This window comes from Crocodylus siamensis, chromosome 1, assembly GCF_052110815.1.
Source record: "Crocodylus siamensis isolate JL-2025a chromosome 1, ASM5211081v1, whole genome shotgun sequence".
In the NCBI taxonomy this organism is placed as follows: domain Eukaryota; kingdom Metazoa; phylum Chordata; order Crocodylia; family Crocodylidae; genus Crocodylus; species Crocodylus siamensis.
Genome location: NC_143395.1, coordinates 380,473,402 through 380,617,580, shown reverse-complemented (window position 1 = coordinate 380,617,580; position 144,179 = coordinate 380,473,402). Strand labels below are relative to the sequence as shown.

At 44.1% G+C, this 144,179-nt stretch overlaps 2 protein-coding genes across 6 annotated transcripts; one reads left to right on the top strand and one right to left on the bottom strand.

Moving 5' to 3' along the window:
* Window positions 1–28,399: 28,399 nt before the first annotated feature.
* LNX2 (ligand of numb-protein X 2) lies at window positions 28,400–123,399 on the bottom strand. 2 transcript variants are annotated; one of them, XM_090028343.1, is made up of 11 exons: window positions 123,261–123,399; window positions 62,543–63,040; window positions 48,978–49,225; window positions 48,534–48,674; window positions 47,760–47,959; window positions 41,059–41,430; window positions 40,340–40,480; window positions 36,796–36,973; window positions 35,532–35,763; window positions 32,758–32,916; window positions 28,400–30,745 (listed from the first exon to the last, which is right to left on the bottom strand). In XM_090028343.1, the coding sequence occupies exons 2-11, from the start codon at window positions 62,941–62,943 to the stop codon at window positions 30,610–30,612; spliced, it is 2,208 nt and encodes a 735-aa protein (XP_089884469.1). In that variant the 5' UTR covers window positions 62,944–63,040; window positions 123,261–123,399; the 3' UTR covers window positions 28,400–30,609. The 2 variants fall into 2 exon arrangements, with proteins under 2 accessions (XP_089884469.1, XP_089884476.1); XM_090028350.1 differs by lacking the exon at window positions 48,534–48,674.
* POLR1D (RNA polymerase I and III subunit D) lies at window positions 123,363–143,615 on the top strand. Of its 4 annotated transcripts, none has more exons than XM_090028374.1 (3): window positions 123,363–123,383; window positions 135,841–135,915; window positions 142,223–143,615. In XM_090028374.1, the coding sequence occupies exons 2-3, from the start codon at window positions 135,899–135,901 to the stop codon at window positions 142,506–142,508; spliced, it is 303 nt and encodes a 100-aa protein (XP_089884500.1). In that variant the 5' UTR covers window positions 123,363–123,383; window positions 135,841–135,898; the 3' UTR covers window positions 142,509–143,615. The 4 variants fall into 4 exon arrangements, with proteins under 4 accessions (XP_089884500.1, XP_089884492.1, XP_089884506.1 ...); XM_090028366.1 differs by lacking the exon at window positions 123,363–123,383 and adding an exon at window positions 123,464–123,581; XM_090028380.1 differs by lacking the exon at window positions 123,363–123,383 and adding an exon at window positions 123,511–123,581 and having other exon boundaries at window positions 135,845–135,915.
* The last annotated feature ends 564 nt before the right edge of the window (window positions 143,616–144,179 follow it).

Below are 144,179 nucleotides of genomic sequence, written 5' to 3'. Positions count from 1 at the left end.
GCTGCAGGGAAAGCAAATATTCTTCAGTGAAAAAAAAAAAACAAAAACAAAAACCACAGCTCTGTCAGCTCCCACAAGAGGGTGCTAACATACACGGCTTGTTCCAAACACATTCTCCCCAAAGGCTGTGAATGCGGAGGGAGCCAGGCTCTTACCCCAAGTCAGCTTTGATGAGCTTTTTGGGCTGTTGTTTCTGAAACAAGTCTTCCCATAAGGAACAAACCTGCCCATGGGGCATGTTCTGGCCTTGGCTGTTAATTAAATAGATGCTATCCTGAACCAGTAGGTTTTGATATGTGTTGCAACAAGCCCTACAGTGGCAGGTTTATTGGACTAGTGCGTCCTTTGGTCTGAAGAAAGGAGTTGGGGGGGGGAGGGGCAGAAAGAGTGCTTAAATTAAATGCACAGCATGAAAAGGGTGAGTAACAGTAGCAGTAAGAGACCAAAAACTGTTGCACAAAAGGTAATAGCATAGTGTTATTTTAGGGTGGTTTAATATATTTTATATACAGAGGCATTACCAATTCACCATTCAGTAAAAGAGCACAAGTGCAAAAATGCTGAACAGCTCACAAGAATGAAAATACCCACATAAAGCTTCCTTACTTTTTTGTAGGTCTTACCTGGGATGTAGGCAATGCTGGAAGAAACGAGGTGGTGGCCAAGCTGAACAGAAGGAGAGCAGAGCTGAAGATAGAGATGTACAAGGGCAAACCTAGAGGCCTGGGCTATGGAAATGGCAATCCTCAAAACAGCCAGAGCTAGATAATTCTCTTGGTCCCATAGCCCATAGAATCTGCACCCTCATTTCCAGCACTTCATATCTTGATTCAGCCATTTTAATGTAGGCCTTAGGGTTTCTTTGGAATGAACAGAAGAGCCTGGAATCACCTCCAGGTTGTAACTAGCATGTGCTCCACAAAGCATTCATAGTTTCATAGTTTCTAGGGTTGGAAGGGACCCAAGTAGATCATCTAGTCCAACCCCCTGCCATGGCAGGAAAGAGTACTGGGGTCAAATGACCCCAGCAAGCTGTACACCCAGCCTCCTCTTAAACAGCCCCAGGGTAGGAGCCAGCACCACTTCGCTTGGAAGCTGGTTCCAGACCCTAGCCGCCCTGACCGTGAAGTAGCGCCTCCTGATATCTAACCTAAACCTACTCTCTGCCAGCTTGTGACCGTTATTCCTGGTCACCCCTGGTAGTGCTCGGGGAAACAGGGACTCCCCCAATGCCTGCTGGTCCCCTCTGACTAGTTTGTAACAGGCCACTAGATCTCCCCTCAGCCTTCTCTTGTGGAGGCTGAACAGGTTCATGTCCTGTAGCCTCTCCTCGTAGGGCCTGCCCTGCTGCCCCCTGATCATGCAAGTGGCCCTCCTCTGGACCCTCTCGATGTTGTCCACATCCCTCTTGAAGTGCAGCACCCAGAACTGGACGCAATACTCCAGCTGTGGCCTGACCAGTGTTGCATAGAGGGGGAGGATCACCTCCTTGGACCTGCTTGAGATGCACCTGTGGATGCATGACAAGGTGCGGTTGGCCTTCTTGACTGCATCCCCACACTGCCGGCCCATGTTCATCTTGGCACCAATGATGACTCCAAGATCCTTTTCCGCCTCTGTACTGACGAGAAGGGAGTTCCCCAGCCTGTAGGTATTGTGCCAGTTGTTCCTTCTCAGGTGCATCACTTTGCACTTGTCGGTGTTGAATCCCATCCTATTCTCATCCGCCCACCCTTGTAACCTGTCTAGGTCCGGCTTTGATGAGAAGCAAATGTTGTAGGCAAGACGGAACAGTTTTCAGAGTGGAAGGAACCAATGGAAGAGGAGAACTTGGCAGTACCACTTTGTTTCTACCCCAGGTGCTCTGTGATTAAAAGCCACTGCTGGAGAAAACCCACAATCCTTCTTCCATCAGGAATGCATAGGTGGGAAGGCAGAGGCTCCCCAGCTGAAGTGCCTGGTTGCTTGTCTGGGGAAAGAAGGCAGGGGACTCTGAAAAGAAGGATTACTTCTGCCCTTGCTTGCTTTGGCTGATCAGGGTGGATTGGGGTCAAGGTGGGAAAGTCTTAGCTTAAGAAATGAGACCTGGGAGAATCTCCACCCCTTCCCCCCCACCCCATTTCTTTCATTTTCAACCCCCAGTGCTCCACAGAAGAGAAAATCCTTTCAAAGTAATTGCTGTCAGCTTACTAAAAATCATCCCTAAGACCTTAGACATGGCCACTGTGTGCTCCCATTCAGTACTGAGGCACTGTTTTTCAGCAGCCAGTTTAATGACATCCCATACCATGTCATTAAATAACAGTCCGACACTTTAAAGTGATTGTTGGTGCTCCTCTGGCAGGGTTGCAGTTAGCCGATTGCAAGATGTGCTGCATAGGGCTGCATCTTAAATCAATTTGGAGGCTGACATGGAGGCAGAAAGGGTGCTCCTATTATTACTTGGGTATCTGCCTGAGGTCTTATTATAAACAGGTGTTTTATTGCCTCCCATGTTTGCTTGTGTGCGTCTGGATGACATTTATATCTATCAGTAAAGCCCTCTATAACTTAGGACCCACCTGTTAAGACAGACTCTCCCCATGCCATACTGCTGCAGTTAAAGAAGAGGAGAAACTTGAGCTGGATTCCTTCTGTCTGAGACCATGGCGCTGCCAAGACATTTTCTACCATAACCCCATTGCTTTGCAACTTGGTTTAAAATAGACTGTGTTTATTACCATTACCAGAGCAGGTTACAAGGTCTCTCTCTCTCTCTCCCTCCCTCCCTTCCTCCCCTTACTTCTTTGCTGTAAGTGAACTAGTCAAAACTCAGAATTTTAGATCCGAGGGGAACACCAACCTTCCAAACTTCGTTTTCATTCTAAAGCTTGGCAACCACCTGAAATTTCAAACTCTTCTGTGAAATGAAAATGCCCAGAAATGTCAATGAGGAGCTAATGGAAGATTTTGTTCCAATGCTGTCAAAACATCATAATAGAAAACATTACATACAGGGTCATGTTAAAATTAATATAGATGCCAAAATGAAATTGAGACCCATCACCAGAACAGATCCAGAGACTGGAAGGGTGAGTGCCTTACCCAGAGCTGTGACAAAGCCAGGCTTGCACAACTCCGGATGGGATCAAGGAAGAATTTTTTTCCACTGGGTCTCTTGGCACTGCAAGGTTTCCATTGGGGTGGATTAAGGGTAACTGCCTCGGGTTGGGTACAGAGATTCAGAATGGAGGATTCAGGTGATCTTCACTGGAATTCTTCCAGCTCCCAGGGAAGAAGGATAAAGGCATGACAAGCTAATGAAGATGAACTGATAGTAACAATCTGGAACACAAGGCCTCTCAGGAAAGGCATGTAAGTTTGGCAATGGTGATAGGTTACCATTGCAAATAATGATGCAACTGTCCTGAATTAAGAGCACAGATACACAGAGTCTGTTTGGAATAAAAAACACTTTGGAGATGGATCATAAAAGAGGGCTACTACTGGGATAGTGCAGTAGACTCCCTGGGACCCCATTTGGACAAGGAAAGAGAGCTCTGTAATGTCATTAAAGAACTTCTGCAGGAATTGTATCATTGTAGAAGATTAACTCTCTAGATGTGGAGAGAAGAACAAATGCCACTAACGATGGTAGGGTCTTGTGACAGGGCGGGACCTAGGGGTGCCATGAACTCCCCTAGCTCCCCCTACTGTGCCAAGTTGGTTTCAATGCACCCTCACTATCTTGCCCGCTATGTCTTTGATGTTAATACTGGTAAAGGGAGGCTGCCTTTTATCTTCTTTGGCACGGTGCGCTGAGATGTCCCAGCCCATGCCCTGCCTTTGGTGACTCGGTGCACTAAAGCCTCCGGGGCTACACGTGGCTCCTACTACCCCTATACCACGCCCCAAGCCTCGCAGGTGTACCCGACGCTGTTTGGTCAATTCCCCTCTTGGTGCCCTCACGGGCACCCCCTGGCTTGTCCCAGAGTCGCCCGTGCCCTTATGGGTCCCCAGTCTCATCTCCATTGCCCGTGCCCTCACGGATGCTCTCTGGCTTCTCCTGCGGCTGCCGCCCACACTGGGGCCTTTCCCCATGCTTGCGCCTGCACTGGGGCTCTTCTCACACTCATGGCCTGCACTGGGGCTCACCACCCGCACTGGGGCCTTTCCCCACGCTTTCGCCCGCACTGGGGTTCCTCTCACTCTCGTGGCCCACACCGGGGCCTTGCCTCGCGATCCTGCCTGCACTGGAGCCTTGCCTCGTGATCCTGCCCGCACTGGGGCCGGGGTTGATACATCCCTAAACGCTGCGCCCTCTCTGGCGCTGGGTCTCCACGCTACCGTGGAGCCCCCATGAGGCCTCCTCCAACCCCTTACAGCCTCACCTGGTCCTCCGGTAGATGAAACTACAAACGGAAACACTACCACCAGCCAACCTGGCTCTAACACAAACCTACGCCTACTGGCTATAACATAAAGCTAAACCATATAGTCAGACCAACGTGCAATCCCTACTGGGAAAATCCTCCAACCCAGGCAGCAACCAGGAGAGGCTCATGCAGTGTAGCTTCTCCTCTCTCCCTACACTGGCCGAGCTCTCCCTTCCCTGGCAGCCAGAGGGGAACTGCCCTCCTGGCCTCAGTCCTGGGCTTAAGAAGGGTCAAGCCCTGCCTCTTCCTGTCAGCTGGTATTCACTGGTTGTCTTGGCAACCCGCACCTGTGCTGCCTTGGTGACTGGCAGCTTAGCCTCCCCCTTCTCACCACTAGGGGTCTCTCCCGGGTCACTTCTATTTTAGGCACATGGTGCTTAAGTGCCCTGCGACAGGTCTCTTACTCTTGAATGCAACAGCCACCAGATTTCTTCCTGCAGGTTCAGTGACCATCGTATTTGATGAGGTCATGGTGTTTTCAACTTGGTTTGCGTATGCAGTGAGGATATTATGAGACTGAATGTGTAAAGTAACCTTGTATCAAATGATCATGAGTTGATTCAGTTAACATAAAATGGAAAGATGAAATAGGTGTCTAACTAAGGATCTTAATTTCAGAAGCAGAGACTAAAGGAGTAGTCAATGGACTGAACTCAGGGACTTAAAAAAAAAATCAGAAGGGCTGGAATTTCTCCAAGTTAAGGGTGCAAAAAGTATCTGGAATGCATTCCCCAGATAAGGGGCGGAGGGAAAAACATTTGTAGGGGAGGGCTTAGCATGAATCTTATTATCTGAAGAAGGACATTAGAAATAAACAGGGATCCTTGTTTTCTCTGATTAAAAAAATCCCCACTTTTCAAATTAAAAAAGTAACCTAAAATCCACATTTTTCTGTGATCAATATGAACCGCCACCCTCTATATATCCAAATATTAGTGGTGTGTCATTTTAATCATGGAAAATGTGGATTTTGGGGATACTTTTTAAAATCTGAAAATTGGGGAATTTTTTTTTCTAGGGGAAACCAGGATCCCTGGAAAGAAGCAGAGAACCTATGACTGATGGGACAGGAGGAGTCATCAGCAAAGAAACCTGTGTCTTAGAGGCTGTGAAGCATCAGGATAAAGTGAGATTGTCAGAAGTCAGTCTGAGGTAAGCCTAGCAAAAGAAATGACTAAAAATTTCAAAGAAGAATTCCTCAACCACATAAATAGCAAACAAATAAGGAACAATGGAACTGGCCATAGGTAAACTAGGGTAAAAGTTAAAGATAATCTAGGCCTGAAAACTAAGCAAATACTTTGCTTCAGTTTTCATTAAACAACCTTGTTGACCATGGGGAGCAGACACAGAATAGTCAGGGGAACAAGAACACAGAATAGGAAGTCACCACAATCATGGTGTAAGCAAAACAATGAAAGTTAACATGTTCAGGCCAGAGGACTCCCAATCTCCATCCCAGAATGGTCTGGGTCTGGTAACCAGGATTTTAACAAAAGATCCATTTTGGGTAGTACACGAACTGAAGAACCGCAAATATTGTGCCTCAATTTAAGAAAGGGAAAAAAGAGCTCTGGGCCCATTCACTTGTACTCAATAGCATGCAAGGCTCCAGATCAAATTTTGAGAGAGCTAATTAGACACATGGAGAGAACAGGAAAATGGGATAAAATGTGATATCAGTTACCAAAAATAGATCACAGAGTAACGTGGTATTTTTCTTTGATCAGAAAAATAAATTTCTAGACAAAGTAAATACATTAGATCTCCTCTATCAGGACTTCATATAGAAAATGATTAGATAACACAGAGAAGGTAGGGGTTACAAGAACTGTAAGGTAGATGAGGAACTGGCTAAAGGGGAGACAGCAGCAGACAGCATTGACTGGAGAATGATAGGGCTGGAGGAAGGTTTTGAATGAAGTTCCTCAAGGATCAGGCTTGGAACTGATCCAGAGCTGGAGCCTGCAGTGGTTGTACCAGGACTGCATCTGGTTGGGTGTGGGGAGAGGGGAGAGGGATCCTAGCCCTGCATGGGGAGAGAGGTATGGCCTGGCCCCAGTCAAGCTGTGGGGGGCACAGGGGGAGGGAGTCTGGCCCAGCTCCAACCCACTGCATGGGGCTTGGGGTTTGGGAATCTGGCAGTGGAGAACAGTGGCAGTATTAATGACCACCATTCTCCCATCACCAAATTTCCAGACCTGTGAGGAGCCCCGCAGACCAGATACTATGGCTTCCCAGGCCACATTTGGCCTGTGGAATAGAGGTTGAATATACATGATCTCGACAGAATTTGGGTGCCTTAGTTCTGTTCAGATTCCTTCTTCAAGGCTAATTTGGATCTGGCCCTTTGAACTAACAACAAGAAATTCTCCTAGAAGTTAGAGGTTCATCTATCAAAACTGACTGAGATGGTGGAGGTCATGGGGAGGTATGACTACACTGTGTGCAGCATCTCTCCTCCTAGCTTCCTGGAACCTGCACTTCCAGCCCACGCTGCAGACCCTACCCACAGACTTGTGTTCATGTACAACAAACACTGGAATGCAACAGCAAAGCTGCTCCAGGGATGCCCCTTGCAACCCACTCTAAGACCTCTACCTCTAGCATGCCTGACTGGCTCCAGAGGGTGCCCCTCGAGTGGCTTCACAGCCAGTTTGGCAAGTGAGTGGGAATGTGTAATGTGGACAGTTCTGGGCTGATGCTGTAAGGTCTCCGGGCCTAGCTTGCAACCTCCTCACTCTTGCTTCAGGGCTCTCTGGGCCCTGCCACCTCATGGTTACCTTGCGTGCCACAACTTAGCTACAGGTTCATAGGGAAGCTGCCCCAGGAGGCAGATGTGGGACTTGCAGTGGGTTCCTATCTGAACTCAGGCCCTTCTGGACTTCCGCTCACAGCCCAGGATCCATCACACCAGGACTTTAGGTTCTTGGGCCCCAGCGCCAGCTCAGTCCTCTGCCCCCTTTGCAGGCATGTGGTTTGTATTCCCCCCTGGGTCTTGCGGCCAGATACAAAGTCCCCTGATATGCCACACTCCTCCCTTATGCAATGTATCTGGGCTACTGCCCGCACACAACACCCCAGGGCTCCAGCCCTCTAGGAGTACTATAAACTCAGTGCCTCTGCTGCACCCCAGTGGCCTTCAATCCATCCATTTCAGCAACTCTGGTCCTCTGGTTCAAATTTAAATCAAAGTATGAGCAGCGGTTCTCAAACTTGCCCCCCTCGGATAACACAAATGCAAAAGGTGCAAAGTACTAATCTCATGCTGCTTGCAACATAGGGTCTCTTCCACCCTTCTGTAGCACGTGGTCCTTGCCGCCAGGCAATCCAGACTGGCTCTCCCTGGGAGCTCTGCTTCCAGCAGCTCCTACAGCCAAATTGCCTCTTCTGAGCTAAGCTTTTGAGCCTCTCTCTGGATCACCTGACCTTCGACTTCCACCCCAGGCCCGCCAATCACTGTCTACACCTATGGTGGGCAGCCATCTTATTTAGATCCTTTTCACCATTAAGTCTGTTCAAAGGGCCTGAACTCCCTCCCCCTTCTCAGTAATTACCAGGGATCTTGGTTTTCTCTGTTAAAAAATCCCAAATTCTCTGATTAAAAAAATTTCAAAATTCACATTTTTCAATGATTAAAATGAAACACCACTATATGTATATGTATATGTATCAATTAAACACAATGTTTTATTGATATAGGGCGCGTGCAGACAAAATGGGGGCCCTAAATTGAAGCAGTGGGTTTTAAAAAGCACCGCTGACTTACCTGCCTCTTCAATTCAGGGCTGATTAACTCTTGTGTTGTGCGCACACCCCGCTGACTTACCTGCCTCTCCGGCGGGAAGGAGTGGTCCCTGGGCTGGAGGTGTGGGGGGTGCTTCCCTCCATGGCACTGGCAGACCCCCCGGTAGCATCCGCCCACAGGCACCCAGCTCGGGTGGTCCCGGGGGGGCACCACAACCACAGATGGAACCACTGGGGCCCCGCACAGCTCAGGCAGGCAGGCTCTGGGGGAGGGAGGGAGGGGAGATCAGGCTCACCGCTTTTCTTGGCCAGAGCCTGCTTTCCCAGGCTGCCTGCAGGGCTTCCTGCAGAGCCGTGGAGCTGCACAGAGCCTGTTGCTTTGCTCCACGGCTGTAGGGCAGCAAACTCCTCGAAGGGGTTTTAGTTTGCTGCACCCCAAGTCATTTAAAGTGCATTATGCTGCCGAATTTCCTACAGCAACTGGAATGAATGAGCAATATGCCACCAAGGCATGCAAACACCAACACCATTAAAGCAGTGCAAAAGCATTTAGCCTGCTTTAAAGTGCTGAGCACACACGCCTCTCATTTTGTCTATACACGGCCCTTGTTACAATTTTAAAGCAATCTGGAATCCTACCAGTGCCTCACTCATTATAATAAAATACATTCTAAATACCAATATATTTTGGCATTTGATTTTGGTGTTTTTACAGAAAATCAGAGCTTGCCCTGCCCTTTTTGTTCACCAGGATGCGGGTCCAGCTGTGGCTGCCCCCTCTCTTCCACTCTGTGGTGCTGAACAGCCCTCATATGCCAGTGTCAAGCCCCTGCTCATGCTGTTGGCCATCACACCCTCCCAGCCCTGCCAATGCCCCAGCCCCTCCCAGCCCTGCCAGTGCCCCTCACTCTCAACCCAGAGCTCCCTGTCTTCCCTGCCCTACTGGTGCCCCTTACCCATAGCCCCCCCAGGTGCTCCTCACTCCTGACCCACAGCCCCTGGCCCTGCCAGTGCCCCTCACTCCCCATCCCACAGTCCCCCCACCCCTGTTGGGGCTCCTCACTCATGACCTACAGCCCTCTGCCTCCCCAGTCCTCTTGGAAGGGGTCCTCAGCTGCCAGGGCTATGGGGCCAAAGACCTGGGTCTACAGCCTTCTGCCTTAAACCCCCCCCACCAGTGCTTGAGCCCTGTGAGAAGTGGCTGGTGCTGTGGCTAGAGCATACTGCGGAGCCCAGCTCCCTTTCCCCATGGGAAGCACCTGCCCATGGAGCGGAGCCCACGTGGGGTGGATGTGAGCTTCCCGCTGCAGGCTTGGGGCTCCTTGTCTTGCTGCCATCCCCACAGGACCTCTGTGGTCCAGCGGGCAGGACCCAGTGTAGCAGGGAAAAGCAGGGTGGGGTGGGGAGAGAGGGCTCAGTGCTGCTGCCAGAAGCCCTGCATCACCATGATGAGGCACCCCTTGGCAACCTGGCATAAGTGGGGGGCAAAACTGAGCACCACCACCCCTAATGCTGCTGCATTGTCAGGGGACACCTTGCCATGGTGGCATGGGGCTCCCAGCTGCGGCACTGAGCCTCCCTGCCCTGCCACACTGGGTCCCACCTGCTGGACCATAGAGGCTCTGCGGGGAGGGTAGCAGGGTAGGGAGCCCTAAGCCCACCACGAGCAGCCTGCATCTGCCCCCATGCACAAATCTGGGGGGCACATGGGAGTGCGTGCAGTGGTAGGGAGCCACCTCCCCTCCCCCTGTCCCCTGAACAAGTCGCCCATGGTTCTATCCAGCTCCCTACCTGGCCCTGTAGCTGCTCATTCCTGCCCAAGCCTTGGGCCCCAAAGCCCAGGCCCCACACATTGCCTCAGCTAAGCAGAGCCCCCAGCCCTGCTTAACTCCCTGCCTCTCTCTCTATGGGGCCCTCAACCCCCCCATTGCCAGACTCACCTGCCTAGTGCCCCCTGCCTCATCACCCTCCTCCCGCACCCCACAGCCCCTTGCAGGCTGGAACTCTGCCAGCCTGCAAGGAGAAACCTGCAGTTTCCCACATTTTTCTCCATTAAAAGAGAAAATCTGTGTTTTTCTCTATAAAATGAGAAAATCCATGTTTTCCCACATTTTTCCATGGTGAATGGAAGACTCAGATCCTTGGTAATTACAGTATGCCACAGTATGGGCCCTTCTTTCAGCACTGGAGCCTGGTACAGATGTCCCATGGGTGTACTCATTGATTACAGCATGACGATGAACCTCCAATATGATGAAGCTGCAAAAAGAGGAAAGTGCAACCTTAGGATCCAACAGTCAAGATATTTCCAGTAAAAACAAGGAATTATTGTACAAGGCCCTGGAGTGAACTTGTCTAGAATACAGTCCATCCCTCACATACCAGAAAGGTGAATCCAAACTGAACAGGTGCAGTGAAGGGTCAACACAATGACCAGGGACCTGGAGAGCCTCCCTTGGGTTACAAATGGGTTACAAACTAGAAGAATGTGTCTGATTTCGTCTTGCAAAACCAAGACCAAGAGGGGATACGATTACTCTATAAATACATCATGGAAAGGGACTATTTGAGCTAAAGGATAATGCTGGCAAAAGAACAAATGGGAATAAGCTAGACACAAACAATTTTAGGCAGGAAATTAGGAGCCACTTTCTAACTGTCTCAGCAGAGAGGTTCTGAAACACATTTCCTGTAGGTGTGCAGTGGCAAACATCCTGTTTTTATATGCTTGACCTGGTCATGCATATGTGATGTAGTATGATTGCCTAAAAAACTGGAGACTGGATTTGATGCCCCGAATCCTTTCTGTTACTTATGTTCTTCAAACAGACAAATGCTGGACAATTTCCTTTAGGCCTTTGCTTTAAAACAAACAAACAACCCCCCGTCTTGGCTGCTCAATCCTATGCTTCAATGTCTACTTGAAAAGTTAAAAGCATGTATTTTCAACAGGGGGTTGGTGTTGTAACTACTGAAGATCCAGGCAATACACAAGAAGCAAGGGTTTTTTCAGTGATACCTTTTACTAGACCCACTGTATAGCTAAGAGATATGCTAGACAAACTTTCTGGCCCTTGAGGATGGGCACTGAGGAAGGTATGTTATGCCTAAAAGCTTGTCTAAATTCTCTCCTAGCCATACAGTTGGTCCAATAAAAGATATCACCAAAACCCTTTATTTATAACAACATCTGAATATAAACTTGCTTTTAATATTTTTATATGAGCAGGAGGGGGGAAATGAACAAAGAATTTACAAATGAAGAATGCAGCTGCTCATTCTACTTTAAATGCAGGCTGAAATTTTTAAGGCTTCCCACACATCAGTTGCCTAAGTTGACTGAAGGCACCTAAATTAGCTGGCACAGAAGTTCTCACTGGGCATGTCTTCACAAGACACTTTACTCAAGATTAGACCAAATTACCACACAGTGTCACCATCTACACATGCAGCAAATTACTACATGCTTACTGTGCAGTAATTTGCTCTAATCGCAAGTAAATTTTCTACCTGTAAATACAGGTAGCAAATTTACTCTCAATTAATTACTGTGCAGTAGTGCATGTGTAGACCCCTGACCAGAAGCAAATATGCTCCCGGTCAGCCAGGCAGCAGGGGAGCTTGCTCCCTGCCCCTGGGAGCTGCCTGCTGCTGGGGCAGGCTCTGCCACTGTAGCCTGGGCAGGGACAATGTCCCCCTGCACCAGCAGCAAGGAGCTCCCAGCCCACACTCTGCAATCACAGATCAGGGTTTGGGAGATGCAATCACAGATCAGAGTTTGGGAGATCCTTATCTCCCAGCCCTGTGGTTACCAGACCTGGGCTGGGAGATCCTTACCTCCCAGCCTGAGTTTCATAGTACAGGGGCCCAGGCTGGGAGATGACGGAGCAGGGGCTGGGAGCTCCTTGCTGCAGGGGCAGCAGGGACATTGTCTGTGCCCTGGCTCCAGTGGCGGAGCTCGCCCTGGCAGCAGGCAGCTCCCAGGGAGAGGGAGCAATGTCCCTGGCCTTGTGCTTCCTTCCAGCCCCTGGGCTAGCACCCAGGGAGAGCCTAGAGCTCCCCCCAGCTGCTGCAGTGGGGACAGGAGCAGATTGTTGCCATGAGCAGCAAATCTGCTCCCTTGTCCCTACATGTGTAGATGCCTCTCCAGGTCAGTTTATGCTAGAGTAATTTACACTAGCATAAATTGACCCTGCAGTATTTGCATGTGTAGATGCAGCCACTGAAGTCAACAGGAGCTTCCAAGTCAGTGGTTCTCAATCTTTTCAGACTCGAGGCACCCCTTTCATTAGACTCAAGGTCTCCCTTGGAAAACACTAGTTCTTAGTTTTCATTTGCTTTTTGACTATAAAAAAATTTTAGAGCAGTTTTTCTGCTGCAAAAAACTCAGAAAGACCATAGCAGTTCTGATGTTGTTAACAGCATGGATTCCTATTTGAAACTTCTGTGTTCTTCTTGTGAATCATGTTTACACACCTAACAATGCTTGAAAGGATCTTAAGGCATCCTAAGGTGCTATAACACCTTGGTTGAGGATCACTGTTCTAGTGCTTAGCCCTGGGAAGTCAGACCACTTTTTGGCTGCCTAAATTTACAAGTTTTATAAGGGAGCAAACAGAAGTGCAGCTCCCATCTGTAACTCAAAACTATTTCTGCAAAGTGTTCTGAGTAACAACCTTACCCCAGCCCAAGCAGAAGTTCACTCTTGGTTCCACGGGCAAGAGGAATCTATCTGCCGGCTTGTAGCCTAGAGCCAGGTTCCCATAGCAACAGCCAGGGCTCTCTGCCAGCGCTCACTGTTTTCAGAATGGGAGGGGGGAAAGGCAGTGGAGGGAGCTCGATCTTGGGGCTCCTCAGTGGGCACTGAAGGATGGGGTAGGTGAATTGGAGCCTCCTCACCTCAGCAGGGGGAGCTCCAATACATCTGCCTCATTGTTGGGGTGGAGTGAAACCCCCCCAGACTGAACTCCCTCCCATTCCCCCCTTCCACCCCCTTTCCCCCCTCCCATTCTGAAAACAGAGACCGGCTAGGTGCTCTGCAGACATAAGTTACACAAGATGCTACATCTGAACATGACTTTATGGGATACTTCACTTCATGCAGTGAGGGGTCAGAATTTCACCAGATCAGCCATTTTTGAAGCTGTCTGCAGCCATGCACTTGTGTTTGGTCACAGCTATAGACTGCTTTCTGTGGCCAGATTGGGTGAAAATTGTCACTTTGGAGTACTGGTAAAATCTAAATCCTCCTTGAAGTTGTATCACTATTCAAATAATTGAGAGCCACTGCTTATCAAGTCTATTTCACAGTAAAAGAAAACTAATTCTGACACTTATGAAACATTGTGGCATGAGGGCACAGTCCTGAGTGCTGAGCATCGACAGTGGGTCTTATTCCAGTGCCCTGATGCATACTGAAGGGCTTGTCTGAGGAAGTAGTAGTCAAGCTCTCCTATGAATTTATAGGCAAGTCCAGGCTCCTTGGTTTTCCAGCTGGCACATTTCTCCATATACTGAATTTTTACTTTTAGTGGATAACATTTAGTAATACGTTTAAAATACTGTAATATTTTATGCTTGTAGCATTTTTGTTGTTGTAATATGGCATTGATGCCAGTACTAAAGTTTAATATGATTATAAAGCTCAATTGTATACCAAGGGGTTATACTTTGTCTGTTCTAATCTGATTAAATGCTTCTTTTTTAGCTTTTTGCAATCACTTTATATAAAACTAAGAAGCAAAGCCATCCACAGTGCTATGTTTGGACTGTTTGGGATAGAAAAACTAGCAAATTCACATGTAGGTTATTGTGTGTGAACTTTATTATGTAGCATGTAATGGTCTGAGCCCACAAACTCTCATTCACTTGACTACAGTGAGTCATGAATAATGTCAACCTTATTTAAAATGTCATTCATTATATAAAATATTTAATATATTATTAATATATAAATATTTAACTAGACAGGAGTATGAACTAGAACGGCCCCCAAAAGCATGCAGCCCATGGACTCTAACCTGGTTGCCGCCACCCTGCACACCAATTACTCGTGTCCTGGTAGCCAAGAGAGGACTAGGGTGCCCCAGGTATGTGTGTTCCAAAGAAGGAAGCCAGGCTGCCCACACTGCAGGGGGGTGGTGTGAGCAGCTGCGGGGATGGTACTGCATGCAGGAAGTCTGGTTGCCTGTGCTGCGGTGGGGGGTGCTGCTTGCAGGGCTAAAAGTGGGGGAGCTGAGCTGCTCATGCTGCAGGGGTCTGGAGGAGGGGGGTCCCAAGGCAGCCCATGTGGTAGGGATGAACTGGTAGTTGCCCAACTGCCCATGATGGGTGCTGCCTGGACGTTAGACAGCTGTACACTACAAGATATAAACAAGGGAACAACTTGGACTAGTTAATGTAAGAGAATATTTTCAGCTCTAGTATCCATTGCCATTTAACATTCTTATCTATGGTATTTACCACTAGTCTTCAAGAACTTGTAACACCAAGCTCATTACATTCATACAATGTACCAAGAGTCCAAGTTAGAGTAAGACTATGAGTGTAAGTAAAAGGGGGGTATACGACTAATCACCAGTCACTTCTGGTTCAATCTGTCCTCCTCTTCTATGGTTTTTGGACTTGAGATACTCAAGCCAAATCATATTTGACCAAATGCAGCTTTTGAAATATTGAAGTTGAAATATTGAAGGCTAAGTACATGGCTCACCACATCTGAGTATCTTACAAACATCTCAGAGCATCTTTACATGTGCTCGGGGTGGGGGGAGGGAGGCACTTTTATTAGAACGGCTCTTAGGAGCTGCTTTCATTAAAGCACCTGCAGCGTTTCATGGATTCAGTGTCCTGCAGTTCAAAATGGCAGTGGGGGAGCTTTAGTTAAAGCGGCCCCACCACCATTTTGAAGCACAGGGACACTGCATACACGAGACACTGAGGCTGCTGAAGCATGCTAATTAGCACACTCCAGCAGACTCAAGTAATCAAGTCTACTTTGACATGCTGTAATCACAGCACATCAGGGCAGGCGTCCTGTATATCTACAGGCAGCATTTTAAGGAGAGGCTGATGTTAAGTAGCTCTGCAGATGCATAGGATTTTAATTTTTGGTGGTATGCCAATACATTTTCAGCAATCAGAATCAAATGATAAGCAAACACATCTGATTCTAACCTTTTGCTAAAAACCCTTTCGCCGTATCTTACTTATAAATAAGAAAGGTAACAATTTGTACAGGCCCTTCTTCAAGATATCCAACATCTGTGACCAAATACAGGGATTCAAAATAGCATTTATGAAAAGAGCCTGATGGTAAGGCTGCTTTTTGGGGGCCAATACATTCCATGAGTGGCATCAAACTCAGCACTATTCTGAAATATTGACTCACATCTGGCAAGCCTTTAGACCAGGGGTTCCCAAGATGTGGCCTATAGGCTAAATGTGACCAGCAAGCCCCTTTGAAATTGCCCTCCAAAGGTGAAACTTTGGGACCCTCTGCTCTAGACATCTTTGAGTTAGCAGTTAGCTAGATTTTTCTGAAGAACTTCATAGAAAAGAACTAATCAGTGAACAGGGAGAAGCAAACAGGGCCATTTGCAAGCAGTTTGCTGGGAGCAAAGCTGACTAGTGGCTTCCCAAGGGCTATTTGGTGGGTTTATGTGCTTGGGTGTGTGCTCTGAGCATCTGAGTGTACTACTTGCTGACTGATTGCTGTCTGGGTGTGACAAAGGGCCCTAATAAAGGGGCCGAGCAAGTCAAGGCCCAGGAGAGGTATAAAAGGAGGTAGTCCAAGTGACCAGGGAGAAGCAAACAGGAGAGTTTGCAAGCAATTCTCTAGTCAGTTCAATGCCCCTCTCTTTGAAGGGGAGCCTGAAAGGTAAGATTCTTTTCTTATATGTAATTGGGACTAACTACATAGTTTTATTTTAGCAGCTAAAACTCAGCAGCTAGACCAGCTTAAGTCCCTTGTTTACCAAGAGTCTAGAGCAAGGGAGAGTTTGCTTGGAAACTCTCTCACACTCCTTTATTGGAAGCTTGCTGAGAGGAAAGAGGCTGCAGGAAAAAGGAAACCCTTCTGATCAAGGAACAGCAAACAGGCCGGTTACAGAGTATGCTAAAGAAGATCTGCTTGGAAAGAGAGGCAGGAAGTGAGAGGCAGCAGATTAGAAGACGCAGAGATATGGCTGGAGGACGTTGCAATACTAGAGCCACTGCCACTTCCAACTCTTCCTCCGGTTCCATCTGTTAGGTGTCTGTCCATGCAGGACCACATGCCGTTGAGGCTTCCACGCAGGTCCTGGTTTGGTGCTGCGCAGACTGCGGTCTGCAGGTTCCTTCCAGTGTCAACCAGGTGTGGGAGTGCCTGCCATATTAGCTGTGACTTCTGGTGGTGTTCTTCAGGAACAAGGCAAGAGATCTACAGGGGGAGGTAGCAAGGCTCTGAAGCAGAGGATGCTTCAGAGCCTTAAGGACTTCACTGATTCAGTGCTAAAGGAAACCTCTAGGACTGTGGAGGAATGACTGCCAGGGGTGGTGCTGGAAAAGGGAATGGACTCTCAGGAAGGTGAAAGCTGGAAGCGTGTATCTTCTGCCAAAAAGAAGAAATTGTCATTCCTGTGTGCAGTGGTTTGCCTGGAGAACAGATATGGAGCGCTAGCAACAGAGGAAGAGTGCATTTCATTGGTGGAAGAGGCCAGGCCAGGGATCCCCAATGTGGGGAGGATCAAGACCACTGCCACAAAGAGGAAGTGATGGGTGGTGGTGGTTAGAGACTCCTTTCTGTGGAGGACAGAAGGACCCATCTGCCAGCCTGACCTGTTATCCTGGGAGGGCTGCTGCTTGCCTGGAGCCTGGATCTGAGATGTCATGGATGGCTTACTGAGACTCATCCAGCCCTCTGACTATTACCCCATGCTGCTCATCCATGTGGGCACCAGCGATACTGCCAGGGGTGACTCTGATCAGATCAAGAATGACTACAGGGCTCTGGGTGCAAGGGTGAAGAGGATCGTGTTCTTCTCAGTCCTTTTGGTCAAGGAAAAGGGCCCTGGCAGGAGCAGTTGCATCCTGCAGATCAGTGCATGGTTACGCAGGATGCAGCTTCTTTGACCACAGGATGTTGTTCCAAGAAAAAGGATTACTAGTAAGAGATGGGATCCATACATTCATAGAAGTAGGGTCGGAAGGGACCTTGTAAATCTTATAGTCTGACCCCCTGCCCTGGGCAGGAGAGAAAACCGGGCTCAGATGACCCCAGCCAGGTAGATGTCAAGCCTCGTCTTAAAGACCTCCAGGGTAGGAGCCATCACTACTTCCCTTGGTAGTTGGTTCCAGATCCTAGCCACCCTGACTGAAGTAGTGCCTTCGGATAGCTAGTCAAAACCTACTCTCTGACAACTTGTGGCTGTTATTCCTTGTTACCCTGGGGGGCACTCGGGGGAACAAGGTCTCTCCCAAACCCTGCTGGTCCCCCCAGTGAGTTTATAGACGGCCACCAGGTCCCCCCTCAGCCTTCTCTTGTGAAGGCTGAACAGGTTAAGGTCCCACAGCCTCTCTTCATAGGGTCTGCCCTGCTGTCCCTGGATCATGCAGGTGGTCCTCCTCTGGACCCTCTCCATGCTGTCCACATCCCTCCTGAAGTGCAGTGCACAGAACTGGACACAGTACTCCAACTGCGGCCTGACCAATGTCATATAGAGGGGGAGGATCACCTCCTTGGACCTGCTTGAGATGCATCTGTGGATGCATGACAAGGTATGGTTAGCCCTACTGACCGTGACCTCACATTGTTGGCCCATATTCATCCTGAAGTCAATAATGACTCCAGGATCTCTTTCTGTCACTGTGCTCTTGAGTAAGGAGTTTCCCAGCTTATAAGTGTGCTGCTGGTTCCTACTAACCAAATGCAGCACCCTGCACTTATCTGTATTGAAAACCATCCTGTTTTTGTTAGCCCACCCCTGTAACCTATCCAGGTCCTGCTGTAATCTGTCCTTCCCTGCTAGTGTGCCCACCTCACCCCAAATCTTGGTGTCATCAGAGAATTTGAACAGGCTGCTTTTCACCCCATTGTCCAAGTCACTAATAAAGAAACTGAACAGTACGGGCCCAAGGACCAAGCCCTGGGGGACTCCACTGCCCACTTCCCTCCAGGTCAAAAATGACCCATCCACCACTACCTTCTGACTACGACCCTCCAGCCAATTTGAAATCCATCTGACTGTGTAGGCATCAATGCCACAGTTGCCTAGTTTTTTAATGAGGATGGGGTGGGAGACGGTGTCAAAGGCCTTGCTGAAGTCCAGAAAGACTACGTCCACCACAACACCTGGATCCAAGGCTTTTGTGACCTGATGGTAGAAGTCAATCAGGTTGGTCTGACAGGACCTTCCCCTAATGAAACCGTGCTGGCCCATCACAGATGTGCTCCTTGACAATCTTCTCAAAACTGATGATAGGCCTGTTGAAAGTCTCTGGGTTAAGGTTAAAGGGGAGAGCAATAAGGGTGATGTCATGGTGGGGGTGTGCTATAGACCACCAGATCAGGAGGATGAGGTAGATGGCAGAAGGCTCCAGATCACAGGCCCCGGTTCTCATGCGGGACTTCAATCACCCTGACATGCTGGGAGGGCAATACAGCAGTGCACAGGGAATCCAGGAAGCTTTTGGAGAGTGCTGGGGACAACTTCCTGCTGCAAGTGTTGAAGGGGCCGTGCTCTTGACCTACTACTCACAAACAGGGAAGAATTGGTGGGGGATGTAGAAGTGGATGGCAAGTTGGGCAGCAGTGACCACAAGATGACTGAGTTCAGGATCCTGAGGAAAGGAAGGAGGGAGAGCAGCAGAGTAAGGACTCTGGACTTCAGAAAAGCAGACATCGACTTACTCAGGGAACTGATGGCCAGGATCCCTTGGGAGGCCAGTCTGAGGGCAAGAGGAGTCCAGGAGAGCTGGCTGTATTTTAAAGAAACCTTACAGAGGACAAGAACAAACCATCCTGATGTGCAGGAAGAATAGAAAATGTGGCAAGCAACCAGCTTGGCTTAGCAGAGAACTCTTCGGTGAGCTTGAACACAAAAAAGGAAGCTTACAAGAAGTGGAAGCTTGGACAAAACTTGGGAGGAGTATAAGAATATTGCTTGGGCATGCAGGAATGAAGCTGGGAAGGTCAAAGTGCAATTAGAGCTTCAGGTAGCAAGAGAAGTAAAGGGTAACAAGATGGATTTCTGCAAGTATGTTAGCAACAAAAGGAAGGTCAGGAAAAGTCTGGGTCCCTTAGTGAATGGGGGAAGCAACCTAGTGATGGATGAGGAGGAAAAGGCTGAAGTACTCAATGCCCTTTTTACCTCAGTCTTCACAGGCAAGGTCAGCTCCTAGGTTACTGCACTGGGCAGCACAGTTTGGGGATAAGCTGAGAAACCCTTAGTGGTGAAAGAACAGGTTAGGGACTATTTAGAAAAGCTGGATGTGTCCATGGGGCCAGATGCAATGCATTTGAGGGGCTGAGATAATTGGCTGGGGCAGGTCCGGCTTTGAGCAGGGGGCTGGACTAGATGACCTCCTGAGGTCCCTTCCAAACCTAATTTTCTTTGATCTTCTGAATGAACACTGCTATTAAAACACTAACATTTGCACTGCATAACTATGCTAAATTAGTCTTCTTGAGAAGCCCAGGCACATGGGAAGACTGTAAAAAGAAAGTGAAGCAGAGGCAATTTTTGCCTAGTTGACAGTATTATTCATACCACAGCAAGTCTGGGAAACAGGGTTAGATTTTCATTGCGTTTGCACACAGATGCAGCAAACAGTGTGCACTAAGAACTTTTAGTTCTTGGCTGCTCTTTGCAATATTGAATTTTCCCCTCAGTTGTTCCTGATTCAAACAGAAATTAAGCCAGTGAAATATTGAGCCTGTAGTTTTTGCTTCATTGGTATGCCCTGAGGGAATACAAACTGGTTTATATTCTTAGCAACCATATGGATCTTCAGCTAAGGGAAGCTGTTCTTTCTGTAGAGATAAAGTATTCAGATTATTAGGTGGAGGACCTACTGGGATGGATGCACACATGTCTAGATGCAGTTATGTGCTTTATTCATCTATGAATCAGAATTTTTTTTTTTTTAGTGCTTATAATAGAGCCACAGTGGTTCCCAACCTTTTTTTTGCTGTGACCTGCTACTGGGAGCAGAGTGTGGTGGTGGCCTGGGGGCAGGGGAGCTCCTGGTACACATTGCCCCCACAACCCTCATTTGGGTTACAACCCGAGATTCAGAACTGCTGTACTAGAGGAAACATTTGAGTTAAGCATGCAGGAGCAAATGCTGCAGCCCCCACTTTTTAGGAAATACTGCAGCCTTATTTGAACAGTAGTCTTAATTGTGCCAGGCCCTATATCAAGAATCAGAATCTGGGTCGTGGGCAACACAAATAAGGAGGCCTTACCTCAGCTCATCAGGTTCCTCTCTACCTTTATTACAAAGAGTAAAATCTCCCGGAGGGTATTTTAAGGAGGAGCATGGTAGCTTATCACACGGTTGCCTGTAATAAAATGGAGCTGGATTTGACCTACAGTGATCTGATTCTACAGTGCTGTTTCTATAAAGCAGGGGTGGGCAACCTTTTCCAGCTGTAGCCTGGAATGATGCACCCTGCGTTAGAAAAGGATGGATACACAGACACACTAGGATGTAGCTGCCAGTCACATGTGCCTGTGCCATCATGGGGAAAGTGCCCACAGTTAAAGCCCTCTGCTGCCAATTCTGCCAAAGACCCATCCATGGTTTCATGGATCATATCTGGCCCATGGGCCACAGGTTGCCAATCCCTGCTATAAAGGATTGTCAGAAAGGAAGAAGGACAAGGTAGCACCATAGGCATTAACTGGTTCAGAGGGGCATGGGGTTTCATAGGCATCAACCTACTTTGCCAAATGCCCTAAATGGACTGTCAGAAAGAAAGCGTTCTATATAGCATGGAAAGGAAACAAGAGGGGACACTGCCAGAAGGGGTAAAAAATGGGTTGATTGGATCAGTTGAGGTGAACAAGTCAGCGAACACCTCAAGGGACACTCAAGTTAACTGCTAGTCCAGGTAATGGGATAAAAAAACCAGAGTCCCTCTTGGGACCACAGTTAACTTGATCCAGTCTGTGGATGATTTCTCATTCCATAATTTTGCATTTAAGTTGCTTTTTAAAGATTTCTTGTTTAAGAACACCTATTCAGAGATCAATGATGCAATGTCAAGGGAACTGAAGTGTTCTAGCACAGGGTTTGTTGGTTTTTTGTATCACTGGAATTGATGTTGAACCAGTGTTCATTTATTCTTTTACATAGTGATCACCCTATTTGACTACTGTAGGCAGCAGAGGGGCACTGTAAGCAGGGAATGGCATATATGATGTTGGTGGAAGAGCAGGTGAATGAACTCCAGATGTTATCATTCATGCTGTCTGGTCTATGATGCGGTCTGTGCTGATGGGGGTGCACAGCTAGCACCCAGATCTCTGCCATCACCTGGTGGCTTAGTAGAAATTGGAGTTAAGTAGTTTGTTGCTAGAAAGATGTAATTTGAGGTTAAAGGGCTGCCTATATGCCAAGATAGGCTTGTCCCACACCGCTACCTTGAAACAGTCAAGTTCCAGGAAGGGTTGGAGGTCATTAATGAAGTGTCTAAGGTGTTCAAACTGGAAGCGGCAACCAAAGGGATGTTGTCCTTGCTACAGGATGAGCTGGTATTGTGGCAGGTCAGAGCAGGGTCTGAGTCTCTTGCTTTAAGTAATATCTGCCCTTAACCCACAGGCCAGCATACACACTTCAGGGTTCTAGAGCAGAGTTTTCTATACTTACAATACAATACAACCCCCAAATCACAGCTAGTCCAATTCATAGAACATGACAAAACAGGTTGCTGCCTAAGAAAGCTCATCTCTCTTGGAACCAGTTAGTCTTCAGGGTGCCACCCTGCCTTACCTTCTACCTGGCTTCCAATTAACATGGCTAACCACCCCAATAAAGGATTGTGTCCCTGTATCAAGTCTGTAGCATGGTAGAGCCCTTCAGTTGGAAGAGCCCAGCACCAGCTGGGAAAACCTGCCCTTATGGTGGAGTACTTCAGTGCATAACTTGTACATTGTCCTCTGAAACCTCTGATATTACCCCCATTGGTGGATATACCGTATTTACTCAAATAGAAGATGGCCCTGATTATAAGATGGTTCCCAATAATTAGATTCTTTATATGGAAAATGTATCAATTCCTTAACATTTTCCAAGTCTAGAATTTAATTGTTGGAGGTTTGCCTTGAATTTGTCCCCTTCCCGCTGCTACAGCAGGGAAAATAAATCGGGGAGGGAGGTTCTCTCCACTTCCTCACAACTTTTTCCCCTGGCAACCCCTTACCCCTTGCCTTACTGTCAGACCCTGCTCTCCCTGAATAAATGGAAGTGAGGAGCAAATTTGAAAACAATGACCTTGAAATTAAACATGACTTCAGCAATCAATTTGCATATAGTACCTATGTATCTAATTTATCTACAATTCATGCAGGTTACCTTTTTTTGAAACTGCTGCATGTTTTAGCACAGATACTTCTTAGAAGCAACACTTTGACACTGACTTATATGTAACACAAAATTTTTTTGCATTTCAAGTGCCCAATCATTTCTAGATTCAACTGAACAAAGTCCAATATTCAAGTTCCATAATTCAACTGAACTGAGCTCAATCATTAAATCTGTGTGGCTCTGCCACTAGGCAGGTTTGTGGCTTTGGATATTCCCCAAATCCAGGCAGGCATCTTATGTGTAAGCCCCAGGCCTGGAGGCCTTGGGATTTGGATGCCCCCAGTCTTGCTTGATATTAGCCACAAAGCTGGGAACCAATTGTATTATAATTTACCACAATGTTCATTGATGGGGCCCCTTGTTCATTGGGCTGGGCCCTACCATAGTTTCATAGTTTCTAGGGTCAGAAGGGACCTGAGTAGATCATCTAGTCCGACCCCCTGCCATGGCAGGAAATAATACTGGGGTCAAATGACCCCAGCAACATGTTCATCCAACCTCCCCTTAAAACCCCCCAGGGTAGAAGCCAGCACCACTTCTCTTGGAAGTTGGTTCCAGACCCTAGCCGCCCTGACTGTGAAGTAGCGCCTCCTGATATCTAGCCTAAATCTACCCTCTGCCAGCTTGTGACCGTTGTTCCTGGTCACTCCTGGCAGTGCACGGGGGAATAGTGACTCTCCCAATGCCTGCTGGTCCCCCCGACTAGTTTGTAACAGGCTACTAGATCCTCCCTCAGCCTTCTCTTGTGGAGGCTGAACAGGTTCAGATCCCGTAGCCTCTCCTCATAGGGCCTGCCCTGCTGCCCCCTGATCATGCAGGTGGCCCTCCTCTGGACCCTCTCGATGCTGTCCACATCCCTCCTGAAGTGTGGCGCCCAGAACTGGATGCAATACTCCAACTGCCGCCTGACCAGTGCCGCATCGAGGGGGAGGATCACCTCTTTGGACCTGCTCGAGATGCATCTGTGGATGCATGACAAGGTGCGGTTGGCCTTCCTGACTGCCTCCCCACACTGCCGGCCCATGTTCGTCTTGGAGTCAATTTTGACTCCAAGATCCTTTTCCACCTCCGTGCTGACAAGAGGGGAGTTCCCTATCCTGTAGGTATAGTGCTGGTTGTTCCCCCCCAGGTACATCACCTTGCACTTGTCTGTGTTGAATCCCATCCTATTCACATCCACCCACACTTGTAGCCTGTCTAGGTCTGATTGAAGCCTGATGCTTCCTTCTAGTGTGCCCACATCCCCCCACATCTTAGTGTCATCAGCAAATTTGAACAGGGTGCTTTTTACCCCCTAGTCCAAATCGCTGATGAAGATGTTGAACAGTGTGGGCCCGAGGACCGAGCCCTGCGGAACCCACTGCCCACGTCCTTCCAGGTTGAGAAGGACCCATCTACTACCACCCTCTGGGTGCAGCCCACCAGCCAGTTGGCGACCCAATTGACTGTGTGGGCATCAACACCAAGTCCCCCAGTTTCTTAATGAGAACGGGGTGAGATACAGTGTTGAAAGCCTTCCGGAAGTCCAGGAAGATTATATCCACTGCTACCCCTGCATCTAATGATCTGGTAACCTGATCATAGAAGGCCACCAGGTTAATCTGACAGGACCTGCCACTGATGAAGCCGTGTTGGTTGCCCCTAAGCATGCAGTCCCCTGCTGGCCTCTCCTGGATGTGTGCCAGCATAATTTTCTCAAACAGCTTGCCTAGGATCGAGGTAAGACTAACTGGCCAATAGTTTCCTGTCCTTAATCTGAGAAGCTAGTCCTAATTCCATCTCTGCCTTGGCCTTCCTAACTGCCCCCCTACATCCCCGAGCAACTGCAGAATAGTCATCCCTGGAGATGACCCCGTCTTTCCATTGGGTTTGCGCCTCCTTTTTAGCAAGGAGACATTCCCGGATGCTTTTGGTGAGCCATGGAGGCTTGTGTGCTCTCCTGCTCCCTTTGATCCTCATCGGGATTACCTTCCTTTGGGCTTGGAGGATCACCTCCTTAAGGAGCGACCACTCTCCTTGGACATCTGGCTCCCCTCCCCTCTGGGACCTCAGCACATCCCCAACTATCCTCCTTAGCTCATTGAAGTTTGCCCTCCTGAAATCAACAGCATTTCAACCCATGGTGACCTCACAACCCAGCTCAATATGTATGCGTACTCCAGAAACACCCCCATCCCCCCATCACAAATGGAACCATATGCTAATTAATTCCCACGCATGACTGGAAGTGGGTGTTCTTGTCACAAGTTCTGGGATGTTCCAAAAATGTATATGCAGATGAGGCGGAGGGTAATCTGGTCTGGCTTCATCTCATGGAGGGTGGAGCCACACAAATCATACGTGCCAGGCTGAGAGAGGGGCCAACATGAGAACTGAGAATCCTACAGGAGGAATTAGAGAAGTTGCTAAAACAAACAGCACATGAGGAAAAGGAGAGACTAGATTGCAGAGAACACAGGATGAATCAACAGATTGTTTAGGAGGACAGTGAAAGACATCTTCTTAACTTGAGTGCCATGGATGGGAGAAGGAGAAACATGGAGTAAATACTTGCCATCCAAACTCAAAGGAGTGCAAAAGGAACTGCAGACAGTGAAGGGAGTGGAAGGGAAAAGGACAACGGGACAGAAAGAAGTGTTGGAGGAGGCACGATCTTACTAGGAAGAACTATACAAAGGTAGAGGGATGGATGAAGCAAAAGCCCAGTCATTTGTGGATGAAACTGTATGAAGAATAGACAAAGAAGGAAGAGTGGAGATGGAGAAAGAAATCACCCAGAGGGAGGTGTATGAAGCAAAGAGAAAGTTGGAGAAAGAAAATACCAGGCTGAGATGGATTACCAAGTAAATTTTATGAGAAATTTTGGGGGTGTATAGGCAAGGACCTGGTAGATTTACCTAATAGAATCTGGGAGCAGAGCGAAATAGATGAGAGATTTGCTGAAAGAGTCATAGTTCTTATTTTTAAAAAGGAGAGAAACAAAAACTAGAGAATTGGCAACCAATTATGCTGCTAAACACAGATTATGTGCTTTTTGCGAAAGCATTAGCCCAAAAAATGAGAGGCAACTTAACAACTGATCCATAAGGACTAGAGCTATGTCACACCAGGACAAAGGATCTCCGATGCATTATGGTTAATAAGGGACATGCTGGTAGAAGTGCAAGAGAGAGAGAAAAACTGTGGTTATGAATATAGATTTGGAAAAAGCATGACTCAGTAGAGCATGGGTTCATGCTCACAATCCTGAGAAGAATGGACCACAGTCATCCCAAATAGGACGATGTAGGCAATACAGCTACTGTATGGGAAGGTCAAAAGCCAGATATTGATAACTGGTTCCTTGAGCTGGGACTTTGAGATACAATCTGGAGTAAGGCAAGGCTGCCCATTATCAGTGGGACTTTTCGTATGAGTCAGAGCTGTTGGCCCAGAAAATAAGAAGAGACAAGCTGATCACTGGGGTGAAAATCCCTGGCAGGGAAAAAATTAAGTGCATGCTATACATGGGCAACATCATGGTAATAGGGCAAGATAAACTGTTAATTGATAGGGTACTGAAACATGCAATGGACTATGGTGAAGCAGCAGGGGCAAAAATTAACAAAAAGAAGAGCATGCTAATGGTAACAAGGATTTGGAAAGAGCTGGAAGAGTGTGGTCTGCAGCTACAAACAGACAGAAGGAAGATCCTAGGTGTACAGATGGACACGAAAGGGAAAGATGATGAGGCCTGGTAAAAGACAATCACCAGGGTACAGCAAATAACAGGTCTCTGGAAACAGAGGAAGCTGTCTAAACAAGGCAAAGTGGAACTGATAAAGACAATATTATTATCAGTGATCCTTTATGTAGGAATTGTGTTTTCCCCCAACATGGAGACAAGAACAAAGGACACAAAGAGAACTGTGCACCTCTTTCTGAGGCAGCAAAAGGAAGTGGGTGGCAAGGCGAGAGATACAAGGGAATACAAGGAGAATAGGGAATGCTGAGCAGAGGTGTTTGTTTGCATAAAATTTAAAATCGGCAGAATGTGGATGATGGAGGTAAAGGGAAAATGGAAGTCTTTTGCCAGTACTTAACTGGAAAAGTATTGAGGACATGGGAAGAGGGAATGAGGAATGGAAAAAGCCTTGGGCTTGGACCCCCTGCCCAAGCCACTACACAAGAGTGGAGAAATTCATGGTACATGGTACAATGTGTGTTGGTACAATGTGCTGTTAGAAGGGAGCCTGAAGAAATGGGAAAACAGTAAAAGTCTCTAAAGGAATAAAAGACGGAAACAGAATAACGGAAGTGGGGAACCTGACTGAGAAATAGTCAACCAAAGGAAGAGGATGTGGGAAGCACAGGTGAAGTGAGAACATGTAGAAATTGTGTGGATGGTGGCACAGAATGTATTACCAGTAAGGGAGAGGTTAGGCAGATGGGGATTGCACAGATCAGAAAAATGTCCAAGGGAAAACTGTGAGAACAGAGTCAACTTACCACTTGTTTTGGGAGTGTGATTATTCAGAGAAGGTGTGGAAGAGGGTGGGGAGGTTTGTGAGAAGAACCCAATGGACTAATGTATTAACATACGAGATGGCAATGTATAGACTGGACCAAAGAGAGCAAATGAGCCAGCAAATAAGACTGTTGATAATGTGTGAGAGAGTGGCCATCTGGAAGACATGGACCCTGTTGGTGTGCGAGGGACAATTCTTTACACCACGAGAATGCATGCAGCTACCCATGCATGAACTGTGAATGTGTATTGAAAGAGATGAAGAGGAGCTGGGAGCAACAAATGGAGATTAAAAGACTGGTGAATGCTATTCCAGGAAGATTCTGGGTGGAGGTTGGGGGAGCCGGGGGAATAACAGAATGGTTTGAGAGAAAACTGATTAAAACTTGACAGGTAATGCTATTTGAAGAGATGTGGGTAGTAAGGGAAGCTTGTTGGGCAGTTATATGTGAGCCAGTAAAGAAATGCTAATATGGTATTAAATAAAAGGCAACACTGTTCAGTTAAAATGGATAAGTCAGGGGAGAAGGGATGTATCTCACTGAGATTATATGTAAATAAGAGGCAAAATAATGCCAACGGATAAGAAGTGCGCAGATGGAAGAAATGGTAGATGTCAAAGGATATAAAAGATGAGATTCTATGTTAATTTGGGAAAATCTTTTATGAACATTAATGAAAACTTATGTGTTTTTAATGGGGTGAGGGAGGGATTTTGATAAAATAAGACAAAAAGGTTCTTATCAGCATATTTGTGAGCCATGTGTTTTATAGTCATGATCAGCGTCAGCTACATTTAATCAACTTTATAGCTGATTTCCATTGCTGAGCACAAGGTTTTTTTGGGCAGCAGTTTAATGATAAACAATGTGTATTTAGTGAGATTTTCTTGTATGACATTATAAGATGAAGGGGCTTTTCCCCCCACCCTAGTTGTGGGGGGAAAAACCCTCATCTTGTATTCAAGTAAATACAGTACTAGTTAGACAACTTGTGTGTTCCAGTCTGGTGAGTCTTAAGTTTCTATTTTCTTGTGACTATGCTCTCAGATTGTCCTATAACATTCTATAACTGTAACTTGTGATTAGCTACAGAGAGAAATATCTCAAATCAGTGGGTGCATTCATTTATCTACAGTCTTTGTAAAGAGAGTAACACAATACTGTGAGTTATTACAATGGGTAGAGAGGACTTTTATTTTCAGTCACCCTTCATTAATACCACACAATTAGGTAGCAACAGCTGAAAAATCTTGAAATAATTTAAACAGAAGGCACAAAAGAACAAATCAAACAATGCAACTACAAGACCATAAGAGAGAGAAAAATAACCCCAGTATTTCAAGGAAAGGAATCCATTCAGAATAAACTTCCATCACCAGACGTTCTGATTAAAAGCGACAGCTTATTGGAACAAAACAAACAACACATTTTAAGCTAACTCATGCTTTCATGACAAAGAAAAGGAAACAAGGTAAAAATGCTATTTTTGCCCAGGTTTTTGAATGTTATGTCATTTGTCAAATGAAATACTTGAAATTCAGCACATCTGTCAATATGATTCCTAAAGCCTATACTAAGATGTACTTTACGAAAGTTTGCATTATAAACAAAGTATGTAGTTCAACAAAGTTTTTGGAGAGGAGGAAATTTGTACTCATATCAGCCAGTTCCTTGTCTGCTTCAAAAAACAAATTTTCTCTATACAATAATATACTGTATGAGACATTCTTCTGTATCCAGATAGTATGAAAGCAAACAAACATCATATACTACCACAAAGAATGAAACTACTTCCTCTATAATAGCTTTTTACATTTTTTTTGCAAAAGAGAGTAACTTTATTTTTTAAACAAAGCTACTAGAATCAGTGACATGCCATGATATGCCCCAATACTGTAATTGCTAAGTTTGAAAATGAAGTTCATGCTTCACAATTGAAACATTTAGCGATTGTGAAATACATTCTTGATAATTAGTATCATGACAATACAGAGGTCATTTGTAAAAACAGGTCAGAACCTGAAATGAGTTTCTACATGAAACTTTTTTTTCAAGTATGCAGAACATTAACAACATAGAGGTTTTGCTCCAGGTCAGCACAAAGGTTTGTAAGCTTTCACAAAAGAATGCTCAGCCTGCATAAATCATGAACAAACTGAAACCTGTCAAGTTATAGTTTTGCTTTAAAAATACTAAACATAATCACGAATATAAAATACTATTGTTACTGATAATTCAATAGCAGGTGCTTACCAAAATGATTTCTCAAATACAAGACAGATTGCTTCAGCATCTTATATGAAGGCATTTGGGCATTTATCAGCAGGTGACAGAAAATGGATAAAATTTTGCAGTGACAACCAAATAGAAAAAGCCTCTCCTTTGGCCTCCCATTAGTAACATACACTTTCATAAGCACAGCTATCTTATTTTTATATGCTTCTCTAATTTACAGGTTTGAGTCACTGTAATGTTTCCACGCAGGAATAAGGAGAGTTACTGACAACCACAATATAAACTGTAAAAATGGTTCTAGTAAAAATGTTCATCAAAATTTTCTAACATAGCAAAACATTCATTTGGAAAGTAAATGTAAGTCTTCAAGCTGTTCCGTCAAAGGAGACCCCTAAATATTTGCTCTTGCCAGCATTGTGACTTTAATTATTTCCATATTACTTTTCATTATAGGATACAAACTTTGAAATATATTAAATCATTTTCTAACAAAGAGTCCAATTATTGCACTTTATAAAAATTCCAGCAATATCAGGCTTTTGTCCTACTTTTCTAAGCACTAATGCCCTACAAGAAAAACCGTGGGACCAAACATTTTCTTAGGAGTAACAAAGGTCCTTGAATAACCGGTTTGGAAATCATAGAATAAATGAAAAGGTTTACAAAATTAGTAAAGGTGTTCCTCTTGGAACAGATTTTGATTCACAGCAGCAGAGAGAAAGATCTGCAAGTGCATTAGTGACATAAACCTTCCCTCTGTGAACAGTGTGTACAAAGCTTACTTAACATTTCAATCTGGAAAAATAGAAAGAGAAACCAAAAATACAAGAGTTCTCTTGCTGACCCTGCCAGAATATTACCCATCTGGGAAGGCTTAATAACAAAAATGTGTGTGAGGGGGAGGGCTCTTTAACAATTAACACAAACTTGGTAGAAAGGTCGGTTTCAGGATGAAAGAAAGATGCAAACAGTGAGGCTGAATCTTGTAAAAAATAAATGTAGCAGTTTTGGCCCTGCTTATTACCAGCTATGTCAGTAGGAAAAAACAAAACAAACAAACAAACAAACAAAAAACTAGAGTTTTTACCAGCCATCTAGAAAAATAAGCTGTATGAACCAAAACAATTTTGCAAATCTATATGAGGCTTCCAGGCCAGCAAATAACTGTCAAAGTGACTTTGTTCCTCTGCTCCTTCAGCATGGGAACTAGTGCAGAATGGCTCATACCCACTGTTGATAGTCCATTTACAGCAACAATCATGTCCCCACATCTAAAAACAAACAAACAAACAACAGAAAACCTATTAGTGAGTATTGGTATACAACAGCTTTCACACAGCAACAAATAGGAAAGGCAATGTCATACTTAGGGCCTTGGGTTTCCACTGGATTTTAGTTCTTTCAGCAGATCTTAAAGGAATTCAGTTTCTTTGTATCTGTATGTTTTAACCAGAACTATGTGGCAAACTTCTAGAGGGTAGGTGAGATGAAGGAGTATGAAAGCAGAAAGGAAAGGGAGTACAGGAAAAGGAATTTAAAAAAATGAAGAACACCTCAGTACCATTTCCTGTGTTGTCAGAGAGGCTAGTTTGGTTCTAGTGATACTCATAGTAGGGGGGCAAGGGATAGGGAATTGTCCATAACACAGAATCAGGGGGGTACCCAGTAGTATAATAAACTTAAAACAGGTATGCAAACAAGACATTTGAGGGGCACTGCTTTAGGTTAAATCTGACATTCTTGTGACAGGAGCCCAGGGAATTCACGAACCCCTGGATTTAAATCCCTGATAATTCCAACACTAGCTTTAAGTCTTTGTCTACAGGATAATACCAAGAATGATGTAAGAAGGCAGCCAGAATGAGAAAGATCATTTAATAAAGTCACTGAGAGACAATAAGAATACATAAACACACATTTTTTATAATAACAGATGCATGCTTAAGTGGGTCAGAATTTGTATTCATTATAGGTATGCAAGAAAAACTCTTCATTAAGGATGCCAACACCTTCCAGCACAAGACCACACTTTCAGAGGCTTGCAGTTTTCCGAAACTTTACCACTAGGCTGACATTTCCTACACTAAGTGTCTGCCTCAGGCTGAAATAGTTTGGCTGTTTCCAAGAATGGCTTTCACGATTAAAAAAAAAGTTTTCCATGTGTCCTGCCACATGTTACATATATTATAATTATTGTGCTATAAAAATGCCCATGCAGCTATAAAGAGAGCCAACCAGCTACAATGTTATTGCTTGAAAATATGTAACAACTTAATAGCTGGTTTCTATCCAGCTTTAATTTGAATGTGTGGCAGGGCTCCAAGTTAAAAACAATTCTTATAGCTGTTCCCTTGAGAAGCATTAGCGACTTCTTGCTTTCAAGTGGACACTTAAAATATGACACTGAAGGTTGTTTTTTTCTTTCCTGAAAAATTTTGCTCATATTTGGTCAGTTTTTGAACATCTGATAAACTTTATTTTTTGATGCCAAGTAGAGACTTGTTAGAGTTTGGCAGCTAAATTTTCTCTAGATTTTTTTTTCCTGAACTGAGCAGTCTGCATCATTGCACAGCTTATCCATCACTGGACTGATTCTCTGCAGCCCAATAGCATGTTCCAGGGCACAGCCTAAGTAGGATTCTCTCTCGAACGGATTCTTCCAACTGCAGCTGGCCTCAGACTCTGTTATCAAGCTTTCATGTGGCTCATCTTATGAACTAGGGAAATTTCAAATCTTGCATCTAGAGATGGATGCTGAATTAGGCACACAAAAAAAAACAACATCCAAATGCCAGAGTCGGGGATCCAATTAAAGCGCTGTATGTAAGAACTGGGCATTGAATGTTGACAGCTCTGTGAGCATGTTCATAAAGGCTTTTTGTCAACTGATTTTAGAAAGCCTTTACAAAAAGGCAAGCAAAATACTCATGTTACAGATGGAGAAAAGAGACTTCTCTCACTTTTTCTACAGAAGGTAGGTCAAATCAGCACCACAAACTGAGTGCTGAAGGCCTTTCCAAACAAAGGTGGGTGGAGCAAGAAGTGCTAGACCTGGATCCTCCCTTGAGCTGTGACTGATACCACTTCCTACTAGCTAAAACACTTCCCTGCACAGAAGTCACTACAGATGTCACACATGACGGAGCTGGCCAGCCCCCAAGAAACACCTGGACAATAGCCAGTGTCATACAGATTATTAATGTAATTAATCACTTCATAAAATAGCTTTATCAGTTTGCATAGCTGTTGACAACATCATTCTAAAAACTGTATTAGGGCTTACTTTAATCTTCCATCAAAGTATGCAGGAGTTCCAAGAACAATGGTTTTAATGAAGAAAGGCTGGTTTGTGTGGCTCTCCTCATATCCACCGACGATACTAAAGCCCCAGCTCCCTAGATTGCTTCTCCTCAGCACTACGTCATGGCAGCTATGCAGGCAGCTATGGGAGGGAAGTGCAGTGTGTAGGGGGAAAGCATACAAAACACATAAGTAGGTTTATACTGTGTACAACATCACATCATTGCAACAGTCATAAAAGAAGGAGAAAGACAGTAATTAATACTGTGCTTCCTGACCAAGTCACCTGGAAATTTTCAGTAACTTCAACTATTGTGTGGTTAGCTTTGCCACAATTCTGAAGGCAAGCCCTGCTCCTGCTGCCCCCCACCCCAATCTCCCAAATAATGTATTGCTGGAGCTACTGCTTAAATATCAGTTAGCTTGGGAAACTGACACTTCTAAAATGTCATTGTGGGGTTTCATTTTTGTTCTTGATCTCTAAGAGGTTCCCTATCTCATGGGCTTAGTTTGCAAGACTAGATTGATTTGGAAGAGCTTAAAAATTAAGTTAGGCTTTAAAAATTTGCTTGTTTTCTTTTCCATCTGTTACTGGTATATCATCACCAGAAATACTCGCTACAATCAGTTGACAATTTTACTGATGATGCATAATATAAAAAAATCCAGATCATGTCCCAATATCTGTGAGAACTAGATACGTCCAGGAGTGACAATATGTTTTGGTCAGTGTGAAGAAGTACTAACAAAATGAGGATGCTGGAGTGGAGAAAACAAGCCGGGAGAGCGGCGACTCAGAAGCAGCTGCTCCAGGTATAAAAGAGCCCAGGGGCGGGAACAGAGAGAAGATTGTGGATTTGGGGTGATTCTGGAGGTTGGTTCAGCATGTCAGAGAGGGCTGGACAAAGGAAGGGAGCTGGGTGGCTCTGGAGGACGAGAGTGAACTTTAATAGGATTTGCTCTGAAGAAAAATAGAAGTGGGAGAAGAGGAGAAGCTGTGAGAAACAGAGGTGGGGGTAGATGCTCTGGAAACAAAAAGAGAAAGAAAGAAAGGAAAACAACAAACATTTTGGGAGACCTTGGCTTTGATTTTGATTTTGTTGAAGTTATTGACTGCTCCTTGGGAGTGCTTGAGGATAAAATGAGGAGGAACACTTGAGTACTTACAAAAATAAAGGAGAAGTAGAAATGAAAGTGAAAATTTCGGGACAATTTAAGACACAGCTTTGAAAGTTAGTTTGATTAAGCTGTATATCAATAAAGAAGAGAATGCCCCGAAGGTGTTTATGAAATATTAAAAAAAACTTTTTAACCAAAAAATAGAATAGTCTTGTGATAGCTGTGCATGTGAAGGAACACAAAGGACAATAAAGAGAATCATTTGACTACAGCAGACTGTAGTTTGAGTATTAACCTAAATCTGTGAGTTAGGTAAGAAAGACAGTGGAAAGGTGGGGCCACTGATAAAAATGGTCAGAGATTGCCAGTAGCCTACTGTGGCAAATAATACCTCCCGACTAATAACATCAAAATCCATCAAGACGTGGCAGGCGAGAGTCAGAATCGACGTAGGAGGTGATAGCCAAGGCAATCAGAGAAACCATCAGTGAAACAAAGGCCTATGACTCAAATTCATACAGAGAAGAGCTGTTTGGTAAAAAAGAGCCTGCACCACTCTGTTAAAGTCGTTTTGTGCACACAGGAATGCTGAATTAAAGAACTTTTTTCTTCTCCCAGAAGATCCTTTTTCAATTCAGAAAAACTAGAAAATTGTGTCAGGGCTTCTGTAAAGTATTCATGCACTGTAGTATACAGACATAATTAAGAAGCAACCAGTAGATGTTCACTGCCAGCTCAGTGAAGCGGAGGCATTTAACAGACTAGAAAGCAGTTTTACAGGGCTTTTATTCCTCAAATGCAACTTTTTTCCTGTAAAATAGTATTTATCAAACATAATATACAGCAAGGCCTAAAGAATACGACTGAGGGTTTAATTCTTAAAGAGCTTCTTACCAAGAAAAGTTCTTGTAATTGTACGTAACTCTATTAACTTCAGGTTTCATCCTACTATCATTACATTCTATTCTCACTGTGCCAACATCTGCAAACGTTGGGGCTGATCTTGGAAATGCTTCTTTTAAAAGGTAATGAATGCAGTGTGACTGAAGGTTACACAAGTGTGTATGGCAATAGGAACGGATGATAATAAGGGCTACCAAAATGTGGTCCACAATTTGCACATACAGTTACCAGACCATGAAGAATAACATGACAGAATAACATCATATGGCAACAGCCATGCTGGAAGTTTTGAAAAGTAAGAGGCTCTGCTGAGAGTTGGAACTGGGACATGAGGAGATCACCAGTTTTTCCTATTTTTTAGCTTGCAAAGTGAATCCTTTTTCTATACAATCCTTATAAATTGAATGTTGCTGCAATTGTTAACTACACAGTGAAGCACGTGCTATAATTAACATGGTCTTCGCTTTCGAGCTTTAAGTAGCCTTATCACTTTCATTTAATTGAAGTGCAGTAGCAGAAAACATTAAAATAAATGAAAATATTGCTATTCAGTCTGAACTTGTATATAAAAAAGCAAAATGTAAGTTGCATTAGCCCCTAAGAAGATGGCACACATATTTTTCAGGTAAACTACACTGTTAGAAGAGTGACATAGCACAAATTCATCATTATTACAACAGCAACAAAGCCAGCAGGTGCAAGATGCATTTAAATGCATCATTCAGTCATTAGTACCTTGGAAGGCCCAGCCACATGACCCAGGATGGTGACCAACTAGCATCATATTCGTTTTCACTGATTGTGCTCGGCTGTTCTTCATTAGCCTGGGATTGTTCTTCAGCAATCTGGACCTCTAACGTTTTGAGTGAGACAACTGAAGAGGCAGCACTGGCTTTCAGCATGGCTACTGCCTCACTGTGACTGAGATTGGTCAGATCAATGCCGTTAATATTCAGCAGGACATCACCTGTTTAAAGGCACAAACAAGAGCATAAGTCATGTGGACTTTCAGAGTCATCCTCCTGTGAAAAGACATAGCCAGTACTCAAAGCATTCTCATCCATCACCAGTTCATTCAAACAGATTATCTTCTAAGCCTCAGACAGACTGAACCAATAATTCTCAGAGGGATCATTGCAGCTTTCTAACGTGGAAGCCTCATAACTACCGTTTAAACATCAACATTGTAAAACAGTGGAAGCCAATCTTTCTGGCAGCTGTGCCACAAGGTTAGACCTGCACCCTCCTAGGCCTGCTCCAATTCCTGTCTCCTGCTCAATCTATTGTTTTGCTCTCTACTCCCTGCCCTGTGCTCTCTAGCTGATTCCTTGCTCCGCCTTCTGATCCCTGCTCTATCTACTGCTATATTCCCTGCTTGCTCCCCAAACTGTGTGTAAAATGCACAGAAGCTACCTGTGCTACTTGTGATCCACACTTCTCCACTGCATGCTCTAGAAAAAAGACCCTAATGCCACTGCAGCACTGCTCTCCACAGCACATCCTCCAGGGCTTGGTTCAAGTCCATGTGCCTGACCACTGAATTTTTCCCATCACTTCCCCTGGGTGACTTTGGTCACCACAAAGGATTTTATTCCCATTTTTTCCATAATAAAAAGTGTTCCTTTTCTTCCCTCAACCCAACTGTTCATATATCACACATGGGGAGAGACAGCTCCTCAAATGCTGGGCTCAGCCTATGGAAAAAAAAAGTCAAACACCAAAACAGGATATGTGCGCTAAAACAAAGTGCAAGATCAGATCCTCCACTTATAACCCATGATTTCCTGATTTCATCAAGCTACCCTACCCATTTTTGTCTAAACATCCATTTCCTAACCTGGGGGAAGCGTGGTAGTATATACTTCATTCCAGTTTGTGAGATCTAAGAGAATCATCTGTCAGTGCTTTTAGAAGCTCTGATACCATCTGCATGTAGACAACAAGGTCATCCACAGAAGAACTGAATGATACAGATGCCCCACTTAGAACCAAACCCTACCTCGTTTGATCCGGCCATCTCTTGCAAGACAGCCCTGGGGTTGCACGCTAGTGACGAAGATTGGCAATTCACCACTTTTGCTGCCTCTGCCTCCTGCCACTGTCATCCCAAGGGATTCATGTGGTTCTTTTTTCACGGTAATGTGCTTTTCTTGGCATGTAACACACTGTGAAAGGTCCTACAAGAAGATAACAAAATATCATTAAAATTAATTTTTAAAGAGCAGGGGTGAGGGGTGTAACAGGATCCTAAGGTGCCTATACATGGACATCGAGGCTGCCCCGACACGTTGGAGCAGACTTGATTAACTGAGTCTGCTGAATTGTGGCATTGAGGTGGATGTTGTCTACCTGGACTTCAAGAAGGCCTTTGACATAGTTTCTCACCCCATTCTCATTAAAAAAACTAGGTGACTGCAGCATTGATACCTACAGTCAGTTGGGTGGCAAACTGGCTCAGGGGTCACGCTCAGAGATTGGTGGTGGACAGGTATTTTTGACCTGGAGGGGTGTTTGCAGTGGAGTTCCCCAGGGCTCAGTCCTCGGGCCTGTGCTATTTGATATCTTAAACAGCAACTTGGAGGTGGGTTTGGAAAGCACAATGTCCAAATTTGCTGATGACACAAAGATGTAGGGAGAAGTGGGAACACTTGAGGGGGAAGGGACAGAATCCAACTAGATCTAGACAGGTTACAGAGGTGGACGGATGAGAACAGAATGGAATACAATGCAGACAAGTGCAAGGTGCTACATCTAGGGAGAAGGAACACACCTATAGGATGGAGAACACCCTTCTTGTCCAGATGGTGGCAGAAAGGTATCTTGCATTCATTGCTGAATCCAGGATGAACATGAGCTGCCAATGTGAGGAAGTGGTCAGGAAGGCTAACCACACCTTGTTGTGCATCTACAGATGCACTGCAAGCAGGTTCAAGGAGGTGATCCTTCCACTCTGTGTGGCACTGGTCAGGCCTCAGTTGGAGTAAAGTGTCCAGTTCTGGGCACTGCACTTCAAGAAGGATGTGGCTAGCCTTGACAGGGCCACTTGCATGGTCAGGGCAGCAAACCGGGCCCTATGAAGATAGACTAAAGGATCTGAATCTATTCAGCCTCCACAACAGAAGACTCAGAGGGGATCTCGCAGTTGTCTATAAACTCACCAGGGGGGACCAGCGGAAAATAGGTGAGGCTCTGTCCCCCTGGGCACCACCTGAGATAACAATGAGTAACAGCCAGAAATTGATTGAGAGCAGGTTCAGGTTTGCAATCAGGAGACATTACTTTACGGTTAATTACTTTAGGGCTGCCAAGCTCTGGAATGGGCTCCCAAGGGAGGTGGTGCTCTCCCCTACCTTGGGGGTCTTCAAGGGGAGATCGGATAGATATCTGGCTGGGGTCTTATGATCCCAGCACTTGATCCTGCCCATGGCAGGGGGTTGGACTTGATGATCTGTTCAGGTCCCTTCTGACTCTAGAAACCATGAAAATATGAAACTCCAGCAGACTCCAGTGTTATGTGCATCAGTATCTCTGAGCTGAAAATGGCTTTAACTAAAGCCTTAACCATCTTTCAGCAGAGGGATGCCAATACATGTCACACTCCCATCACTTTAATTAGAGCAGAGACACTGTAATTAAAGTGCCTCCCTGTCCTGCCTTCTGGAGCACGTGTATAAACTCTCCTAGTCTATAGTTAGGTACTTCAACAAAATAGCTTGGGTTTCAAACTTAGTAGGAACTGTAGGTTCTAAATAAACTCAGTAACATCTACTGATATTTAGTAGTTTTGAAAAATCAAGCTGTTTATTTAGGTATCTAAATATGAATTAGGAACACATTAAAGCACCCCCCCCACTTGTTTTTTTTAAAGCTCCCCCTTGATTTTTTCAAGATGTCCTTAGGCAGGGTGGGAAGAAGGGGGTAACAACTACACTATGCAATGTCAATCACATTGCTACCAAAACCTATTTGTACAAATAGCTGGCATGATGGTACTGCATAACCTAGGACTGTTGTAACTTTGGTTAAAGTCACAGTTATTAAGTGCATCATACTGTAAGCAGAGTATGGACCACAGGCCTTCTGTAGGACCAATAGGAAATGAAAGTGCATATATGCTGGACCTTAAGGGCCATGTGAAGAGATACCCCTTTAAAACAGTGTATTTGTTTTCTATGCATTTTTTTTCTTTGCCTTTGCAGCCTGTTTTCAGAATCTCCTTAGAATATAAAAAGAAGAGCTGAGCTTCCCTCCCCACCCCCGGGGGTGTATTCTGGTAATGGATTCTTTAATGCAGTCCCCTACTGATTTTAATGACAATTCCACACCTGAAGTGAAAGTGAGAATATTTCATGTTTATTAAGCCTATGATGATCAAGCATCCAGCTTACCTGAGCTGGGCTTCATGCCATCAGGAGGGTTTCAACATGAATTAAGATGCACTGTATTTACTTAAGCCCATGTCCCCTGGATATTTAGTGATAATTTCAAAGGATTCCACATTCACCTTTGCTGATCATCTCCAGTCTACTGGAGGTTTAGATGGAAGTTAAAATAACAGAAAAGAAATTATATAAGTGCCTTCCAACTGCAATTACATCACTGCCCCCCCCCTTCCACGTGGAACAATGCAGCACTATATTTTTGTATTCTAGCATGTCAGACAATGTTTAGTATAATAGAGCAGCTGGCATACTGCCATACTGTATATACTACTGGGATGTGCACTGTACCAGATAAAGGCAGCTCATATTTAATTCCTTCAGGTTTTGTAGCCATTGACTTACTGGTGATGTACAACTATACAAATGGCTTTCTTTCAGCCAGCAAATCTGAGAATCAACTCTCAATTATCCTTAGATAAGAGGGGAGTGGAGATGACCTACATAGCGACACTCACCCTGCCTGCCCTCTTCTGAAACCTGAAACTTTCGAAGAAAACCCAAAAAGGGGAAAAGAAATGCTCAGAAGTCCTCAGAACTTAAAAGTGTGGCACTGAGTTGCGAGCCACACAGCATGGGTTTATTGAAAAGAGAAATGAAGACGGTCTATTACAGCTCAGCACTCAGGAAGAATATATGATGTAGGGAATTTGAAGAACCAAAGCTGAATTTTTGGAACTATCAAACATTGAAAACACTGGCTCTTACCAATACTATAAGTTTATAGTAGGTCTACTCAACTTTTGATTAGATTCATGCAAACCTTCATTCACATTCTGCTTTCATCCCTACCAGGCAAAATATAAAGTACATGATAGCTTTGCAGAGACTCCTGCAGAGTAACTCTTTCCTAAGAACCATAGTCTGTTCACAGGTTTGAGAATTCTACACTGAATCTGAGGTACGTGCTGTCCAGTGGCTTGCTTAGCAGAAAAGCAGAGGGTCACCTGGATGCAATCTTCCTACACAGTAACACTATGCTTCCCCCTTTTTCATACCCTTAAGCTACAATTTTATCTCAGGTAGAAGCCCCACATTTGCTGGTGTGAACAACACTCAAGCCTTATTGTACTTCCTATTAAGGCACAGAAAAAAACCACCAACCTTATGTGAACTGGGTCTGCTATGAAACAGCTGTTGGGACTGGTGCTGGCTGCTGGCATGAGTCCCTGCTTCTCGAAGAATACTGACAGTCTGCGATTTCACTGGTCTGCAGATTGTTAAATTCACCCTTTCTCCACTAGCCTGAGGGATACAGGTACACAAGGAAAACACTGAAGTTCACATGACATTATGAACCATGAGGAGGAATCAGGAGTCCTGTTTGCTATTCCCAGCTGTACTAACTAGTATGTAAATTTGAGCAAGTCATATTCCCTTTTCAATCCCCAGTTTTGTGCAGTGAAACAAAACATAATGTCCACTTTCATAAGCTTTGTGAAAGCTTGAAGGAAGAAGGGCAATATTTACAAAAAATGATTCTGACTTTCTTTTATTTGTTTCAGACAATAGGCTCAGCTGTGCTCACCTTGCTCCTGTTACCTTGAGCAAGCAAGCAATGAGAGACACGCCTGCTCACTTGCATTCAATCCCCAGATGCCAAAGGGGCAGGTGTCTAAAGTATCATGCACTAAAATCAATAGAAAACAACAAGAGCTGGAATCACTATGGTGCATGGGCACAATACACATGTTGTTCTATCTTGCAACATGCCATAGTTCTTCAGTGACTTCTGGCTATATCTGGAATTTTTTTTAAAACCCATCAAGGCGTTTACAGTTTCATGTAGAAAGAAGGCCTGCCAGGTGGGGAATACAATTTACCTGGATAATCTGGGCAGCAAGTTCAGGTGTCCCATGCTTCAGATCGTGCCCATTGATTGCAAGGACTCGGTCATTGCTGCAGAGTCGGCCATCTTGAGCAGCCAATCCCCCTTCCAAAAGGTCGAGAATAAAAACTCCAGGCTCATCTGTTCTCCGTACTAGTTTAATGCCAAGCTGTTCACTACAGTCACGCTTATGCAGTGTCACCTGGAAGCTGTCCTCTCTCTGGGAGGTGCTGCTGTCAGTGTGGTTGTGATTACGGCTTCCAAAGCGCCTCTCTCTGAGCACGGTGAGGTGCAGCACCACACAAGGCTGGGAAAGGACAGCACGAGCACGGTTGTGTGACACATTGCTGATGTCAAAGTTGTTAACCTGGAAAACAGGAATTAGAACAATTGTCATTTGCATTTTTTTGTTTCTGGATATATCATTAAAATCCCTGCAAAGCTAGCATTCTAACAACCCCATTAGAAACCACACACAGCCACTACCTGGGATGACCTACTTATGCCATTATGCATTCAGTTCTCTTCTGAAAACCCACTTCAGCAAAACCAACTCAAATCAACATGATACCATCTTCACTGCAGTTATTTAAAAAATCCACTACCTACCCACTACCACCCCCACAGTTTCACTATATTTGTATCTACTTTTCCTTATATTTTGCATGGTTTCTCTTCAGTGCAGGAGCTGAACACAACAATAGGATTCAAAAACAGATCCTTAATGTTAAAAAATCCCAACAGCAAAATCTCCAATGCAAAATGTGTTCAACTGTTTATAGAGCCAGGATTTCTGTTGCAATTTAAAAATGAAAGCTTTGAAAAAACACGTGTACAAACTGCTTTAAAGCAGTGGTTATCCATCAGCATGTTGTGGCACCCTGAGATGACTTGCAATCCTTTTAAGGGTGCTGCAGAGTTCCATATAGTACTACCAGGTGTGCAGACACCTATGCAGGATTCACAAGATAAACAGTAAGATTTCACATAGGAATTCATAGCTTCAAAAACATTCTGACATTCTGTGGTCCAGTTCCCCGAGTCATGTCACTTGGCCTGTGGGTCCCCCCATGGTTCTGAAAATTTGATGGCAGGGGAGTGGTGACAGTATTAATTGCCGCTCCCCTGCTATTAAATTTCTAGACTTGTGGGGAGCCCCATGGGCCAGGTAACATGGCCCTACATGCAAGATAAAGCACACAGGGTAGTGTTGGGCCCAATCCCATGATGCCAAGGTATGCAAGGATGGGTGGCACAGAGTCTGATCCAGCCCATAGACTGACCCTGCACCATTCATTTGGCTTGTGGGCCCAAAAGATTGGGCACTACTGGTTTAAATCTAAAAGGCAACAGAGGAAAATACAAAAAAATGGTTAGCATGACAGGAAACAGTTACTGAGCTAACGGTTCAGGTATTCAACTAGGCTGACTACCAAAGTGGCTGAGCATCACACTAAATCACGAAACGTGGCATGTAGCACATGCAATGCTACAGAACTAATGGTTCTCAGATTGTCCCGATTTTAGTGACTGGGTAACTTATGTCCACAACCCATGTTTATGCTAATTTTCTTTTTCATATATTAGTGCATTTTATATTATACCCATATTCATGGTTTCTAAAACCAGAAAGCACCATGCTCATACAGATGGTCCTTTAGAAGGTCCCAAGTCCTTTTCAGAATCATTGTTTCCCAGAACAGGTCCCTTGTTTGGCCATATTAAAGCTCACATTACTTGTTTGAGTTCAGTTTACCTAACAAATCTAGACTGCTCTGACCTAGTTTTTATGTTATTTACAACTCTCCCAAATCAGGTGTCATGTACAGGTGAGATGATGACAATGATGACTTAAATATTATGAGGCCATGAACACATCTGCTCAATGACAATTCCCCATTTAAACTGCACTGGATCATTTAATGTGCCCCATAGAACAGCACTTGCAGTGCAGGCTGTTCACTGTACAGACTTTCAGCTTTAATTTGCAGTCTTGCAACTCAGGCCCAGAACGGTGAATAAGAAACCAGCCTCGTATTGACGTAAGAAAGCAGAGATAGATGCTGGTTTGGACTCATGTCCAGGACTTCCTATTTTAAGTCCCAAACCAGTTTAGGAACTCTAATGAAGGGTGCAGAATTAAAGACAGAAACAAATCACCACCACTGGTATCACTTCTGATCAGAATGATGATAATTGTTTGGGCTAGAGTCAAATAATTCAAAGCCTGGGTTGCAAGATACAAAACATTAAAATAAATGCATCTGAATCCAATTGTTATCAATATATTTTTTTTAAATCCACCTCAGTTTGGTTCTGATTTTTCTTGCCTGCAACTGAGAACTATATGACGTTATTTCTAATTCCAGAAGTGATTTCAAAGCTTGGATTTTCAAGATCTCATATGGGTTTTACATATCAGGTTCACTATCAGGAATGCTGTTATAAATGTCAGAACAGCAACAGGCAAGGATTTCTTTAGGTGATCTCTCTTATTGAACCAACTGCAGAGTTGGAATAGAGCTAAACAAGCTTTCATATGTAAGGGATTCTTCTTCAGGCAAGAATAGCAATACATGAGGGAATGGGAATGAGTCAGTAAATATACAGAAAAAAGTTTTTGTGCATGGGTCAAAGTGATTAATTTTCTTCCTCTCCTAGAAAAAAGTGATAGGACCCTTAAGTCTCAGGCTACTGCTGCTGTCTTGTGTAGTTCCTGTTTCACCATTCAAGATGACCATGGCACAACAAAGTGGAAGAACAATTGGACTTGGCTCATGAAGTGCACCATCCTTCAATTCAAGTGGGCCGTTATAACTCTTTTTTAAAAGTAGAAACAGAAACTGTTTATATTAGCAGTAATATACGTCAGCTTCTCAGACTTTTTCTGGGTGAGGTACAAAGTCATTAAATAGCTCTTAAATATTTGTGAAGCTAAATCCATAATTTTCAAAAATGGGCACCTAAAGTTGGAAATGGACTCCAGAAATGGAAATGCACTACCATTAAGCATTCACATTTGGAAAGCAGTAGCCTCAAGTCTTAAAAGCTGCACCCAGGGCAGCTGCAACTCATAAGGCAGTGACAGCTTCTGGCTACTGCTGTGTTCCCTGCACAGTCATGTGGCTGTGGTAGCAGCTGCTATTTTTGTGCTCCACTGGGGCTGTTGCCCTGGTGACCTTGCCTTATTACGCTACTGCTTGGACCCTGGCTCATCTCTTCCGCATCTTCTACGTCAGTGGTTCTCAACTTTTTTTTAGACTCAAGGCACCTCTTGTTAGGCTTGAAGCATCCCTTGGAAAATGCCAGCTTTCAGTTTTCACTCGTTTTCTGACTATGGAAGAATAATAGAGCAATATTTCTGTTGCAAAGAACTTAGAAAGACCATAACAGGACAGAATGGTTTTAACACTGTAGATTTCTACTTGAAACCTCTGGGTTTTTCTTATGGATCATTGTTTGCACACTTAACAGTGCTAACATCGTGTGGCACCTTGTAGCATCCTTGAAAGGATTTCAAGGCACCCCAGGGTGCTATGGGACCCTGGCTGAGAATGTCTCCCACAAGTTGCTTCTATATCCATTTCCAAACAGTGGCAAAAGGACTCTCCTCAGCATGCTCCAGGAATCTGCCTAGCCTCCATATGACTAGGTTGATAGGGTTTACATGCTCTAGTTACAAGTTCTCCCTCATTTTAAGTCACTTTATTATTACTTACAATTTTTTGGAACTATAATTGAGAGCTGCCCAATTAAATGAAGTTCAACAGCTTCAGAGAAAGATCCATTATGCAGGCAAGCCAAGAACAGACACTAATTATTGAAAGGGCTCTCACTAAATATCAAGATTAGTAACAGGATAGAGCAGCCAATAAATACCTGCAATTGCCTGCAAAGATAGGAAGATTTGGGCAAGCTTTGGGTCACTGAACGGTCAAGCCCCCTAAAGATTCAAGGAGTGAAAGAGTAGGTTTCTCTGATATCAAAAGATGTGATTTTTCTCAAGTACAAGCCAGTTTTATCTAAAGGATAACAAACATTTTCTAGCCATCTCCTTAAAATATATGTGTACAGTGTAAGGTCAGTTTACCAAGTCTACTGGAACATGAATAAACTAACGATTCTATTAAAGTCAAGTTGAAATGACTAATGGAACAAGTTTGTACCAGGGAGAATGGTCTACAGTGGGAGAGGAGGAGGAATTTATTACAGAACACAGGTTCCTACGGCCTCTACCTTCTTAAAAATGTTAGTCTTCAATTCTTTTATGAATCCTCTGGGAGCAAAGAGGTCTGAGCTGCTAATACCTTCTTCCAGTTCTTCAGTTTTCTGAATTTATATAGTCAGTTTTAACTTATCAACCCAACCCTCCCCCAAAGTAGTCATAATGGTCACAACATTAGCAAAAATAACCATAATATTCAGAAGTGTGCCAGCAAAAATCAAGCCAATTAAGGATAGATCTACAACATTTTTGTCTTTTAAACAATCACTATTGCTTTAAACCAGTAAGACATGCAAGGATACATGCAAGTGAAGATGATAAACAGACTGGGAAGCATAACAAGCAAGGGAAAGACAAGCCCACGACTCAAGTCTATTGCACAGGGCAACTGATGCTAACTGTAGCAGGACCGAATCCCAGGAGCAATCATGATGTCTCCGACTGGCCTCATGAATCCTGCCCATCTGTGGCTCTCTGTGTACCATCCCTCTTTGCTCTTGCCTGCCACACTGTACTGTTAATATTTTATTTAGGAAAAGGGAAGGCTGTCCCTGGGTCCCAGAGTGAGCCCTTGCCTTCCTCAAATCTACTGGTACCTGGCAAACCCCACCTGCCTCTGTTGTCCTCAAGCACTAATTCTGGCCCTCCTGGCCCATTCTCACCTTCCAGCACTCTGACTGCCTTAAGGGCTATTCATGGTCTCTGACCCCCCTACAGCCATGCCCAGGTCTCACAGATGTTACTGATTCACACTTTGGTGAGGCACTCTGCCTTCAAGCCAACTGCAGGGCACTTCAGGCCTCTACAACCTTGTTAGGGCCATAGCTTTCCTGGCTTCTGCCCCTTTCTCTAACTGGCCCCTTTCTGCCTCCACCCAGTGCTCCAGGGTTTCAGCCCTGGTCTCACCTTTGAAGTCTGGTTTCCACTTCTTTGGGCTTTGGGCCCCTGCCCTAGCTCTTGCTTTCTAAGGCTTCTTGCTTCTTTCTGGGCTTTAGTCCCTGGACCTGGCATTCATTTTCTCTGGCTTCTCGCCTTCTTGGGCTGTGGATTCCTGGCCGTTGTTCTACCCATCTCAGGCTTGTGCTCCAACCTCTCGGCCGCAGGCCTGCTCCTGCCTGTTTGGGCTCTGTGCCCCACCCTGGCAGGGTTCCTCATGTGCCTCTCAGACACAAACTGCGTACACTCCTCAGCTGTCCCACCGCGGCCTCCTCATCCCCCCTTTGCTAGCTGAGCCCAATCCACTGGTTTGCAACTATAATGGAAACGTACGCACACTGGCTCCAACACAAACACCAAGCCTGCTGGCTGTATAAGACTCTACCCTGCATGCTGCCAGTCCCATACTTGCAGTCTTTATTGCATATAGACTAAAATAAATCGCTGTCAGTCTTCTCAATGCGGAGCTCCCACTTTAGCAGCATGCTGGGCCAGATTGACTGCCCTGGCTCAAGCCCTGGGTCTGCACCTCCCAAGCACTGTCCCTGCTGGTCACATGGCTCCCCAGCCACCTGCAGGTGTTTCTAATGGGGCTTGCTGGCTGGCCTCTAGTCTAGCACTTGTAGCAGTACCACTGTCACCTCAGCAGGGCTCTCTCCTATTGTATTATTAATACAATCATGTAATTATAAATACCAGGGCACTCATTGATAGGGAACTACCACATTAATGATTTTATACTTTTTGCAGAAACTGCAAATTTGGTAGGTCCCCCATGAAAAAGCACCAAGTCAGGAGCAACCAGGAAGAAAAGAAGAGAGAGAGACAGAGAGTGAGAGTGAATGCATCAAAAACAAAAGAGCAGAAAGCCCTGGCATCTTCAAGCATTGTGGGGAAGGAAAGGAAAAGAGAAGGGAGAGATTTTTGTGGTGGAGTGTGATGGATCCCCCTCCCCCACACCTCTGATTGGCCGAGGGTCCCTGGAGATTGACACGCTGGGACCATGAAATACAGAGCCAGCCTCTGTGAATTAGGTAGGACCTTACTCATAGCCTATGGGCCCTGGCTGCCTATTCCCTTGCAGCCAGTTCAAGGGCCTCTGTTTTCCTCTATCCGGGCTGTTCTCTCCTGCTGTTTCTCCCTTAAAGTAATGAGGAGCCCCTGGCTCCCTGTTATACTAACTTCTTGGCCAAAAATAATCTTTGTTTTTTTTGGAGTGTGCATAAAGCTCAAAAAAAGGAAAGAACCCCACATTATTTGAAAAAAAAATTTCTCAGTTTGTCTTATCCATTTTAAAGTTATAGGAGAAAAATAATTATAGGAGGCTGGGTTCCATGAACTACGTAAATCATTGGCATCAGTACTGGAATAACAGACCCCGCTCTGAATAATAATTTGTTTTCCAACTAATCATTGCAAAGCTAACATTTACACACCACGGACTGCCAGAAGAACATCTCCCAAGTCATTTAACATACAGTTCTGCAATGACTGAGTGCATACAAGTAGAGAGAGTATTTAATTAGATTCCATACTTGAAGTATCTGGTCTCCAGCAAGGAGCCTTCCATCTCGGGCAATGATCCCATCTCGGTACACCTCCTGAATAACAATGTTGATCAATGGCGTTTCATTGCCACCCACTATGCTAATGCCCAGCTCAATATAAGGATTGGACCGGTGAATTTCAATTGTAGTGATCTCTCCTTCAGGCAAGCTAGGTAGCGGCTGGGTTGCTGCCAGGTTAAAGAAAACAAAACAAGATGAACCTTTGTACTTCGATACATTTTCAACACAGCAAATTCCTGCATGATGATATAGGCAACACTAGATGACAAACAAAAATTGGATTGCCTCCACTGTTTTCTGGAATAGCTACTTATTATAAAATATCTTGAGACATTTAACAGGGCCCACACCATTCAGAAAGTTAAATATTACTTTAAAACAAAGAGGAAATTTTGACCCCTAAGGGACCTGCCCTTTAAAAATAGTTATCTGCTTTTCCCAACATTTTCTTCTCAGTTAGCCTTTGCAAGTATCAAAAGCTCAATATAAAATGATAAGAGAAAATAGAAACAACACCTAGGGCCTGTCCCAAGCCAGTGAAACAGTCTTTAGCCTTCTTCCTTAACTGGGTGTTACATTAACAACTAAATTAATAGCTGCCGTCAATTTACCAAGTCAAGGGTAGTAGCAAGCATCTCCAAACACAGCACACAGAGACAACTAATATAAAAGAGGAGGATGCTAACAAATGGGGCGGGGGGGGGCATAGGCTACAACAGGAAAAGGAAGGGGAAGAACCACCTTCCTCTGTGGTATGGGTGAGCATTTCCTCTCTAAAATCCCAGATGCTAGAGGTGTTACTGTTAGTTCGATGCAGATGAATGCAGGAGTTACTCAGTTGCCTTTTCGTTCGAACAGGACAATGCTCCATAGGTGGGAAGCCTGTTGATCCAGGAGGGGAAAAGAAAAATCTCATCTTAGAAACTAGCTTAAGCAATTCTGCAGAAAACGCATTGCCTCAATGCAGCTACCACATCAATAATCCTAGTAGGATGATTAACATGAACTACAGGGCCTGGTAGATTTGTGGTATAGCACCATGATGCCACCACAGTAAATTAAGAATTACTAGTGGACATACATAACTGGAGATGTGGAAATCATTATTTATTTACAGGAGAAGCTTATTTGGAAATTTCTAGGCTTGATCTGGACAGGAAATTAAAAAAGATAAGCTTGACATACTGTCTGTCATGGCACTCTCTTCATAAGCAGGGTTGTCAAGGCCAGGTTCATCTGTCCACAGAGGAAGAGCAGTGGATGTAAAGTTCTGTTCCACTGGCACTGGTCCTGTCCCAGGCTGGTCTGCATCAGGGGAGACGGTGCCCGGGCAATCTGTTACACAATGCCCATTTTCACTCTCAGCTTCTGACTGTGGTTTGCTTGTCTTCCTTCTCTCCAGTGCAACCCTTCGATGCGAAGCTCCGGGACACCTACGGATAAGAAAAGATATGCTGCATCCACATACAGAGGAACGAAGAGGTGGAATTACACAGCAGAGGGCCTGCACAATTCAGTAAAACAAAAATTGATTTCTTCACTGCAAAAATTTAATTCAGCAAAGCCATAGTTCTCAAATCATATTGCTTTCTTTGTAACATTTCTACTAAGTTTTTCCCTCCCGTCAAGTGAGAAGTATTATAATACTACTATGGAGCTAAACCCTGAAAAGTTTTCTTTTTAAAATATTTTAAATGAATTTTCCAGTGTTTGGAATAAACAAAAACGTAAAACTAGGTCTATGGAGGAGGAGTCTTGCTATGAGAGAGTTGAGGCCCCTTGAAGTAGTCTGCTTTTAATTTGACAGAGATGGGAGAATCTAGAAAATGTCTAGCTTTAAAATGTAACAGGTGTAAGCAGCCGTGCCTTTGCTGGCCATCTTCCTACAACCCACTGTTCAAATTCCCTGAAACTCCCCCAACCCCACGAATTTCAGCACCCACCACTTTCATGATTCTCATCTCAACTTCCACCTCCACCCCAGTCTAAGTTCTGCCAGCCCCTTGCTTCCTCCCCTCGTCTTCCTCAGACCGTTCCCCTTCCTCATGCGTAGCACTGTTCTACGTCCCTCATTCCAAGCCCCTCTCAGTCCACTGCACTTCCCTTCTTCATGCTCCCATTCAATCCTTCTCCTTCCACCATGTCTCCTCTCCCACTCCACTAGCCTTGCCAGCAGTAGGCAACAGATCAATGTGTGTGTATTAATCTTAATTTGACCCTTATTCTGGAAACAGCTATAGGAGGACCATGGCCACAGTTAAGGGCAAGATGAAAGAGAAAACAATGAAAACACTATATCTTATCAGCACTTGTGTGACCCCTTTTTCTGACAGCTGTAACCCTTCCTCCCTCCACTCCTCCCAGGGCAGCATCTGGAGTCGGAACCAGGTTCTCATCAATATTTTTAATAAAGAAATAAATAAAGCCCACCAGTAACAAGTAACTTCCAGTATGAGGGAAGAACAATAAAAGGAAAACACACACCTTAATTAGCAGTTTCCTCTTTAATCAGTATAAAGGGTTCTTTTCCCCATGCTTTGGCTCTTGCTTCCTGATCTCCTGCCAGGGCTGGATGTGCACATTTTTCCTTTCCTCTATGTGGCCCCTCTCTCAGCATCGAGTAGGCTTCTCATTATAACGGTCTTTTAACAAGTCACTAAACTGTTCCACAACATCCCTATTATTACTATTTTTTAGTTGAGCATGTTCCACATGTTATGTGCATGGCTGGAGGATTTTAAGCACAAAACAACTGTTTTTACATTTATGGTGATCTTTCATTTAACTTACTGCCTGTCACATACAATTAGGTTGGAATCTTTGTTTTACATCTCTCTGCAGGATGCTGTTTTGGCAACTTGTGATTTTATGAGAGGGTCAAGGCTTTCAACCACTGTACAGGTATTAATTTTCATACTGTCAGGATGTCTTAGTTAACAGTAATAAGAAGACTGCCAATACCAATGTTTTTTAGGACATCAGAAAATTACCTAAAGTAGCTTTTGTCTATGGCAGAGTGTCAGCAGTGTAAAGGTAAATGGTCAGTGCTCCTCAGGATTTGTAATAAATAAATAAAAATACTACCTATCACTGGAAAGCTTGGAATGGTGATTCTTCCCAGGATACGGCTAGTTCTGGCAAGTGACATCTATAGAAGCTATAGATTAGGTGTCAGGAACATCTTCCTTATTGTTGGAGCAGTGAGGCAGATTAACAGACTCCCCAGGGAAGTTCCTCTGAAAGCTGGGTTTAATTGTAGAGCTGTCTTTCACCTCACCCTTTCTCGCAGCATCTAAGCAAGCTGGAGGAGAGGATAGCAGTGCAGAACCACACTTCCTTCGCAGCAGTCCAAAAGCTTTCAATGCTTTCCTCTCCCAGAAATGGGAGAAAGGCTGAAGAGGCTTTGAATGTATCAGACGCTCACTAGATAGAACCAGGTATTGAGGATGAAACTCCTAAGGGTTCAAGGACAGCATCCTAGCGGGAGCCCTAGTCCCCTTCTCCACCATGGCAGTCAACTGAGACAAAGAGCTAAATTTACAGGATATCTTATCAATCTTATATGCTAGGGGTGGAGCTTATAACTGATGTGAGTATGCGTGTAAAAGCAAAGAACTTTCCGACACCAAGGGCAAAAACAATTAAATATCCTTTAGGATTTCTTTCATTTTACATATTTGCACTTATTTAATAATTTCTTATCCATAAATCAGGCTAAAACCATGTGAAATCTATAAATGATTTGACTAGATTTGGAAACTGCAGTGTGGGCAAATTGAATCCATAGATAGATTCATAGATTGTAAGGGGCTGGAAGGGACCTCACAAGATTATCGGGTCCCCCCCCCCCAGGCAGGAAAGAGACAACTGGGGTCAGGTGACCCCAGCAAGATGACCATCCAGTCTCCACTTGAAGATTTCCAGGGTAGGTAACTGCACCACCCCCAGAGGGAGCTTATTCCACAGTCTGGACACCTTGACTGAAGAAGTTTTTCCTAATGTTAAGCTTAAAACGGTCTTCCAGAAGTTTGTGGCCATTACTCCTGGTTTTCCCCAGTGAACAGTTGTTTGCTGAGCCCTTGATGTACTCCCCTGATACAGCGGTAAGCTGCTACCAAGTCCCTTCTCAAACTTCTCTTTTTCAGGCTGAAGAGACCCAAGTCCCACAGCCTTCCCTCATGTGGCTTGCCTTGCAAGTCTCTGATCATATGGGTGGCTCTTCTCTGGACTCTCTCAAGCTTTTCCATGTCCTTGTTAGTGTGGTGCCCAGAACTGGACACAGTATTTCAGCTGTGGTCATACCAATGCCGAGTAAAGTGGAAGAATCACTACCTTAGTTTTGCTTGAGATGCATTGATTGATGCATGGCAGAGTATAGTTTGCCCTGCTGGCTACAACATTGTACTGACAGCTTATACTCATACTATGGTCTATTATTACCACTAGGTCCCTTTCAGTCATGGTGCTAGTCAGTATGGTGCTACTAAGCCTGTAAATACAAGGTCTGTTCAAAAAGTATCAACACTGAACATGTTTTTTGGTACAAAGTATTGGGGGGGAGGGGGCATGGTTTTGCTGACCACGTCTGGGCATGTTGGGACACCTCTGGCCAGGCTTGTAGCTCATAGTGCTTCCCCAGTTTTCTGTGGCCAGTGGTTGAACTAAGATCATTTGTGTCTTGTGCCCTCTTTCATTATGTCAATGTCCAGAACACGTGCATTAAATTTTGCATGAAAAACTGGGAAAATGGCAAGTGAAACATCTGAATTACTTAAAATAGCATTTGATGATGATACTATGAGCCGTGCAAGTTTTTGAAGGGTATTGTCAGTTTAAAGAAGGACGATCATCGGTTGAAAGCGATGAGTGTTCCAGATGCCTTTCGACATCACAAAACGATGAAAATGTGGCAGGGTTAGGGTATGTCAGGGATTGTTTGTGTTGAACCTCATTTGGTTCCAGTCTGCCCAACTTGCCAGCCTGTCTAGTGCTGCAGCTACAGGCAGACCATTTTCAAGCATGACCATGCTCCCCATAGTTTCACAGTTAGCAGGGTCAGAAGGGACCTGAGCAGATCATCAAGTCCAACCCCCTGCCATGGCAGGAAAGGGTACTGGGGTAAACAACACCAGCAAGGTGATTGTCAAGCCTTGTCCTAAAGACCCCCAGGGTAGGAGCCAGCACCACTTCGCTTGGAAGTTCGTTCCAGATCCTAGCCGCCCTGACCATGAAGTAACGCCTCCTGATATCTAGCCTAAATCTACCCTCTGCCAGCTTGTGACTGTTATTCCTGGTCACTCCTGGCAGTGCTCGGGGAAAAGGGACTCCCCCAGTGCCTGCTGGTCCCCTCTGACTAGTTTGTAAATGGCCACTAGATCCTCCCTCAGCCTTCTCTTGTGGAGGCTGAACAGGTTCAGGTCCTGTAGCTTCTTCTGGTAGGGCCTGCCCTGCTGCCCCCGATTATGCGAGTGGCCCTCCTCTGGACCCTCTCCATGTTGTCCACATCCCTCTTGAAGTGCGGCACCCAGAACTGGACGCAGTACTTCAGCTGCGGCCTGACCAGTGCCTCATAGAGGGGGAGGATCACCTCCCTGGACCTGCTTGAGATGCATCTGTGGATGCATGACAAGGTGCAGTTGGCCTTCCTGACTGCATCCCCACACTGCCGGCCTATGTTCATCTTGGCATCAATGACGACTCCAAGATCCTTTTCTGCCTCTGTACTGACAAGAAAGGAGTTCCCCAACCTGTAGGTACGGTGCTGGTTCTTCCTCCCCAGGTGCATCACCTTGAATTTGTCAGTGTTGAAACCCATCCTGTTCTCATCCACCCACCCCTATAACCTGTCTAGGTCTGATTGTAGCCTATTCCTTCCTTCTAACATGCCCACATCCCCCCCACATCTTAGTGTCATCAGCAATTTTGAACAGGGTGCTTTTTACCCCCTTGTCCAAGTTACTGATGAAGATGTTGAACAGTGCGGGCCTCAGGACTAGCCCTGGGGGACCCCACTGCCCACATCCCTCCAGGTCAAAAATGACCCATCCACCACCACTCTCTGGGCACAGCCCTCCAGCCAGTTAGTGACCCATTTGACTGTGTGGGTGTCAACACCACAGTCCCCCAGTTTCTTAATGAGATCGGGGTACGAAACAGTGTCGAAGGCCTTCCAAAAGTCCAGAAAGACCATGTCCACTGCTACCCCTGCATCTAAGGATTTGGTGACCTAGTCGTAGAAGGCCACCAGGTTGGTCTGACAGGACCTGCCTCAATGAACCCGTGTTGGTTGCCCCTAAGCATGACCTCCCCGGCTGGCCCCTTGTGGACATGTGCCAGGATAATTCTCTCAAAAAGCTTCCCCAGGATCGAGGTAAGACTAACAAGCCTATAGTTTCCTGGGTCCTCCTTCCTCCCCTTTATGAAGATGGGAACCACACTGGCCCTCTTCCAGTCCTCTGGCACCACACCAGAGCACCACGAGTGCTCATACAGCTGTGCCAGGGGTCCCACAATGACCTCAGCTAATTCTCTCAGCGCTCTGGGGTGGAGATTATCCAGACCAGCTGATTTAAACACATCCAGTCCCTCCAGAAGTTCCCTGACTAGATCCTCCCTGACCCTTGGCCTAGGTGTGCCTCCCCTGGGGCCTGAGGGGGGCCGATCTGGTCTCTGCTTAGGAAAATGGAGGCAATGAAGTTGTTAAATAGGTTAACTTTGTCACCTGGTGCGACTACCAAATTTCCTAGCGTAACTTGCAGGTGCCTCACGTTACCCGGTACCTTCTTTTTGCCCTCTATGTATTTAAAAAAGGCCCTTTTGTTGTCCTTGATCTGGGAAGCTAGTCCCAGTTCTATCTCCGCCTTGGCCTTCCTGACTGCCCCCCTGCATCCCCGGGCAACCACAGTATAATCCTCCCTGGTGATGGCCCTTCCTTTGTTTGTATGCCTCTTTCTTCTTTTCCAAAGAGGACCATGACATCTGTATAAGTCAAGAGGGCTTCCCAGTCCTTCTGCTACCTTTCCTCCACATGGTGGAGAACAAATTTCTTTTGTGCTTCAAGGATTGCATCCTTGAGGAATGACCATTCTTCATATACTCCTTTCATCTTTGGTCCCTTGTTCCACAGCACTTCCCCTACTATTGCCCTGAGCCTGTTGGAATTTGCTTTTTTAAAGTCCAAAACTTCAACCTTGCTATCTGATTTCCCTGCCTTGAGACACTGAATATAGATTTCATAGACATCAGAGCTAGAAGGGACCTCGGGAGATCATCGAGTCCAGCCCCCTGCCCAAAGGGCAGGAAGTCAGCTGGGGTCATAGGATCCCAGCAAGATAAGCATCCAATTTACTCTTGAAGGTGTTCAATGTAGGTGCTTGAACCACCTCCGCTGGCAGACTGTTCCAGACCTTGGGGGCTCGGACAGTAAAGAAATTCTTCCTTATGTCCAGCCTGAAACGGTCTTGCAGGAGTTTCTGACCGTTCGACCTCGTCATCCCTTGGGGCGCTCTGGTGAACAAACTTTCCCCCAGATCCTGGTGGTCACCCCTGACAAACTTATAAGTGGCCATCAGATCACCCCTGAGCCTGCGCTTTTCCAGGCTAAAGAGTCCCATGTCTCTCAGCCTGTCATCGTAAGATCCGTTTTCCTGACCTCTGATCATGCGCGTGGCTCTCCTCTGGACTCTCTCAAGCTTCTCCACATCCTTTTTGAATTGTGGAGCCCAAAACTAGACGCAGTACTCCAGCTGCGGCCTCACCGAGGCCAAGGGGAGAATGACGTCCCAGGATTTGCTCGAGAAGCATCTATGGATGCAAGCCAGTGTTTTGGTCGCTTTATTAGCCGCAGCATCGCATTGCAGGCTCATGTTCAATATGATTGTTTCATGGTCACTGTTGCTGCCCAGGCTACCCTCTATATTGAATTTGCTCACCAGATCATCTCCTTTGGTCAAGTCCAAGTCTAGGAGATCATTACCTCTGAGTAGCCCAGGCACTTCCTGGGTCATGAAGAGCTCTTTGATACAGATCAGGAAGCAATGCGACCGATCTGACTTAGCCGAGTGTTCCTTCCAAGAGATATCTGGGTAACTGAAGTTATCATAACCATGTTTCATGTGTGCATGGCCCCTGCCAGTTCTCAAGAGAACTCCAGATCAAGCTCCTCTCCCTGGTTTGGTGGTCTGTAGTAAACACCTACAGTTAGGTCTCTCTCACCGTGCCCTCCCCTGTAGTTTGACTTGCAGGGTTTTGAGCCACTCTTCTCTGGAGCTGATGTTGGCCTCCAAGGAGGTGTACTGCTCCCTCATGGACAGCTACACATCCACCTTTCTTCCCTACTTGGTTATTTATGTGCAGGGTGTAGCTCTCTATGGCTACATTCCAATCATGCAAGCAGTCCCACCAGGTCTCCATAATCCCTACTGGATCATAAGGCCCACAGGAAAGCAGGAGGACTAGCTCCTCCTGCTTGTTCCCCATGCTCCTGGCATTAGTGTACAGTGAATTTAAATGGAATGCTGAAAAGAAGTTTAGTTAAGACTTTCTTGGAGTTGTGCCTAGCAAGTTTTTGGTTAATTTCAACATTAACAAGAATTCCAAGTACCATCTGCTCAGGAAATGAAGTACAAGAAAGCCCTGTGGCTGTTTATTATGTTCAAGTAGCAAGTTCTGACTATTGACTGTATGGGTCTATGGTTTCCATGTGAATCTGATGAACCCAAAAAAACTGATAAATCAAGGGGATTCTAATTAAGCACTGAGGTTATATGAGGCGTAGTTAGTGACCATGAAATAAAATGTATGCCTCATGCTTCTAATCTCCTTGACAGAGTAGCTTGCAGTAACCATACACTCTGGAGTTGCCTGGCAGATATTATGAAATTCTTTAAGCTTTTATGCTCAAATGAAGCTGATTATTAAACCACTGGAAATTCTGCGGCTGAATGTTTTAGCAGCAAACCTAACTGAGCATAGTCCATTTCTTAGAAACAAAGTTCATCTGAGTGTTCACTGAAGCTGGCTTATAAAACTGCCATGGATGACAATAGTACTGAATTTTACATTTCTCTCCCCGATACCTAATAATTAGTAGTAGGATCTTATTGGATTCACTAATCTATTACAAATAAAATTCAAACAACACTTTTATTGTATCATATGCCACTGCAGGCACTTTACATAAAGTACCTGAAAAAAGTAACTCTAGCGTGTATTCAAATTTGAGCTGCATCAATATGGCAAAAAACAACATAACAAATTCAAAGTGTACAAACTGAAAGTTCTGGTTCAAACTGATAAATAGGACTAATGACTCAGCTAAGTGAGATCTCACAATGACTCATGCATCAGACACATGACCACTTCATATAGCTCTAAAGTGTGCCTATATAGTACTTTGTAGACAAATAGGGCAAACCCCTGACATGAAGTGTCTACCTTAACTTTAATTCAAAGACAAATGAAGGGAAAGTACACAAAAGCATGAGTGCAACAGTGACATAGGCATCCTGCCAGATTCTCCATTTTAAAAAAATATTTAAGTTAGCCATACAAGATTTTTCTCCAAACCAGCATGCAAGTTAAATGAGACTCCATCCCAAGTGAAGGAAAAAAAACCCAATGAAATCTGCTGCCAAGAATTAGAAAGAAGTTTTATTTCACTGCAGTTCTCAGACCTTTCTATAGACAAAAAGGTAAAGGCTTTACTGGAACTCCCAGTACACATAAAACACTTAAAATTAAACATACATGTGAAAGACACCTAAACTAAAGACAAAACAGACAGGTATAAATATATTGTGTTCCGTGTAGAAACAAAACTGGCATCAGATTTTTCCTTCACAGCCATCATTTCTTAGCCCTTGCCTACATTCCTTTCCCCATTTTATGTTTGAAATTTTTCAAGCACTCAAATGTGCTATTTACCAGCAGCCAGATTCCTTTCCCCATTTGCTGCACGCATAAAGATGAGTACATTTTAATTCTTGCAGCAAATACATTTTAGTTCTTGCTGTACTCTGTCCATAAACCAGATTTGACAGTACTTGGCCACACTGTAGTCATACAATGGTAATTATTTAAAGACACCTACTTATTTCCTGAAAGTTTCCTACAGATTATTTAGAAACAAAACAATGAAAGGCACCCAGTGACATTTTCACTCTAGCTGAACATAGACTGGTATCCTTCCAATTAGGTTTTCCTCCATTGCATAGACAGTAGAAATTGGGAAGTATAAACATTTACTTCATCTGAATTTGGTGGTTTATTTTTTTTCCTGTATCATGTCCTTCTATTGGTATCATAAAAGATTAGTCTCCAAATCATAGCTCCTCAGCAACAAACACTGCTCACAGTGACAGGAAATTAATAAGTTAAAACTGAGGTTGACAATAAGAGCAAAACAGGATGCAACCTTGAGTTTACTGCTTGCTCACTATGTCCAGGGGACCACTATTGTAATGTGTTGGGTGCCAGACAAGAGGGAGACCATAAATTACATTATCAGTTTTGTCTTAAGTCTTTGCAACAGAAGGCCCTAAAAACATTTACTCATTGCTAATATCTTACCAAGAATGCAGAGGAATTTTTCACACGGGCCATTACTTCACCAGCACCAAGAACACAGTATTTGTTTAACCAGCATGGTAGGGTTTACAGTTTTCATGCAAACCTATTTTGTTCCACTAATCCCGCTAAATATGGCCTGCCAGGCAATTTTATCCAGCCGGTGGACATTCACCAATTAATTCTAGCCCGCCCAGCCTGAACACCTCACTCCCATCCTTATGCATGAAAAAGCCCGGCCCAGCCAGCATACAGTTTCCAGGTGGGGCTGTTGCTGCCAGTGCTGCAGCCGCTGGGGGACCTGCTCAGCTTCCCTGGCATCCAGCAGCTCCTCCTCATCTCCCTGCTCCAGCACTCACTCTGGGTAGCAGGTAGGGAAGTGACAGGGGCAAGAAGGGGGAGAGGAGGAGCTGCAGCTGAGTGGGGACAGGGAGCTCAGGTGGGCAGGGTGTGGGTGTGAAGGAGGGTTGGGTGCAGGGACACACTCACCCCCCCATAGTGGACAGCCCCCGTTGCTGGCACCAGCAGCAGTTGGCAGGACCTTGGAGAACTTGTGACTCATGCAGGCACTGCTGCCTGGCAGTGCACAGCTCTGGCCAGAGTTGCACGTGGCAGCAAGGAGCGCAGCTAGGCTGGCCCACCTCTATTGCATGGGGCTCCTTGCAGCTCATGTGCAGCTACTGGTGCTCACGCACAACCAAAGCAAAGCTCCACATGATGGAGCCAGTTGCCTTCCCCACTTGCTACCACCACATGCAGGTCCCAGGACTCTGCTGGGAAGCAGGGGATGGGGCTCCCCTCAACTTCTGGAGGAGTCCCAGGACCTGCACAGCAGGGAAGGCAGCCAGCTCCATCGCCTGGAGCTTTGCCTCTGTGGTGGGTGCAAGTGCCGGAAGCTGCACATGAGCTGCAGGGGGCCCCCACGTGATAGAGGTGCCCTGGTCTGGCTCTGCTCCTTGCCACCACATATAGCTCATGCCTATCAAAAATAGGGTGACCACATGTTCCAGTTTGCCCAGGACAGTCCTGGATTCCATAAGCTGGTCCTGGCCAGGTGGTCAGAAGTCCTGGGCTGGAGTCCAGTGGGGAGGCAAAGTAGCATGGTACCAAACAGATGAGTGGGCATGCACTGCTGCTGCTTTCCAGAAGCAAAGTGGGCATACACGGTCACCCTGGGCATTTTTACATGTTCTCCAGAGGAGGGGCATTTTAATTAGAGCAGCTCCAATATCCACTCTAATTAAAGCTCCTGCTGCGTCTTGTGTATTGGCATCCCCATGCTTCAAAATGGCAATGGGGGTGCTTTTAACTAAAGCTAATTCAGTGAGTTTTAAGTGCCCACACTGCCATTTTGAAGTGGGGGGACACTGATACACAAGACACAGAGGCTGCTGAAGTGCACTAGTTAGCATGCTCCAGGAGACCTGATTAACAGAATCTGCTCTGACATGCTGTAATTACAGCACATTGCAGCAGCCTCCCTGCACACCTACAAGCACCCCCTAAGATACTGCATATCCAAAGTCCCTGCATTCCTTGATCCCGCACAACAGCAGTGGTGCCTGTCTGCCACATCTTGCTCCACTGGACTCCAGCTCAGGACTTTTAACCAACTGGCTGGGACCAGCTTATGGAATCCAGGACTGTCCTGGCCAAACCAGGATGTACGGTCACCCTAGCCAAACAGGTGGGTCCCACCATGTAACAGCACAACTCATAGCTACCCATAAGGCACCCAATCATGCAAAGTTCAGAGTGCCTTACCCCCGTTGACTAGGGACTGACATTACACATAAATTGGTTTAAGTGATCAGAAACTGTTCTAAATCTGTAACAGAACAGACATTCAGTGCACATAAACCATCTTCAAAATGGCCAGAACCAGTTTGAGATAAATATGGTTGAATGTGGTATCAGACGTAACTGACTGAGCTCAAACCAGTTTATACAATGTCTGTCCCAAACCCCTTCCTGTTTTAAGTTAAACCAGAGATCTCCAGCATCCCAGCATGCTCTCTGGGTGGGCCTGTACTCTCTGCTCCATAGCAGGGCTGGCCCCACTCCTCTGTTCAAGCCTGAGCAGGGACAGAACATGGCAAGACACCAGCTAGCATAGTCCTGTTAAAGCAAAGTGGGCAGACAGGGGGTTTATTCTTCTCTCCTTCCCCACCACAGCCAGGGTCTGCCTGTCTGCCAGGGAGCAGAGGGGAGAGGCTTGTAGCAGTGGCCTTTGTGGCTGGCAGAAGGGACCAGAAGGGATGGAGGGAGGAATGAACCCTTCTCCCTGCACTCTCCACCTGGGGCCTCAGTGAGCCTCTGTGCTGGGCAGCTGCTGGGCTCCTGGCCCACGGCCCCTCCAGCCCGGCTTGGGTAAGCTGCAGCCCAGCCAGCCACAGACCACATACACCAGGCTGCACTCGCTGACATGGCTCAGCGTCCCCATCACCACGCTGCACCTGCCAGGGGTGGTCCTGCTCTTGCAGCCCCGTCTGGCCCTGCTGTACAGCTGCCTTAGCCAGGGATGAGCGAGGCTGGTCCAGGCCATGGGGGAAGGGCTACCCCCAGCAGCTGCGGCTGTTACAGCCAATCCCTGCACCCCAACTAGGCCGGGCCGTGCAGTGCCGCACAGAGCCCCCCTCCCCACACTATAGCCTGTTGGGGGGGGAGGGGAAGAGTTCCCCTCAGCACTGAACAGAACCCCACTCCCTGCCCCGCAAGGGGGTGGTGGGGGGAGTGGTAGGGAAGAGTCCCTCTGAGGCTGGGCAGCATCGCATAGAGCCCCACCTCCTCACCTTGTGGCGGTGGGGGAGAAGCAGGGGGAAAAGTCCCCCCCAGCGCCAAACAGAACCCCCCTCCCTGCCCAGTGGCAGTGGTGGAGAGGGAGGAAGAGAAAGAGTTCCCCTCTGGGGATGGGCAGCCCTGTGTGCTGGGATTGCTCCTGGCTGTCAAGAAGCCATTTGGGTAGGCAGAGATCTGCCTACAAAACCTCCCTGCACCACCACGGAGCCATGCCCAGAGCTATGCAGCTGGCTGCAGGGCGGTGGCGGCAGCACGGTGGCGTATGGGCAGCACACAGCTATCCCCACCACCATCCCATGCTTCACTGCGCCACAGCCATCGTTGCCACCACACTGCCGCTGCCATCCTGCGGCCAGCCACACAGCTCCGCAGCAGCAGCAGGAGGTTTTGTAAGCAGCGGCCGTCACCACTGGCAAACAGCAGCCACTGGTTCTTATCTGTGAGGTTGCCCATACCAGCGGTAAGGGCTGCTGCGTAGAGAACCTCCCCACTGCGCCGCGGAGCTGTCCAGCTGGTCACAGGGTGGCAATGGCAGTGTGGTGATGGCCGTGGCCATGGCATGGTATGGTGATGGGGATGGCTGTGCACCGCCCTACTACCACCACACTGCTGCTGCCACCCTGCAGCCGGCTGCCCAGCTCTGGGCACGGCTCCGCAGTGGTGCAGGGAGGTTTTGTAGGCAGCGGCCATCACTGCTGGCATAGACCTATAGGTAAGCAGCAGCGGCTGCCGTGCATGAGCCCCCATCCCTCACCGCCACCGCAGACCTGGCCATGGAGATGTGTAGCTGACTGCATGCCAGCCTCCACCTCCCCCTCCCCTGGGCAGGTGGCCGGGGCATGTGTGCAGCCTGAACATGGAGGGCACCACCCCACTGTGCCCCACATCACTTGCCCACAAAGCCCCCCACAGAGGAGCACTGCTGCCCTCACCCCCTGGCCCTGTACCCCTGCCTTCACCACCCTGGCCCTGCTTCTGGCTATGGTGTGCCACCTGAGGCCAGCGGCATCCCCTGCCCCCTCAGCCCCCAACCATCTTCCCCAGTCCTGCCCCACAGCCCCCAAGCCCCATTTACCTCTAGGATCCAGAGGCAAAGGTATAGCTCCACAGTGGCAGTGCTTGCCCGCAAAGACCCCCAGCTAGCACACAGCCGCCACCACCCCGCACTGCCAGAGCTGCGGGGAATCTTTACCCCCTTAAAATAAACAAACTAACAAATAAATAAATCACAATGGGCTGTTGATCTTCTCAAGGAGCATAATTACTAAACATCTCACATACCAATTATTTTTGGTACATTTTTTTTTTTTTTTTTTTTTATAGAAAAGCCCTACAAAATCTTTTCTATACAATAGATGTACTTTGTACCCTCCTCCACTGCTCACCTGTTTTTAAGATGTGCTGCCAGATCACATCGTTGCATTACTTCCTGACATACTGAAGAAAAGGGGCATAAAACAAATAATTTGTCTAACAGTTTATGAACAAGGATACTGGATTTCTTGCAGAGCTTAAAATGGAGCCTTTTTCGATCCAATGGACAGAAATCTTTCTCCTGTAAAAAGTTCCTTAGGCACTTGTAACAGAATGTGTGTCCACAAGGGGTATCCAGTGGCTGCAACAAGGGCTGAAGGCAAATATGGCAGACCAGGTCATCATCCACTTCATTCTGATAGTTGTACAGGTGGTTCTCTCTTGTCCAGTGCTGTTGGCCGCATTCAAAGCACAGAGGGTTCAAGGAAGGGCTGTGCTCCACTGAAGCCATTTCATCATTTGTGGTACCCATTGCATCAAACAAGGGCAGATTTTGCTAGACTTGTTTGGTAGTCTTTTTTTTCTTTCTAAAGACACATGACTTGTATTCTTTCATGAAGTGTCATTTTCTGCAACAGTCAAGAAAATTAAAATTATTCAGGCAGTATGAATATGAAAACTGATTAGAGCTACTTAAATCGCTCTTGGTTACAAAAAATATATTCAAATGCCATAATCAGATTAACTGATTTCTTTTCCAGTTAGAAAATTCATCATAAGAGAATAAAATGGAAAAAAAATCTATAATATTGATCGTCTTACAAAAGAAACTTTTTATTGCCGTCAGGTGTTACATGGCAAAGCTTATACCTACAAAAGAATTTTCATGTTAAACAGCAGGGATACTATATTATGCTACCTTTTTAGGCGTGAGTAATCAGTGACTAAGATAAAAATATCCCATTGTAGAATAAATGTTATGTGACCAATTAATCAAGTGTACCTTCTAATGTGCTTTTGTTCAGCATTCTGGTCCTGTTTCTTTTTTCTTTCTTTTCTTTTTTAAGACTTATGCTATGCAAGCATAGTGCTACACATGAAAACTTTTGAAGTATACCACTTCTTAAAATTAATTTTAGTGGTAGCTCAGTATGTGACATCCCATAAGGAATATGAACTCTGGTCACACACATACACACACATACATGCGTGCATGTCATCTTTAGAAGATTACTGAACATTAAAAGAGAACTGATTCTACTAATAGTGACAGACACCTCCTGAATCTGGGGGCGGGGGGCACCCGCAGAAGCTGCCGACAGTGGCGGCCCTGTCAATGGGGGCACCAGCCCTACCGACAGTATCAGTGCTGGCTCTTGGGGGAGGGGGGGAGGAGGGCACGTGCACCCCTGTGCACCCCCTACCAGTAGCCCATGGATTCTACCCAACAGGAAATGTTTGATTTAAAATAATCAAGGTGAAAAGTCAGAAGATTTGACATAAACTGATCAGACACTGTGTTCCACTCATTCCAGGAGACTTGTTTGCTCCTACATCTAACAACATTAAGCCCATGGCACACTCACATGGGAAGAATTTGCACCCCGTGAGGATTCTTACACGTCAGAGCCAACATTCCATCCTCCCTCATTACAATACTTCACTTGTAACACAAATGCATGCTAACTTGAAGAGTTACAACAAGAATCAGAGTCAGAAACTAGACAGCTTAGCCATCCTGTCACAAAACCTTAATTTCTGCATCAGACAAAATTTGTAAGAGTGGTTGGCTACACATCACATCTTATTCCAATTTTGTCTCCCCTTACAAAACTGTACAATGACTATTGTTTGCAAGTGGAATGTTTTTGTTTGAGCAGGAGAAAATAATCTAACATGTTTTAGCTATTCTCTCTCTGGATAACTATTAGTTCTTTAGAAGTTTCTTTGTACTGCTGTTGATTAAAGATGTCTGTTTTAACTTCTGTAAAAAAAAAAAAAAAATTGACCTGCCAGGTACTGGTCATATGAAAAAGCTTACTGGATATCAGTAAAATAACTACATCTCTCACAGGTAAAAGTGGCTAATCTAAGAACACCATACTTGTTTTTAGATACTGAAATTTAGCTATAAATACATGCATTTTAAAATTCATTGGGAGTGTACAGATTTTACCATGCATTATACTTCCTAATAAAACCTGTACTTTTTTTCCTCTAACATCACAGAGCTGAACACAAGACTTAGAGCACATTTTGCAAAGATTATGATACCTTTTGATGCAGAAAGGATTAAATAGTAATTTGTAATCCTGGATTCCATACCGCAGAAGAAACTGGTGCTCCTCATTGCCCTATCTTGCAATAGATAATGTTCACCTTCTGGAAAGGATTTTGTGAGGCAACAGGGCAGCAGTTCTTTATTAATGGTTAAAAATGAATGCAAATGAAACCCCAAAGCAGATTACATGGAAGATAGCCTTAAATATATTATCTAAGGAATCAAAGATTTGAAAAGGAGATTAGAAACCTAATGCCAAGACTCTTCCTTCGGATACAACGGAATTTCTAACCTGCACATTTATGCTGCTCAATCACATGAAAGTATGTGTCTTTCCTGAAGAGTGCTCTTCACACCAGAAACTCAGCCAGAGCATAAGTGTTCTAAGAAAAATGTAAGTATTTTTCCAAAGAGCATCTGGACATTCACTGTGTCATGTCCCAGGCACATGTGAACAGAATGCAGCAGGTACAGCTTGTTCTAATATTTTAGTGTTTTCACTATAATGTTAAAAAGACAAAACCAGCCCAGCAAGGGCAAAAGGAGAAAAACAGCAAAGCCACTTTTAAGAGATATCATCTAAAAGTTATGCCCACGCCAGCTATTAACCATAATCGACATTACCCTTATTTTTAAAATATTCAAACCATAATAAGCAAGAAACACAGCAATCAGCTTTGCTAACTGAACTTCTCTAGATCTGTTTGGTAGTTCAGTACTATTGACTCAGAAATCAAAGTCTGGCTACCAGAAGTCATCAAAAAGACTGATCAAAAAGAACAGGTGAAAAAAAAAAATCACATTTGGAGTCTTTTAAAGGCAAGTTACTTGTACATCATTCTTTTCCAGCAAGGGTGTCCAACTCACTTGACCCCGTGAGCTCAGTGAGTGGCATGAAGTCAGTCTATGGGCTGGATCAGGCCCATGGACCAACCCCACCAACACATACTCTCCCGTAAACCTCATCCAGTACATCTGACTACAGACCTAGTGAGCACCATGGGCAGTGCCGACTGGGAACTAGCTTCAGTGAGTGTCACAGGTGGAGCACACATCCCAGTCCACCACAGTGCATAGGTCAACAGGGGGTCAGATTATGGGGCTTCACAGACCACATCTGTGGGCCATGTTTGACACCCCTGTTTTATAGAACGTAAAGTGGCATCATATAAGATATATGCCTGGGAAGTACTGTATAAGAAAAAAAGGTGCCAACATCAGCTTTTTAAATACAGGGCAAAAAAAATAATTCTTACTAGATGAAACACTTTTAAAAGATAAAAATAAGAACGTTCAAGGGTATATGTGTGTTCAGGATGATGTTTAAAATCATCACATCTCATTGTACAAAATGTAAAATGTCAGGTAAGCCTAGAGAGCAACATTACTTATAGAAGTTATGCCGATATAACCACACCTGAATACCAGTGGGTACTTGTATTAAGTGATTGCCTTGGGGACTGTGAAGGATAAAATCATTCCTAACAGTGCTGCCATCTGAATATCGTAATACTGTTCTTTAATTTGCTGTACATGGTTACTCAAGTGGACAGTCTGCCCTATGCATCTTTCTTTCATATGACATCGTGGCTTACTCTTGATAGTACACGAGTGGATTGGACTGGTGGCAAGAGAAGAGTAGTGTTGCCTGAATTACAGGTTAACTGATAGGTTGGCTACTGCTAAAAGTGGCGAGACAGGTCTACAGTCTGACCTTTTACTGCTTGTATCTCAAAGCACAAATACTTATCTCAGTATTCATCTAGCTACCAGAAACAGTGATATACAGATCCTTACCTATACCAGCTGTAGAGACTCAGGAGTGGGGATGTGGATGGCATGCAGACTTCTTGAATTTGCTGAGTTCTTCATATTTCTCTCCAGTCTATCCCCTATATTTATAGATGGGTTGTTCTAATATTCTAATAAACATTATCTGATAATGGTTTAATTCTAATTTGTTTTACTGAAACCTTTGAAACTAGAATAAACCAGTTCTCTTGTGGACATGGAACATGTAAATTATTTTAAGTCCTGATTAAAATTACAAATTCTGGAAGGGAGGATTTTTATGCCCTTGCTTCATCATCATGGAAAGTTGGTTGCCACCACCCTGGGTTTTCTTCCCCCACCTTGGTTCACTGACAGCTGCTTTCTTTTTACAATTTATCTATGAAACTTAACAGATATAGTTATTATAGAAAAATTACAGATAATGAATTTGGTTACATTAATCACTACTACTAACATTTTAAAGCTAAAGCTATGATAGAATATTTGGATTACCTACTTTAAGGTCAGTTCTTCCATAATGTCTCCTTCCAGGCCTTGTGGTCCATTTAATTTAATCTAGTTATTGTTTTAGCTGGACATGCTGATTTCTTCCTTTATATTCCTAACCAGATTGGTTATGTCTGCAAATGGATTTAATATATGATTAACTCAGACATTTGGGCCTTCTACTTTAGCCACACAGCTTGGCCTAGGCCCTTTGAAAATAGCCAGGGGTAGCAACAGTACAGAATATATTCAATTATAACATCAAGGTTTTGTGATCTGTGGTAGAGACTAGCAGCCTTTAACTCCTTTGCCAGAGTACTGTTAAGTATGCAATACAGAGAGTGTTCTGGGGAGAGGGCTATCTGATCAACTATTCTTTCTAGTTTCTGTACCAGCTTTAAGGTGTTTTGTGGCTAGGGCTGATCAGATAATGAACTGTATGTGATGTAATGATGAAAACTGATTCAAAAGGAGAAAGCAGACTCTTCCTTACCTAACAGCTATTTAACTTTGGTAATGAGATCATCTCAGTCTCAGATGTAGCCATTTCCTCCATGACTAGCAAAAGCCAGTGGGAAGTGTCTAGCCTGTGGTTGGCAGACGGTATCTCCTGGTTATAGTAGGAAATCTGTAGTCAGTTCCTGAAGGAACTGGTTCAAGGTGACCTCACCTGATGTTAATCTTATCAACTGCTGTTTTAAAATCTTTACATTTTTGGAGCAGGTTACTGAAAGAAAGGGACATGAGACAAATCTCACAGAACCAACTTCTTCCAATATCTATATCTTTACCATCTAAGTTTCAGCTTTAATTGTGACAAAGATGGCAAAATTTGTGCTGGCAGGTGATCTAACAGAGAAAAAGATGCTAGTATTTGCTAAATGCTAATAGTAATACTAATGTGTTAGCAGCTTCCAACACAGTGAATCAGAAAGTGCTGTTGACACACACGTAGAAGGTTAAACAGCGTTATTTGGAGATGGCTTTACATATTTCTTTAGTAGCATTCTCAGCTCCATGAAAATCAGCTGCTCTTCTTTCTCGACAACTTTTTCAACAGACCCTGGCCAAAAGTGAGGTAGGAAGGACTGCAGGATGCTTTGGACTTTACTGAAAGCAGTTATTTGATAGGGGTGCACTAATAAATATTTTCTTGGCTGACACCGATATCCAATTATTAACCAGTCGTATTACCCGATTTACAGGAATGCAGCATCCTGCAGGTAAGTCTGTGGTGGGGGAAGGGATGCAGGGGAGGAGGATGAAGGGCAGACTGAGGTCTCCACAGAGAGTGAGGGAGTGGGGCAGGGGCAGGTGCTGCCCAGCCGGGGCAGGTGCTGCCCAGCCAGGGCAGTGAATGGGACCTCAGGGCTGGAAGTGGGACACAGCTGCAGGTGCCTCATCCAGGGGGAATAAGGGTGGCTCCCTGCTGCTGCATACACTCTCAGGTAAGACATGGGGGGGTATGTGGCCCCCCAGATTTGTGCACAGGTGAGGGAAGGCTGCCTGTTGCAGGCTCAGGGCCAGGGGCCCTGTGAGGGGCTGAGCCAAGGCTGTGCTTGGAGTGGGTGGGGGGCGGAGCAGGCAGTGATGGCGCCGAGAGGAATGGCTACCGGAGGGGCTCCCGACCCTGGGGTCCCATTCACTGCCCTGGGCTGGGCAGTACCTACCCTTGCTCCACTCCCACCGTCACTGTGCGGGCCTTGAAGAATTTAGAAGAACTAAAGAACTGAGACAGCTGCAAACAAAAATGCAGGAATTGCTTAAGGAAGCCAAAGAAGAAAGACAGGTATGAGAGGAATTGGATGAGACAAAGCAGGAGCTGGAAAGATGGTTTAACAGTAAAAGGAAAGAAAATATTTTTAGCACAAGCACCGTGGGTGGAAGAAAATGAAGTGCATTCCTGATACATTTTGGCCAGAGTGAAGGCAGCGAAGAGAGGGCTAAAAGCAGTATAGATAGAAGGTGGAGCCCAAACAGAAAAAAGCAGGAGGAGATGCTAGGAGCAATAAGGCGTTTCTATGAAGAACTGTACCAGAAGAAGGAAATAGACAGAAAATGAAGAATTTTCTGGAAGAGACTGAAAAAAAACTAAAGGAAGAGGCAATACGGAAGACAGGAAAAAAGGTAAGTTTAAAGTAGGGGTGGACAATTATTTTGACTGGAAGGCCACTTAATGAGCTTCAGTGAGGTGTTGGGGGCCATACACATACAATTAATGATGAAGATATTTTACCAAATTGTAGATAAAAAGCAAATCATATGGTAAAACATAAATCAAGCATCTACTATAATAAAATTAAAATATTTTTAAAAAAATATTTCTCGTCTTATTTATGTTTTTGTTCGAGTAGTATATAGAGGGTGTGTACACAGAGTGCATGCTGTGTGGGGGGTATGAGGGGGGTTCCCTACAGAAAGCTTTGCTCCTCCCTCCCTTCTCCCAAGCCCTTGGTGGGAAGACATAAGCTCCTCCTGCCATGGGGCACAGAGGGGTGAGAGGGTGAAGAACAGCCATGGGCCCATGGCACCAATGCATGACTGCCTGCACCCATGGTGCCTTCCTCCCTCTTACTTGGCCCCAAGGTGGGGGAACCAGGCCAAAGCAGGGCACAGTGTGGGGGAACTACAAGTCCTGGCAGTCTCAGAGGCTGCCATGGCTGCTATTAAAAGGTGGTGAGCAGGTGAAGTGACAAGATCCTGGAACACTTGGTACCACAACTGCCCTGCTCTCCCTGGGCTGCCACAGAATGATTCACTTCAGTCTGTTGCACACGGTGACCCCTCCTAACCCTTCACCCCTCTCCCCCAGCTTCCCCAATACTAAGGCATGGATAGATCCTCCGCTGTAGCTACACAGGCTGGGTGGATGGTACAGAGGCAGGAGGGCGGTGGTGATGGCAGGGAGCCAGCAGCACAGAGCATGCTGCAGCGGATCAGGCTGCTCGACCATCCAAGCCTGGCTTGCCCAAGGCCTACTGCGTGGAGCTGACTGTGGGGGTGGGATTGCTTCCACCCAGCATTTCCCACAGCGCCAGAGGCAAGAGCCAGAGTCTCTGCCCAGGATGCCCGCTCACAGGCTGGACAGAATCAATTGGTGGGGCAAATATGGCCCACAGGCCGTATTTCACCCACCCCTGATTTAATGTGGAGGAATGCTTAAGAACTTGTAAGAGAGGAAAACTGACAGGAGCAGATGACTACCCACGGAATTTTACGAGACATTCTGGCCATGGACAGATATAGTGGAGTTTTTCAAAGGAATACCGGAAAAAAAGAGAGGAATAGAAGGGTTTTACAAGTGGAACAGCAATTTCATTATTCACGAATGGGTGGAAAGCTTCTAAAGAGATGGAGACTGATTATCCTGCTAAATACAGACAACAGGTTATTGGCAAAGACAGCTACTTTGAGAATATAGAAGAACCTGACCAAAAAACACACACACAAAGATCAAACCTGCACCACCCCAGGCAGGAGAATTTCTGACTTGATCCAGCTGATGAGAGATACACTGACACATGTTCAAAAGAGGAAATGAAATACAGCAATAGCAAATTTGGATCCAGAGAAAGCATATGATGGAGTGGTACATGATTTTATGTCTGAAATGTTAAGAAAAATGAGCTTCCCAAAGAAATTGATAGGATGGATACGTGTGTTATAACAAGAGGTGGAAAGCCAAATGCTAATAAATGGACATCTGAGCAGAGCCTTTAAAATCCTAACAGGGGTAAGACAAAGGTGCCCACTGTCACCAATACTGTCTGTATGTGCAATGGAGCCACTGGCACAAAGAACAAGGAAAGATAAAATCATAATTAGGGTAATGATACTGGGAATGAGAAAGACAAAGTGTGCACTCTATATGGATGACATCATTGTAGTGATTAGAAACAAATTATCAATTGAAAGGGTACTAAAACATGCTATGGAGTATGGTGAAGCAATTGAGTCTAAATTAAACAAAATTAAAAGCACTATAATGAGAGTGGGAAACTGGAAGGACCTAGAGAAGCTTGAACTAGAAGTCATGGAGGGAGAGATCAAAGTTTTAGGCATACCAATCAAGGCAAAAGGGAACAGAAATAATAAGTGTGAGGGAAAAGTGACAGCAAGGGTATGGCAAGCATTATGGATGGGAAGGACACTGTCCTTTGCTGGAGAAGTGGTGACAGATAAAGCAGTGCTACTGATAATCATTTTGTACACCGGAACTGTGTTTCCATCATCATGGCAGCAGTTAGTAAAAATAAAAAGGGAAATAAGACTTTTTTCTTCAAAAGTGGAGAAAGAAAAGCTAGCCAGAATGGAACTGTATAAAGCAAAAGAGATAGGGAAATGGGGGATACTGGGCATAAGTATCATTTACACAAACCATCTAAAGTGTAGGGTGTAAAGTAGCAACAGCAGGAAAAGGAAACGCAGCATGCTTTACCTGATTTTTGGCAGGTATGATCTTGAGAAGATGTGGAATACGTGGGGGCTCTTGGAAAAAGCCATGGGCATGGCAACCTCCTGTTCATTACATAAGAATGGAAAGTTTTATAAGAATGTACAAAATAGGAGAGATGGCCCTGGAGGTCCTGAAAGATCACAAGAGACTGATAAGAGTGAGACAGACAGCGAGGATAGCATCGGTGGGGGACCCTACAGAAGGAAAAGTGAAAAGGGTGTGGTGGGAGGTGGCTGACACATGAAAAAGGGAAGCATGCTGATCTGACATGGCTCATTATACAAAAGTATCTTGTTGGTGACAATGATACAACATAGATGGAGCTTGGTGAGAACAGAAAATGTTTCCAAGAGAGAGGGTGTGGGGATGAAAAAATGGTTGGATGTGTTTTGGGAGTGTACATATATATGCAAAGGTTGTGTAGGAAAGGGTATGTTGTTTCTTGAGTGTCACAAAAATAAGCCAGTCCTTAACATAGGAGATGGTATTACCAAAGGGGCCTGAGGAAACAGTATTAAGGGCACTGTTAGTAAGTATTAAAACTAGTATATAGAAAGGAAAAAAACCCTCTGGGTATTAAAGGGGTTGGCTTTCACTGAAAGAGTGCTTGAAGCTGGGGCTTCACGAACTGAAATACTGCATTGATTCGGATAAAGAAAAGATTGGAGCAGAGGCAGCAGAGAAGAAGTGGAGGAAAAAAGACTGGACACACTTGTTTCACTGAATCAAAAGAGAAGACTGGTAGGAGGGGCAGAGAGTTTCACATTGTTACTGAGGTAATAGGTTTCTTTCTTTTTCTTTTTTTAAAGGGAGGCTAATTTAAATTCATGGGGTTCTACAAGAAGAAATGGAGTTCTGTAAGGGATTTTTGTGGGAAGCTGCTGCATGTTGTTTAACATGCATATAACATGTAGTTATATGCTTTTGTAGTCATTTTGCAATATGAAAACTTGGTAAAACATGGATGGATGCTCAATATGTGAAGCTTTGTAATAGGGGTGCACTGATAAAGATTTTCTTGGCTAATACTGATGGTCGATTTTTAACCAACTAAATCTGCCAATACTGACCTGATAGCCTATTTACAAGAATGCAGCCAGGCAGTTTATAGAGCAGTGTCCTGCCAGGAGTCTGTTTAATGTGCCATGGGTCACCAAATTAAAGATATACTGCTTACATGTTTGCTGTGGCTTTCATCTCAAAGGACACTGCTTCTCTACTCAGCTGGAGCTCACACAGCTGATCAGAGAATCAGTGTCTTTTGAAATATATACATAATATATTTAAAAAAAACAACAAACCTACCACAGCTGAAGCACCTGAGTGGTCCTGTGTAGCTGTTGGTTGCAGCCTTATATTCCCCCTTAGCCAGTTCACAAACCCTCATCTTTAAGGGAGCAAGGAATCTAACCCTGAGATGCATCTGAGTTCTGCTACATTATCAAGTGCTTCAAAATTTATAACTTTAGAATTCATCTCTATTTAATATCCTGTATCCAGCATGACTGCATACAACTGCTGAGGTGTCTACACTGTTAGAATTATAGTATCAGCTAAATAAAACTGCAAATAAGCGAAAACAACCTGTAGAAAAAAAGTAGTGTTAGGAGTCTGTCTTTCAAGTTGCATCATTCACTGGAAAATAAGTCTCTTGGGATTTTATTATGACAGCAGAATAGTGCAGCAATGCCCTTGTCTCCCTTCTAATTTATAGTCCCTTTGGCAACAGGCCATAGCTAGACATCCAGCTGTGCAAAAAAAAAAAAATTAGCAGATCATTTTTCAACTGAAAACCGGTTTTATATGTAGACCTTTTATAGTTCTGATTTACTGACACAACTAGAATTCTTCCATGAATCTGCACAAATTCCTGGACACACTTAACATGTCTATTTTTTAATGCATGAAAGTTCCATGGTTTTTACTTTCCTCGTCAAGAAAGAACATTAAGTTAAAAACACAGAGAAAGCAGGGCCCCTTGTTTGCTGATCTCTTCACGTATACCATAAAGAACAAACACTAACGTCAGTTTGAAGGAAGGTAAAAATAATAATGCATTTTGATATGAATGCACAAAAGACATTTTAGCAAGACATACTCAAAATCTCACATTCAAATACTGGAAGATGAGATGTTGTTACTCATTATCAGTTTTAAATTTCCCTGTCTACCTCCCACCCCCAAATAGTTTTTCAGTTATGACTACTCCTTTGCACCTCTGCTGTCCTCAGTAGCAGCCTTGCATGTTCTCGATTTCCTTCCAAGACTGATGGAATCTAGATTTCATTGTTACAAGAACAACAGATATATGTTAGACATTCGTCATTCTACACACACATGCACACACACACAATCACTACCTAGTGTAAAAAAGAGATTAAAGAACAGCTATTTCCTCCCCATCTACAGTTCTTCTGTGATGATTCATTCCCTCTCAGCCTCATGGTGCTCTAATTGTGCTGGTTGCTAAAATATCTGCAAAAATGATTTCAATAGCTGACAGCTGCTGAATTACAATGATATCCCAGCCATGCCCTTCCTCATCACCTACACCATGGGGTGGGGGACAGGGCTCAGAGTTACTACAAAGGGGCTACGCTGTCCAAAAGCACCTAAACAGAAGGGATCCTCCTTCCCTATCTGGATGAGCAGATTTTTACCAGTAGGAAGATGCACAGCATCTCCAACCCAGCCCAGGTGATAGCCCAAAGTACCGTATCATCACTACCACTGGGGCTGCAGGTCACTTAAATTGACATTGTATTGGAAGAGAAGGTATTTTAAAGATGTCTGAATTCTATTCTTGTTTTCAAACTGTATTCATCACCATGATAGCTAAACATATTAGGAAGCTGGTAATTAGTATTTTTATTCATCAAAATCATGCAGTCTTTACATTTTGAAACATATATAAACTAAACCTCATAATATCCACACAGGGTATGTGAACATAATCCTTATTTTACACATGGGGAACTCAGAGAGGTTGAATCACTTGCCTAAAATGAAAGCAGAGCTAGAATAAAAGTAGGAATTTCTAGCTCCATATTCAGTACTCAGTCTAATATGTTGAGTAGTAAATACCATATATAACTTTATGACTCAGTTAGCTGTTTTAAATAGGCAATAGCATGACTGAATTAGAGGCAGGAGAATCTCTCATTTAATCTCATTGTATTTCTTATGAGGAACTCCTGATGCTAAAGAACCTGTGTAGGGTTCTATGTCAGCTTTCCAAGTCTATATCCTCTATTAAATGTGACCTGCCTCAAGAGATACAGCTTACTATGCAATTACAATAATAAACAACACATGAAGTAGACTTAGAACAATATTCTGTGTTGGCTTCATAACATCCGTGTTAATGACAGATACCTGGGCTTTGGTGTCATATGCAGGAAATTCAGATTTCAATGCAACTTGGTGATAGAGGTAAAACTGTAAGGTTTCTTTTTAAAAAATACAAAAAAATGCTCCCTACTTCTAACTTTGGGGATTAAAAAAAAAAGTTATAATGCCAAAGAAAGGGGCTTAGCATTTGAAAAGTTGCACAGTTCTGGAAAGGCAGGAGTACTAAGACTAGAGTCCTGGTATATTTCTGTCAAGGTAATAGCAATGGTTTTATTTAATTCTTTTTATCCAAGGCAAGTTTTACTATACAACTCAGCTCTGTCCGATATAGAAAAATTAAAATATTACATTCACTAGAATGATAGGGACTTCTATATTCAAGCAAATAAAATTACATTCCAATAATAAGTTTGGTACTTGGTCAAACTTGTATCAGAATTCAACAATGCTGGTCTCAAACCCTAGTCACCTGTCTACATTATCTTTTTCTTTATGCTTATTTCTGCATTTCATAAAACCAATGGCTATACAATAAACATACAATATGAATGAAAATGTGTTCACAGAATGACAGAAAAAAATCAATATCTAACCTCACAAAACTCCATTAATGAACTGTAGAAAATACTTTTTTTTTTTTTTTTTTTAAACATTTCAGGAATGTTATCCCTAAAGTAACCAAACATACCCCGCTCCCCACCACCACAAGGTACGTACACATACATACACACACCCACCCACCCACCCGGTACTTATGCAAGAAGATATTTTTACCAGTTGAGAAATGAAGCCTCCCTTAAATCTGGTGAAGACAGAACATTATGGGAGAATTAATGCTACTGTAGTGTTTAATATTTGTGGTGTGCTACGTTTCCATAGTAACAAGAAACTACAGGCTTTAATTACAGCCACTACTTTAAACAGGGGTCTCTCTCAAGGACACCTGCTGTATGCCTTCTTACAAAAAGCTAATATTAGACAGTGGAATCATCAGACCAATGGAACAGCATTGTACTGTTACATTACCTGACCCAGTTGCCACTTGGGTGCCTTTTTGTTCTCAAGATCACTGCTTGGATCTTATCAGTCTACGCAAGAAAGAGCAGCAGCAGTAAATATAAGGTCAAGAGAATCCCAATTCTGGTCTCAGCGGGGACCATATTTCATAGATTTCACAGACGACAGGGCTGGAAAGGACCTCGGAAGATCATCGAGTCCAGCCCCCTGCCCAAAGGGCAGGAAGTCAGCTGGGGTCATAGGACCCCAGCAAGATAAGCATCCAATTTACTCTTGAAGGTGTTCAATGTAGGTGCTCGAACCACCTCCGCTGGCACACTGTTCCAGATCTTGGGGGCTCGGACAGTAAAGAAGTTCTTCCTTATGTCCAGCCTGAAACGGTCTTGCAGGAGTTTCTGACCGTTCGACCTCGTCATCCCTTGGGGCGCTCTGGTGAACAAACGTTCCCCCAGATCCTGGTGGTCACCCCTGATAAACTTATAGGTGGCCATCAGATCACCCCTGAGCCTACGCTTTTCCAGGCTAAAGAGTCCCATGGCTCTCAGCCTGTCATCGTAAGATCTGTTTTCCTGACCTCCGATCATGCGTGTGGCTCTCCTCTGGACTCTCTCAAGCTTCTCCACATCCTTTTTGAATTTTGGAGCCAAAACTGGATGCAGTACTCCAGCTGTGGCCTCACCAAGGTCGAGTACAAGGGGAGAATGACGTCCTGGGATTTGCTCGAGAAGCATCTATGGATGCAAACCAGCGTTTTGGTCGCTTTATTAGCCGCAGCATCGCATTGGAGGCTCATGTTCATCTTGTGGTCAATAATGACCCCCAAGTCTCTTTCTTCTGTAGTGCTATCCAACGTAGCACTGCCGAGCCTATAAGGATGCTGCAGGTTTTTCCTCCCAAGGTGGAGAACCTTGCATTTTTCGGTGTTAAACACCATGAGGTTCTTGTCTGCCCATTTGCTGAGCTTGTCCAGGTCAGCCTGGATCACCTACCTATATTCTGGCATGGATGCTTTGCCCCAAAGTTTGGTGTCATCGGCAAACTTGGCCAGTCCACTCCTGACTCCAATGTCCACATCATTAATGAAGATGTTGAACAGTATGGGTCCAAGGACAGAGCCTTGAGGGACCCCACTGGGCACAGGGCACCACGATGAGTGACTGCCATCAATTACAACCCTCTGGGTCCAACCATGGAGCCAATTTCCCAGCCAGCGGATCGTGGTGGAGCCAAGGTCGCAACTGGCCAGTTTGGCTAAGAGGTGATCATGGGATACCAGATCAAAAGCTTTTTTGAAGTCAGGATATATGACATCAGTCTCTTCTCCCTCATCCAGGTGATAGGTCACCTGGTCATAAAAGGAAATGAGCTTGGTCAAACAAGACCTACCCGCAACAAACCCATGCTGGCTATCCCTTAGGATGTTAGCCTGGGCCAGTCCATCAAGAATGGCCTCCTTAATAAACTTTTCTAAGATCTTCCCCAGGATAGAAGTCAGGCTAATGGGCCTGTAGTTAGCCGGATCCACTCTCCTCCCTTTCTTGAAGATCGGCACCACATTGGCCTTCTTCCAGTCTTCGGGCACCACATCAGAGTGCCAGGAGTTTTCAAAGATCCGTGCCAGGGGCTGGGCTATGACGCTCGCCAGCTCCTTGAGTACCCTGGGGTGCAGATTGTCAGGGCCGGCTGACTTGAAGGTATCCAGTTTCTCAAGGTGTTCCTTCACGAGGTCAGCATTTATGGAGGCTAGGGGATCCCCATCACCCGGATCTCCCTGTCCCATAGCAGGCATGGGCATCCCATGGGACTGATGAAAGACTGATGCAAAGTACCTATTTAATAGGTTGGCTTTTTCCTGGGCATCAGTTGTCAGTTGCCCCATCTGGTTTAGCAGGGGTCCAACGTTGCCCTTGCTTTTCCTCCGGCTCCCCACATATCTGAAAAAGGACTTTTTGTTGTCCTTGATGCTTGAAGCTAGTTGGAGTTCAGTTGCAGCCTTGGCTTTCCTGGTTTTTTCCCTGCAGGACCGGACCAGTGCAGAATAATCCTCCTTGGAGGCAATTCCCGTCCTCCATCCTTTGTAGGCTTTCCTTTTTAGCTGTAGGAGGTCCACTAGGTCCCTGGAGAGCCAGGAGGGCTGCTGTGCCTTCTTGCTGCCTTTCCTCCGTTTTGGAATAGATTTAGCTTGTGCATTGAGGATCGCTTCCTTGAGAAGCAACCACTCTTCTTGAACTTCCATCTCCCTGGGGTCATGGTTCCTGAGGGCCTGACCGACAAGCCTCTTGAGCTTGTCAAAAGTCGGCTTTTCTGAAGTCAAGGACTTCTGTGTTGCTGACTGACTTGCTAGCTTTACGGCGGATGGTGAAGGTGATCAGCTCGTGGTTGCTGTCACCCAGCTTCCCATCGATCACTAGGTCGCCGATTAGGTCGTCCCCTGTAGCCAGTACCAGGTCGAGCAGCGCTTTGCCTCTCGTCGGCCCATAGACTTGAGTCAGGTAGAGGTCATCCACGCACGAGAGAAAGCTTTGCGACCACTCGGATTTTGCTGAGTGATCTCCCCACGAGATGTCCGGGTAATTGAAGTCACCCATGACAACCAAGGTCCTGGAGCAAGTGGCCTCAGTCAGTTCCCGGGCGAACTCCTGGTCAAGCTCGGGACTTTGAGTGGGAGGTCTGTAGTAGACTCCCACCGCTGTGTCCCCTGTGCCGTATTCCCCACGAATTTTTACCCAGAGGGTCTCCAGCTGTCCATGCTGGTCGCCAACATCAGCTTGCAGGGACATGTAGCTTTACTTCACATAGAGAGCTACACCCCCGCCCCTTTTATCAACACGATCCCTCCTGTACAGGGTATAGCCCTCTATACCCGTGGTCCAGTCATGGGTGGAGTCCCACCAGGTCTCCATTATCCCAATGACGTCATAATTCTTTGCACGAGCAGGAGGACGAGCTCATCCTGCTTGTTACCCAGGCTCCTGGCATTAGTGTACAGGCAGGCAAGTGTCCCCTTGGGGGCTCTTGCCTTGCCCACAGTTGTGCCAGGGCTGGGGCAGGGGTGGGCTCCCTTAAGTGCCTTGGTCTGCTGGCTTTGCAAGGGTTGCTCAGCAGGCCAGCAGTGGCAGTAGTCCCCCCATCTCCCAGCGGGCTTAGTTTAAAGCCCGGTGGAGCAGGTCAGCCAGCCTGGCTGAGAAGAGCCTCCTCCCCAGGGGAGAGAGGTGGAGGCCATCTCTTCCCAGCAGCTCGCTGCCTCTCTCACCAAAGAGCAGGCTGTGGTCGTGGAAGCCAAAGCCTTCCCGGTGACACCAGCTCCGCAGTCTTTGGTTCACTGCGTGGATCCTCCTCTCCCTCCTCAGCCCATAGCCCGAGACTGGGAGGATCGACGAAAACACCACCCGAGCTCCCAGACCCCTAAGCCCCGCTCCCAACTCCCTGTAGCGCCTCATGACCTGGCTGGGGGTGCTGCGAGCCGTGTCATTGGTGCCCACGTGAATAAGGAGCGTGGGGTAGTGGTCTGTGGGCCGGAGGAGCTGCGGGATCCTCTCTGCAATGTCTCGGATGCGGGCCCCCGGGAAGCAGCAGACTTCCTGGGCTAAGGGGTCGGGGCGGCCGATTGCCCCCTCAGTGCCCTGCAGGATGGAGTCTCCCACAACAAACACCTTTCGCTTTGTCTTGGGGAGAACGGGGGCAGCAGCTGTGGTTGAGCCTGGGTTGCCTGCGGGAGCCAGCAACTGAGCAGGCTCTGCCGGGGCTGCAAGAGGTGCGAACCTGTTGCTAAGCTCCGGCGAGGGAGGGGCCTTGGTGCGGCGGGCCTTGGGGCCCTTGACCACCTTGGTCCATGCCCCTGACTGGGCAGAGCGGGAGGTCCCAGAGTCCTCCTTAGTCCTGGAGGGAGACAGTGCTCTACCCTGCGGCTTGTTAATGCTAAAAGAGCATTAACAAAACAGGTGCTGTATGTGTGTGTACCAAGGATCCAGCCTGCCAAGCCATCCTATCTGGCCCTCTGGCAGCCCAGCTGGCTCCTGCAAGTTGTGGGGGGTGCCCACCTGCTGAAGAATTCAGGGACCCTAGGCCCTAATGGGCATGGCTGTCAACAGCATGGGAGGAGTGGGGAAGGTGAGTAGGGTCAGTGAAGATGCAGATTTTGCTCATCCGACATTCCCAGACCGCTACCACTGGACCCATGGATCCGGCCTAGGAGGAGTTGGATCCAGCCTACAAGGAGACCTGGACAGGTTGGACAAATGGGCAGAAAACAATAGAATGCAATTTAACAAGGAGAAATGCAAAGTGCTGCACCTAGGGAGGAAAAATGTCCAGCATACCTACTGCCTAGGAAATGACCTGCTCGGTAGCACGGAAGCGGAAAGGGATCTTGGAGTCCTGGTGGACTCCAAGATTAACATGAGTCAGTGTGATGAGGTCATCAGAAAAGCTAACTGCACTTTATCTTGCATCAGCAGATGCATGACAAACAGAACCAAGGAGGTGATACTTCCCCTCTATCGGGTGCTGGTCGGACCGCAGTTGGAATACTGCGTGCAGTTTTGTGCGCCACACTTCAAGAGGGATGTGGATAACTTGGAGAGGGTCCAGAGAAGGGCCACTCGTATGGTTAAGGGCTTGCAGGCCAAGCCCTACAAGGAAAGACTAGGGTACCTGGACCTCTTCAGCCTCTGCAAGAGGAGGTTGAGAGGCAACCTTGTGGCTGCCTATAAATTCAACATGGGGGCTCAGAAGGGAATTGGTGAGGCTATACTCACCAAGGCACCCTTGGGAGTCGCAAGAAATAATGGCCATAAGCTAGCAGAGAGCAGATTTAGACTGGACATTAGGAGGAATTTCTTCACAGTTAGAGTGGCCAAGGTCTGGAATGGGCTCCCAGGGGAGGTGGTGCTCTCCCCTTCCCTGGGGTTCTTCAAGAGGAGGTTGGATGGGCATCTGGCTGGGATCATCTGAACCCATCACTCTTTCCTGTCTATGAAGGGGGTCGGACTCGATGATCTATTGAGCATCTATGAGTTCCACAGTCTAGATCCAATCTGGGGTGTCTGACACTGCTGCTCTATACACAAGTTGAACAGAAGGGAACTGCAGTAAATTCAGCATCAACTTAAAGAGACCAAATGTTTAGCAAGAAAGGTTTGTTCACAGTGCACGAAGATGAGGTGGCCATCTTGAACACAAACAGATCACTTCCACTTGTGGCTCAGTAGGCTGTAAATGCTTCAATCCAGTCAAAAAAAATCTTAATAGAAGCAGAAGAGAAGAGGATTGCTACCCTGTAGAGCAGGGATTCAGAAACTGTGGCACGCATACCCCTGGGGGTACCCAAGACATCTCTGCAGGGAATGTGGGAGAAATTGTGTAATGAATGGCACTGTTTTAATGAAAATTAAATCTAACTGGCATTTAAGGGGTTACAATATAAAGCATATATAGAAGGATACATGGGCAGCTGGTAAACCTGGAAGGGGTATGCAATAAGAAAACAATTTGGAAACCTCTGCTCTAGTGTACTGCAAAGGCCTCTATCTAGTTTATTGAAACGGACTATAAACAGACAAATCCCACACCAAAAGAAAAGGAGACAAAAGACAAGAGGTCATCTTGAATGAAGATAAGCAGTACACTGTTTTGAAACAGTAAAAACACAGCAAAGTAAGAAAGTTAAAGACCTATCAAGATGACACAAAAAGAGACAGTGGAGAAGATAAATCAGTTCCATGGGAAAATGGAGGGGGGGGGATGGTGTAAAAGGGTTTTAAAAAAAATCTGTTTGATGTAAAATTGCCTCACCTTACCTGATGATAATCACCAAAATTATGAATGCTTCCCTCACCACCCCACCCACACTGGCCCCAACAGAGGTGGAAAGTGCTAGAAACTCAGAATATACTGGTGCTAGCATATGTAGAACTTTTAATTTAAATTTAAAAGCAATTCATTTCCAAGAAGGTACACAATGCAGGAATTACTGGCACAAAAGTAATATAAACAAGCAAATCTGACTAACACAAGAGGCCTAGTGGCTGCATTCTGGAGACACTAGAGAAATATTTATAGAAGAAGGAGGCAGCAAGCATACCTACAGTCAGCATGCTCATATTTAATACATGAGAAAAATTACACCATTTACAAAAACCCCTCACAATCAACCAAACAGAAATCTCAGAAAAAATTGTGGGCACAGTTTAGTGGGGAAAAAAAAAATCTATTGGCAGGAATTTGCAAGAACAGGTTGTATTTACTTGTTTATAATGATTAGGCAATCTGTTCCCAGTGTAGGATTAAGCAGGGTTTAAATTGTGGGTGGGCAGGCAGTAAAATACAAGAAAAACCTACAGTGGTGCATGGGAAGGAGAGGAAGTTTCTGCATGGTGGAGTGGGAATAGAATTAAGTGTATACCCCTTCATAAATTAGCTAGCTCACCAAGGGTTTGAACTACAGCTTGAAGATGGCACGAATTATCACCTAGTAAAACAATGCAGACTAAATCAAATCACTCTGCAGTTAATCCAAGCACTCCCGTGTAGCTCAAGTGTTAATTAACCTGAGGCTGCTCTCACTCAAGATAACTTGAGAGGAGTTAATTCTGTTGGAGATAACCCAAGTTAAACAAGTCTACCCAGAAGATGAGTCAAATTCCACAATGGATCAGAAAAGAGTCACAGCAGCTCAAGTCCTACATCACTGGAAAGCAGGAGTGTGCCACTGGATGTCCTACTGCTTTACAAGAGCGAGTACACGCTAGTTTGGACATTCTCAAGTGAGGCTTTCTATTCTGGCCACTTGTATCTGAGCTAGGGAGCCATCTGCACTCACACCTGGGAGCCAAACACTGATGTTAATTCTGCAGGGAGAACATGCTCTATATCTATACGGTGCTTGTCAAAAGGGGTCCTGACTGTGGCCTCTGATGTAGATGTAGATGGGGAACCATGGGGTAACCATACAAGTGACAGAAACTATATTAGAAATCTTTGTCAATATAGACTGATTAAAAAGACTCAACCCAGAGGCCTCACTCACAACCAGTAGCTATGGGGTTAATACAGAAGCTGCCACAGAATTATATACCCAATTCAGCAGCAGAAGAAATGGCTGAGGATTAACTCCACAGCAGCTGACACCAGCACCTACAGGAGGGGCATCTGAGGAAAGTGGGGGGCAGCAGTGGCTGACAAGACGACTCCTGTCCCTGCTGCATACGACTGGAGCCTCCAGCCCTCTGCCATCATTCTGCCACTCCTCCTTAGCACCCAGAGTTTGTATCCCAATTGCCCACCCCTAGTTACACTACTGGGCCAATCCAGTACCAAAACATGCAACACCCAATTTGCCACCAGGAGCAGAGCTGGGCCCCAATACATGGAGCTCTACACAGGTGGAGCCCTTCATGTGTATTGTGGTCTCACTGAATTGAACAGTGCAATTCCAATTCCACAGGTGTGGCTATTTGCTCCAAGGAAGCTGGTGCAGGATCAGGCCTCTAGATTGGTCTCTGCCTAAAGGATTTCCCAAGGATGGAATCACATTAATGGCTGAATTCCCCACTGGGTTCCATGGGGCTTGATTTCCCCCCATATTTCCTCAGTCTCACAAAACCACCCTTGCCCTTTCCTCTCCTGCACACTGCAGGTACTTAAATAAATATAACTTAGGCAACAGACACTGAAAACAAACAATGAGGTCTGCACAACAGTGCCTTCCTTATATCTGAGGAATACCTTGTAAGATTTAGTAAATAATTTGCAACTTCCATAAAATTTTGCCTTGAATATCACGTTTAGAAAAATTAACAGCTCCTTATATAAACACACAAATGAATTGTACCAGCACTTGATTCAAGGTTTTAAGAATAGCCTCCGGAAAGGAATTAAAGAGGGAAGTAGCCATTTAAATGATTATGTGAAGTCATGTTTGTGTTTGTAAATATCTGAAGGTGACAAAGAAAATACAAATTAAAAAACTCACTGAATTGTATCAGCGTAAAGCCAAAAACAATACACGTTCTTACATTAATCCTTATAAATCCAGAAATGTGAAATACACTGAAGAGCTGCAAGGGAATATTTGTCAGACAAAACTGTTTCTCTCAAAAACTGTTTTGATCCTTTAAATATAATCTTTTATTTCTGCACCCCTTGCCAGTCACTTTCCCATCTGGTCTTGTGGCATGTGAAATAATCATCTTGGGGTCCTTAGGATCTACTGAATAGGGAGGTTCTATCACTGGGCTGCTAGAGGTTAACATGCACATATCCTGAGTTAGGAAGTTTGTCCAGTACAGTATACCCCTTGCATCCCCTAAGGATATTCATGGGGACAAAGCATTTCTGTGTTGCAATAAGAGGATTATTGAAATATAGTAGTTGAGGGTTTGAGTAAGCCAAGATGTACAGTGTTAACACAACACAATGACTTAATAGAGCACATTTGGATATACAATCTAGATTTAATCTTGCGTGACAGCCTCAGGCCAGATGTTAAGCGTCTTGTTTCCACTTGATCATATGGAATGAAAGATGTTGAAGGCAGGAAAAAAAAGCAGGTCCTGCATGGCTGCTGCAGCATTTCTGCTCACTTTTCCCAACAGTCTCACTCTTTCCCTTGTTAAAACAGATACTGGCTTCTCAAGAAAACAGAAATAGGGAAATGAAAAGTAAACCTTGTAAATGAATAGTACAGTTCAGAAAAAAGTCTGGCCTATGTAAAAGGCCAAGATACTGGCAGAGCTATGCAAAAACTGCATAGCGGTAGAATTATTAAAAAAAAAAGTACTACTGTCCAATGAGCTCTCACAATACTTTAGCTACATCAAATTATTGGTGCAAAAGCAATCACTGCATCAAGTATATTTACCTAGACCACAAGTAAACAAAGAGAAGAGTCAAAGAGGCTCTGGTTTGAGTTACAGCTACAATGTTTGGTGAACCTGGGATGTATTGTAATATAACAATATATTTACATTACAATGTTAACCAAACATATACTATGTTTTGAAAGGGGTATCTAAAAATGGCAGTCTGAAATTATGTTTAAGTTCTTAAGTACACATGGCCCAATTTTCAGTTGTACTGAAAATCTATTGCTCACAACTACTGCAATGGGAACTTCAGACTCCTATACACATGCACCAGGGTGCTCTGATGTGCTGTAATTACCGCACTCCAGCATCACATGCAGCAGTGTCTCCACTCTGAAAAATGGTGCCAGGAGCATTTTAAATAAAGCTCATTTGAGAGCTCAGAGCTGCTCTAATTAAAGTGCCCGCGCCCCCCGCCCTGAATGCACTCCCGGAGCACATGTATAAAACACGTCTATAAACATGCATCCTTATTAATTAGAAAAAAAATGATCATGCCACCTGTGCTAGTTATCACCTTCCTAGGGTCCAGTCTCTTAGAGGCATGTTTAAATTTAGCATGGCAAATCTGAAAGAGCTGGTTCAAATTACACCTCCACACCTATGCTATTTATTTCATTCTTAAGAAACAGCACTCAAATACCTCTTTTGATACTCAATTAGCTCTTTAAGGATATTACTTCAGGAAGCAATACTTCTGACCCAAGTTCTTTGAGATGGGACATTCCATCCCTGGAAACACCCATTTACTTGCATGTGAGATGTTGCAGTGTTGGCATTTTAAGCATTTCTTGATGGGATAGGAAGAAGATTTGAGGTCTCTAGAATTTTTCATCCCATCCCAAGATAAATGTTTCAATATGTTTTTATTTAAACTGTTATACAGACACCACATATTCTGCATTTCAACTGAGACTTCAGTGAGAATGCACTTTACAAACATGATTTACTCTTTGATTTACCATCCTGCCTAGGATCCCTAGTCACAGACCACAACCCCATTACGCTAGATACTACAGAAATACAGAACAATAAGAGGCCCCAAAGAGCCTGTCTAACACCTTTGCAACAGAAAAGTTTACCCCATTTCCCATATGAGCCAAGTGATTTATGTAATATCACAAAGATGACAATGACAGATTTCAGAATGGAGCCTAAACTTATAGATTCCAGTACCACTGCGGTAATCACTAGCCCATATTTTTAAAAGCAAAAGCACTATCAGCAGCCCTGCACTGATTAGTAAGCCTCTGATAACATAATATATCAGCATGAGCATGTAATGGAACGTTTGATAATAAAAGATTTAAGTTTCAAGCTTCTCTGCTGCTATGAACAACTGCAGGAGGCTTTATTACTCAAAAGATTAACAATAGGAACAGAGCTTTTTACCTGTAGAGGGACTGTTCAGAGAAAAAAAAATTGCAGATCTGGTCAGTAATGATCAGGGGTCCTGGTTTTCTCCATTTAAAAATTGCAAATTCTCTGATGAACACAAAATATGCATATTCTCCGATTAAAAATCCCCAAATCTACATTTTTCCACAATTAAAATGGAAGATCACTATAAATGTAGGTCTCAGTTGAACACAATATTTTCTTGATATTTTAAAATTGCAAATATAAATTTGGAAGCCTACCAGTGCCTCAATCACTATAATAAAATAAATTCTAAATACCCAATACATTTTGGCATTTGATTTGGGGTTTTATCATGGAAAAATCAGAGCTCCCCTGCCCCTTCGCTCACTAGGACACAAGTTCAGCTGCAGCTGCCCACCCCTCGCTGCTTCGTGGCACTGAGCAGCCCTAATACGCTGGTGCCCTGCCTATGCCATTGCATCTCTCTCCCTACCCACAGCCTCCGGCCCTCACTCCCCACTGGAGGGGGCCACCAGCTGAAGCCAGGCTGAAGAGGGTCCCCAGCTGCCAGAATTATGGGGCCAGGGACACAGGACTGAAGACCCCTGCCACCAGCAGCAGCACCCGAGCCCCAGCTGCCGTGGTGGCTGCTGCAGCACAGCAAAACACAAAACCCGGCTCCTCCTCCCCCATGGTCAAAGAGGAGCCTGCGGGGAAGAGGGCAGATGGGGGGCTGGCTCCCTGCCACTGCATGCACTTCCAGAGTGGGAATGGGGGGCACATGCACCCCAAAATTTATGCACAGGATGGGTGCAGGCTGAGGGCTCCCCGCTCTGCTGCCCACCCACTGAGGCTGCTGTAGCCCAAGGGTGGGACCCAGTGCAGCAAAGTAGAGCCATCACTGCAAACCTTGCACCACTGCCCCAGCTGCTGCTGGGTGGGCAGGGGGCAGCTCGCCATGGCAATGCGGGCCTCCCAGCAGCGAAGGCATTGAGCTTCCCTGCCCCGCTGTGCCGATTCCCACACACTGGGATGTGGAGGCTCCAGGGGCAGAACAGCAGGATGGAGAGTCTGAGCCCGCAGCGGGCAGTCTACACCTACCTCCACTCCGCACACAAATCTAGAGTGTGCGCAGTGGCAGGGCCCAGACCCCTCCCCACACCTGGACGAGCTGCCTGTGGCCCTGTCCCATTCCCCACTTGGGCCCTGCAGCTCCAAGCCCCATGCACTGCCCAGCCGACTCCCTCCCTCCCTCCGGAGGTCCCAATTCCTGCCATGCCAGATTTACCTGTGGGAGCTGCCTGGCAACCATGTGCATGTGTACATGCACATGGAGCCCCCTGCCTGACCACCCTCCTTCTGCTCCCCCCAGCTCCTTGCAGGCTAGCAGCCTGCAGGGGGAAACCCACCGTGTCCTGGGTTTTTCTCCTTTAAAAGGAGAAAATCTGGGTTTTCCCATGGCAAACAAAACACCCAGATCCCTGATAGTGATTAACAACTGCCAGCATCTCATTGCAGTCAGGGGTTCAGGTGAAATGAAGACTTGTGGTCATAAGTTTCACCACAACTCATCCACAGCGGTCTTAGCAAAAAGGCCAAGAAATAACCAGTTACGGGAAATGGACAACTTTCATGTTGAGAGGTGGGCTGTTCATGGTCAACTTTAGGACACAGGGCAATGTGATTCCACATTGTTACGCCTCTACCAAGTACAGACATTTGAGGGTATTAGAGGGAAGTTAAATTGATTCAAAATGGCTGATGGTATCAAATCAGTCAGGATGGGGGGGCGAGGGGGGATGACTACTCAGGGGCCTGGGGGTCCAGCAGGCTGGAGGAGATCAGGTGTCCACTGGGGGGATGGGAGGAGCAGATGCGACCCATGGGTTCAGTAGGGGAAGAGGTGGAACCGGCAAGAGGTAAGGGAGGCAGATGTGACCCGCAGGTGAAGTGGGGGGTGGGGAGGACAGGCATGACTTGCAAAGGGGGGGGGAGGGGAGGCATGACCTGCAGGTGGGCTCCCCTACAGTGAACCTATATCTTCCCCATCCCTCTCTGCATCTCTGCACTGGGACCTATTTGATCAGCTCTGGCAGTGGGAAATGCTGATAAAGGCAGCTGCACCAAAGTGGCTTGTGGGATGGGGGTTCAGAGTGCTGGCTTTAGAAAGGGGCTCTTCCCTGCTGCTCAGCCAACAAGCTCCTCCAGAGCTTGCAACTTCCTTAAGTGGTAGGCACCCCACTGGTGCTCTGCCACATCCAACCTCACCTTGAGTAGTTCATTCCAATAATAAAGTTCCAAATAATTAAGTTGCAAAGCACAGAAATATTAAAGCAAAAGGTCAACACTGCCCTTCTGTGAACCACCAGAAGCACAGGTACAATTTTTTTAGCTAGAAATAATTTAATTAGATCAAAAATCTAACTACCATGATCACTTTATACCTTGCTTCCAATTCCAAGTACATGGTATTAAAAACCATGAATTAAAAAATATCATCAGGCAACCTGCCTTCTCCCCAGTGGTTATGCAAAAGCGGCAGCTGGGAAGGCATCATACTCTACCTGTGGTTAGGAAAAAATGCTAGTTTCTTAAACAGGCCTTCACTGTTAAGTACCATTAAGATGGAACATGAATACTGTGTGAAGAGAGCTCTACTGTAACAGAACAATAGCGCACTATGCTAGAAATGCCCCTTCAGCCAAACCACCTCCCTTTTCTGAATTTCAAATCTAAAAACCTGTCAAACACAGACCAGTGGCTTGTCTACATAGACCAGGTGAACTGAAAGTGAATTTAAATCTATATTACCTTTTTTATGGAGAGCGGGTTGAATCAATTTAGTTTAAATTGATTCCTTACCAGCTTAAACTAATGCTCTTCAAAAACAGGGCCTACACAGAAAGGTACAAAAGGTGCACGATCATTTTTTTTAATATGATTAAAGTTAAATCACTGTAGTTCTCTCATGTAGTGCTATCACAGACTATTCTTTTCTTAACTGGAATCAGTCCAGGCATGATCCCTGGGATTCTGACAAGCTTGATCCTGATATTTTACTGTGTTCAGTTGACTTTGAAGAGAGTTCAAAACAAAAAAAGACAACAGGACAGAGAATGAATGTTCTGGCTCAGAGAGATTTCAAGTTGGCCAGCCTGTAGGAACCCATTCCCCACCTCCCTCGACAATGAAGATCAGAGATGAAACACTGCTCCAAATGAATTAATATACCACTGCTGCATCGTATTAAGTTTAACAAATAAATAAATGGTAAATTTTAGAGCACAAACCCACCTTCTGTGCAATTTTAATATTTCTACAGTTTCTTCCACAATGAGCACTGAGAAAGTAAAAAATGTACTGTTCTTCTAGCAGAAAAGATCTCCTGTGAAACTATCAAATCTAATTGCTTCAGAATACCCATACAGTATCTCCCCTCTTGTCACTTTTACTAGCCAGAAGTTTTGTAAGTGGACAGAAGGAATAAAAAGAAAAAAAATATAAAGCAGCATTCCTGTTTCTGTTTCAAAATGTATATTAAAAACCAATAAACCAAGATGAGTGCATTATTTTGAGTGAAGTCTTTAGAAGGGAGTTCTTCACATCAAATATTTGCACCTGTTTTGCAACTGACAGCAAATAAAATCAAAAGCTCTCTTTACAAGGTAGTTCAATATAGTCATTACTTAGAAGTTAAATTGTATTTCTGTGACAGCTACTGGAAAACCTTATGGATAACTGTACAAACTATTACTGTATACGTATCCTAGGAGACCAAAGCACTTTCATGTTTAAAAGCTTACTTCTCACCACCACCACCCCCACACACACCCAATACCAATCACACAGATCTATAAATAAAAGTAGCCTTGACAAAAGGAGGAAGCTGTTATTTTATTTGGGCCAGAATGCATATAAACTTCTCTTTATTGTTGACTGTATTTTAATTTCTATTGTATTTCATCCCCTTTCCCTCCCTCCAGCCTCTCCCAGTTACACAAGTACTAGAAATCTCTATTTTCTTGTTTCATAAAATATTAAGAAAAAATCCAACCACCTTGCTTTTCTAAAAAAATGTGACTCGTCTCTAAAAGATGCCTTGTGTAAATTACCAAAAAGGTCTGGTGTTAATTCAGTCTACATTCCAACTACTGACCACACTTGTTTGCAAGCTCAAACTCTACATTACAACATACAGAGCCAAACAATTTAGGATGAGATCTTAAAAAAAACGTATCTTAAAAAAAAAAGGCATAAAACAGTTCATTTGAAAGAGACCCATTTTGTGTAGGTTTGAGTTAAATGATTCTGTGCATTTGAAGCAAGCAGGCTTTGAAAAGATTTCCTTTGATTCTTGTTTGTAAAGATGGTCACTGGCTCCAATATGCAATTAAACAATCTGAACCCAATCTCTGAAGCACAAACATCTTTAAAAATGCAGAGCAGATCACAGGAAACACCCAGGTAGGATTCTTCATGAATCCTCTGCAGACAGGAAAACAGACAGCAGAGAGGATCTATTGCAAAAACTGCAAACATAAAACATGCCAATCCCCTTCCTTCATCTTCCTTCTAGTCACACAGTCTCAGCCTTTCATGCTAGAATTTAGAAAGAAGTACGACATACCTGCACATTATAAAGGAAAAGGAGAACGTACTTGGTTGTTCCCAATGGAGGAGGATGCTATCACATGACAACAGTGAACTTCAAGGGAAAAGGATGTCAGCATGCTGGTATAAATGAATATACCAGTGGGTAATTAAAATGGGACTAAACCCATCTATAACTACTGGAGTTTACCAAGGGCTTTTAGTCACTTAAAGCAGTAAAATCATTTGATTTCCTAACCCCATGTGAAGCTTCAAGGGCAAGGGCTCAGTAAACGCTTAGTGGCACCTGTCACAATTAAAAGATCTTTGTAAGTATTTACATTTAATATGGGCCTTTCCAAAGGGGGACGGGGGGAGGGGAGTGTGTGTGTGTGGAGAAATCGGACACTAAAATCAGCTTCAGGCTAAACATTTAGTCACCAATTTATCATGAATATGTAATGAAACAGGCAAAATACAGAGTGCAGCATTTTTAAAACACAGTGATCACACATGTATCGCATACAGCAAAAACAGTTTAATAAATTCTATATGCTTTATACTACTCATAACATGCTTCTGAATCCTTACTGCACACACCATCCGCAAGATGTAGGATTATTGCATAAAATGTAGCTTGACAACAGAATGGTTCCAGCCCCACCACATATCAACCTGGATTAGAAAACATTTGCTTCCTCCCCATCCCCCCTTTTTTTAAACAGCTATTAAGAGAGGGAATTAAAAATATTAAAATACTCCCACAACTATGCACAGGTGTTGAAAATATCACAGTCTTGTCTTACATATCATCATTGGGTGTTTATAGATATGTTCTGGGAGCCATGGGGAGGGAGCACTTTAATTAGTGCAGCTCTAAGAGCCATACTAATTAAAGCACCCAGAGTGTCACATGTATCAGCGCCCCCATGCTGAAAAATGGTGCCAGGGTGCTTTGAACTAAAGCTCAAATGAGCTTTAAAGTGCCCCATTGCCATTTTTCAGCATGGGGACACTGATACACTTGATGCTGGAGCATGGTAAATTACCATGCTACAGCCAATCCAGGATGCTCCAATGCTCTGTAATTACAGCGTGTCAGAGCAGCCTCCCTGCATGTGTATACAAGCCCATTAACTCCAATATCTATTTACAGTGGGGTAAGTCTTAATGAAAATTCAGTCATACACCCAGGGATTACTCTACTTTTTAAAAAAGGGTGCATCCTTACCTAAAACAGTTTGCTCTGTATTTTCCTCAGACAAGACCTATTGAAGACTATACCTGTTAATCTCCTACTATATTAGCCACTACTTTTATAATGCCAACTATTTTGTTCTTGGACTTCAGTAGCCTCCACTTTTTTAAATGTAGTGCCTCTGCAGGTACTGTAATAAACACACTGATGCACACAGAGAAATTATATGCAGTAGATTCTATAGCTATCTAAATATGACATTTACTATTACCTTTAAGACAGACATTCTTTAGTCCAAGTGAAAAATTACCCGATAGCTACAAAATACAACCCAATTCTGAAGGGCTCCAATTTAGTCTTTGGGACAGCTGCACACTTTGGGAGCTATAAGACCTTCTCTTTCCCTGCCAAGGCTTCTCTTAAAGCCAAAAGCTACACCAAATTGCTCCTCTTACTCCCTTCTGCTTGACTGAGATTTACAGGAATGCCACTGAGGAGCTATCCTAGCAAAGACTGGCAGTTTCTTCCAAGCTGTTAAAAAAGAACTGTGTGGCCCAGATAAGACACCCTCTTGGTCATCAGCTCTAGAAGCTATCAGTCACAACTGAAAAACAGGATCAGAGCTAAAAACTGTGATTCTTTTCATTCCCACAAGGTGAGTCACAGATAGTAAGAAGTCCCTGTGCTTCAACTGGGATAATACATCATAGATCTAGGCTTGCTCTACACTAGAAACAGTTGCCCATGTGGTAATGTCCATGAGGAAAAGAATTGTAATGTGACATTTCCATCCATTTTTTGTTTTAAAAAATGTGCATTACGCTGGTTTACTTTATTTCACTCAGGGACCCAGTACAAAGCTACAGCAGTTGAAGCATGCTTTTGTCAATGTGAGCCACCTCTATGTTTGGGCTTCTGCTGGTAGGCAAGTGCCATTTAAAAAAAAAAAAAACCCAACAAACCCAAGCAACAAACTTAGCTAATTAGCACCTACTCATTTAGCAAAGTTTCCAATATAAAGCTAATCTCACACAAAAACACCCTCATGTAAAACATCACCACCACTGCTGGACACCAGATGCCACCAGCAAAAGTTGGGACCTTGGTATAACCCCTCCTCCACACCCCAATAAAAGAAATAAAATACATGTGAACCCCCCCCCCCCACAAAAAAAGTTTGCCTCCTCCCATACAAGCAGAATTATAGTAGAAACTTCCTCAAAAATATCAAGTGAAACATGGGAGCTCTTTCTCCTTCATTTGAGGCAGAAGACAGACAGGCAGGGCTTATCTGTCTTCTCCTTCCTGCCCGTCAGTGGAGGTTATTCACAGAATGCTAAACCATAAAAATCGTACTGTAGCAACATCTGTAGGCAGTTCAGCCCCACCAGAGAGTTTACAAGGGAAATAAAAGAAAGACGGCAAAAACAGAAAGCATAGGAGAACGTCATTTGTTTATAACATTTTCCCTTCCAAGATGCCACATATTTTTTGCCCCTCATTTTGTTTTCCAGGGTCTCCGAAGTATGTTGATTTGCCTCTTGAATTCATTCTTCTAGACAGAATGCATATTGTGGAAAGTTTATTACACAGCAGTGAACACCAACCCACTACCATTATAAACAGATGCTATAATCAGAGAGGTAGTTGGTCTTAATCTTGAAGATCAGGGGATTTCTTTAAACCTAAATCTGACCAAAATTAGTTTTTGATCCCAGAACTTCTTTTCTAGTGCTTTATCTTCCAAGACATTCCTGGCTAGACAAAAGGACTGATGCATGAAGTGACAAAATTTTCTCCATCAGCATGGAGCTTAGTACCTAAATTCTGCAGTACTACTGATTCTCTTTTGGCCTAGATGTAGAAGATGTTAAAATTCATTTTAGACCAAACATCCCACTTGATCAGAGACCATGGACAGGTGTTCCATTGCAGCGCTAACAATTTCTAGTAAAACAATAAAACGAACAGAAAATAAATCACACTCCTAACATCTGCTAATCCAATAACATTTCCTTTCCGAGGAATTCTTAGCACTAGGGAAATACATTGAAAAGAGGAGATACAGGCACTCCAAGCCCCTGGCTGGAGAGCTACATAGATGCCACGAACGTGAACTCTCCAGCCAGGGATTTCTCTTTGGGTCACCTGCTCCTAGGGGAGTCCAATCTTTGAGAACCTCTCCTCTCATGGCAAGAAAGGTAGCAAGCTATCAGTGGGCAGCCAGCAGTCCCAGGACTATTAAAAGGGTTGCAAGAGTCAGTGACACCACTTAAGCAGTCCTTGGACTCTCCAAGGTTGTTTGAGTGGTGGTGGGAATCAGGATTCCTGGGAATTGCGCTTGCCTCTGGAGATTTCTGGAACTGCTTAAGTAGTCACAGCTGCAAGTCTCTACAGAGACCATGAGAGCTCCCCACTGGGCAGACTGGAAGAGAGCCATCCACTTTCCCTCCCCCTGTGGGGGGGAGCAGAGGATTGTGGGATACTAGAGGTCCTAGAGACGTCCATCAAGCTATATGTAACTGAAAAGGCATTACATATAGTGCTAGAAAACAGAAAAGTTATTTTAGAGCTAGGTTTTTCCCACTATAAATTGCTTAGATGCCTGTATGTTTGCTACTTGTGTCAGAAAATAAGACACTTTTCTCAAAACAAATGTAATGCCTGCTCATAGCTAGAGGTTATTAAAAGCATTAATGTCCAGCTTGAACAGACCTCTAATTATAAAGCATATAACATGGTGCCAATCCCAAGGAAATGCAATTGTCTCCTGAGGGAGGAAAGAGGTAAAGAAGAACATTTACCCTCATTAAAAAGTTGAGATTTGCATGCTATCATTAAAATATAATTAATACACAGCCTTTAAATGAGCCCAAAGTGGCAATTCAATTAAGAGCCTGCTGATTTCATAAATGACAAGAACACACAAAGGTAACAGCACCTTGTAATTGAATCAAAGTCCTGTTTATTCAGCTGAGGAACAGTGCCATTGTTGGATGTGGTGTTTAAACATAAGGCAAATGTTTTAAACTTGTTGTATTTTAAATGCTGCGAAGCATGAAGTAGCAGCAAAAGACAGCACAAAGAACAGTGCAATGAACATCATACACTAATAATGCTTTGCACTTCAATATTGCTTCATTCTAAGGCTCTCAGTGCACTTAGCAATTTTTAAATAAAGCCTCCCAGATGACAGATATATTACACACAAGGATAACTTCAACACACAAAAGTTTAGAGACTTATCCAAAAGTTTCCATCAGATCAGAGGAAGAAACCTAAGAGATCAAATTTTCCTGCCTGTTAGTCCTGTGCTTTAATCATCAGACCAGTGGTTTTTAAACTGCTTTCCATGGAACCCTTGGGTTCCACTGCAGGTCATCAGGGGTTCAACAAAGAACTGGGGATAATGGCAGAGCAGACCAGGAGGTGGTGTGCCACCAATTCAGGGCTCGGTTGCCTGGTTCTGCATCAGCTCACACAGTCTGCGGAGCTAGGGGTAGGGGTTCCATGGCAGAAGAAAGGCTATGAAAGGGGTCTGCACATTTGGGAAGTCTGCAAACCACTGCATTGGACCATGCTCACAGAGCCACACCAAAATACCCTCTTAAATCATGTTTCTTCAAACAAAATATTGCATTCTCCTAAAATTTGCTTTAGCCTTACCCATCTCCTGCCTTAATCCAAAATGATACCCTAATAAGGTACTTTGTTAAATCTGATATAGAAATGCTTAAATGCATTTTTATACCTCGCCACATTTTCCTTTTCGTGGGAAAAGACTTCCTTGCAAGCTCTGCATTCTTCAGCAAACCTGAAAAGAACTGGGTTTTAACAAGCTTAGAACATAATGTAACAAAATGCATGCATGGTACCACCTCTTTTTTCATCTTTTGACTTTTCAGTCATAAAACCAAACCTTCAATTGACATTCCTTCTTGCATTCGGAAAACTCCAATAACTTTGTGCTCCTACATTCAGCTATCAAAGTCAATTTGCCCGAACATGAAACAGAATAACATCTCAATTTATAAGCTGTCCATCTCCCTTTCTAAAAGCCTCATGCAAAACATTAATTTATACCTGCTATGGGGCATGCATAATTTAAAAAGCAGACTGAGCGGGAACTTTAGACATAACTGCCTCCACCAAAAAGTTGCTCACTAAACTACAAGCATTTCCTTACAGGTCTTTATGACATAACTATCAAGAGAAGCCTCTGTGGCTTGTCACTGCAGTAACACTGGTACGCAAGGACATCTGCTACTGCCTTGTAAATCAGTGCCTAGGGATCTTGGGTCCCACCTGTTCTCCTCTATCAGCAGCCCTGAGATTATATAAATACCTTTACATATAATTGGCAGTCTTCCTGTCCACTACAGGCAAAGGCATTTCCCAATACAAACTGTAAAACTAACTGCTGTTCCCAGTAGTGTTATTGTACATTAGATCTAGTGGTTACATGCAGTGTTTATATCCAACTATTCCAGATGTAACAGTGAAATCTTTATAGTGAAGTTATCTGCCATTCATATTCATTGCTAAAGAACTAACAATGTTAGACCTCATAACATTGTCAGATAACTGCCCATTACAAAGTGAGCTTATCGGGCCCACTGAACTGAAGCAATTGTATTAACAGCATTTCCACAAAACTTACACATGCAGCCAGAAAGAAAAATATCTTTAAAAATGGTGAAGTTGTCCCCTGTCATTTTATTTAACTATTCCTTAAAAATAATTACAAGATAATAAAGTATAAGATTACAAATATTTAAAAATTACTTGAACTGATGCATCTTAAGGTTAAATGAATGAGAGCTCCTCCTTCAGAGAAAAAAAACCAAAAACTGAATTTCAGGCCCCTCTACACGTTTCAGTAAATACATCATTGGATCTAATGAGCGATCCACACAATCATGTTTCCTGTCTTGCAGGTGTGGCATGGGAAGAGGCACAACTGTGGGATCATGCATTAGATACAATCGCACCTTATGGCTGCTATAGGGAGAGCATGAATTTGGGCACCCACTGCATTAGCAAGAAGCATGCTCCCACAGCTGGGAATCCCCTCAGGAGAAGGGGCTCCAAGCTGTAGGGACCATGTGCAGCTGGGACAGCACCCCACACCTGACATAGCTCTCAGTCCCAGCTGCACCACATGGGCAGCCAGGACAGTGTCCCACACCAGGTGCAGGACTCTCAGTCCCAGCTGCACATGTGATGCAGCCAGGACCAAGAGCTCCATCAGATGCACGGATTCTCAACCCCCACAGCCATGGGCACTGTTGCAATCTCTCAGCTGCAGTTTTCATAGCAGCTGCCGTCTCCCAGCTGCAGATCGCAGAAGGAATGGTGGTGTGATCTGAGTTATGTGATTTAAATTGATTTACACAAGTTTAATACAGATGCAACATAGGATAAAATTTTAATGTAAAATAGTAAGCAACATTTTTCAACTAACTTATATATTTGATTTTAAAATTGATGTATTGGCACTACTGGTATATTACCTTATTTAAATATATGTTACAACCATACTGCAGATAAATACTAAAATTATACTTTTATTTAAAACTTTTCATGTGTAAATTCCAAATGGCAAAAAATCCATCACTACCAAGTTCCTTCAGTGTTAAAATTATTCCTTTATTTCCCTCCCATCATACAATGTTCATAAGATACCTCTATCCCCCAAAAATGGAATAGTTGTTCCATTTGTAATTATTTCAATAGATATAACTTTTGAAATGGAAGCAACTTAACTTCGTTGAGTTACTGTTGACAGACATGTCATTCCAGCAAAAATTCCTCTTGTACATTCAAAAGTAAGTGAGAGTAGAAAACAAGACTAATAAAGCATGATCATACAAGGTTTTCAAGATTTTTCCCCATACTTTAGTACCTTTTGCCATTCAGCATGAATTCCTCTATGCAGAATCATGTGCCCTTGCTATAGGCTGAAATACTAGGAGTAATTCTTCTGTATGCCAGTTCGAACCAATATCAAATCTCCAGACAAACAAGAGTCAAAATGATGTCTATACTCTTTACAGATTGACAATAAATTAATCTCTCCCAAACAAGCTTTCAGGTTAATTTTAGAAGCATTCCTCTGTGAGGATGACAATTATGCAGCTGCTGTTCTTTTTCAGTATGATGGCTCTAGAGTGGTTGCTGTAAAATAACACAGGCTGCACAAAATAGCTATACAATACTCCATCAGAATAGATATTTTTCTTGCCAGGCTGTCATCCTACTCATACTGGGTGTCACAAAACCAACTGCAGGACAGTTGCACCTTTAAGTCTTACCAACTGTAATAAAGTGAACAGGACAAAAAAGTCATGCTGGCATACAAGCGAACAGCTTTTCTCAGTACTTCCAATACTGCATGCAGCATGCCCACAGTGAACATGACCCTACGCCAATGTTCTCAACCTTTATAGACTCAAGTCACTCCTCGGAAAATGCGAGTTCTTTGTTTTCACTCGCTTGTTGACTATAGAAAAATAACAGAGTAACTCTTCTGTTGCAGAGAACTCCGAAATGCCACAGATATGTCAGCATTTAAAAACTTTGGATACATCTTCTGAATCAACAGTGCTGACATTTGTTCAGCACCACACAGTATCCTTTAAAACATATCAAAGGACCCCAAGGTGCCATTGCACCTTAGTTGGGAACCACTGTCCTACAAGTATAACACTTATACATGTACTCACAAAATACTTTTTGAAAGTAACTTAACCACAGCATCACCAGATACTGCAAGCCCTGACAGATCTAGTCATCTAGTTCAACTCAAGGCAATATCCTCCCTGTCTAAACCATCTCATACAAGTGCTTGTCTAATTTGGTCTTAAAAATTTCCACCCATCTACATAATCTGTTCTAATGCTTAGCCACCCTTACAGGTACCAAGTTCTTCCTAACAGCCAACCTAAATTTTCCTTGCTGCAATTTAACATCATTACTTCTTGCTCTGTCTTCTACAGTCACAGAAAATAGCCTGTCATCAGCCTCTTTATGGCTGCCCTTCAGGAATTTTAAGACCATTATCAAATCCTGCTCCTCCCCGCCACCCAGTATTTTCTTCTTCAGACAAAACAATCTCAGTTCTTCCAAACTTTTCTCCTAAGTCATGTTTCCCAAACCTCTAATCATGTTTTTGGTCTCCACTGAACCCTTTTCAATTCGCCTAGGTCTTTTGGAAATGCAGTTCCCAAAATTGAACAGTAATCTCCATGCGAGCCCTCACCACAGCTAGGTAGAACACCAGAAATAATTGCCCCTGACTTCCAGGTGACACTTCTGTTAATATAACTCAGTATGCTATTGACTTTTTATCTAACAGGAGTACACTGTTGACTCATACTGAGCTTACAGTCCACTATAACCCCTCAGCTCTTCTTCTGCAGTACTGCAGCCTAACCATTCCTCCCTCCCCCTTCCATAGTCATAGAAAAGATCCTACCTGATCAAGGTAGGATCATCCCTGTATACACCAATCTATCCTGCTCTTAACATTTTGCAGAGATGGAGATAGTCTGCTCCAATGTTTAGCCACCCTCATAGTAAGGAAGTTCTTCCTAATATCCAACATATTGTATTTGTGCATTTGATTGTTCTATCCAAAGTGCAGGACTTGGCATTTGTCCCTACTGAATTTAATTCAATTAATTTCAGACCATTTTCCCAGTCTATACAGGAAATTCTGAATCCTAATTCCCATGTCCACAGAGTCTATAACTCTACCCAAGTTGGTGTCATCTGCAAATTTGACAACCGTGCACTTAATGCCATCCCCCAAATAATTAACAAAGATACTAAACAATAGGGCTGTGTGAAGCTTCGGGTGGCGATTTGATTCGGTGACCAAATCTCCAAATCAAATCAGGGGACCAATTAAAAGGTCCGAATTGATTCAAAGCTCTTCAAACCTTTGGAAAAGATTCAGAGAGCTTAGATGATTCGGGCAGTCCCTAGTGGCTGCAGCAGGGAGCTGCAGCCACTCCAAGCTGGTAAGTACTAGGGGCAGGGGAGGCGGGGCTGGGCCAGGGGAAGGAGACCCCATCTGCTCTCCCAGTCCCCTCCAACCCCTGCCTCCCTTCACCCAGCACTCTCATGGTTGCCCTGATCTCCCCAGCTCCCAGCCCTTTAAAGAAAAGCCCCGCGCTCACAGGGTGCTGCCAGGTGGGTGGATGGGGGAAATCCCTACTGCCCCCCACTACATGGCGGGGCTCTGCATGAGCCCCCCCAACCCTCCCTCTCTCCCCCAGTCCTCCCCTACTCTCCCAACCCTCCCCCATGGCTGCCCCACCTGTCACAGCTCTGGCCCTTTAAGGGAAGGGGGGGGAAAAAAAAAAAAAAAAAAAAAAAAATCAAGAAGTCCCGACTCCCCACTCCTGCAGGGACCTCAGGGCTTGGGGGGGCAGGGGAGGGAGGTGCAGCGCCTCCCACATGGCACAGGGCAGCGGGGCTAAACCCCCGCCCAAAGAAGCAGCGAGTCCAGGGTTTTCTCGGTTTTTTTTTTCTTTCTTAAAGGGCCGCAGCTGTGGTGGGCAGGACAGCCATGGCGGGGCTGGGGGCTCATGCAGAGCCCCCCTCATAGCATGGAGCAATGTGGGGCAGGAGAGATAGTCCCCCTTCCCCTGCCCAACAGCACCTGGTGAGTTAGGGATTTTTTTTTTTTAAACAAATGCCAGGAGATCGGGCAGGCAGGGCAGCCATTGCCAGGCTGGGGGAGATGGGCCTAGCTGATTCAGAGATTTGGCAGCATCCATATCTCCAAATCAGATTTGGCCAAATCAATTCAGGACAATGATTCGAATCAACAAATCGAATCACTGTCCCCTGAACCAGCCGAATCCAAAGCGAATACTAGCCACTCGCACAGGCCTATTAAGCAATATCAGGACCAGGACAGGTCCCTGAGGAACCCCACTGAAAAACTCCTTTCAGTTAAACATTGAGCCATTGACAGCTACTGTCTACGGTGACCATCCATCCTTATTTGAAAGACAGGACATCTGGGACACTGCCCCCTCCCCACCCACTGCCCCTTCCTCAAGTCAGCAGACCACTGTAGGGAAAGGCAGAGGTGGAACAGCATGCTGTTACAGGCAGTGTACCAATCTGCCTTCCTGGGGCACCACACTACTTCCATTCCCCATCAGACAGCACCCAGGGTGCTCATTTTAATCTGCACCCTGCACCCAGTATCAGCCTCCAGGATCTGGGACTGTCCCAGGAAAAAGTCACTCTTATAGTGACTGTAGAGTGATGGTCACTCTACTACTCTGAACAAAATGATCTAACTAGACATGCACCTTGCATTACTTTCATCTACACTGTATTTCCTTAAGCTTACTAATGAGAACCTCATGGGAGTGTCAAAAATCCCACTAAAAAAATCAAGGTACATCACAGCCATTGTTCTACCCCCATCTACAGAGCCAGTCATCTTGTTGTAGAAGGAAATCAGGTTAGTCAAGTATGATTTTCTCTTGACAAATCTGTGTTGGCTCTTCCTGGTTACCTTGTTATCCTCTGCGTACCTAGAAATAGATTCCTTGAGGACCAGCTCCATAATCTTGCCAGGCATCAAGGTCAGGCTGACTGGTCTATAAGACACTGTATCCTTTTTCTTCCCCTTTAAAGACTGGCACTATTATTTGCCCTTTTCCAGTTGTCTAGGACCTCACACAACCTCTATGGCCATGTCCAGATGAGTGCAGCTGTGCAGTGTGTGTCGCCACAGACATCACATACCACACATTCAACTGTTCTCCACACTGCAAGGTAGCAGTGTGGGTCAGGGGGTAGATCTTGGGGAATCTCAGGGTCAAAAAACCTGCACACACACACACAAAAAGAGAGCAGTGTGGCACACAAGGTGGCAGCACACACCACCCAAAACCAGAACCTAGCCAGCCAGAGCCACTCTTCAGTTGCCAGCCAAGCTCTGAGCAGCAGGACTGCTGCTGCTGCAGTTCCAGGAGGCCCCCAGGATGCCAGGCCAGTGCTGGCCCTAGCCCCCTTCCCCACATCAAAGGGCGCGTGGCACAGGTGTCCCTGAGGAAACTAATATCCATGCTTATGCGGACAGAGCCTATGACTTCTCAAACTATTAGCCAATGGCTCTGCAACTACCTGAGGTAATTCCTTGAGTCCTCTAAGATGAATCTCATCTGACCCTGATGATTTGAAAATATCCAGTTTTTCCAAGTAATATCTAACCTTTTCTTCTCCTACTCTGGGCCAATTATCTCCTCCTATCCTTGCTGCCTATTGCACTCATCATCTGAAAGCTGACCTTATTCATGAAGACTGAAGTAGAAAGAAACATTTAATATCTGAATATCTCTGCACCATCCCTTACTAGATTGCCTGCTCCTTTACTTGGTCTTCCCCTTACTTTAAAGCATTCTACAAGGATATTTGATGTTGCCTTTTAATGCCCCCTACTAGCTGAATTTCAATTTGTGACTTTATTTTACTGATTTTCTCTTTGCATGCCCATGCTACACTCTTATACACTCTCTAGTAATGTAGCCAATTGTCAAATTGTGTAACATTCCTCTTAAGTTTGAACATTTTAATAAGTTGACTGTGTAGCTAAACCAGTCTTCTGCTGTACTTTCTATCCTTTATTCACATTGGGATAGCCTGCTCTAAAGCCCTATCATCTCCTTAAGGCACAACCAGTTCTCCTGGACTCCTTTTCCCTTAAGACTTGGCCTCCATGGATCTGCTCACCAGTTCCCCAACTTCACTAAACTCTGCTTTTCTGAAGTCCAGTGTCTTCATTTTATTGCTGTCCTTCCTCCCGTTCTTTGGATTTTGAATTCTATCACATCACGGTCAGTGTCAAGTTACCTTCCACCTTCAGATTCTCAACCAAGTCCTTCCTATTTGTGAGCAGTAAGTCAAGAAGACCTTCCTCCATATGTGGCTTCTCCACCATCAGTACCAAAAATGGAACCTCCCAACAGATGCCATAGCAATTAAAGTTTTACATTAGCACAAGATCATGTGATTTGGAGACTTTAATTTCTTTTTTGGAAAAAAAAAGCCTTGTTCACTTCATCTGCCTGGCTTAGGCACCCACCGTGACACCACTATTGCTATTTCCCTAGTTTCCATTCTTTGCATCTGTAGTGGGAAGAAAAAGGGGGAGGGGAAAGGAACAGATCAGACAGTCCTCTCTGTAGTTCCAAAGGGAGCTTTATAGTGATACTGATTGCTACTCATCAATTTTATATTGAGTTTTTGTTGTTCTCACAAAGGGATGCTAAACAGAACACCAATAATATGCATTCTGGCTCAAGCAAACACCATCAGCACTAAAGCCATGTTTACACAGCCCCAATGTCATTGGATAGGACATGTTACAAGAATGCCTGACAACCAGCTCCCAGAACGAGTCCTATACTCCCAATTCACCGAAGTTCACCTCTACAGGCATGACTAACAGAAGAGATTCAAGGACACCTTGAAGGCCAAATCTGAAGAAATGTGATATTAACATCAATTCCAGGGAGACCCAAATACTGCATCGTCCCCAGTGACGCCGTGTTGCACGTCATGAAACAAATCATTTCAACAAACTCAGTTCACTGGAGGCAAATAGACAATGGAGACAAAGGAAAAGAGCTGCAATCCAACAGGGTTCTACTGCTTCTCCCAGAACTATTTGCTACATCTTCAGTCAAACGCACAGATCACTGAGGGGGGTGATCCAGGATCTATGGACTCACCGATGAATTCCCTATTTAATGAAAGACTGTTATCCCTGTATCAACGGACTGCCAATAGTTAAACTGGACTTCTTTTTTTTGCATAGATCAATGCTTCAAATATTCAGTTTCTGAACAGAAAAAGCCTCTATGTAAAATCTGAAATTCTATTAACACCCAGTGAACTAAAGCACAAATTGATCACTGATTTTAAGTCTATAAAATGAAGAAATGTTCAAATTAAAGCAAGATAACAGGGGGGGCAGAGGCTCACTGAAGAACACAGTATGTGGTAACTGTTCAGGTGCCCAAAATTATTTTCAGTAAACAAAAGCTACTAGAGGTGCATCAATACATCGGTCTGATATCGGATTGACACCAATATGAAGAAAATTGATTGTATCGGAAATTGGCTTGATGTGGCCCATAATTTGGCCAATAAATGTTTGCACAAGTGCACAGCCACAGTGCAGCACACAGGCAGCAAGGAGCACAGGCCGGCAGCTTGGAGAGCTGCGTACAGCTGGTAAGTCTGTGGTGGAAGGGGAGGGAGGGAAGGAAGGGGCGTGGGGGGCACAGATAAATGTCCCCCGCAGTGAGGGAGAAAGTGAGGCTGGGGCAGGGGTAGGCGCTACCAGCCAGGCCTGGGCAGGGCATGGGATGGAGCCAAGGCTTATCTAGGGGCTGTGGGGGCAGCTCCCACTGCTGCCTGCACCCCCATATGCCCCTGGATCTGCCCAGGGGGCGGGAGGGGGGCACTGCAGCTGCAGGCCAGGGCTGAGGCCACGCTGGGTTATTCCTGGCACAGGAGCGGGGTGGGGGGAAAGGTTAGACTGGGGCTGCACTTGGGGCAGGCAGTGGCAGCACTGGTGGGGGCACAGCAAAATTTGGAGAGACTGCAGCCCCCCCTGTAGCTCCCCTCCCAGTGCCACTGCCACCCACACCAAGTACAGCCCTGGCCCAACCCCGCCACACACTGAAAGAGCCCAGTGCAGCCTGACCCCAGCCCACAGCTGTAGACCACCCCACCCCTGCCCCACACAGATCCAGGGCCGCACACCCCCTGTGCCCTCCTGTGGTACGCACAGCAGCAGGAGCCACACTATGCCCCTCAGACAAGCTGCAGCTCTGTCCCATGTCCTGCCCCATCCCAGCTCGGCAGCGCCTGCCCCAGGCCCCAGGCCCACTCCCTCCCTCACCACAGGAGCTTTGATCTGCCCTCCCATGCCCTTCCCTCTCCCCCCTTCCACCACAACAGACTTGCCAGCTGCATGCATCTGTACTGGAAATCAGATCAGTATCGACCAATATGCCTCCTTAAAAATCAGCTATCAGGCCCCAAAAATCTCTATCGGTGCACCCCTAAAAGCTATCCTAATTTATTTTTCAATGACCGTGTGTCAGTTGTTTTGAAGTAGGGATTCTTGTGTTGTTGTAGCTGTGATGGTGCAGGGAATATGAGCACCAAGGGCCTTTCTAGTGATACCTTTTATTGGACTGACTATATAACTTTGAGACATTAGACAAACTTTTGGGCAAAAAAGATATCCAATAAAAGATCCTTGTTTCTAGTTGTGCAGTAGTGAGTTGATTGTTAAGCTGCTTTGATTTTCTGGCAATACCTAAGTAAATACCTAGCCAAAGACAAACAAAAATCTAAATTTTTTAAAACTGATTTTTTATTTTAAATAATTGGTTTATTTTGACCTCCGGGAAATGCAAGAAGCTAAAGATTTAAAAACATACTTAAAACAAATATTTTCCTTCATTTTTGCAGAGCAAGTACACAGCCTGGGTTTAGTATAAAACCTTAGACATGCTCAAAATACCCAGTGTTTTGAAACCTGAGCCTTTATCCACTTACACAACCCCGAATAGTCTTATTAAAAGCAGTTACAGGTAAACCATTAAAAAATCAATAAGACAATAAAATCAGAGTAGTAAATGCTATAAAATATTCAAAAAGAAATAAAAATAGATTAAATAATCTCATATTATTTATACTAGTCATCTGCTGTAGATGTCATAGGAATGGGATCAGGAATGTGAGGGAGGTTCTCCATTAAGTTTCTCCTTTAAAATGAAATCTACATAACAGATATTGAGACTCCTCCACTTTTAACCCACATAAAATATTGGCTCTTGAAAAATCAACTTTTTTTTCCCTCTTAGGCTACATAGAATGCTCTCATGGAAGTCACTGGACTCCTCTGCTAGCAACTTTAGCTGGAGCAAGTCTGAACTCTATTTTTTTAGATTTTAAAATACAGTTGATGTAAAAGATTCCTACACACATGTATAATTCATCTAAAAATACAAATATTGATGAACTGATGCAACCAAAATATGTTAATGGTAAGGGAAACACTTAACATTCATTTTAGGAGACCTCAGTATCCACACAAAGTTCCCTTAAGTTTACTTTTCTAAAATAAGAAAAACCCACTGTACTGACATGCGTTAAAACTACGTATATAAAAACTGTAGGAGTGAAGAACACATTTGGACTCTCCCCCTGCCCCTCCATCCTGCATTCACATTTAAGCTTTATACATTTTAGTATTATTATTCCAAAAGACTACATCTCTCCAAAAAAGTTTGCAGAAATATTTTCTGTGTCAAAATTGATTTGCAGTGTAATGGGGATAGTATTTCTTCCCTGTTACAGTGTCATGTAGCGGTACTAACCCAAAGTTCAAATAATTTCTTTACTTTATTACCACTGGTAATCTAAGAAATGCTGTCATCCATAGTAGAATCACATGAAGTCACACTCCTCTGGCACATTTTGTGCATAGCAAATCAGCCCATAACACAATCCTGTGTTGCTTAAAATTCAGTTTATTCTTCAATTACTCCACTAGCTTGACTCTAATTTATTATATTTTCTGGTACATTTGATTTTGGATATTATGACATCTCGGTAGATACCATTAGAGAGGAAACAAAATGGCAAGGGTACCTAGAGACAGATGAGAATAAAATATCAACAGCCTGGAAAATTAAGAATATCACTGTCCGTTTCTGTTCCCTCAGGTTGTTTTTTTTCCCTGTATTAGTGCTAAAAATTTTAACAATACTTTTTCAGTAAAGGAATTACTTACAATCATACCCTCAAAGTCCAATTGGAGACTTCATCTGGTACAGAGAGGGGCAACTCAGCTACTTACCAAGAAGTGCACTAGGCTGAGCTCTTTGGCACAGAGTCAAGCAGAGTGGGACCTCCCCGCTACCCCCCAACATCTACTCCCTTGAGGCCTTTAAGTATTACCACAATACAAATACTAAGTAAAACTCCTCCACTAGCACAACAGACAGTCTACATTGGCACCCATTTGCTTCCAAATCCAATTTCAATATTAACATATTAACTTTTTTCACCTTACTTCATGTTGCTTCTAGCTATTTCATACCACCTCTCCCCCCCACAACCTTAGATTAACTGAGAAACTGTTGCCAGAAGTCTCCATGTGATGTGCGTCTTGCAGTTATTGGCAGAACTCTGGTCTACACTTCTTCCCAGTGGCTTGGAGACCAAGTACATTAACCTCCAGGGCCCAATGCCAAACCCATCTGCTTACTCAGGTTTTTGCCAGTAAAGTGGGCTATCACTGCACTCGCTTGTAATCAGAAGATAAGTTTGCTTTGCTTATTATTTTGTTATACTTTATATTGGAGTTTATGCATATGTGGGTCATGGTGGCATAAGGACCTTTTAAAAAGAAAAGAAAGAAATATTAGAGGGGAGGATGGCAATAATTGCTATATTTATGTTGTTTGACATCTTGCATTACAAAAGATTCTTGCAATCCTTTTTATGAACATCTAAACACCTCCACTGTTTGCCCTATCCCTTGAAATTCCTCGGGTTTTGTAGTGACAAACTGCTGAAGATTTCATTTCTCTTGTTTGTGTAACTCAGAGGAGTGTTTAGGCAACTTGCAAAGATAATAGCTGAGCATGATATTCTAGGCTACGCCCATACAACTACCAATATGCAACATCACTACCACAACCAGGCTGTGTTGGGTATACACAGGTGGCCACAGCAAGGAACCCAAGCTAAGTTCAACTCATCCAACCCATCCTACCTTTTGGATCTAGAAGCTCATTTCTCTTTCAGACAAATCTTCTTCTGACAGCTAGTCATTTAGTATAAAAAAAAACATTAGGAGTTCAGGGCTGAAACCATGCTGATGATTCATCAAGGGAGGTAACTAGTAACAGCTGGAATACTCTCCTGTTTTCATTTTAAAAAATTATTATAGAAAATTGCATGCCAAAATGTTTAAATAATAGTTTTTAGATTGCAAAGTTAAATGCTCCAGAGATGGAAAGTGCCAGATTAAAGGTTGACCATTGGATCTTAAGCGCCATCCTAAAAGATGAGATATAAGCAGCAAGATTTTAAACATTTTGTCACATTTTCTCAGTTAAATTTCAGGAGCTGGGGTCCAGGTGTCAATCCAGTATTACCTAAGTTTCAAGCTGGGCCTGACAGTCTTTATAATTCTGTCCTGGAGGTTTTGTGTGCGCCAGTAAGTTATCTGTCTGTATTTCAGTTACAGATACATACATGGCTGTAGCTCAAGAGTTCAGGGCACTCTAGCCCATCCTCACAGCATTATGTCTCAGGAACCCAAAACTTATTTAGACATGAAACACCATGTTATTTACAGCCTGAAGACAACAGTTAAATGATCTTCAAATGTGACATAAGTTGCTATAAACAAGGTTTGCTTGGTGATATCTTTCATTGGACTAGGTGCAAAAGACATTTTCATATATTCCTGGACCATAACAGCCATGGCACTATGACTCTACTATAAGTCGTTATGACAGCCAACTAAGTTTGGGGCCTTACCCACAGCATGCAATACATGCATTGATAATATGCATCACAGAGTAGGATTTATGTATAAAAGATGTAATAATCTGGAAAATCCCCCTATACACAATCAAAGTTTAGAGATAATCACATTAACAGCTTCAGTTGCTCCACAATACAGCTTGCATGTTTAAACACACTTGGGAAGAAAGAAGAAAACTTTAACATCAAAAGCTTGTTTTAAAACATGTTTCTCAAAAAGACGCTGTAATCAGTTTAATCCTTTCCCAATTAATTTATTACAAAAGAACTCTCTTTTTTTCCATTCAAGAATTTCAAAAAACACATTTAAGCAATGTGGAGATTTGCAGAAATCTCTTTTTAAAATGGCTTTATTTCATATTTTGGAATACCATCTAACTTTTTTAAAAAAGGAAAAGATTTCAGTTAATACCAAATGTTATACAATTATTTTAATTTTCATATCTATTTAATGTTTTCTTCATTTTTTCCATGACACAAGAAAACCAATGCAGAATTACTTGCATTGTTTACCTGCGTACGCAACACTGGTAACTGAGGAGCAGGAGGCAGCTCCAGGATCCAGGTTTTCTGTTAGCTGTAGAAAATCATGGATTGTCCCCTTTAATGGGGGAAAACTATGAGAAACTGCAGGTTTCCCCTTACAAGCTGTAGCCTGCAAGGAGCTGCTTGGGGCTGGAGGGGCAGGGAAGGAAGAGGAGGGCGATTGGAGGAATAAGGGTGGCATACAGCCAGGCAGGGTGGTGGGAGCAGCCCTAGCATCTGGATACAGGTAAGTCTATGGGGGGGGGGGGGGGGGGGGGAGTGGGCAGGGCAAGGGGGGAGAAGGTGTCCAGATGCCAGGGCTACAACAGGGCAGGGGGGCTGAAGCAGAACCTGGTGTTGCCAGTGTGCCCAGCTCTGAGCTGTTGCCATTGGGGCCCCCTGAAGGCACCTGTCCCTCCAGCCAGGGAAGGGGGTTGAGGGCATCTGTGTGGCTGGGCTGGCAGCACCAGGGGCTAGTGCCTGTGCTTTCAGGAGCAGGGCAGCAGAGACGTGCTGCCTGGTGTGGGGAGGGGAGGCTCTGGCCAGGCTGCCTGGTGCAGCTCTGGAGCCCCAGCCTAGGGTAGCAGGAGGGGTGCCATAGACATCCCCTCATTCTTCCAGCCTGTGCCAAGGCCAGACTCAATCCCACACGAGCTGCAGCTGCCACAGAAGCAGCCTCTGCACTCTGGCGCAGGCAGGATGGGGACTGGAGCCTCTCACCCTCCTCCTGCTGCCTCACAGCATGGTGGCACTAGTCCTTCCCATCACCCCACAGCCCCAGCCCCAGCCAGCAGGGCGGGGCAGCTTGTGGTGCCTCAGCCTGTGGTTCTGCATGAGGTGCATGGCATGAACCTCACGCTGGAGTCTGTCCCCCATGTCTCAACAAACCACAATCCTGTAGTTAATGTGGGGCCAGGCTGGGTTGGGGGGGGGGGGGGGGCTGCGGGTTGTGAGTGAAAGGCACCAGATGGGCCAGGCATGCTGGGGCTTGGGAGAGGGGCACCAGGGAGGGCAGGAGACTGCAAGACAGGAGTGAGGGGCACTGGAGGCGACAGGGGGCTGTGGGTCAGGATGAGGGGAACCAGCAGGGCTGGGGCCGGGGAGGGGGGGGGGGGATGAGGGTGCCTGCAGGTCAGGAGTCAGGAGCACTGGTAGGGACAGGGGGTCGGAGTTGAGCACGGTGCATTGGGAGTGAGAAGTATCACCAGGGCTGCAAGGGCTAAGGCTTTGGAATAAGGGGTAATGGCATGCGCCGCGGCGGGGCATTGGTTTAACAGGGCTGTTCATTGCCACAAAGCAGCAAGGGGGAGATGGCCACAGCTGGACCCGCATCCCTTGCTGAGTAAAGGGGGCACAAGGAGCTCTGATTTTCCATGATAAAAAACCAAAATCAAAAGTATTGATAAATATCATACGTACATATGTCATGGTATCTCATTTTAATCGTAGGGAAATGTGAATTTGGGGTTCTTAGAAAGTGGAGATTTTTTTGTTTTTTTAAAGTCAAGGAATTTGCTATTTTTAAACAGAGAACACCAAGATCCCTGCTGAGGAATGTACGTGTAATAACTTTGTAAAATACTAAATCTGATGGGTCACACATTCTAATCTCTGCAGATAAAATTGCACATTCAAACATTAGGGTTATCTTGACTAGGACATAAAGGGTGTGATGATGGGTTCTAAGAATACTTATCATACATATGCACGCACTTTTAGTGTATACTCATCTCCCCACAGCTTCAAGTTGACCAGCACAAAAGGTTTTAAAATAAATACTGCCTCATCTGTAACAGATATTATGAAGTACTAATATTGAAATATAAAAGAGCAAGTTATTATCCTGGTCAAGATAAACAACTGAAATGAACTCTTCTTTTCAATTCTGCAATACCAAATTCAGAGCAACGTTGGCATCAATAGGTCTTCACATTATCAAAGCATTGAGAAGCTTCCTTTAATAAACCTGGGACTAGCTTTCAAGATTCATAGCAGTCCAGCATAATATCTGAATTATTTTACGTTTGTAACAAATTTCATCTGCCAGTTCCTGAATCATCTCGATGGTGTGGCACTCTGCTAAAAAATATTTACTGGCTTTAGTACTTTCCAAATAGTTCTACTGTTTATCAAAGTGGTGTACTTTCATAGCACTTCTCCATCAGAATGGCACATACAGCTTGATACTATTCATTGCTTCATTTCACACTCTAGTAATCCAAGATTCTGTATTACTGTCCATGTCAGTGTTAATCTTCCCACAGATTTTCTTTTTCTGCTTACATGGCAAGACATCCTAGGTCAAATTCATAGGCAAGCTGTGCTGCTGATTCTCCCTTTTACAACTAATATATCACCTATGGTTTTGCTCTAGTGGAAACCTATTTTTCCTACATCAAGTAGAAGAGCCTGACCGAAGATACAAGTCATCAGCAATCAGTCAAAAGAGATTTCAAAGTGAAAACCGCCCCCTAAAATACTATTAATTCAGCACCATACCTACAAATATACAAGTATTCCAAGACAGTTTATGCTGCACATGCAGTAAAGACTACTGCTACTATGTTTTCATGCAGAAGTAGTCACCCGCACCAGGTGCAATAGAATATATAACAGCTGAATAGGCACTCTGAGACAATGTGCAAGTATCAGGTGCTCCATGGTCATTATTTTGCCAGGCTAAATAAAAAGGTACTTTTTATCTCTGTATCAATGAGGCTAAAGCAAACAAATTCAGTTCTTTATTCAAATTATTTTCTTTCTACCAAGTGTTTGTACAAAAGCCCAAGAAGCCATAAATAAAAGAGCACTGTAAATAAAAGAGCATCAATAATTATAAAAACATAGATTTAACATTCATATCTTTTGCTACAGCTGAACCTCTTTTGTGACAAAAAGATATTCAAGTGCATAGAAAATAGTCTGCAAAAACAAAATAAACATTTGCACCTCTTAAATTATTGGATGGTATTAGCATTGTAGTGCCATTTAAACAGTTAAGGAAATGCTGATGGATTACAGACTAAAGAAACAATGTTTTCAGCATCTTTACTAGAAGGCAGAAAATTATGTTAGATTTGCAAAAGACATGCTTAATGTATGAACAGGTAGGAGAGCTTAATGATGACTAATTCAGGGAAGTTATCTTGTAATTGCTGTATGCTAAATACTGTACAATATAAATGAAACACATGAACAAAATCTTGTTCAGGGATACAGACCAGTACTCCTAACTCACCCAAACAGAATAGGTAGGCTTCTTTAGCTGCATTCATTAAACATAAAAGATCAAGAAAACTCGTTTTGGGCAAAAAACAAATAAAGATGGGAAGAAAGGCTCTGAAGGGAGAAACATAGGTCAGCCTTCCCAGAAAGAAGCCTGGGGACTGAACCTGCATTCATGGGTACAGCCGCATCTTAGAAATTGTTCCCTCAATGGCAAGCAAAGGTAACCTCAAGAAGGGAAATCCGTATGAACCATAGTTTGTGCTTACACACAATGTATTAAGTGTGGAGTTTGAATCCACATGCCTATAGAGGACCAAGGTTTATATGTAGGGATGTACCAAAAATCACAAATTTGCAATTTTTGCAGAAATTTTTCTGCATTCGAATGCACAACAATTTTGCAACATTTGCAAAATCAGGAATTTTCTATGAAAGTCAGAGAAATCTGCAAAAAAGGAGCCCCACAAAAAAGCAGGGCTCTGTATAAAAATAAAAGGTTTTTCTTTCTTCCCTCCTGCTGGGCAGCAGCCAAGATGGCTACTGTCTCTGCCCCAGCTGCTGATGGGGCAAGAGGGCTGCCCTCATGCAGCCTCTCAACCCTGCAGTCTGGGCAGACGAGGCCAGGCCCAGCCCTGCTTTTTCATTTGGCAGCCATAGTTGTCCAGCTGGGCCCATCCTGCAGCAAGCGAGCTCTGCAAAAGATGGGAGACGGGGCCGAGGGAAGCAGAGCTGGGCCATGGCAACTGGGAAAGGGAGGAGGCAGCTTGTCCCCACACTTGGGGGATCAAGTTCCCCAGCCCCTCACTTCTTGGCCCTGAGCTCTGTGGTTTGAGCACATCCCTATTCATTGATAACTCTGAAAATGTCACCTTAAGCAAAAAAATCCTGTAGAAGAATCTTAAATTGTTGCATAGCAGGCTCCTAGCACACATTACCCTTAAGACTTGATTAACAAGGTAATCACATCTTAAATTAACAAGGTAATCACATCTTAAATTATAATGCAGCCATAAGGTAAAGCAATTAATGTCATCATAAAATACAGAATAAGCCACAAATTTATTCCACAAAAGAGTGTAATATCATGTCACTAATTGAACGTGTAGCTAGGTGCATGCCACCAATGGCTGGGAGCTCTGTCAGTTGATGGAGCTCCCAGCTGTGGGGGCATACCAGGAGGCTCCCAGCCACAGGAGCACATGAGCTACTCCAAGCTCCCAGCTGCAGAAGCACACGGTATGCCTATGCTACTGGGAGCCCTGGCAGCTGACAGCTCCTAGCCACAGAAGCCTGCTGGTTGGTGATCCCAGGTTCCCTCTGCACTGGCAATAAGGTGTAATGGGATCTGATGCTAGATCCCACAACCATGCCTCCTGCCATGCACTCATGGCATGGCAAGTAGTGTGACTGTGTGGTCATACCACAGATCCCACTGCGCCTTTGCCAGCATCTTACAGGGGTCTTGGGATGCCTATCTACTTTTAATTTACATTGATATTAGTAGTGTTTGTGACTTCCCGCAATTCTCATTCCTTGATCCAGGGGGCTTCTGTAAACAGATCCTGGTTAGGAAGGTTGCTCCATAAAGGGTGTTGCAAAGGAAAGTGGACCTTGGATGGATTAAACAGGTCACCATAGAGTGGTAGGTAAGGTGTAGCACGAATGGTTTCAAACAACTTTTGGGTCATCATTAGATGACAGATGCATAGGGGGAATTATATTTGCAAGGAGGGGAGGCCAGGGGAGGGGAATTGAGCAGAGGGTTCCAGTTATAATATGCATGGCTGCATTCAGCTGAGTGTCAACAAGATGTGTATGTGATGATCTTCACCAGTCAGGTGCACAACACTCTGCTGCTGAGTATGACAGGGCAAGAGATGAAGTCTGGAGTGCTGTGGCTGAAGCTTCCTACATTGATCTAGGCTATTGCTTGGCACCGCAGATTTACATTCGCTAAATTAATAATAATAAACTATTAGTGTAAGTGCTATTGTAGCAGTGATGGTCCAGAAATTATGTGAGGGGCAAGGATTTCTTGGGGTGATATACTAGACCAACTGCATAGCTGGAATGGAGTTAGATAAGCTTTCGAATGCAGGGCACGCTTTATGAGCTTTAATAAAAGATACCATCCTAAGAAACCCTCGCCTCTTCCAATGATGTTAGTTTGATTCAAGTCTCAAAAACTTGATAAGTAAATAAAATTTTCCTAAGACAGAAGAATGACATGGTTACTGTAGGGAAATAGATATTAAGTAGGGATGAGAACCCATAGAAGAATGGGATATAGATAAATTTACAGTAAGTCTGAAGTGAAGATAAAAAATCATCAGAACTAAGTGCCACTCATTCAATAGATGTTTCTTTGATTTTTCTCTTATTGGCTAGAAATAGCTTAATATAGTCCTTACTTAAGCATCTAATGTACTGTGGTTATTCAATGCCCACACTGAAGGCCTCCCTGAAATCTGATTTACTCTATCTGCAGAGCCAGAAGCTGATTCACGTACCATTACTGCACAGTCACCTTGCAGCATCTATTCTTTGGCTGGGAAAGTCATCACATAACTCATTGCTTGGAAGAAAAATAAAGGCACAACAGTGTTTTCAAAGTATTGGTCTGTGCACACATTACTTGTGAATAAAGTGGGAAGGAGTGTCTGCCTCAAAAGCAAAATGCAGCCAGTTTAACTGAGAAACAAGAAAGAGACTGTCCAGGCCTATATTAAGAAGCCTCTGTTGGCACAGCAATGAAGGTTAGGGGAGAGATTTTTGGTGTCACTACTACCAGTAAAATCCCTAAAATAGGTGCTGTTCTACCAACATAAGAATGTTTTTGGGGTTACAGCTTATTTCACGAAGGGACAATAAAGAGCACTCATACGCCAGCTCAGACTGCATTGACATGAATATGGTTTATGGGTATGCTACACCAGTAAACCTTTTCTAGTAGAGACTGGATTTTACTTCAGGACGCCAACTATAGCTTACAGAAATTAGATACCATTATTTCACTTGCATGTGAGAAAAGCTCCGCATGCAATTCCCCTTTCTAATTCAATGATCAATTCCTTTCATAGAACACATGATATTAAGCACGATGCAACATTGATCACCAATTGATTTTCATGAACTGGTCTTGGCATACATATCAGTATCACATCAGCAGTACTTTACCCAAACCAGTTGGGTTTACCTGTATTCCCAAATCCCCCTGCTAGACTTCTGATATTAGAGCCCCAACCCTCTCTCCCTGTCCTCTCACTCAAGGGGAGAACTCCAGTGGGGGCCTTGGGAACTGCCAGGGTTTACAGGGGAAGCCTGGCTCTGCACCTGATGGGGGTGGAAGTCCCAGCAGAAAGCAGTGCTCCAGGACCTGCTGGCAAGCTGTCAGTCCTGCTTTCCCTCCCTCCCTCTGTGCAGACATAAAAAGTGGAACTCCAAAATAGAATTGTATTTACCCAAATGCAAGACAACTTCAAATTTAAGACAAATGATAAATGTGTTATGATTTCTCATGTATAAATTACAATTATTGGAGAGAGATCTTAAATTTGACCTTCCCACCTGCTGTAAGGGGGAAGGCAGTGGGGAAGACAAGTGACCTGTCCCTCCCACCATTTGCCCCTGTCCTGTCCATTTCCCCCAAGCTGCCTACGTGCCCTGATGCCACCCCCCGCCACACACACCGTTTGCCTCCTTGCAATGCATCAATCTTCGCTACCCGTGTCCCTCCGTACCTTGCCCCCTGCCACTTGCCCTCCCCCTTCTTACCCTCCCAGGGCTCTGCTTCTCTTTCCTACTTGGCCCCTCCTGCTGTCTCTCCCACCCCCGTGGACAGCACAGCTCTGGCCTAGGTCATGGAGCACATAGTTGCTCTGACTGTCGCCCAGTCATGCAGCACTTGTGGCAGCACTAGCAGCTCTGGTCCCAGCCCCAAAGCTAGAAGTCACTACCTCATGACTGGGCAGGGGCCACAGCAACCACGTGCTCCATGCCCTAGCCTGGAGCTGGGTAAGCATTTGGGGGCAGGGGAGGATAAACCACAGGGAGGAAGCAGACTCAGTGAGGAGGGGGCAGGTGACGCAGGGGCAGAGCTGCAAATGCAGCTGCAAGCAAGTCCAGGTCAGGGCCGCAGCTGCCCCCCACCTTTGCACCCAAATGTAAGACAGGGCATTTTCCCCAAATTAAATGAGGGGGGCAGTGGGAATGCATCTTGGGTTTGAGTAACTACGGTAATTCATTTCAGGAAGTACTAATTTGAAACATTTCAGCTGCTTTTGGACCTTTTCAAAAAGAGACATATACATTTGTACAGCTGGCTTTTGCAAACTCTTGAAAGGCATATGAAACATTTCTACTGTTACATCTGTCCATACCTAAGGAGTCTGAGGGCTCAACACTGTGCATACAAGCTGGAGTAGTACAAAGCATATCTGCAAAGAAGGTACCAAAGTAGAGCAATACTGAAAGATGCTGCAAAAGTGGACTAAGATAAAGAAAAACCGACTTAAACATCATATAGTCAGTAGCAGTAAAGTTCCTTTTCCAGGACTGTCTTCTCATCAAGCAGTACAGGGAGATGTATAATAGACATTCTGACAGATTCTGTTGGTTTTTTTGCAAGGTCTTGGGAGATAACACTGTGGTTTCATATTTTCACAGCTATCTTTAGGAAGAACACCATCACAGGATACTTCAAAATTACTCCCAGTATAAATGTTCTTCTCTGTACATGAGCGTACAAATCTGTAGAACACTACTCATTTTTCCCAATTTAATACAGAAAGGAGAATATCCGACAACCAAATCACCTGAGCCAGCATAAACCAAAGGCACCGCTTTGCCCTTCTGCAACTGCTGCTTCTTTTCTCTCTTACCACACAGATTACACTTTTACACTTAATGCCCACCCCTTTTCAGTTGCAGCTTCATTCTATAAAAGTCTGGTCAGCACAAGCACATCATAAAAAGCACATATCCTTGTTGTTTTCTGGTGTCTAATCGTTTATAAACATTCAGTTAGACCTCTAAATGGTATTTGATCATGCAAAAGATACAGTCTTCATTTCTGCACTACATTCAACGGTCCACTTCTGTCATTAGTTACATGTTCACAAATCTCAGCAATGAGATGTTAGTAGCTTGGTCTTCTTTAGAGGAAGGAGAAGAAACAAGGAGCTGCTGGGCAAAAATCAATTGCTTACCTTACTACCCCAAATTCAATTAACTTTACCCCCTGGGCAAAAATGAAATGTACCAAATTGCAGGTTAGACAGCCTCTTATTTATGAGCCTGTTTCCTAAAGCCTTTCCATGCTAGACAACTTCCTGTCTGAACAGGATATAGTGATTTAGTGATTGTGACAACTACTACTCTGTGAATTGGGAATCTTTTTTTACTTCATCTTGAAGAAAATGTTTGCCAAGTAAAGTTGAGAAGGTGACCTGCAGATTAAAAATATCATTTAAATGAGAGTACCACCAGTTATTTAAAACCTCCAGTTTCCATATAGCTTCCCCCTTTTGTCTTCAAAGGAAAGGTTAAATTTTTCTTTGTTTTACTGCACTTCATGATAAAGTATTCCTTAAAAAATGAAACAGATCCAACTGACACTGGAGCCCAATACATAATTAGTCTTTTCAGGTACAGTAAAGAAGTAACAGGTTTATATTTTACGAAACACAGAGCAAATTACTGTGTACACGAATCAGTTCTAGATTCTTGCTTTAAATATATTTTATTTTACCATCTTACCTTCAGTGCCACAATAAGAAAATTCAGGCTCCCCTAACCAGACTACAACAGGTAGAGAACAGAATTGCAACTTGTTTTGGTCTCACTTTCTTAAAATACCAACCAAAAAAGAGAGATAGAAACAACTACTTGAGAGTAGTAGTACAAGATGTCATTAAAGTGTTTTTATAGAAAAAATGAAGTTCTGTGAACTGAAGTTACAGAAATGCAAAGTATAGCTTACATCTGAAGCCTCACATGCTATACGCTTCTCCTCACCAGCCTGCATAATTATACCCACACAGATATCATGTTTTACTATCTAATGTACAAGTTACATGAGAATTTAGAACCTTACTATGCGAGTCTGACATAGAAATATAGATTACCAAAAAAAACTTTTAAAAATGCCTAGTTCTTCGACTGTGTAGTTAGCTGGATGGAGAAAACTGAGCACCCCAGATGAATATGCTACTTCCTTGAAAGAAACAACCCCCCATCTTTTTCTCACCAAACCTCCTGTAAGGAAAACATGGATGAACACCAACCTCCATTATCTGGGGAAATAATGGTATTAACTGAAAAGTATGTTAAAAAAAAAAAAGCAATGTAACTATTTCTAACCTAAGCTAGGTCATATAAAAAACACTTGAAGTAAAGAGCAGGACATTCATATTACTGAGAAAAGTCCTGAAAGTACCATATCAGCTCATATACCAGAATGTTGCCTGAATTAAGGTAATAGCACCCAGAGCATAGCTGCAAGTTGGAAAAGCTTCTAGGCCAGCAGTTCCCAAACTGTGGATCACAACCTCAAATGGGGCTGCAACATCATCAGATGGGGTCATGAGGGTGGGGGCTGTGGGTTGAGAGTGAGAGGCCATGTTGAAGAAATGGAGCCATGAGTGGGGTCATGCTGAGGAAGAGTTTGGGAAGCACTGGTCTAGGCACTGGCATTCACTTTAACCAATGTGATTCCAAACCAGAAGTTATACATCCATGTCATACCCCTACCAGAGAATGCACACTTTATGAAAAGCATGAAATGTTTAATACCAAAACACACAAGTGTTTAATCTCAAACTTTATACATATAAATCCTGATCCTGCAAATATCTGAGCCACCAGTGGTGGCTGTATGGCAGCATTCCTGCCTATCATGTGGGAGCTCTAGGTTCAAGTCCCAGCAGAGGTGACTTGGGGTGAGTGAGATAACAAGAAGCAAACCTTCTTCATCAGTGACTTGGACAAGGGGGTAAGTAGCACCCTGTTCAAATTTGCTGATAACACTAAGATGTGGGGGGATGTGGGCACACTAGAAGGGAGGAATAGGCTGCAACTGGACCTAGACAGGTTACAAGGGTGGGCAGAGGAGAATAGGATGGGATTCAATACTGACAAGTGCAAAGTGATGCACCTGGGGAGGAAGAACCAGCACCACACCTACAGTTTGGGGAACTCCCTTCTTGTCAGTAGAGGCAGAAAAGGATCTTGGATGCAGTCAGGAAGGCCAGCCACACCCTGTCATGCATCTACAGGTGCATCTCAGGTCCAAGGAGGTGATCCTCCCCCTCTACTCTAGCTGCAGCCTGACCAGTGTCGCATACTGCATCCAGTTCTGGGTGCCGCACCTCAAGAGGGATGTGGACAACATGGAGAGGGTCCAGAGGAGGGCCACTTGCATGATCAGGGGACAGCAGGGCAGGCCCTATGAGGAGAGGCTACAGGACCTGAACCTGTTCAGCCTCCACAAGAGAAGGCTGAGGGGGGATCCAGTGGCCTGTTACAAATTAGTCAGAGGGGACCATCAGGCATTGGGGGAGTCCCTGTTCCCCCAAGCACTGCCAGGAGTGACCAGGAATAACGGTCACAAGCTCGCAGAGGGTAGATATGGGCTAGATATCAGGAGGCGCTACTTCATCGTCAGGGCAGCTAGGATCTGGAACCAACTTCCAAGAGAAGTGGTGCTGGCTTCTACCCTGGGGGGTCTTTAAGAGGAGGCTAGATGAACACCTCGCTGGGGTCATTTGACCCCAGTACTCTTTCCTGCCATGGCAGGGGGTTGGACTTGATGATCTGCTCAGGTCCCTTCCGACCCTAGAAACTATGAAATATGTATGCACAAGTTTAAAATGACACAAAAATAGTCCCACTGACTGCAACAAAAAATGCAGTTAAATTTAAGTGCATATATAAATATTTATAGTTAAAGCCATAAAAATCCTGCATTACAACTCTATAGTTCTCTATCGCACTGTAGACACCATAACCCAACAATTACATAGTGGCATTTAATCAGATTCCATCTTTAAAAGGTAGTAGACTTTCTAAACAACAAACTCTATTGGCCTAATAAAGCAATTAAGCAGCATGTAATTCAATGATATCATATTAACAAATTGCTTTACAATCAATATGAAGCTTTCAAATATCAAAGGCAACTCACTGGTTACAAGGCTGGAATGTTTGCATCCTCTCATCTTCTACACCAACTATAGGGAGCATGCTTTAAGTGAATGCTGCTTTCCTTTTAGTTACAGTTGTTAACGTCTAATAACTCCTAAAAAGAGCTACATCTTACAGATTCCTGAAATTAATTTAGCTTTGTCCAGTAACTAAACAATCTCCATATGTTCCACTTCTAGTTTAGGAGGGAGATTATCAATACTGCTCTCCCTCCTGCACTGTCAGGTTCAAACAATGGAAGACATTTCTTAAAAGTGTGAGAAAATGAAGCCATAAAAATTAGCAGGGGGCTTAGGGACATGACCTACTTTGCTTGCTTTCTAAAGCATATTATATTTCAGTTGGACAATGATGCTTACACCAGAAACTAATCAACTTGGGGATGGGGTGGAGGTTAGCAAATAAGTTCATGATATAAATATACAAGTATGTTCATCAGGGTCTTGGCACAGGGTGCACTGGGCAGGTGAATCTTCACTGACATCAACAGGACTTCTCTGAGCAGACTCCTGCACCCATGAAAACAGTTAGCAGTATCAGAGTCCGAGTTTTTAAAAAATGAAAATTAAGATGTTCATATTTAATTAACAAAATGCATCTTTCTGCAACAAACACCAATATGCGGTGTCTAATCCTCTTGCAGAATTGTTACCATTTCATTGAAAAACACATTGATTAATTTTTAAACAGACATCAGGCTTGTAAATTATTGACAGGACATGTGAAAGTATTCCATTGACTTCTCTAGCTGGGGCTGAATTCAAGGTTCAAGGTTTGGCCTGCTTGAGTTGATGCAACTAAAGCCTAAAAAAGGATGAACTGTGCAGCAAGTTAGGAAGGTATTACTAGATGCATTGATTTTAAATAATGTATTTGTAATTACTAATTATATCAGTGGGCTGTAGCAGTTTTAAGAAGGCAAATAGGTTATTTTTAAAAATTACTCCAGTTCACCGTGCAATATTTTCTTATCCAAGAGTTCTGTGCTAGCCAGCTGACTTCCTCCATAATTGCTTGTAAGCCTATTCCAATCCTCCTTTTCCTGAAATACTTCATCAGCTAATACAGCACCAAGCAGAGGGAGACAGGACTCCCACTACTATTCCTCAGAAAAGTTATGGTAGTAGTGCTTCATTAAGCCACAATAATGTTTCTGAAAGGAGACGTATACACCTTGGCTCCATTTTGAGGAAATTTGTTTTAAAAAAAGCACAGCAACATATGGCACCAGCATCTTTATTTTGAAAGTGGGTAGGGATGCTAACTCAAACCATCTGATGTTTCTTCCTAAGCCTCCTTATCTGCTGTCAGATTACATGCTTAGGGTAAAACATCAGCAAGCCAAAAAGAAGTGGGAAGAGCCATAAGCATCAATCAATCAACTTATTTAATGAGATGAAGTGTCTAGCTCAGAATAATTTCCCTTTTTAACAAAAGGCCAAACGCACTTACTTATTTTCTGACACTATCATCAACCATATCCTGGGATTAATCTGTAACAGACATTTTTACTTTGTAGAAAGACAAAAATAAACCCACATTGTAATGTAATTAAAAAAGGAATTAAACAAGGCTCAGAACTGCTTAATAATGGATTTCTACTGAAGTAAACAATCCAATGGTATATACATTAGCAACACAGTAAGGAAAGTCACAAAGGGCTGTCATATTTGCCACTGGCACATCCAAAATAACCAGTTTGCGACACTGCAGACTGACTACTAACTTTTCATTAAGAGCAAGAATGATTCTGAAGTATCCCTTATTACAGATTTTTCACAGATAGAAGCTAATGAATAAAAAATAGGGCCTCTGCTAGAGAAGAGAGAGTGAAATTTACTCTTCTGAAATAACACTCTATTGTAGATGCTCTGAGGTTTACATTTAGCTATGATTTGCTTTGGTAGGGTTGTGAAACACATAACCTGAACCCAACTCCTGTAACAGGGGCTTGCTTGCAGCTGTTCTTTCTTCCTCCCACACACAGTAATTCAACTCCTCCTCAGCCCTTAGAACTCTTTCATAAAATTACATCCCAGCGGCATACGTGTATTTCAGTAACATGCTGAATAAATACATCCGTAGCCAATCCCCCCATACACAAGCTGAAGCACAAATATCAGTTTTGTTGCATGTGCAATTTAGGTTTCAGTACAGCCTTTAGCATATAATGACAGCTCAGGTTTGGGAAAAGAATAGCTGTAGCTCTTCCAGCCTGCAGCTGCAGCCAGCAAATACCCCACTCCCCTCCTTCTGAGCAAGTGCAGGACCAGAACCACCATGAAGAAACCTCACTTCTGTGCTGGAGAGGAGGAATGGCAATAGGCTAGGAAAAAAAGGATGAGCTCTCGTTTCTCCTCACACCTTTGCAACCATGATGCTGACTGCGCCTGGAGCAATAGTCAGGGATGCAGAAGAAAGGGGGGGACTTTTCTTTTTTCTTTTAATTCCCGGCCCAATATTAAATGCTGGCCGAGCCAGATTGGCAAACAACAGGGAGGCAGCTTGCAGTCCTGCTTATTCAGGGCTTCTCCCCCGACCAGAGCCCAGCGTGGGAGGTGTACCAGGCTCCGGGAGCACATGCGGAGGTGCCTAGAAGGGACTCACTCTCCCCCCGCCGGCGGCAGCCGCCTGCCCCTGCCCGGACCGCGGTCTCAAGAGCAAACTTGGCTGCGCCCCAGCCCGCCACAGGCTCCTGCCCGCCCACCCCACACTTGTTGCAGCGCCCGCGGTCCCTCCGGCGGCTCCTCGGGGCAGGGGGCGGGCTGCGGCGGCCCCGGCCTCCGCGCGCGGGCCGGAGCGATGCCCTTGCTGGGGGCCGGGCGGAGGGAGGCGCCCCAGCCCCGAGCCGAGCCGAGCCGAGCCGAGCCGGGAAGTTACTCACCGCCGCAGATGGCTCGTCCGCCCCGACCCCAGGGGCAGCCGTCCAACACCGCGCGACCGCCCCGGCCCTGGGGCGTGGGGAAGGAGGAGCCGCCGCCGAACCCCGAATACTAGCGAACCCCAGGTAGGGCGGGGACAGGCGGGCCCCGCCCCCACCGGCGCACGTGGCAGCATCGCCCCGCCCGCGGGAAGGGGGCGAGGCCGGTCGCGGAAGGGGGCGTGGCCAGGCCCTGCCCCGCCCCTTCCCCGGCCGGCCTCGCGCGCTACCGCAACTGCCAGAGGGGGGAAGGGCCGCCATGGATGAGGACCCGGAGCTGGAGCGGTGGGAGACGGTGCAGGGGGCGGGCGCGGGCCTTGCTCCTGCTGGCGCGGGTCCCCTTCTTCTCCTTCCCCGTGTGGCCCGCCGCGGACGTAGGGGCTTGCCGCAGCTCGGGGCCGGCGGCTCCGCGGCCTGTGCCGCCTGGCGAGGCCGGAGCCAGTTAGGCCTCCTGTCTGTTTGTGTCTTCCGCAGACCAGCGAAGCCTGCTAGGCGCGGGCCCGGCCGGGCGGGGAGGGCACGAGGGGAGGCGGAGGTTCCCTCAGGAGAGTGCGGGCCGCGTCTGCCCGGGGTTGCTCCTGTCGCCCTTGCAGGCTCTGGGCTAGGCCCTGCTGTGCCCCGCACTCCCTGGTCCTGGTGCCCTTTGCTTTCCTCCCACAATTTGTCCAGCCCTTTTGTGAATGCGGCTGGACCCTCGGCTTCCCCTCCGTGTGGGGGCAGCAGGTTCCTGCTTGCATGACTTGCTGTGTGAAAAGAAACTTGGTTTAGTTTTAAGTTCATGACCTGCTAGCTTCATTTTGTGAATGTCTAATTCCTGTCTCAGGAAAGTCGATGATCAGCCCCTGGTACTGTCTGTTCACTGTTTACTGTTCTGTAAAGCCTTCTCATGCCCCCTGGCACAACCATCTCTTCTAAACTGAATAGGCCTAGGCTCTGTAGTCTCTCCCCTTGGGAAAGCCTCTCCAGACACCATCTTTATTGCCCTTCTCTGGGCCATCTCTACTTCTGCCTCTGTTTTTAAGTGTGAAAACCAGAACTGGGCACTGCATTCAAGGTGCAGATGCACCATGGATTTATAAAGCAGCATAAGGACATTTTCTGTTTTGTTTACAGTTCCCTTCTTAATAATCCCTCGCATTTTGTCTGTCTTGACGGCATCAAGCTGATGTTTTTATCCAGCTGTCCACAGTGAAAGGAAATGTTCTGCCCTGTCTTGGTCTTTTCAGTAGAAAAATTGCTCTGTTATTTTTTGTAGTCAAAAAAAGAATGCAAACATAAGCATTGGCATTTTCTGAGAGGTTCTTTGCATCTAAAAAGGTTGAGAGGTGCTGCTTCAGGTGTCTTGACCCTAAAAGTGAGTTCACTGTAGGCAGTCCACCTGTTATCTTTCCTGCTGCATTCTGGAGAGCAGTGTATTGGAGATGGCTTTCAGGTTTTTAATGAGAAAAAGATATTGCTTAATTCTGAACTTGACCGTAGAAGTGACCTGTGTTACCTGGAGGGCTGTTTCACTCCGCCTGTTTCACTCCCCATAGGGAATTGTGATTCCCTGGCTTGGCTACAATTAGGCAGCTATTGAATTCGGGATTTTCAAGGCAACTGCAAATTCAGTTGGTCCCCATGAAAAAGCATAGGGACTGAGAAAAGGTACAAAATCAGCAGCAAGTCGGTGGAGGGGAGGGCAGCTGGTTTTCTGGCAAAACCAAAAAAGGACAGGAAGCCCTGGCGTCCTGAAGGGGAGGGCAGGGGGATTACAGTGGAGTGCAGTGGCTGCTGCCCCCCACATGCCTCTGATTGACTGAGGGGGCCCTGGAAGTCCTGCTGCTCCTGGAGATTAGCAGATTGCCATCTGTCAATTTTCAGGAACAAGAGGACTTCCAGGGCCCCTTAGCCAATCAGAGGAGTGCAGGGTAGAAGGCAGCACTGCAAAAATGGCGCCTGGCCTGCACTCAAACTGCAAAATCAGGGAACAGCTGCTACAAACTGAGTAGGTCCCTAGCTGTTATCTACCCCCGCTTCCCTCCATCCATCCTCTATCTTGTATTCAGTGAGGTAATTAGCCATGTTAGTTTGAAGTCAGGCAGAAGACAAGGTAGATTTGCACTCTATCGACTAACTGTTGTAGTCTATAAGGTACAAATCTACTCTGCCTTTTGTATTCATATCACTCTCTCTATTTTACATAGACTGCTGTGTGCATGTCTTTTCACAGCACCTAATGAAGTATGCTCAATCTTATGAAAGCTTATGCATCTGATGTAATTAGCTCTACTCTGCCATCTACCTGACTTAACATTAACATGTCTAAATACAGGTACCTCTCTGTGATCTAGCAAAATAACACAACCGCCAAAGGTGAGAGAGGTATGTGCAGGAGACTAGTCTTCACAATATTATTCTTGAGGTGTCTATGAAGAAACATCTGTGCATTAAGAATACAGTGTAGAAATGGATTTTTAGTCCATTGAGGAAATGTACTCCTGTACAGTGGATAAATAAAAATCAAACCTCCATACAGAATGAAGAAAAACAGGGAAAGGATATCTTCTCTGTTCACTGTAAAATACTAGTGATGCATACTGATAGCAGTTCTAGTCAAGCTTTGGAAATCTAGATTGATCATAATGCAGATTGAAAATAAGCTTTGGGTTTTTTAGTTCAAATAAAAAAAAGCCTAATACTCTGCCTTTTTATTGATGGATGTGCTTAGTGACAGATAGATAGTTAATGTCACCCTGTCATTGTGTTGTGGCAAAATTGACTGCAGTCATTTCATCAGAGAATAAAGTGACTGCTATTCTGCATTTGGTTGGGATGAGATATTCATTCTGCTTTGCATGTTGTATTATGGCATTTCCAAGAGACTGCATTGAATATAAATGTATGTTCATTTATTTGACTGTCCAGTCATAATAGGTCTCTTACTTTTTGGTTTGGAAACCGCCTTCATGTGCTTACCTCCTTGGTGAATCTTGTTGGCATTACACTCTTTATTGTGAGATTGCCTGGGAAGAAAGACTATATAGTTTACAGCAAGTTATCAACATTACAGCTATGCAGAGTATGACAGAATCATATCTGAGATGACACTCTAGTGATATTCCTATTAACAATCATAAAACAATTACAGCATGGGTCGGGGCAATGCAGGCTTCCTTCACTGCCCCGTGAGTGCAACTTGCACTTGAAGGACCTGCCTTCATGATTCCATTATAGAAAATAACTTGTTGCTCCTACTGTCTACCTCCAATAGATACAGTAATATAGGTGGGAGAAAGTTAATAGAGTTGTGGCGCTAGCTCCAAGATGTTAAGCAACGAAGAGAATTTATTGATCCATTGAGCTTTATAGTTCTTCAGTAAGACTTTTCTCTCTCTTGATTTTGAAAAAAATAGGTTTGAAATGTCAAACTGTACATATGGATAAAAAATACATTATGGTGATATAAAAACCTTAATAGTCTGAGTTTGGGGTGGCGGTACTGTTTAGCAGTAGTGGGTACAAGTTGCATCATCTTGAATTCTGTTTTGTATACCACATATGTTATAGAAAAGCTGTTCTAGGAATATTTAGAAAATATTTAAAATACTTTCAACCTTTGAAGCCAGGTGGCTTAGAGTCCAATGGCACAAATTTCTAAAATGAATTAATCATGTGTTTCTTCAATATCTATAAATATGAATTTAAGTCTGTGATATGCACTTCTCTTGGGTCTAGGGTAAATGATGAATCCTGTTGGGAAACTGGAAATCTCAATGTGAGGAGAAGGAAGGGAGGTAGCAAAGAGTTCTGATTGTTTGTCCACAGGCAGTTAAGTTTTCAGTCTGGTGTTTTAATGAGAAAACTTAATTGTTCCAATTTTCTGGTTGTGATCTCATTCAAGCAAATTCAGTTGAAATAGTGTCGCTGCTGTGGTCACCTAAGGATAGTTTTCTACATTCTGCTTGTTCTGTTCTGTTCTGTTCTATTGTGCCAGGTTTTATCTTTTCTTATTTTCCTGTTGTTTTGTCTGATTCTCAGTTGGTCTCATTATTTTGCTCATTTTAACATAAATTAAAGTTCCACTGTCACCACTAAAGCTGGATGCTGAATTGTGCACTTCTTGTTATGAGACTATTGTGCACAATTTAAAGCAATAAAAGCTGGAAATACAACAGTCGGTGCCCCAGGTAGTAACTAACTCAGATTTCCCATTCACCTCTGCCACTATCTGTAGCAAAGATCGGGTGAATTTCCCTATCCTTTTCCCCCGGTAAATCTTTTTTGCTGAAAATTACAGCCTGGCATTTCTCCATGAACATTTGGCTGTTAATTGCATAGGAGAAAATCAAGAATATAAATCTGAAACCTTTCACTACCTTGTTAAGATACTAGCCCAAATTCAAATATAATGTAATACAGAGGTGGGCAGAATGGTCTGGTGGGCTGGATGCGGCCTGCCAGGCCATTCTATCTGGCCCGTAGGTCCCCTAAAAAAATTAGAAAATTAATATTTATCTGCCCCTGGCTGTGGCCCTCGGTGGTTTGCCAAAACTCAGTAAGTGGCCATTTGCCCAAAATAATTGCCTACCCCGATGAGTAATGCAAGTTTAAGTTATGTTCCAAGGGATCTTGAGTGGATGGTTATAAAGCAAATAATATGAGGTGCCATTTCTGAGTAACGTAGCAGGACAGCTATCTTACACTCTTCTATACTTGTTCTTTACCATACCCTACTCTTCACCCCCTTTACCACCAGTTTTGTCCCTAGCATAAAAAATTGAATTCTAAAAAAAATAAAATAAAGTAAAAATCACCTGGACTTAAGATCTTGCATTGGGTCTTATTATAACACAACAGCAAATATATGATCTTCTGGGAATACTATCACTTATTAGGATGGTCTTCCAAGCCTAATTTGGAGATTCCTCTATTGGGAAATTGCTTGGTGTCCTAACAAATTAAGGCCCTTATCTGCAATAAACACTTTATTTGATTGTAAAGGAATAGGATGAAGTTTTGAGAATAGTGTCTAACTTGCAATGTACATGTTTAATTTTAAATAATAATTCTTTAAGGTATAAAAATCATATGTTAGAGTAGAAGCATAGTTTTAGTCATTAAAACCAATGGGGAAAAAGCCCTTAATATTGGCCTAGAAATCACAGGATCACTCTGTAGGTAACCTTGCCAATGTTATATACCAAGTCGCCTTATATAGAGATGAAGAATATTTGGAAGGTCAGAATTTGAGCATGGCCATAGGTGTGAAGTCCCTATTAATCAGGCTGCAGGTGGAATTTAGTATTCAATTTTTTTTTAACATTCTTTTAAGATGGGGGTTGTTTATCACAGCCCCCAAACTCTGACTATGGCTATTCAGACATGATAGAAATCATAATCCAAGAAAAGGCAAGGATTCTTGGTATTATGTTGTACTGGAACAGCTATGTAGTGGGCCAGTAAAAGATAACAACAAAATATCCTTGCCTCTCATATTTCCTGAACTATTGCAACTGCAGCATCACTCCAACCCTACTTTACTTCCATAAGATTCTTGTGTGGTGTTGTGCATGGGTTTGGGTTTTTTTAATCCTGATTCAGGCTCCATTTTTTTACATTTGTTTCCATCAGTTTCCATAAGAATGTTTTTGATTTCATATTATATCCTGATTTTTCTTGTTAATATTTTTGATTCTCAGATATCTATTTTTCCTGCTGAATCCAGAACTGACAGTTTTAAGACTACTCAGTACATGGCCAGATTTTCAAATCAGATGTCAGAATTCTTGGATGTGTTCAAAACAACTATCTTCATTTCCAGTTGCCCTCATGTAGCATAGAATCTATAGCCCTATCATCTTGAGTTCTGCTATGGTTAAAAAATACAGGCTAGACCTTGGTCAGTATTTGAATTCACCTAGAGTGCCGGTGGGAAGTGGTTTGGGTGATCCAATAATGAAAATATTTCTGCAGATATCAAGCTAATGCTACAGTTGATGCTGGGGAACATACTATCTCAGCAGCAGAGTTTTTCAGAAGACAGACCAATTGTTCTGATCATATCTGGTCATTGTTCCTTTGTTCCTGGATGAAACATCTCATTGTGCAGGATACTGCGCTCATTGTTTTTTTTGTTTGCTTGCTTGTTTGTTTGTTTTTGTAAAAATCTGACTAGGGCATTTCACCCTGTCCAGCTGCATTGTAGCCATGGAACAATTCCTATGTGGTGGGTATCCACTTAATTCACTTTAAGACCCTCTCTGATGAAAGGTGCTATTATAGAGCTAGCAGCAACACCTGTAATTAATAACCTAATTGCCTCCCTTCCCAGTTTCCAGTTGCTTAACAGTTTGCCAAACACAAACATTCAGACTGATTTTTTTTTGTGTAGCAAGCTAAATATTTTAGGAAGTTTTGCTTGATAGCAAAACTTCATAGCATCAACATGCTTTTAGCAATCTATTTTGCATCATATAAATGAAAGTATGAGAGGTTCTTTACCTGATACATTTGCTTGATGGTAATGAAGAATACAGAGCCAAAATTTAGTTTTTCACAAATATAATTAGACTCCAAACTATTCTTTCTTGTAAAGATAATAATGTTTTCTTGTTACTTGCTTTCATTGCAGGGGTTTGGGTTTTTTTTTTTGGCGGGGGGAGGGTCGGGGGGTTGTTTTTTTGTTGCGGGGGGGGGATGGTATTCTCTGCTTGTTCTGAAGCATGGCCACAGCAGATTTGGAAAGCCACTTGCTACTCAAGGTGTAAGTGACACCAGAACTACTGTGTGGTTGACTCAGTGTGGTTTTCCTTTGAGACTGAATTGGGCATCAGATCTGCTAATTATATGTGCTTTGGCCCTTTTGTGTAGAGGTCTTGACTGTTATACTCTAGCCAGTTCCTTTTTCTCATATTCTGGTGTTGCTCTTCCAATCCTTGAATTTAGCAGTTTCAAGAGATCTTGTTTTGTACCCAAGCATAAAAGCAAAGACAGCTAAGAGTGCTAAGTCCCAAGTGTCTTTTAAAAACGCATGTAAAAACCTTGTTTGCATATTTGTAAAGCTTTTGTCTGATTTGTTTAGGGAGAATATGTTCAGTGTGTGGAAAAACAATAAGCAGAAATTCCTAAGTGTTTTCTCTTTGTTTTTATGCCACTCTTGTGCAATTGGTTTTTCCTAATCTTGCAAATTAGGACAGCTTTTTAAAGGTGTGCAATACAGATTGATATATTACAAAAGGATACAAGGATGTGGTGAGATGCGAGAATGAGAAAGAAGAATCCCTACTTATAACAAACTTTTGGGATAGGTGTCAAATCAATCTGATTTACAGTGGCTGCATCTACACAAGATGCTGACTGTGCAGTTGTTACTGCACAGTCATTTAGTACTTGTATAAACAAAGTGCTAAATGATTGCACGGTAGCCAGAGTTACTGTGCGGTTGTGCCAAGAAACGGCTCTTTTGTGACGCTGACTAATGCACAGTAGTGTCACATCAGGCTTCCTGACATGTGACGCTACTGTGCAGTACTTGTGGCTTACTGTGCAGGCAGTGTCTCGTGTAGAGGCGGCCAGTATGACTTATAGATACAAACGAGAATGTTCTGATGTCATGTATTTTAGAGTTTCCACATAACGTGAAGGGGCGAGGAAGGAGCACCCCACACCTCACAAGTCTGGAAGATTGCCAGTGGCAGAGCAGTAGCAGTGTTAATTGTTGCGGCTTGCAGAAGGCATAAAAATTGCCATTTACTGGGTCAGAGCATTGGCCCATCTTGCCTAGTATCCTGTCACACAGGGGCCCTCCTTGTTGCACTTGTTTTGAATCTTTGATCTTCATTCCTGTCTTTAATTTATTTTTTATTTGTCCCAAACAACCAGTGATAAATCCTTAGCCTCCCTCCCCAATCGGGGGGGGCGTATAGCTCTATTTGGTGGGCTTTGGTCTATCGAAAGGCCTGTGTAATGGGGGCAGAGAGTGGACAATGAAAGGGAGGGTGAACAGGGTATGACAAGATTTTTTTCCTCACTGTTCCTCTCTCATTGCAGCCTCCAGCATTTAAGGTCAAGGAAGTTCTAATTCAGAGGCTGTATCCATAAATCCCATGCTCAATAGCTACTGGCTTGAAGGGCTGAACCCTGAGCCTACACTGGATCTGGCACTCTATCACTCCTCTGGTTTGCAGGGCTGGAAGGTTGAGCACCACTGGGATAGACAAGTATTTGGATAGTTTAGAAAGGGATGATCCTGCCTTGAGCATGGGGCTAGACTAGATGACTTCCTGAAGTCCCTTCCATTCCAACGTTTCTCGGAGTCTGTGGTTCTGCATGCAACCTAAGCCTGAAAAATGAACCTTTTGTCTGGCAGGTTACCAGTCTGACATATATCACAATAAGCTTTGTGGTAGGAATTGTTTTCCTTAGTTACTGTCCAGTCCGGGAGAACACAGTGATTAAAAAATTAAATACTAGTGACTGAATCTGAAGACCTTATTAGCCTATAAGTACATGTGGGGTGTGCATCAGGATTTGGGGAAATGCCTGTTCACCAGAGCACCCCAAGTGATAACAAGGTCCAACGGTCACGAACTCCTGCAAGACCGTTTTAGGCTGGACATAAGGGAAAACTTCTTTACTGTCTGAGCCCCCAGCGCCTGGAACAGACTCCCCTCAGCAGTGGTGCCAAGCACCTACTCTGGACACTTCTAAGAAACATTTGGATGCTTATCTTGCTGGGATTCTTTGACCCTAGCTGACTTCCTGTCCCTTGGGCAGGGGGCTGGGCCCAGTGATCTTACAAGGTCCCTTCCAGCCCTAATGTTTATGAAATCTATGAGAACATTGCTTGGTGGAAATTAGTCTGTGATGAAATGGTTCAGTGATTGCTATATCTGAGGGCATGGTAAAATCCTGAATCTTAAGGAAAATAAACTTTCTTGGTGCTCTTTAAACCAGGACGTAACTGATTAATGGAATTTATTCTAACAGACTCTGTTTAGCAGCAAATCCAACTTTTTCTATCACTAAAAAAACCAAGTAAACTAGGTATCCTGGGTATAGAGAGCAAAGGTTATGTACGTTGATAAAACAAACTGAGAAAAGGAAGATGAGCTTAGCAGATAAAAATCTACAGAGGAACAATTTTTTTTTTTAATAAATAGTCTAAAGGGAAATAGTAAAGACTTACTGTAGGACCCTGAGGCCCCTGGCAGACATTACATTTAAGACATGATGAACCTGCTAATCTTGCTGTAAATGGTAACCCTACCACACATTCAAGGACTTAATAGCATAAGAAAACAGGAAACCAGCCACAAAAATATTCTACAAAATGTAATATTTTTGTGGCTGGTTTTCATTACATCTTAAATTGAATCTGTGTCAGGGTAGCCCTGCCATGCAGCTTAATGGTAGTTGCATGGCAGGGCAACTGTTCCATGTTAGCAGGCGCATCAGTTAGGCCAAGATGTTGTGTTGTGGAGAGCTGTGAGGCTCCCTAATACCTAACATAGTGCTTGACTGACTTGGCAGCTCCCATGGGAGCTAAAGAGCAAAGCAGTTGACATTCCAGCCACAGGGACTCTCGGTTGGGGAAACTCCTCCTAATTGCAGGATCCTGGAACACTGGGACCTTAAAAAAGCTGGGTTGATCGCACGTTTTGCTGACATCCCAGGGCTTGATGCTTTGTGTCCCACAGCTGGGGTGGACAAGCAGCTGACCCAGCTTTCAACTTGCTAGTGCAGGGGGAGCCCAAGATCCTAAGGGTGCAGTTGGCATCCAAACCCTGATCCCAAAATTGTGCATCCTGCTGTGCAAATGTGGCATTAGGACTGACTAGCACAGGAGCAAACAAGTTATTTCAGGTGGAGGGTCACTTACTGAGTTTTGGCAAGCTGCCAAGGGCTGCATGGTAGTCCTGCCCCTTGACAGGTGCCTCACCCTCTTGGTGCTATTTTGTAACTGGAAGTCCCACCCCCTAATCTCTGCCATGAGAAGTTCCTCCTCTTGCCCCTGGAAGTACTCCTTTCAGCAAGGGGTTGAAGTATATTCTAAAAATTGAACATCTACAATATTCATTAATTTGATTTCAAAAAAATATTTTTGTCCTGATTTACATATGTTTGTGTAGTGTACTTAGAGGTTTTTATATATAATAGCTTAAAATGAAGTCTTATTCTTGTATGTTGTTAGGGAGGTGGTTATAGGTTTGTGGGTATGTGGAGTGAGGGGGAGGGTGAACCCCACACACCCCACCATACATATGCACCCACACCCCACCTTGTACTGCCATACACATACACCCATACTCCCTCACACACACCAGCCACCCTCCCCCACCCCATACACAGCCTGCCATAAAGCCCATACCCACCCACATTCCACGTATCCACACACACATGCTCCCACACCCTCCACACCTATCCATCCCCTGCAGACACACCCACACCCTCCCTGAACATAACTGGCTTACACCCTAGAATAGTAAAGCAGTCCTCTGTAAGGAGCAAACTTGTTAAGCTTATACTAGATTGATGGTTTTCAGACTGGAGTATGCATATAGCTAGGATACATGAGAGGAAGTACTAGAAAAGGGTGGGGGAAAATATATATTGAGGAAAGGGAAGAAAAAAGGAAAACATGAAGAGCTCTTAGGTTGTTGCAGTGATTGCAGCTGAGTTTTATAGTGACATATTTACTGTCTGTAACATAATCAGCGATATATAGGTATGACAGACTTAGAAAGAGTGTATCCAAAATTCACCCAAAAGTTTGAAAAGCATTGTACTTGACTAATCTATAATAGAAGAGTAGAGAGTGGCTTGTATCACCCATCTATTATTTTCCTACTAATGGGAACAATTACCTTGTAACCTATGACTAAAATGAACTGAACTAAAGTTATCTTGACTTAATAATAGCACATCTAATTTGAAATGACATAAATTATAATTGATAACTTCCACATACTAATCTTGCTTGCAGAACAAGGACAGAGCTCTGATGTGAGAAATCCTTAAATAGTTTATTCTTAGCCTGGTCACTCTTGTTCTAGAACCTATATATCTAAATCAAACAGTAATTTGGAGACACAACAGGTCACAGTTGTATCAGTGAGTTTTTTCTTCTGCTGTTGCACTACAGTTGATGCAGTTTAACTACTAGTAGCAAAAAGGCAGAAGTGCTAGAGCAGCGGTTTCCAACTTTTTTTCATTTTGACAAACTAAGGGGACTAGTTAGTGAAGTCATCTGGAATGAGGAATTATGGGAAATGTATGCAGAGAAGACCTAGAATTTTTTTAAAACTAGTGTTGACAGGTCCTATGCCATACTCCTTCCAGCACAGTCAGAGTCTGCCACTTTTGAGAGCTCATTCAGTTCCTGTGAGGGCTGGTGTGCAGCACCATGGACAGATACAGATGCAGCCAAGACTTTGTTCATATTATCTCCAGCTCACCAGTGAGTCTGGTCTAGGCATGTCCACAGTGGGAGAGCCAGTGCAGGAGGTGTGCCTGACTATCCAGTTGTTGTTGGCATGATCATCCACCTGCCTCATCAACCTGCAGGAGGTCAGTGATAGGTTAAAGCTCTGACTTTGGCTTCACTTCAGGAGGGGCACCTACAGGGACTCCCTTCTCCTTTCTTGGGTGCATACCTCTTTTTAAGTTTGTCATATTGAGGGATACCTCTACGACTATGTTACAGACAACTTACAGCAGCCAGTCTCTGTACCATGTACACATGGAACTTCTGGCCATATTTCTACCCTGTAGGAGTCTGATGTTGCCTCTACTTCTGGAGAAGTGCTGTAGAGTCTCCCCTTTGCCACTTGTAAAACCCAGTACCCAACTTTTAAGGGATCCAGGCACAACTTCAACTACCTACAGGTTCCTGCTCAGTGCCCTTCCTCCAGCCTGACTTGTAGATAACACCAGAGATGCTGACATGATGGGAATAGCTCTTTTTTGCACAGCAGGAAGGCCCAGGAGATGGAGTCCTGTGCTGTTCTTTTGGTCTATAACCAGTTCCAGCTCCCTGGGGCAGTAGAATTTGGGGTGCCAGACGAACTCCCTGCAGCCACAGAGAGAGGGGGAAGCAAGAAACAAAAGCACCCTAAGATACTGAAGGACCAACACACAGTGATCCATGTAAATATGGTGCTCTGTATAACTGGAAATGGGAACTGTACTTTTCAGTTTAATGTTCTAGAACAGCAACCTTGCTGTTTACTCTGAAAGTTGAACTAAGAATTTTAAATAAATGTGCTTAAGTTTCTTTAATGACTGGTGGCTTTTAATAGGAATGATGTAAAATATACGTTTTGTACAGCTGCTCATCTTCATGCTTTCTTTTCTCCCCCATCTTACTAGGTAGAAATTAAGACTATGACAATAGTCCAAATGTCATAATACATTCAATAGCTAATACTCCATGTGAAGTGCTTGGTTAAACAAATGATTGGTTTTGGTACTTATCAGGTGAACCAACTTTTCTAAATTTCCAGGTGTTCTGTTTTGTATCTTAATGTTTGAGTTTAATATATTTTTCTCTTTTCATGTCTAGGAAGGCAGTAGAAGAGCTTCTTAAAGAGGCAAAACGGGGGAGAACTAGAGCTGAAACAATGGGAGCTATGGGTTGGTAAGTTATGATGCAAACAAAATACAAAGCCTATTTTACCTTTTAAATACCGGCATTGTTGGAAGGAAAAAACAGACACCAAACCCCATGTAAACAAATTAAATGATAATATTATATATAGAACAGGGTAAAGTTTTCACTTCTAATGTTTGATTTAATAGCATCACATTAAAACATATTTTATACATTAATGAGGTGCAAAATTTTTTCTTTAATATGTGTTTTCATAACTGAAATTAAAGTTTTGACTGAAGATTGCTCTGCCCCAAGCACTGATGATATTCCCAGCTGGAGAATTGGTGTTGTTTGTTTTACGCACAGGTTTTTGTCAAAATGGACAATATATGAAATTTCAGTCAAGAAACTTGGATACATATGTATCTTTGTGTATAAGGTAGCTTATTTGTGGATTTACAAAATGTATTCATTTTTGACTCTGGGGAGCATGCACAATTATTTAACAAAAAAATCTTTGAACCACATTGACTGTATGGTGTAAACATGGAGGGATATGCTGGCAAAACAGGCTCATGGTGTGTGTGATCATCCACATTCCCTAGTGCACCCCAGAGCCTACGCTTCAGGCATACTGCACTTTGGCTGCAAATATATGTCGCCTTTGTGCCACCATAAAAATATTTATAGTGTCACAAAGCAAAAGAAAATCAACATCCATGCCTTTTGTTATGCCACAAATACCTAAATTTGTAGCCACCACACAGTAATGTAAATCTTTGCTCCTGTTTTGTGGTAGGTGTCAGTTTATTGTAAGGCAGGAGAGCACGGGCAGCCTGGAGCTTCCCATTCTCTCCAGCGACTCAGGCAGGTGCTCCAAGGGCTTCAGGAACCTGATCCTGCATGCCCCAGGAATTCCTCCACAGGAGAATTCCAGGGAAGTGAAGGATCAGGCCCCTGAAGCCATGGGAGCACCCGCCTGCATTTCCCTGTTTACAGAGGCATGCCCTAAATTGGAATTTTTGGGCACAACTATCCAAATGGGGAGACTTGGGGTTTGCAGAGAGATGCTCTGAGTTTTATCCCACAGGATCGGGCCCTTAAGCCATGGACTGACAGGGCCTGGCCCTGCAGGACAACAGGCAATATCTATTTTGCCCAGTGAAGCAGATCAGCCATCCTGGGACACTCCTGGTTCAGCTGATGCACTTCGTTTAGTGATGTATCTTTGAGCCTTAGAGACTTCAGTGTTCTTTAACAATGTTTTAAAGTACTTTCCTAAAGTGTTTTAGAAAGGAAGAAAACATTTAAAAATTCCATTCCACTGGAGTGTTTTGTAGTCAGCAGTGAAGTGCTCCATCCTGCACGAAATATTAATTTACTTTCTGATGCCACCTTACCAACATCAAACAAAACTTGCATTGACTTCATTAGACTTATCTATCCTAAGGAAATGTTTTTAAAATTTCCCGCCTTTGAGAAAATTCTTCATGGCACCATTGTGCGTTTGTACTTGCCACATATCTTGCTAAAAGCTTTTAGTAGCATTCCTGGAACTAGTTCTATATTTTTCTTCAGTCTATCAGGCCATATTGTTTAGTTGTGAGTAAATGTAAAGGTTTGCCATTTACAGGCCATTGAGGCCTGTTGGCAGCAGGGCTCCTCTGCCTCTTTAACTTTGGCATGAGGAGGAGGATGTATTCAACACCACGCTCCAGCCACCCTTATCCATGCGGAGCTCCTGGTACTCATTGGATAGGAGGCTGGGCAGGCTTCAAGGGTCGTGCTAAAAGTGGAAATGGTGAGTGGAAGCCCACCACTCACCTGGGATCAAGCCCAGCTCCTTCCAGTCCATTGTCAGTTGCCCATTGCACCGAGCTACGCAGCTCCTCTAGTTATGAATACAGCTTGGTTATTCTGTTTTCCTCTGAAGCAAGGCAGGAAAAAAATTAATTAGTGCACTTAATGCCTCTTTACAATGAGCAAAAAGAGCTGTTTCTAAGCAAGAAAGTCATGACTTTAAAAATCTGGTGTTTTGGAATTGTCTAGTGCTATAAGCCAATTATTGTGTAAGAATTATTTCTCCTGATGGTATAAAGCAGGGATGCCAAAAATATGAGCCATGGGCTGGATCTGCCCTGAGGAGCCATTTTACTCAGCCCATGGGGCTCCTGGAGGGGTTGGATATTCAAGGGCAGGGCAAGTGGGGATGGTACCTGCCACTGAATTTCCAGGTACAGAGCCCCATTGGGAATATGTATTGTCAGTGGAAGGCGAGCAACAACTGTGTTAACCTCTGTGCTGCCACTGTTTGCTCTGTCACTAGGTCTGGATCTGGCCTATGAAGAGACCCATAATCTGAGTCCAGGCTGCAAAGAACACAGGGTGTTGGTCGAGTTTGACGCCTCTCATATAAATCTTCGAACCTTAATTTTTTTTAAGTTTATGAGGTTATGAGACGCTATTTAACAGTCACTGTTCAAGACTGAAGACTGACTTTAAACTCCCAGTGCTGTTTCAGAGGGTGTGAGAAGTTCTTGTTTTGAGGGAGATGATAAAACTATTTGAAGCAGGAGTTTGGAGTATTGAAAAGGACTTTGCACTTGTCCGTCTCACCAGTAGTTTAATAAAGCTGGGCTTGGGTTCCATAAACCAGTGATTCTCAACCTTTTTTGTACCAGGACCCATTTTTAAACATCAGTGGTTAGTCCTGACCCAGTGCCCCTCACTTCCAACCTACTGCTCCCCTCCCCAAGGCCCCAGCTTCCCAGTGTGTGGGGCAGGAGGGAAGTGTGTGGCATGTGTGAGGCATGGGTGGCCCCAGGCAGCCCTCTGCAAGCTGGAACTCTGACAGCCTGCAGAGGAAAAGCCATGGTTTCCCACATGTTTTTCCTTTAAAGGAGAATCCATTTTTAAAGTTTGATCCATTTTTGAGGTTTGTTTGTGGCCCTTTCATATATTCTTGTGACCCACGGGTTGAGAAACGCTGCCATAGACCAAAAAGCCACATTGAAGCACATGAGCTATATAGAAGCTGGGTGAACCGGGTCAAACTGATACGATTCCTCTTCTGGGCATGCACTGCACTCAGCATGGGTGCACACCAAGCTGAAAGTAAAGCACTGTTTTGTTTTGTTTTTCCCCATGTCTGTAAGCACCCAAGAAGGCTGGTTAAACTTGTACAACCCTCTCAACTGTTGGGTCAGGACGGAAGCATGGATTACTGAGAGCAAAAACGTACAGTGCTGTATTATGTGTTTGAACATATTTTATGTCCACAACATATTTGTCAACATGTTCCCTAACTGAGGGCTTTTGAAATGAAAGCACTATCTCATTGAAAAACAGATAATCCCATCTTTTCAGTCACTTAGCATTAAATGTGTAAATCTCACTGTCTTCATTTATGGAACCACTGTTTAGGGGTTTTATACTCTTTTCTATTTCATCTGAATGCAGGCTGCTTAAATGACTGGAATTGACCTGCAGAGGGATGCAAAAATAATTATTTTTCTAAGGATAGTGTAAGAGTGATCTTGTAGCCATGGTGATCCAGAAATTATGCAAGAGGCAAGGATTTCTTAGGGTAAGAACCTTACTGGACCAACTGTGGTCACAGTCAGTCTAATAAAAGATCTCACCCTGAAGAAATTATCTCCCTTGTATTATTCCTAGACCATCACAGCTACAACATCACTCTTATACTACTAGACCATAACATGAAAGATACTAGAATCCATTGCTTACAATGGAAAATTCACAACCTGAAAAGAGACAGTTGATCCTGTAAAAGATATCATCCTAAGGGATTCTTGCCCCTCATAATTTTCTAAGAAAATTTTAAAATTTTAAAGTTTGCTATTCTGAGAACCCACATTAAAATAAGCATGGTGGTCTGACTGCCTTATTGGCAGGAGATGCACCCTTCTACAGTAACAAAATTCCTCTGAGGCTCAATACACGAGTAATTGTCCATAGCTCTTGCAAATCCAATCAGTGTGTCATCACATACTATCATCTGCTCTAGATCTGTGGCAGTTATTTTTTCAGCTGAAAGTTTAGATTGTCCTCCCAAGCAAATTGGTAGAGCAAGCAACCCAAATTAATTTAAGACAGAACTAGCTAAGTTTTTGGAAGGGATGTTTTACTAGGACAGGTAGTTTTAGCTTAAGAGTCATGTGTTCCAGTGCTCAGACAGGTCTTTTTGTATGGAAGGTGTCTGGTAGTCCTGTGACTTACAGGCCATGCTTACAGTTGGAACCAGGAAATATTTGTTTCCCCTTGTGAGTGCTGTTAGCTGCTGGTTTTTATTTCCTGTTTCTTTGAGGTATTGGGACATAGAGACACAAGGTTGGGTGGTTTTCAGTGGGTACAGTTATGTTCTTGCTAGCATTTAGAAAACACGGAGGTTCTTGGCTAGAAGATCGTGCTCATTTGGTCAGGGTTACACTGATCACCAAATTTAGGGTTAGAAAGAAATTTTTCTCTAGGTCAAGCTGGCACAGACTGCAGGGTTTTTTTTACCTTTTGACAGCATGAAGTATGGAGCTTTTCCTAGGATCCCCTGAGTATATATTAACCTGCGTAAGAGCAGGGGTGCTGGACCTAATGTTCTTGTGAGGTCCCTTCCAGTCCCTAACTTCTATGGATTTATGAACCCCTTCCCTATCTTTGCACTGGCAGGACATTGGTAGTGCTCTCTTCTTCCTTGCTTTTACGTATGGCATGTTAGGGTCTTCTTGATATGTCACGGACTGTGCCTTGTCATTGTAAAAGGTAGTTAACCATGTTAGTCTGAAGTCAGGTGGAAGGCAGGATAGAGATGCATCTTATAGACATACTGAATCAGAGGTGCACAAGCTTTTATGAATAAGAGCTCATTGTCATTGTGAGTGAGGGTTTGAAATGGTGATCTGAGAGATTCCTAGAATTAATGATTGACTGCAAGCACAGGGAACTAGACTCTGTAGTCCAGGAGGAAGCTTCCTGCCCCATGTTTCTTTTATGCTCTAAAGCTATAAAATAATTTGAATAGCAGCCATGATGGTCCAGGGAATATGCAAGAAGCAAGTTTTGTTTGGGCCAGTAAAAGATACTGCTAAAAAACTGTGCTGCTTAAATTATTTTGGCAGCCTCTAGTGGGCTGCAGCTTGATACCTGTTTAGCAATATTGGGCAAATTTCTTTAGGATAAATGAATAATGAACCAAAACTAGTGGAGGGTGCCAAACGAGCAGTGTAATTACATGGTTAAAATTCACCTACTAAGCTGGGGGTTAATGGTCAAAATTTTGCAGAAGTAGCTGATGTAGCTTTTACATTTGTGCAAAAGACACTGCCTCCAGCACCATTTGGTCTCTGGCATTACCTTGTGTCATTCATTGACTCAGTACTTGGAGGGTAGAGTTCCACCTACTGAATCAACACTTCTGCCTTTTAGAGAAATTCCTTGAAAGTTGACCACCTACACATAAACCCAATGCAAACAAATAAAAATGTCAGTGCACTCACAAGGGTAAACAATCTCCAGAAGTTATTTCCTCTCTAAACAGAAAAAAAAGACTAAATTAGATTCTAAACAAGTCTTGGATTTATTTTGTTAATACATAACACAGGTAGGGAATAAAGATTTGTTGAGATTTTATTCCTAGTGGGAAAAATTAAATGAATATAAAATATTTGGTTACCAGAAAACTGATTATGTGCTAAAGTATGATATAGATTGCTACATAAAAAGCAGGAGAGGGGAAAACCCAGGAAAACAAGAATGAGGGAAGTGAAAAAAAAGGATGAGTCTCTTCTTGATTTAAAATAAATCTTGTAGGCTAGGAATAAAAAATTTAAATGCAAGTTGGAAAATGCCTTTCTGTGTTATTACTATAAGTACTTAGTGTTCCTGAAGCAAAATGTTTATTTAATGAGCTGAACATTTTAAAAAATAAAGGACAACTCCAACTACAATGAAACAAGATCATGCAGCCTTTTATCAACAGAAATGGAATATTTATAACTATTCAAGAATCAGCTATTTAGAAATTTGTCAGTGCGTAAATTATTAAAATGATCTGTGTAGTTATAGAGGACTCCAACATGGGCCACTCCAAATCTGCTTTTCCCCCTACTAAAATAACACAGCTGTTTTGTTTCTAATCTTGAGACTAAGACAAAAAGAGAATGGGAACATCTGAATGTCTTTTTCTGTACTCAGAGTTTACACTAGGTGGCATGCAAGGAAAGCCAAAATCATAAACTTGTGTCCCTCTTAAAATAGTTTGGGTTTTCCTTTTACACTGTTATGTAAGTGCCAGGGTATTTCATCTTGTCTTACACTTACATTTCAATTTTTTTCTCAGGTTGAAATGCCCTCTTGCTGCTACAAACAAAAGATTTCTCATTAATACTATTAAGAACACATTACCCTCCCAAAAAGAACCAGACCAAGAATGTGAGCATAAGGAAGTTGATAAAGAACCTGAGCCAAGCAAAAGCAGGAAGGAAGAAAAACCAAAGAAACATATAACTCATCCCTACAAACCCAGCTTTCAGGCTAGAAGAAGAGGCAGCTATTCTCCTTCCAGCCACCGACACACGCACCGGCACCCAAAGGAGAAGTACGAAAAGCGATCGAGCAAACGATAAGAAAGGTGAATCCGTTCTGTTACAAGCTAAAAATATCATTAATCTTTGGGCTGTGAAGATGTGGCAGTCCTCAAAAAAAAGATATTGTTCAACATAGATTTCCTAACTGGCAGTTGCTTTTGTGAGAGATAACCTGAGAGTAGTTTTATAAGACTCTCTTTGGGGATCTTTAAGAGAAAGTAAAGAACAACATTTGACTAGTGTAAAACAATTCCCTCCCCCCCTTTTTTTTTCTCGAACTGTTCTGAATGGATTGCACAAGTTGATAAGACTCACTGCTTTGTATGATTCTTTTAGACAGCTTACCATATTGGAGATTAATTTAAGCAAATACCTATATACATGTAAAGTTGACAAAATTATTTTGTTGCTAAACTCAATAAAGAAACATGGTTTATTTATGTTCATTTTGTAAGATAGAGCAGATCTAAAGAAGGAAAAGTTGGAACACTCAATCACCCCCAAATGCAGTTTCTGTAGTTTGAGAGATCTTGGTATCCCTGCAGTGAGGGAACTTATGCCTTCTTTTGACACTTTATTAAGAACAAGCTTAAAATAGGCGGCAGTGACTTTACAATCCACAAGAAAATGACCTGGAATATAGAATTTATTCTTGTGTTCCTGTTCATTCCATAGACTGATCAGAGATAACAACAAACATTAGTACTAATAAGCCATAAATGCAATAATTGTTTCTACCTATGCTTCCCCTGTCAGAGGAAGTAGCTCGCATAAAATAATATCACGGTGCTTTGAAAACAAACCTCAGCAGTTAAAATTACCATGTATCTATCCAGTGGTATGACTTTTACAAGTAGATAAATAATACAGGAAATACAGAAGAACTATTCAAAAAATGTTGTTGTTCATCCACTTTCAAAGCCTGTGTGACAGTTTTGTAGTGGTACAATTTCTAACACTTGTGATGTTGAGTATCAATAAATAGTTACACCAGCCTACTGTATGTTCAGACAGTGTTATGATGACCTATTTTGTGAAAAGCATTGAGGATTTTAATAGTCTCGGACATAAATATTTGAACATATGGTTTAGCTTTTTAAGTTTTCAAGTGTGTTGCGAATAAATCTGAAATGTCTTAAATGAAAATGTTTCATCGAATTTCTTGAAGCTTTGTGAGAATTAGCATTTTCATTTGGGGCAGGGAATTCATAGTATCCTGCACCACTGAAGGGGACAAGTGGTTCTGAGATGTGTTCAGAGGTGTTTCAAGAAGGAAAAAAAAAAGTTCAGAAAAAAATAAATACTATTTATCCTGTCTCTTCCCTAAGTGAAGCTTGCGGTGAGGGGGGTAAGAAGAGAGAATGTGGTGAGCAATGGCAGAAAAGGATGTTAGCTTTAGTAGCTAAACTCCTAGAAAAGGGGGACCATATGTTATGATGGGGAAATTATATTAAACTGTGGTTCTGCACTTCAGACAGTCACTTCTGTCTGTCTTCTTTTTTTAGCCTATAAGATCTTGAAGAAACTGTCTCTCATTCTATGTTTGTAGGATGCCTAGAAGAATGAGACCCAACTCTGGTTAGGTCTCCTAAATGCTACAGATATACAAACAATAAAATGTGCCCTTGCCCTAGGAGGCAGCACAACTCACCTTATGGAATATTGTCCCAGGCATCAGTTCCTTTGTGCATATTTGTTTTGTTTGCTGTG

Bases quoted from the DNA above. Each gene is read 5' to 3' on its own strand.
- LNX2 (XM_090028343.1), bottom strand. From the start codon at position 62,943: ATGGGTACCACAAATGATGAAATGGCTTCAGTGGAGCACAGCCCTTCC. The intron at 41,431-47,759 runs GTATGGAATCTA...CCTGTTTTCCAG, and splicing joins CTGGAGACCAGATACTTCAA to GTTAACAACTTTGACATCAG. The intron at 35,764-36,795 runs GTAGGGTTTGGT...GCCTTTAAACAG, and splicing joins AGATGGCCGGATCAAACGAG to GTGATGTCCTGCTGAATATT.
- POLR1D (XM_090028366.1), top strand. From the start codon at position 123,556: ATGGATGAGGACCCGGAGCTGGAGCG. The intron at 123,582-135,840 runs GTGGGAGACGGT...TTTCATGTCTAG, and splicing joins GAGGACCCGGAGCTGGAGCG to GAAGGCAGTAGAAGAGCTTC. The intron at 135,916-142,222 runs GTAAGTTATGAT...TTTTTTTCTCAG, and splicing joins ACAATGGGAGCTATGGGTTG to GTTGAAATGCCCTCTTGCTG.